The sequence below is a fragment of the Lepisma saccharinum genome, chromosome 20, assembly GCF_977018435.1.
Source record: "Lepisma saccharinum chromosome 20, izLepSacc3.1, whole genome shotgun sequence".
NCBI lineage: Eukaryota > Metazoa > Arthropoda > Insecta > Zygentoma > Lepismatidae > Lepisma > Lepisma saccharinum.
The window spans coordinates 35,054,865-35,199,043 of NC_139248.1; the positions used below are offsets into that span (position 1 = coordinate 35,054,865).

At 38.6% G+C, this 144,179-nt stretch overlaps 1 protein-coding gene across 1 annotated transcript; it reads left to right on the top strand.

Moving 5' to 3' along the window:
• The first annotated feature begins 11,413 nt into the window (after positions 1–11,413).
• fz (frizzled class receptor) lies at positions 11,414–94,765 on the top strand. The gene is made up of 2 exons (XM_083141394.1): positions 11,414–12,929; positions 90,791–94,765. The coding sequence occupies exons 1-2, from the start codon at positions 11,687–11,689 to the stop codon at positions 91,321–91,323; spliced, it is 1,776 nt and encodes a 591-aa protein (XP_082997520.1). The 5' UTR covers positions 11,414–11,686; the 3' UTR covers positions 91,324–94,765.
• Positions 94,766–144,179: the final 49,414 nt, after the last annotated feature.

Sequence of the window (144,179 nt, forward strand, 5' to 3'; positions counted from 1 at the left end):
GAGTTGTTGGGAAAGTTTTTAAGGAGTCCAAGATATTAGCAAGACTAAGAGAAGGAGATAATTAGGGACAAATAATCTTGCATTATCCCACTCCGAACAGCTGAGAGCTAAAGAGGAGGAGAAAATACGGGAAATTTGGAAAGAACTAATTTGGTGATTTTAGAGTTTACAGGGAACCATGACAAGATTTTACCACATGATTATTTGCACGGGTTGCGAAATGATTAGAATGTTATGGAAATTCTTGTTGTTTCTCTCAGGCAATCTACAGGTGGTTGGATTCGATTTATTTACGTCCGTTTGAAGATTATTTCCAATGCTTTTTTTTTTTTCTTATTTAAGGAGAATACTATTCCTTGGATTGTAATAACGAAATACCGAGTCTGATATAGAATAGATTTCAAATGAAGAAGAGCACAGAGTTCTGTATAATCGCCGTAGAAGGAAACGTTGTTCTACGAGGGGTCTCCCCGATGGTGGTGTGTTAGCGTCGTCGCCTTGTAATCAAGGGATCCCGGGTTTGATACCCAGTGAAGGCACATAGTGATTTGAATCCCCCCTTTAAACTGTGGGTCCAGTCCCGATTAGCCTTTCTGTAAATCAGATGAAGGAATGTGTAGCTGTTATTTTAATTCTGTGAATTTAGCCTTCAAAACAAATTTCACAAAGTAGTTTTATCAAATTTCAGAGGGAAGCTGACAGCAATGTCAGGGTGGCGGGAGCCTGTTTATGGCCAGGGTGTATTCCGAGACTATTTTTCGCCGTTCTCCACTGACAGAGGTTTCGCTTTGAACAATGGACACTGTTGCTTCAGGGGGCAATCACCAAACATAGGGGCGAGGTTGACCTGCAGTAGCGGGTGACTGCCATAAATCCAGGCCTGAAGTAGGAATGAAGGTTGATGCAAGGGAGGGCAATAAAAATTCTCTAAATTGGTTTGCTTGCTGACGACGTTTTGCAGGAAAAACTGAAAAGGAAAACTGCAGACTTTGAATGAAAGAGGGACAGTGAACACAAGTTCTTTGTATTATTCGCCGACACACAAGCTTCCATTTCGAAGGTGAGGCTATCAGCAGCGAGGTTATTAGAGGGTTGGAAGCAGTAACGACGCCAGAGGGGGGCAGGGGGACGCCCCATGTCAGACACTTCGCCCCCCCCCCCCGCCCTCCAACTGAAGTTAATGAAATATCGAATAATAAGAGAAACCATTTATAAGAGTATCACGATTTTCACCTTTTCAAAGTGGTGTATGATATCACTTTCCTGCTTATAATACCAACTTGATTAACAAATATTGATTTGTTTTAGTATATACGTATATAGCTATGTGTGTGTGACTTTCTTTCAAGATTCGAGCGCCGACCTGGGCATAGGTGATTTCTCATTCATTTATGTCCTGTAATAGCCGAGATTAACCTAAGTTTTAACCAGTCTTAAGAACTGGGAAAAGTGTTGAATGTGGATGGTTTTAAAACATCACGAATATTTTCAGGACCACAAGACATCATCTGTAGTACGGGCAAATTATTCTAATCGTGGTCGTTAGTGACAACGCTAATTATTAAAAGACATTCAAAGTTGATTCAAGATTTGGTTGGTTGGTTGATTTGGTGTTTTAAGTCCACTTTATGCACAGTAAGGCTAATCGGGACTGGGCTTATAGTTTAAAGTGCCTCCACTGCGTATCGAACCCAGGACCAAAGGTGATCGGAGAAAACCCGACACTACATGTCAGTTTTTGTGGATTCATCGCTGTTTCTTACTATTCAGGGACTTGAATTTCGAGATGATGACTCTGAGGAAACCTTAACAAAGGGAATTTCTTCGATACTCTTGAAGCTAATGAGGGGATATTTTTGGAAATGTATTGAACGTGAACCTTAAAATGCAAATTACACTTAAAATTCGATTCAAAACATATCTCGGGCAGGTAAAAGAACGCATATTAGGATTTGCCACTCTTCAATCATTAGATGCAGGTTCGCTCTTTCTCGTACATATCAAAATCGAAGAACTTCTTCCCACGAACTCCATAAGTACCTGTAATTGAATAGCACAGACATACATTGGAATGGTAGAGTATGAATAAGTAATGCCAGGGTCAGAATATCTCTTGAATTATGAGATAACTGAAACCTTTGTCTGATTTTTTATCCTGTGATAACATTTCCTTGAAAGGTGAAACACAAATTTTGCTCAAAACTCTTCAGCGTTACGAAGATGATTGTCCTTAAAATCTTTGAAAAGGCTTGCTCGAAACAGGATGCTGGATGCAAACTGCCTCATTTGGCTGTTCTTGCCATTGAGAAGAAACGTCAAGTCCTGGACGTACCAAAGGTGGGCAATGTGTTCTCCAAAGCACATAGAGCAGAATTCTCCTACGGGAGAATTTCACTTCACTAAGTGCCTCACATTGTTTCTAATACTTAAGAAGATTAATTTCTTCCAACGTAACGTTTATTTTCCAAGAAAATTAAACTCTTCGAAGCATTTTTTCGTCATTTATATTATTATCTTATAACTTAAATATTTATATCAGTAGTTTCATCTCAAGAAAGACGATGAATTATAAAATTATGAATGTCTTCCAATACTGAAATAGGCCACTAGAGACAACGCAACTTACCAATAAAAAAGAATTAATGTCTTTATTAAAACGAATCATGTGGAGATAAACTCGTAATCAAGAAGTAAATTTAGGCACTAAACGTCCACTCTAAATAAAAGACAAACACAAAACACCATACATGAATATAATAATAATAATTATTATTATAAATATTATGATATATGTATATATGTGTAGTGTTTTCTGGCGTTTTAATGTGACTGCCCCCTTACAATATTTTGTTGCCAGCCTTCCGCCCCCCCGTCACATTTCCCTGGCGCCGTCACTGGTTGGAAGTAAATTGATTAGGACGAGGAAAGTAACATTAGCTGTTGACAGTGTTGCACCAAAGGACGTGATATGTGCTACTGTTTGTATAAATGATAGGAAATTTAAGCATAAATTTATAATTGGTGAGACTTGAGAGTTGTTTCCGCCATTTGATTGTAGGAAGAGGTTTTCTGAGACAGAGTGGGATTATTTTACACATACATGAGAAAGGGTGGTTGTTTAAAGATAGAGACGTATTTTGCACATTTTTTAAAAGTTCAGATAAAGCGAGAATTTAGCCTTACTGTTATGAAAAGAAGTAACGCAGTACAGGGAATGAATAACTCTCCACATTTCTCGCACCTGGTTGGATATAACACACATTCACAAGGTATTGCAGGATGTCTATGAACGAGGATGAAGAGGGATACGTGAAATTTGACTTACCTGCGGGTGAATTAGTGGATTCGAATATTCTTAAGGTTGATATTTTTTTTTAAGTCCACTTGATTCACAAATAGGCTAAATCGCGAACCGACCTACAGTTTAAAGTGCGATCCGATCCACTTTGTGACTCCATTGGGTATCGAACGCGAGGACCGTTCATTACAAGACCTCGACGTTATTACTACGCCATCGGGGAGGCACCCAATTTACACAAATATGTTGATTCCAATAACACGTTATATGCATAATCTGATAATGATGCACTTTTGGTGCATCTAAACATATTTTTTTCAACTATAGCATGTCTAAAAGAATCATTGAAGTTGGGATTTTTATAACTTCAGGAGGCACGGCTCTGTAAATATGCGATATAAACTAAATGCAGGTTTGCTTTCCATACGTGGTGGTTTTGTTACGTTTCTTCGCTTCGTAAAACATACACTTTTGCAGGAACGGCTTCTTGCATCCTCCTGGGGCCTTGCTCTAGCTAAACAAAAAAATATATTTGTTTAGCATAATCGAGGGTTACTTATTCCTGCCGAACTTACTAGAAAACAAGGATTTTATTGTGATCATACGGCTTTGCATGACAGTATCAATGAAGATTTATGTACAGAAATATTAATTAGGAACTTTTCTTTTTCGTAAACTGGATTTAACATCCTTTTTTGTTATTCAGCAAATATTCAATTCATCACCTTTTTTGACATTAATTTCCTAGCCAGGACAGCTGTTTTTATGCAAATTTTGGCGATCTTAACTACACGTATGCTAGATATTAGCTAATATTCGTGCTGTTATATTACTATCCTTGTACCATCTTTGTAACATTGCATGTAATAACAATAATATAATTAATTAATTTACATATTCAAGTGAATAGACCTATGAATTATATTAATGTAGTAATTTAAACATTTGCTTAATTGTTGTCGTTAATGTTGTTATTATCATTTTTTCTGAAACACTTGGCTCGGACACCTTCCCCGACATATGCTTCTAGATGCGTGACTGCCGAAGGATAAATTAGATCAAGCGGTGGTGGTACCGGACTTGGAGGCTAAAGGGAAAACAAAGTATGTGTGTCATAAGCTGAGCGTAAGAAACAGCACAATATCACAAAGAAACACTTTTTGAAACTTATATCATAGAAGATGTTTAACAATATTAAGAACAATAAATGCTTTCTATTTGTAATATACTAAGTATTGAAATTTTAAATAGTCTTTTGTGTTCGTACTACACATTTAAAAACTTTTTTGTTGCTCCCAGCGCCAAGCTTAGAATTTAAAGAAAAAATGTACATTTTCATAGTGCACGGAAGTTCGACATTCAGAAAGAAAGAAGGTCTAGTGGAAAGCACTCGAAGACTTCCAAAAGGTATAGCAGTAATGAAAAAGAGCACTCACTTATGTACGATGCATAGACAGTTCTATGGAAGCGAGAAAAAAACACAAGGTAGATTTCATAAGATACCTAGCAATGAGTAACCAACAAACTGCATTTTTAATATTAATGTCCTCGTAATTAACGAACCTTATTTATTCTCACCACGCAATGGGTAAACTATTTGGAGCTTTATCCCACTTTCCGGAAAAATATTGTGTTTCTGCTACTTTTGACTTTTGTTGGCATGATATCCCGGATCACTTTTACGAGACGAGAGGAGACAAAACGAGACGGGACGAGACGAGACGAGACAGAACCCTTCGAGACGGGATACGAGACGGGACAAACGAATATTTTCGAGACGAGACACGAGACGAGACAGCATTTTCACGAGACGGGACGGGACAGACCAAAGTCTCGTCTCGTCTCGTCTCGTGAGCAACACTAATATAGATATATATAAGTAATACCCTTATGCGGTAGTACCTATCCCCCGTTATTCACACTTCTCAACTTTTACACAATGGGCCTCCCCGATGGCGCAGTGGTAGCGTTGTTGCCTTGTAATCAAGGGGTCCCGGGTTCGATACCCGGTGGAGGCACAAGTGGTTCGGATCCCACTTTAAACTGTAGGTCCAGTCCCGATTAGCATTACTGTGCATAAAGTGGACTTAAAACAACAAATCAATCAATCAAATCAATCAACTTTTACACATCAATAGTTACTATATTTTCGGTTTTCTCATTTCGAACAAACACAAATATCCATGTCCTAGCCGGGATTCGAACACGGGACCCCCTGCTGTCGTAGCGCGCTGTGCTAACAATTCCGCCACGGATTTCGACACTACTAAGCCATCTGGGAGTCTTCAGCTTATTAACACAAAATTATTCTGCGATAAAATGTTTGGTTTGCGTATATTTGGCTTTTCTTCTCGCTATTTTATCGGGCAATCTTTACGGTACGCAGAAAACAGATAAAAAAGTAGTAGAGAGAGTAGAGAGAACATTGAAGGTTTCAAGAGTACTTTATACACAGAAAGGTTAATCGAGACTGGACCTACAATTTAAAGTGATTTCCGAACCACTGTGCTATGTGCCTCCATCAGATATCGAACCCGGGACCCCTTGATCACAAGGCGACGACGTCTACCACTACACCATCCGGGAGGCGTGTTTCACATGTGTACACCGAAATAGAGATTCGTGGCGTGGTTTGTGCATGAATGCTCTCTATTGGCTAGACTGCTTCAATAGGATAGGAAAAACATATTGAGTTGGGCGAACACTTTTGTAAACCACAGACTTCTATGTTTCTTTTGAAGAAAATTCTTATACAATTACTATACAATTACAATCGTCAGATGCAAGCAAGAAACATGTTGAATTCTTACTTTAAAAATATGTCAAACCCTTGAGTAGTGCCAAAACCTTAATTTTGACTCTGTAAGCGCGCGCCTATTTGTTTTAAAATGAGTTGTTACAAACCAGATATAACACAAAATGAAAAGAAAGGAGTTTCGAAGAAGAAAAGCAGATGGCAGCACAAGATGAAAGAATGTACGTATCCTCGTCAGCCCAGGCGGGGACTGGGGAAGAGGGGGGTAGGGATAAAGGGGGGGAGGAGATCGCAAAACAGCTATATTACAATTCCTCCTCCTGGTAATATATGATCTCTAGTATATAGGTACAATATAAATATAGATACATTTATTAAACTCTGAACACATATTTCATATTTTCATAATTTCTGACTTTTAAATATTTAAATTGAATAAATTTAAATGCCTTAGCCGCCTTGAAAAATTCACCCAGCACATTTACACGGCACGCGGATAATAGTATAGGAACGTGGGCAGTATTGCAGATGTAAAAAGTCGAATATGGATAGGCGGGCAAGTGACAGAACGCCATATAATATATATCGCCAGTCGCCACCACTTTTTAGATTTCGCACCCTGATGGGAATTTGTCTTCTCGGACCAGGACGCGAAATCCTTGGGGGGATGATGGGGATTTCCCCCCATCAACAATCTTGGCCTCAAAAATCCCCCACCAAATATTTCCGGGGGAAGAGGTTTTGTTCCAACAAACAAAAGATAAGCAATTACTTTTAATTTCAAGTATACTTTAATAAGAATAATATCGAAAACACACACAAAGTAGTGTAGTTGTGTGTTCAATGCCATTCAAAATCTAAATAACAACTTAACATAATGAAACCACTTCAACGATTTCATATTAACATCTTTAATCAGTTAGTAAGGGAATTAGTTTGGTACGTTATAATATCTGATAGTAAAAGTAACAAATTATTTTCTTTGTGTAATTAATGTTAATAATACTAATATATTTTTAATTTCGGACTGTTCTCTGATAAGTGCAGTCCGATAATAAATCGGCATTACGATTTACGTGAGGATTTTTTTTTTCAAATCTCCCCCTTGCTTTTAACATGTTTAATCTAATAAACTCAAATAACCTTTACTTTGGAATTTAGAATAAGCTTTCTCTCTTCTGGAAATGTAATAACTTTGCAAATTAAAGCGAAAGAACCAGTAGCGTGTTCAGGATTTTCGTAAGGAAGGGTTACGTTTTTTAGTAGCCAGCCCATATTTCGCCATCTTTTCCTGCCTTTGATTTTTATTATTAGGAATACTGAAGCAAAGGTAGGTTATGACCCCCACCAACCCCGCTTGGGCACGCCACTGGAAGGAATACCCACCCGAAGCCATAAACAAGCTTCGAGCTCTGTTCGTTCTCCCTCGCATCGCAAGTCAAAAGAAGCAGAGTCCCACTCACATTCATACACCGGGAGATGCATCGTTGCCAACCTACGGTAGTAAAAGTTTCAGTTTACCACGAACAATTTTGGTGACTTTCGGTACTCGAAAGATATGAAATGAGGCATCGGAGGAAAGATCAAATCAGTGGCGTACCCAGGATTTTCGAAAGGGGAAGGAGGGTTACGTATACTTTTCTTATGCGGTCAGAACTCATTTTGCCATCTTCTCCTACCTTTGATGATCTTTTTAAAGGAATACTGGGCCAAAAGGGGGTTGGGTGTTATGACCCCCCCCAGCACCCCTTTGATTCAAAATATATTTTGTGTTTGCCTTACTTTTTGCTTTTCTTGGCTAAATGCGCCAATGATGATGATGATGATGAACTAATGAAGCGACACTCACAAATCAATACCCACAGCCTCAAGCCGTGCCGTGACTCGACCCGGGTACCTTCGGATCGAAGATATTTAGTCAGCTACTCATCGCGCTTGGTTATCGAGGAGGCGAATTTCCAAATGTAGCGTTCAGGTGAAGATAATAGATTCAACAAATATTGTGAAAAATGCCCGTGAGGAGGGGAAATTGAGGTTTCATCATGTTCCAGGTCTCAACTCCCTTTCTGTCTCTGTGGATGTTTGTTACAAAGTTTGGCCAACCTCAGTGGCGGAGTGGTTAGCACAACACACTACGACGCCATGGATTCCGGGTTCTAATCCTGGCATGGGTGTTCTTTGTGAGCGTCCTTTAATCAATTTCATCATATAATCACTCATTCTCATCGTCGGGATTAGCCTAAATGATAGAAAGTCGACGCTAAATAACAAAATTTAAAGATGAAAAGTTTGTTTTGAGTTTTCTAGTGCGACCTTTGGTTTAAAGTGGGACCCGAACCCTTGTTTTTCAAGTTCTCTAGGAACATTTTACTTAATAACAAAAACAAAGCAAATGAAATACACATTCATAAATTATATTTTTAATAAAAATCTATCTACCTTAATAATATTTTCATTTTTTTAAAACCTAACACTCTCTAAGCCAATAGAATCTTAATGATGTTTCCTCTGATAAAAGAAACTCAACATTGGGATCTTGTCAAATTTATAGTATAGACTCGAAATTGATTTTCGAAAACATATCTACCAGCTAAAACAAAAAACAATGCGTGTGCTATGGGATAATAATACAGCAGTCTGTATTGATTTGCTTTATTTATATTATATTATCTTGTGCCACTTTTGGCTAATTTGCGAAGATGGGAATGAGTTATGATATGATGAAATTGATGAATGGACACTCACAACCATCCATGCCCAGGCTAGGATTCGAACCCGGGACCCCTGGCGTCGTAGCGCGATGTGCAAATCACTCCGCCACGGGAGCCGGCTACAGCAGTCTGTATATATATTGTTACACCTATTAATTGAGTTCTGTTCTCCTGTCTTGAAGATGGCACTCCGTTCTCAGGCACGTATCCAGAGAAAAAATTCCGGGGGGGGGGGGGGTTCGAACCAAATGTCTCAATAATAATAATAATAATAATAATAATAATAATAATAATAATAATGATAATGTTTAAATTATAATTCTATTACTTAATTAAAATATTCAAATTAATTAATATTATATTTCTATCACATGAATAGGTAAAAAGACGGTATAGGGATAGCATATAACAGCACGTATTCATTATGTAGCTTACGTGTAGTTAAGGTCGGCAAAATGTCTAGAAAAATCAACTGTTGTGTCAAGGAAATTAATGTCAGATAAATTCAAATTGAATATTTATTACATATCAAAAAAGAATGTTAAGTCCAGTTGACGAGAAGTAAAGTTCCTGGTAATATTTTATGCATGTTATTTTATAAGTAGTAATAAATCTTGCATAAATATCCTTTCGTACTGTCATTCAAAGTCGTATGATCTCAATATAATCCTTGCCTAATGCCTTCCAATAAGTTTGACAGAAATAAATAACCCTCGATTAAACAAGTAAGCTATAGGCTATTTTCATTATTTAATTTTAGTTATTTTACTTTTTTATTATTTTCATTATTTAATTTTTGTACTTTGTAAGTTTTTGGGGGGGGTCCGGACGCCCTGGACCCCCCTCTAAATACGTCCTTGTCCGTTCTCATTCTTCCAGGATCGAAAGAATTCTCAACTTTTTTCTCTTCATTTGGTTGACTTCTGCGTAACCAAACGGTTAGCATTCTCACCTTCGATGCAAGCGGTTGCGGGTTCGACTTCCGTTGAAGCTCCCAAATTTTTGGTGTTGACTCAGCATCGTGAGGGCCATTAGCGAGGCACTTGAGGAGACGAATGAGCGAGCTCCGGTCTTGAAAGCCAGGAAAGAGCTGCGATGGAACTCGATGAGCTGACAACGCGTCACCCAGTGAAGAAGCTGCTTGGGAGGCAGGCGCGGATCCACGAGGAGGGCGATAGGGGCTATCGCCCCTCCCAACTGCCAGGAAATTGGATATATTATTATGCATAATATTTTTGAAGACTCAAATGTTCCTTCTTTTATGACCAAGTTTAACAAACTCAACAATATTTTTTTGAAGTTTGATTCAAATCCACTTTCTGCTCATTATAAGCTAATCGGAGCTGGACCTACAGTGTTCATTTGCATCCGAACAACTCTGCAATATGCCTCAAAGCGGATCGACTCTGACACCCCTAGAGAGAATAGGGTTTTGTTTTCTTTGTTTCACTTTATTCCTCGTATCTGTTCATTCAGTTTACTGTGGCGATGGGAGGAAATATGATAACGACAAACAATAATTACAATTTATTCCAGCCAGAGGTCCAGGGTTCGAATCCAGGACTGGGATTTGTTCTTTGTGAGTATCCTCTCATCAGTTTCATATATCATCACCCATCTATAGCGTTGCGATTAGCCAAAAGAGGCAGAAAAAATACGCTAAATAACACAAATCAAATGAAATCAAACAATCTATTCCAGCCCTGGAACTTTATTTTTGGAAAATTAAAACCAGTGCTGTTGAGGTCAGGTACCACAATGAAATTCACCCCTTCCAACTATAACTGCTGGATCCGCCACTGTTGGCAGGCCCCGGGCTGTTGGGCCATGGAGTTTACTCGATACTTTACTATTGGGCCCTAAAACGCCTACCCAAGAAAAAGTTCTCTGCTTGAATTTCTCATTTTTATGCACATATAGTCTAATTGGATTGGATTGATTTGTTGTTTTAAGTCCACTTTATGCACAGTAAGGCTAATCGGGACTGAACCTACAGTTTAAAGTGGGATCCGAACCACTATGTGCCCCCACCGGGTATTGAACCCGGGACCCCTTGATTACAAGGCAACGACGCTACCACTGCGCCGTCGGGGAGGCCCTATAGTCTAATTGGGACTGAACCTACAGTTTAAAGTGGGATCCGAACCATTATGTGCGTCCACTGAGTATCGAACCCGGAACCCCTTGATTACATGGCGGCGACGTTCCCGCTATGCCATAGGGGATGCAAGAAGAAGGAACTTCTGGATACTTTACACATTCATATGGCTTCATAGCGCGATGTGCTAACCACTCCGTTTCTAATTTGAAATTCCTCCTGTTGTACTAGAGAAATCGTAAATGAATAAATAAAGTTAACTGCAACGTGAGTGAAATTCATAACCTGCAAATCGACAACATCCTTTTTCCCAATACTCACTCGTGCGCATTTTGCCGTTCTTCCACCTTATGCGGAATTCTTGTCCAACTTCAGTAAAAGAATCAAAGTTGGCAACACCACGAGGCTCCACATGCGTCAAAGAGACGCGACCTGATTGGCTACTTTGCAGCCAATGGGAAGGACGCTTATAAAGCCCTCCAGAAAGCATTCAACCTCGCACGAGCTGCGGGGTGCGGTGCGCAGCAACCTTCACAACAAGTCGAGAGCGCCATATTGTCGGATTGTGTGGATATAGTGAGAAGGTGTCGCGCTGTTTGTGTACAAAGAAAACCGAACAAGCCAAGTGTGTGTGTAGTGAGTGACGGGAGTTTCTGCTCTACGTGTTTTTAGAGGATGTGTTGTGAGTACGCTGCAAATGTGAGAGTGTATTAGAGAGTGGAAAAGCTACTTTTATCGGCAGAATTCCTGCCTTTCGCTTGCTGCAGGAGTTGTCCATGTAGCCATAGCTCTTGTTACGCGGCCGGCCATCATCTCTGCCGACAATGGCGCGGTCCGCCGGACTGCTGTTTGTGTGTTGGTGGACCCTCGTGTCCTCTCCCGCTTTGTCCCAATCCGGGAGCACGTCCAGGATTTCGGACAGGGACACGTTGCCCCACCACAATCGCTGTGAACCCATAACCATCCCCTTTTGCATGGACATCCAGTACAATGAGACGATAATGCCGAATCTGCTCCATCACCAAAAGCAAGAGGATGCCGGTTTGGAAGTGCATCAGTTTTTTCCCCTCGTAAAAGTCAAGTGTAGCGCTTATTTGCAGTTTTTCTTGTGCAGCGTGTACGTGCCGGTGTGCACCATCTTAGACAGGCCTTTGCCGCCTTGCAGAAGGTTGTGCTTGTCCGCCAAGAACGGCTGCGAGGGTCTCATGAACAAGTTCGGATTCCAGTGGCCCGAGGGGTTGGACTGTGCCAAGTTTCCAGAAGGTGGCAACCCGGACGAGTTATGTGTGGGCGAGAACACCACCAGCAGGGACTCTATGGAGTCGGACTGGTCCAAGAATGACGGTAATATGCTGTACGGCGGGGACCATTACCCGTACGGTAGGCCCAACCAGTACCCGACAACGTATGGTGGATATGCGCCTCCCTTCTCCAACGTTCAAGGCGAACCAAGGGACTATGGGTTCGTGTGCCCGATGCAGTTCCAGGTCCCAAAAAGCTTGGGGTACGAGCTCCGAGTCGGGGAGCAAATCGTCAAAGATTGCGGGGCACCGTGTACGAGGATGTTCTTCACGGACGACGAGAAAAAATTTGCTCGTGTGTGGATCGGTGTGTGGTCCATCCTCTGCATGGCCTCAACGCTTTTCACGGTCCTCACTTTCCTCATAGACATGAACCGGTTTCGGTATCCGGAGCGACCCATCATCTTCCTGTCCATATGCTACTTCATGGTGTCCCTCACGTACGTTATTGGGTTCAGTGTCGGCGACTCCATCTCGTGTCACGAGCCCTTTCCCCCGCCCACCAACAACCCCCGGTTGCCCATGATCAGCACCATCACCCAGGGGACGAAGAACGAGGGTTGCACCATCCTCTTCATGATGCTGTACTTCTTCAGCATGGCTTCCTCCATCTGGTGGGTGGTGCTCACCCTCACATGGTTCCTCGCAGCGGGGCTCAAGTGGGGCCACGAGGCCATCGAAGCCAACTCGCAGTACTTCCACCTGGCTGCATGGGCAGTGCCTGCAATACAGACGATCACGATACTTGCCTTAGGAAAAGTTGAAGGTACGTACCCGTTTTTATATCTTTCACTTCAGTCGCCACCTCCCATGGCGTAGGAGTTAGTATATGCCGCTCCGAACCCTGAGGGTGTGCGATTTAAATTATATTCTGCATAGATTTCATTATTTCTGATATGATGTTCGTGTCCATTATAGACCACACATAACCCGTCATATTCCATATTGTTTACAGGACTTACCTCAACAGTAACTTACTATTTTTCTTATTTTGCGTCACTTTCCAGCAACTTTTGGGGTAAATGCGACGACCGGGATGAATGATAGATGTAATTTAATTCATGAGGATAACGTTGAGAAGGACCTAAAGTAATTTGGTAAGGATGGAAAAAAGGATATGACAGCTTGTATTGCTGCAGCAATAAACCTTCGGGTTTGAGAATGCTAGAGAGTTAGTTAATTTTTAATGTAATTGATGAAGAGCCTGAGCCGACTTTCGTGGCGGAGTGGTTAGCCCAGTGCGCTACGACACCAGAGGTCCTGGGTTCAAATCCAGAACTGGTCCTAGTTGTTCATTGTGAGTGTCCCTTCATCATCCCCCGCGTGTCCATTTATTAGAGGCTGGGCATATCACAGAGCCGCTTTATGCAAGGGGACTGCTGTAAAAATTCCCACCGGAAATCTAACCCCGGTCGTCTGCGTGGCACTCAGACGCTCCACCGGCTTGATCTTATGCGATATATTATTCTGATGTAATGAACTGAACCCTGTTTTCGAATGTGAGAGACCTTCCCGACAGCGTAGTGGTAACGTTATCACCTTAGTCCCGGGTTCGATACCCGGTGGAGGCACATGGCACAGTGCTTCGGATCCCACTTTAAACTGTAGGTCCTGTCCTGATTAGCCTTTCTGTGCATAAAGTGAACTTAAAACAACAAATCAATCAATTAATGAATCGAATGTGTTTTATTTCCGTGCTTGCAAAGATAGCCAACGGTTACTAAGAGGAGGGAAATCATAATTTGTGGTCTTAAGAAAACATTTAGCGTCTACAGACCCGGATTCGACTCCCAGTCAGGCCATGAGTGTTCTTTCTCTGTATCCCTTCATCAACTTCATCTAATCACTCATCGTCACAATCGCTATTAGCCAAAAGTAACATAAAGCGGCGCCAAATAACAGAAGTCAAATCAAACTTAGCGTCTACAACGAGAAACATCAGATACTTGCCATGCCATTGTACTCTGTCCTGTAAATCACACAATTTTTGTCCCCCCCTCCCCCTTCTGCTCTTTTCACAATACTCACCAGTATTCTTCAGTAAATCATCACCTCAGTGCTAGAGAAATTAAGCTGTAATAGCCAAATGTTGGGAGGCAAGGTTTGCAATAATAAATGAACGTTATTGTATGTTTATTCTGTTGGGTAAAACTAAGGAACAATGTAACATTTGGCACAGCGTGAGAAAAACATTCAGTTTTCACATTCCTGCTCGTTGTGTCTGCTCATTATTCACTTTCCTGCTTGAGACATTTACATTGCGCAGATTAAGTTAAATAAAAAATCTCAGAAATCCTCATAAAAATGCTCAATTCATATAAATTATTTTAATAAATTAACACTATAATTTATCGCATAAAATCATTGAATTGACTTAATTATGTGGCACCTCGCACTTGGAATATTACCCACCCGTTTCACCTAAAATGGTTGTCTGGTCATAACTGATATTATTTTGTGCTTATGTAACAAACCGTTGGTGAACTGAAACGACGTGTAAAAATCGATTTGAAAACAAGACTTCGAGACTTGGTGTAGGAGACCCTCGATCTCGTTAGAGATTTTGGTATCTTATGTGAAATATTTACCTATTATGCGACTTCCTCAGTGTTACCAAGCCCATAACTACCTGATTTTTTCTATATAGATAACTTATATACACGGCCATATCCTATAAGATAAATATTTAACGGGTCCAAACCGTTCCCATTGGTTTAGTTAGCAGTTTGCACTAATTATGTAATAAAGTAAGAAACATCTCACTATTGGTCAAAACACTACATCAGTTGAAAAGATTTTGAGTTTTTTAAGAAAAAGAAACTTGCTGTTATTATTAATATAATTTATGTGTGTCAATCTAGTATTTATTATCCAAGTTGTTTGGAGAGAAAGTTTCATTGGCTATAATGTAAAATTGCTTATTTATAATACATAAGTACTAACAATCAAACTATAACTATTGAAGAAGTCCTTTGGGCTACAATAAGTTGAATTCCAGTCATTATTTCTGTATATATATACTGTTAGACTCACATATTTTGTCTATAGTAAACAGAACACAACAGAAAAACGTTTCGAAGAAATGTTTGCCTTCATGACCTCTGTACGGTGTGGATGTTTGTGCGATATGTTGCTTGTGCTATATATTTTGAGTCTAGACATGAGGCCGAGAACTAGACAAGCATTTACAAGTCTAAGCAGTGGCGTGTCCAGGATTTTTGAGGGGGTATTCTTTTTTTTAGTACTCGGCCTACCATATTTTCCTACCTTTGCCGTTTTTTTTAAAGAATACTAGGCCAAAGGGGAGTTATGACCCCCACTAACACCCCTTGGGCACGCCACTGCCTCCAAGTGTTGTCCCTATACCAACCCTAATCGTCCTTGTAAGGTCAATGGTAGGTGTTGCCATCCATATACAGGCATATATATAATAAGGGAAGGACAGGATCTAGGAGGTCCCGGACCCATCCCTCCCCCCGAAAGACTTCCAAGGAATAAAATTAAATAATCAAAATATACTTGTTTAGCATTTGTTACATAATCGATGGTCATTTATTTCCGCAGAACTTATTGGAAGGCAAGGAACCGGTATCATACAGCTTTGAAGGACAGTTGCAAAGATTTATGCACGCTACTACTGATGATATTATGCATAAAATGTTAATCAGAAAATTTACTTTTCGTCAATTGCATCTAACTTCTTTTTTTGTTATTCAATAAATATTCATTCCTTTGATATTAATTTCCTTACCAGGGCATTTGTTTTTTTATAGAAATTGCGATCTTAACTACACGTAAGCTAAATAATGAATACATGCTGGTATATCTTTATTCTTTTATCATTTTTAACCTGTTGATGTAATAACAGCAATACAATATTAATTAATTTACATATTTAATTAATATGTTAAGTTAAATATAATTATTCTATTATTATTATTATTGTTGTTATTGAGACACTTGGTCGGACCCCCTTCCCCGATGAGTGTTAGCAGTTTCTAAGTCTAATGTGCTTGTCTTCCTACCACATCCAAATTGCAATGTTTCTGTTGTTATTTTCAAACGTACGTTAACTTTTACTTTGAACTATATGTAATGTATAAAAAATTGTCCTTCATTAATTCAGCTGTGACCGCGATTGTCCTTGCGAAACGGGTAGCAAGCACGTGTCCTTCCTTTCAAGTGGGCCACAGACAGAGAAAAAAGTGCGTGAAGCAAACTAGTTGCCATGTAGGGAGGTTCATATGTCATTGTCTCTTGCTTTCAGCACATGTTTTGGAAGAACAACAACGTCGGTCTTGTAGCCGTCTTGTTCCCTTAAAATCTTCTCTGTTTTGCCATTGAAATGGAAAAATACAAATTTCCTGCAATGTGCACTACTGTTCACATAAAGTGGCACATATCTTTTAACTATTCAATCCTGTAAAATGTTACACTTTATGTGAACAAGAGCATAAGAATGCCCTGCATAATCAACTGTATAACATCAACGTTGTCATCATCAACAATGTACAGATAAGTTAATTATTTAACTCAGCTTCACTGTGCATAATTATTGACAAACACGTTTAGTTACTAAACTTTAGTACATCTTTTTACTCACCACTTTACTTGGAGAACTGAAACAAGGTTACTTATTATACAAGCTACACTTACTCGAGGATACTACTTTCTTTATTTGGGGAAATAGAGATGGCGCCCCCAAAATTAATATGAATTTGCTGTAGTGTTGAAGTAAATTATTTATTACTGATACATCATGTTGATTCAACAAGAGCTCCGAATTTACATGGTAAAAAAATGAATACCATCTTTTTAAGAATATATTACTAATTGTTTGAGAGAGAAAGTAATTTCCAGGGAACAGATATATAGGTATTAAAAAGTGCTTGATATGTAACTAGTTAGTTTCACCAAAATATGGAATTTATTACAGAATTACTATTGTCTAGCAAGCGGTTTATTTAGCTAAATAAGATGCATTAGGCTTAGACGACATTAATATTAATGCAAAATTCAAATTTTCTTGTAAGTGCTGAAACGTGATTGACTGAAACTGCGTTCAATTTCACATGAATTAATTGGAGTATATTTAAAATATACAATGGATTTCACCGCGAAAGTTTTAGCTTACATTCTCTATTGTTGACAAGAATGTTTGAATACAAGATTTAAAATAAACGGAGAGCACAATATTAACAGAATACAGATGAACGGAAAACTTTTGGTATTTAACACAAGAAGGATAAATGTAGTATGAGCAATAGCATGAATATGGGGATATATATATAGTATGTCGGAAAATGCTTGAAAATATGAAAATTATATGTAAGAAATTCATGTAAAATATTGAAAATAAAATTAACATTTTCGAGTTTACAAAGATAATACAAAAAAAAACAACATTGATTGTAGCATCATATGAAGTTGAAGATATATATTTACATATAAATCCATTCCGTGGTAATTACAGAAGATTTTTGTCAATAATGTAAAATTGTAATACAAGGCAATTACAAAGACATGAATGATACCCCTCCCCCCTGTTGCAGTTGTAGGAGGAGACACCCACGTAAAGAATTCTGGATAAAGTTCTGACATTTACCTAACAGTCTCACAAGAAAAGGCAAGTCCCAGCGTGTTAGAAATTGAGTTGACTTCGTAAATGAAATATTAGCTAAATCGTAATAATAAAAAGGGCAAAACAAAATATAGATTGAATAGTTGAAACTTGGATTTTCTTAAATTAATAGTTTCGCCTAATTTTTAATGGTCTCAACGTTCCCTATAATGCAGAGAGAGAGTTACAGTTGGGAGGGGAGGGTGGTTTATTTATTGAAACCGAGTGCCTGCAAGAAACGCAGCAAGAAGGAAGCGTGTCATGTGGCTGAGTTCTAAATTTGGTTCGGAAACACAAACGTCTGCCAGAAGTCGGTCGCCTGCGTAGAGCCTTTTCGACTGCGAGCAGGGTTCGCTGCACTGATGGGACTAATTATTTCGGAGTCTTATGAGGCGGAAATGTCTCCGAGAGAGAGATGCATCGTCTGGCACAAGCGAAAAGGCAGGGAGGCGCCGATTGCGACCACAATAGATGCGAATTGGTACAAGTATTGCCATGGGTTTACCGACCTCCGTGGCTGAAGAACTACGCACACAACTCCTCGAAATGCATCAGATCAAAGCCGATGCATTTTTCGGTAGTAACGGAAGCTGATAAAAGTATCCTTTGATGCATTTTGCTTACTAACGAGGCTCTGGAGCCTGGACATGTAGCCAAAACAATCCTTATAATCGTCCCTATATGTCCATGATGATCTTTCATATCATCACCATTCATCCTCATCTTCGCGACTCCGTGGCGTACTGGTTGGTACAGCGCGCTACGACCATAATTAATTATTCAGTCCATTGCCAAAGATTTCAGTTAAAAATAATATTGTGCTTTTCCCTTGGCCATGTTTTCGATGAATGGCCTACTTGCTAAAAAGAACCGAGTTAGGAACTGTGACTGTGTAACTTGCTAGAAAATGCATTTAAAAATCATGAAACAACAGTTGAGAAGCAAAACGAAACCTCAAAAATACAACAAAAGGAGCAAAACATACTGAAAAATGACCTAAAAGCCAAAAAAGTATTGAAATGCAAAAAAAAAAAAAAAAAAAAGAACATGTTCTCTGGTTTTGTCTAAGGGGAAACGGACTGTTAGGCTTGCTAACTTTAATTAAAAAGAATAAAATTACTGGAGATTTCTTTCCAGCCTTCAAACCCCTTTAGATTAAAATGTTCGGGAACACTTATTGCTAGAGCCCGGAAGTTCAGGCATTTATTTTCGTTAAAATAGGCAGGCAAAAAGGCATTTATAATGTGGAAAATAGGCACTAAAATGAAAAAAAGGCAAAATAAACCGAAAAAGGCACATTTGGAAAGCGCTTACTTTTATCTATAATTGCTGGCAAAATGTTAAAATCTACATTGGGAAGAGCATTTCAATTTTCTCCGTCTTCATTGCACATAACTACAAGGTGTTTTTTTAAGTTCTCAACTTTCATTGATAGTCGTCTGTCAGAGAGAATGTTTTTCATAATAGAAAATGATATTTCAACTTCGACAGAAGTTATTGGAGCATACATAAAACAAGCTAATGTAGCTGGACTCATTTTGGGTAACAGCATTTTCACCTTTTAGAATATCACAAATTGTTTTCAATTGTTTCAAGTCCTCATTTACACTCACTACCCGTTTGCACTTTTCCGCAACAGCTGACCACTTCCATCATCTGCTGCATAGATTCCTCGTAGATTTTCATGGATGCTATAATTGTAATTGTCTCTGGAAATGCACCATAATGTGCAAAAATAAACTTGAATAGCACAAGAGTTTTTTCACTTCACGAATTGAAGCCGCTTCATTTTCTGGAAGAGCATCTATCACCTCACTGATTTTTTTTCAAGGTTGTTAGCATAATATATAGCTGCTGATAAAACTAAGCTCAGATGCAACTTCCTTAAATTTTCGGGTTCGAGAGGGAGATTTCAGAAATATCGTCTTTATGTTCGAAATCAACCTGTCCACTTCAGCAGTCAATCATGCACAAGGATATGTTAACCGAAAGGCAATATCCTATCTGAGCATGAAATACATTTTTCTCACACTTTTCTCCTTGTTGTTGAAACATGCATGAGTTCAATATTACTTAAATAAGGCGAAAATTATTCACATAATAAACGGAAGAAAAATAAATGCCAACAACCTTTTTTTGGAGAAAAATAATTTATAAACACATTATTTTTAAAAAATGGCCAAATTTCACTGAAAAAGGCAAAAATAGGCATTATAATTAAAAATAGGCAGTGGGGTCCCAAATAGGCAAAATGAAAAGGCTTCTAAAACATTCGAAACAACATAAGAAACGTATATCCGGAAAAATTTTATCAATATATGCAGTAGATAAAAAGAGGCATTTTGCCAAACTTCCGGGCTCTACTTATTGCTATTGTGAAAACGAAACAAAATCAATATTCTGATACAGACTCTTCTAAAGCCGTAATACTATAACAAAATTCTTTAAAAAGTATGTATGTATACCAAAAACTAAATTTAAAAATTATCATTTGAAAGGCACGTAATGCCACCGTAACATACTACAAACTAAATGTATATAACAAAGCAAAATTGGGTGCAGGGAAGTAATGTAGTCTCGAGACTTCGACGCAACAATGTGTTAAACTTTCTATTTCTACCCCCCCCCCTATTTACTTAAACAATGACTCATGTAACACGATCTTCATAATGTTGTGAAGTTTACTTGTTTGGTTTGCAATAACAAATTTCTTCGCTCAAAAAATCCATGTCAAAAGATATTAATAAAACACATATTAATATTAACTCTTGTCATTCCGGGAGACCAGGAAAGTGAATATTTTTCCGGGGGATTGGAGACCATTCCGGAAACATTGGCAAGCCAAACTATTATCAGGTTTAGCCGCCTTCAAGGCTAGGAAAAAAATATGGTTTTCATCATCTTCCTAGGCCTAAACGCACAACCATGAAAATAGGCGGCTGGGCAGAATTGCGATGCTGCCACATATGGGAAAAGCAAAGCGAGAGGGGGACAAGAGTCGCTTCTTCCCGCGCACTATGTGGCAACGTCGACCGGGCTGCGTTACCTAGTTCGAGCGCCAGGCCGACCTCTCTCCGGATCACTTTCGAGTCCCATTCGATACAGAGCTGTCGATCGTGTGAATTGAGAGTTCGTTACACGACCCAGAAATGGAGTCCCATATCTACACGTCTACAACGAGATATTTCATTCACTTAATCCTCAGAACACACAGGGTTGTGCTCCGACGTGGCAACAGCGCGAACTTCTGCCACCCGCCTAATTTCCGCCGTGCGTTTAGTTATAGTTATCAATAACCATATGTTAATACACAACATGTGCAGTTTACTCCCATAAAGATTGTTGTATCGAACGATAAGAAATACTCGCGGGAGGTATTGATGCGCTCCATATTCAAGCGGAAGATGGTTCGCTGTGTATTTCAGGCGGCGAGATGTAAAGGAAGCGATAGCAGAAAACAAACGAACTTATCAGTAGGGAACGGAACTTTATGTGCTAAAAAACTCAGAAATATTTATTTTTTATGTGTCATAAATGTTGAAAATATGTTATAAAAACAGGAAAATATGTGACAAAAATAAAAACATTTGGTAACAAAAACAAACTATAACATGCATTTTAAACACCTGAAATTAGTTTCTAAATGATTACCTCTTAGCGAGCTATTTTTTGGAAGAGTTGCAGTGGATCACCATAGTTGTTTCCAAATTCTCCATTGTAAATCTGTGACGATTATCTCTAAAAAGCATCTTATATTGTGAGAAAGATGGCTCCACGTCACAAGAAACAATTCTTGCATATTTGAAGCACGAAATGTCACTAACGCTGAAGTTTTCCAAAGCTTCCTCTTCCTCTACTTCACCTCCTTCCAAAACACATGCAATTTGGCACAATGTTTGAAAACCTTGGTTTTTCCCCAAAAATTCTGTACATTTAGACATTTAGATCCAGTGAGTTCTTTCAGTTTCGTTTCTACTATACGGACTTCACCAATGGAAGCTGCCAAAGTGTTCGCGGACGATTCAAGCTTTCATATGGAATTAGAGAGAATGGACAGGTTTGTTGAGATGTATGCCAATTCGACTTTTAAGGAGGGCTCCATCAACAGTTCTTGCAGAATTCTTCTTTGTCGAGATCATTTACAACAGATACAATTTTTTTCAAAGTTCTGGGCATAACATCTGCATCGCGTAACTACAGGTGTAGGGGGAAGGGGAACCTCAGGACATTTTTGTTTAAAAATGTCTATTCTTCTAGGTGACTTGATAAAAACTTTCTTCCCATTTGAAACCAGTTTATCGACATTGGGATAAAGAGCTCTTATCTTTTCACATATTCTATGCAACGCATGCGCCACACATGTAACGTGCACCATTTTGGGGTAGCTAACGGCAAGACCACTGCATGTAAGCTGCAGCATCTGTCAAGAGAAGAACATTGTCAAATTTTATGTCTTCTGGCCACAATAGCTGCATTGCTTCATTAAAAAGCCTTGCTATCGTTACGTGTAGCCAGCCCCAGCTACTTACAGCTATTTTCTCTCGATAGGATCGTAGGCGAGGTGCCAGAAGTCTGCCAGCGAGCGTTTTCAAAGACAAAACAAACCTAGCACTCTCGATATGAAAGAGGTGCGGAGAATAAACATTTTTCCTTGGAGGATTTCGAAGTAGATGAAGTCAACGAGCAATTTTATGTATTTAAAATGAAAATTCGCAAAATATGTATTTACATATGGAAAACTGGAAAATATGTGTTTTTATGTAAAATAAAATTTGCTGTGTTGACATATAAGGCTATGATAAGAATTTTGGCAAAAATGAGGGTCTCTATCTTATCGCAGAAAAAACATTTATTTACCTAAAGTTCCTTTCCCTACTTATCAGTCACTTGACAAGCCTCTTCTCTGAGGTTTTACACCCGCAGCCACTATCAGCCGCGGCTCCTTTCACCAGAGGTTGTACTTGAAAATAGCTCATTGTCGGTGGTTTTTTCATGTCTATTTATATTTCAAAGCGAAGGCCTGCATAACGAACGAGCTGCGGCAAGAATTAACATTGCTAAGTGTCGAAGTGTATCATGGGCTGAGCAATGGGCTAGAACTGGGACCGTGTTATGGGCAAATGGGAAAAAGGTTGCAGAACAGTGTCGGTTATTGGATTCCAAAACTGAGGGGACAAGGTGGCAAAACTGGGGAAAGGACAGTTTCCTTCCCTTTGTAGATAAGGTTTAACATAGTACGGGGGCAAAAGTGGCAAGAAGTGATGGGCAACTGCCCCCACGCCCCCCCCCCATGCTCGCCGCCACTGTTGCAGAATATATGTTCTTTATATCAATTGCGAATTTCTCTATTACCTCTCGGCTCGGTTTGTAAATGGCGATCTCTTTTCGTGTTTGCATTTTGGTAATTTTGGAAGTTTTACCCTGGTCGTAAAACATTAGCCCCGTACAGCCATCACCCCCACTTTCAGCAGATTTGTATCTCATTATTTGCTAAGCTTGTTCTACAGCATTCTACTCAACATCACGTATTAATACTTTCCCGCTGTAGAAGGAATATCGTAAACGGGGCTACGAACGAACAGCCCTGTTGGAAGAGTCTGTCGGCGTGACGTCATGTGGCAGCAAGATGGCTTTGTTCCTCCATGGGGTGAGATCTAGCTCCCTCCACTTTTTTATTCTCTTTGCACTCACGTGTCTAATGCAACACCGAGTAGTTTCCTTCGTCGATTTTGTGTATATTTGGTGTCTGCACCGTTTGCACTACGTTCTGGAGCGATATACCGTGTGGTGTATGGTCACGTGGTACGCGTTAACCAATCAAGTGAAAGCAGCAAGTACTCAATTCAACGACGTTAAACAATACGCCTTTACTGCGTAGGGATTTCCCCTAAATGATGATGTAAGCACTTGGCATTAGGTGACGAGGATGTGTTGAAGAACGTTCCACATTTCGGCAACGCAGGGGCAGGATTGCATAGCAAGCAGCTGATTGCATCACCCACACTCCTCACTCGCTTATGGTTAAAAATTAGTTTTTTCCCCCCTAATTCGTGGAGAGGTAACTAATGACCTACATATACCAATGACTCTTATACATAATGTTTATTCTTGGGGTGATTAAGATCAGAATTCCCCACAAAAATCAGTATGCTTAGAGAATAAATCTCCAAGAACTTTGTTTGATTGAAGTATATTTGGGAACTTCAACTTTTAGGTGCCATTCGGCTAAACGCACGGCCGTAAAATTAGGCGGGTGGCAGAAGTTCGCGCTGTTGCCATGTCAGAGCACAAGCAAGTGTGTTCGGAGATTTAAGAGAATGAAAGATCTCGTTGTAGAGTTGGTCTTTGTAATACATGTGATACAAACTGACAGTATTTGCTTGAAAGGTCAGGGATGACAACCCCGGAGAGAGGTCGGTCTGACGCTTGAACTAGACATCGCAGCCCTGTTGACGTTGCCACTCACTGCCCAGCCGCCTATTTTCATGGCCGTGCGTTTAGTCTAAAAACTTTCTCTCCAAAATAGGAGTCAGCAGTAAAAAGCCAGATACTGAAATTTCAGCAAGAATGCGATTGGTGGAATAATACTGGAAATCAAGGAAAAGTTGTGTGTTGGGGCCTGTTTCCGTACTCCTCAGTGGTACAACGCGAGAAGGCCGAAGACAGCAAACGAAAAGCAAGCAGTCTCTCATAACCGTGTTCAAGTTCGTTGCTCCGTTCCAGGGTGCATGAGAGAGACCAAGCCATGCGCAAAACCTTATGTGAATGAAATGGAGTGAGAGAGGCAGAAATCCCCCAGCAGTCTGAGAATTCTTTCTCTCTTCTCACGGCGACTATTAGCCGTTTCCCGGGTCTCACGAACGTTGCCGTAGAGACAAGACCTTTATGGCTGGTGGTATTACTGGCAGCCAGTTCGTAACATGTTTCTGGTTGCTTCATGTGAGGGCTTTCTGTGCTGAATGGTTATTGAATGACAAGACTAAAACCAAGCACCGTGTCTCTGAAGCGTGTCTGGTTCTGTTTCGACGTCTAGGTGCGTTTTAGGGCATGCTCAGCAAGGCATCATCTTCGAAATAGAGAAGAAAATAGAAATGGAACAAAGCCGGACCCTGTGGCTGAGTGGTGTCGACCTCCGTGGCGGAGTGGTTAGCAGAGCGCGCTACAACGCCAGGGGTTTCGGGTTCGAGTCCCGGGTAAGGCATGGGTCTTTGTGTTTGTCCAGATGATAAGAAACTGAGAAACTGGAACAATTGAAAAGTGTAAAAGTGTAAAAAGGTGTGAATGGTGGGGGATACCTCCGTGTAGGAGGTATTTCCTTTCTAAAAAATGAAAAAAGTGGTTAGCACATCGCTCTCCGACGCCACGGGTCTCGGCTTCGAATCCCGCTCGGACATGGTTGTTTGTGAATGTCCATTCATCAATTTCATCACTCATCCCTTCTTCGCAAATGAGCCGAGAGGCACAAAACGTGAAGTAAAATAAAATAAATCAAATCAAAAGAAATGGAACGAAAATACTCTCTCTTTCTTCCTCTTTATCTTTTTCCTTTCTTAATTTGTTCTCTTTTCTGACCCTATCTCTTCTCTCTCTCTCTATCTAATCTCTTCCTCTCTCCCCCGTTACTCCCCTCTCCCTTTATCTTATGTCCCTTCCCCCCTCTCTCTCTCCTATCCATTCTCTCTCTCAGGGCCTCCCCGATGGCGCAGTGGTAGCGTCGTCGCCTTGTAGTCAAGGGGTCCCGGGTTCGATACCCGGTTAAGGCACATGGCACAGTGGTTCGGATCCCACTTTAAACCGTAGGTCCAGTCCCGATTAGCCTTACTGTGCATAAAGTGGACTTAAAACACCAACTCAAACCAAACCATTCTCTCTCTCCCTGTTTGTTTCCTCCTGTGTCTCCTATCTGTTCCCCTCTCTCTGTCTCCTATCTCTTCCTTTCTCTTTCTGTCTCTTATATCTTTCTCTCTCTCTCTCTCTCTCTCTCACTCTCTCTCTCCTGTTTCTTCCCCTCTCACCTTTTGCTCTCTTTCTCTCTTCCAAGAGAGGAAAGAAAGGGAACGGAAATAAAGAGAAAAGAAAGAAGAAGAGAGTAAAAAAATTGAAGATAGGAAGTTTGAAGAGAGGAAGAAAGTGTGAGAAAAGAAGATAGAGAGAGCAAGAGAAGAAGAAGCAACAATCTTATTTCTCTCTTCTTTTCTTTATTTTCTCTTCTCTTCCTTTATTTGTCTCTCGTCCTTGTTCTTTTCCTCCACACACAGAGGTTCTGTTATCTTTGATGTGAATTACCCCGGAACTTATTTCCCGGAACGTAAGTTCAGTTTTGACTACAAGAAGATTTCAGAGCATCGATCTCCAGAAATTTGGTAGCGTATCTATTGCATTTTAATTCCGATTTGCGCTTCAAAGAATACTTTTCAAAGCTTTTAGAGATTTCTATTATTCTCTCTATTGGAAGTAATTTGAGGCAAATTGTAGTTGGTTTCATTAAGGTCACTGCTCTGTCACTTTTGACTAATTGCAACGATGAGGATGAAATGTCATTAGAAGGGACAATCACAAACATGGACACGACGCAAGGTCGTATCTCTACCGTTCCAAGATGGGTTAAGCTGGTTCAACAGTCTAGGAAATAAACAAGTTTAGACACCCTTCTTTGTGACGGGCATCAACGTGCGGGATATGCACTAATGGCGTTCCTCACGTAACTGTGCACAGGGTAATGGTGAAACTCATTCGTTTGCTGCCAAGGTAAAAGTGGATATTAGGCGTGCGAGAATCTTTTAGAAGGTCTATGGAGAAGGGCAGGTTCACGGAAGGATTAGTTACGGCGAAAGTGGTTTAACGGGAGTTAACTCCTTCCGCCCGCCATTTGCTAAGTAACGATCGCTTCTACGAGTATATCGATCTTACTGTAAAAAAAAAAAAAGTTCCCAAAGTGAACAGCGTTACGGACAGTTCAAAAGGAGGAATACTGATGAAGCGACGCGAAGGTAGGGCTTGGGTGCGAACAGCACTCAACGCCAAGACTGCGCAATCATCCAACCTTGGGTTTTTCTTTTTACCTTTCGGCGGATGTTGTCGGTCCGTTACATTGCACGGGGCAAAACCCTGAATGCATTTTAAGTTGCGAGGAGGGTAAAAATATTTTTTGGAGTGATTTTTTCTTTCTTTTTTGTAGAGCGCGTGCTTTGTTTATGGAAGAAACTCGCGTGGGGAGAGCAATGAATTTAATGCGGCTAAGAGAGTTACAACTACAGCGCCTTGAATAACGTAGTGTGGAAAACGGCACAGTTCTGCGCGCTCTGGCTGGTTCCACTCGAAAATGATCCGCTAGAGGCGCTGGTGTTGAACCCGCTGCTTGGTATTCGTCTGCTTATAATGGAAGTAAATGGAGTTTTCGCTGCAACGTCTGATTCTTTTACATGAAGCATTTCTATGAATGTGATAATTGCTATGATATTTGGTACAGAGGTCTCGAAGATATTAACGAACATTCTAGACAGTCGACCACGTCCTGTTATCGTCATACTTTCGTTAATAATACGAGAGAAAAAATACGCGTGGAATGCTCTTGGCAACTAAATTTTTGTGTATGAATTAGGTTCATTATTATTATCATCAACATCATTTCTTTTAAAGATATACACACTAAAGCATTTGTATTTTTTATATTTACTGTCTCTTTTCTTCCGCTTTAAACTAATCGCGGCGATGATGATAATGATGATTCCATGGAACGACAAGGGGAACCCCACAAAACTGTCTTAGTGCCATCGACATGAGTGTAAGGAAACTTTCAAACCAATGGGACAAGCGACACGGGATGTTCACACTGTCACACTAGTGACACACACTTCCAGACTGTAAAAAAGCATTCATTGCACATGAGGGTCCAAACAGCAAACGACACGTTCATATGGCGTATTCGCGTGCTACTTGTTACTTCGGTCGGAAAGCTCCTTAAAGGAAGGGTGCTGAGACTGAAGCGACGCCCTACAGGGGGAGTTCCCAACTAAGTGACAAGCGACATGGTGCCTTCAGTCTATTGGCAAGCGTTCGCAGCTAATTGTTCGAACAACAGATAGGCGACACGAAAAACCGCACATTACAACAACAGATCTAGGCGACACGATAAGTCACACTTGTCGCTTTGTCGCTTGTGCGTCGCTCAAACTGGGCCATTTCCTCAATAGCTTGCAACATGTTGCCGTGGTTTGTTGTTCGCGCATGCGCGATGCAATGAGTGTCTTGCTTTAGGGAGATTGCGCACCAAAGCTACAAGCGGCACGCGACACTTATCGCTTGAGGATTTCACCAACCGAACGCTGGCCTGTGCTTCCCGTCATGCCGCTACGATGTGAAATGTTGCTCTTGATTGGCTCGTTTCCAAGCAACATGTGTCGCTTCGGTGTGAAAGTTGCCTTGGACGGAAGGACCCGTGTCGCTTTGGTGTGAAATCCTCGTATCGTTTGTCGCGTGTCGCTTTGGTGTAAAATCTCCTTGAGGAAACGGTGCAGTCAGAGTTTGTGTCCCTACGGTGCGAAAGGCTGCATTGATTACGGACTGCTCGCTTCCAAGCGACACTTGAGGTTTGTCGCCTCGGTATGAAATATCTCTCAGGATACTATTTATATTCCAATAACATAGAAAAATAAAACTCTAGTACACAATCGAACACCTGACGTCCGGAATCACTTTGCGATGTTTCTTCTTGTGTTACGCATGCTATTTATTTATTAATTTTATTTTACTTTTCTTTCCGAATTAATGTCATTTCGTGACTGCAAATCACTCCACAAATATAACTGTTTCCATCAATTCACGTACTGCCTTTCAAGACAAACAAATCTACATAATATATTCCAAAAACTAACAAAGCCGCATTACTTTCGTAAGAAAATTAGCACCGACATTGATCGCACTGCCATCTGTGTTTCTCATCCGTCTGGGGAACCAGTTTCTTGGGTCGTTTTCCACACTACGTTATTCAAGGAGCTATAGTTACAACCAATGGTGTTCAGTCTAGTGTGTGAGTAACGTTCCTTTCAGAGTCCAGGCTAATACGTCACGGTAGCCTGCCCAATCTCCTTGCGCGGTACGGCTATGAGCTCACCTTCATGTAACAGCTACACTGAACTTTCTCAGGACGTGAAAGCAAAAAATGAAAACGTACTTCTTAACTTCAACACATAGGTTTATTTACGCCTTATCAATACTAACGTTCAGTAACATTAAATCACTATTAACAGTCACTGCACACACTCTTTTAGCACAATTCGTATTAGTGCATATCGCATTCCGTCATGTTCTCTGTCTAACCCCTTGTCGTCCTTGTCGTCTACAATTTATTTTTCGTTGCTATTTGGCGAGAGTGGGACACATTTGAACACACCACCAATTTTATTGTTTATTTTATAGTCAAAATTGTTTTATTACTTTTGAATTTAAAAATAAACAAAAACAGTCTTCCAGTACATGTAAACATATTGTCACACAAAAATCAATGTTATTTTGAAAGTTAAATGCGTTAAACAAAACATCTGTAATATGTCAACTTCGGATCGTATGAAGAAGAGAAGAGATTGAATGAATTGAATTTCATTCATTTGAAAGGATGAACAAAATCGTTGACAAATAGGTGACCCGAAAGCATTTTTCGGGACAGAGAATTCATTTATTAAAAACCAGGACGTCTGTAAATCCTACACCTCAGTATAGATATAAGTTGATTTCGTTCTTCTGATGACGGACACAAACCGATTAAAACAATGCATATAAAATGCCGTTGAAGCCACACCTCTGGTTCACATGCTTTGACATTCACGGTACAGATGCTTTTGTTGCGGAATGTTGTTATAGTCTGGTTACATTGTTGTTTCAGTGTTCGATCTTGTCCTTCGTTCGTTACAAGTTGCACCCAGTGTGCGTATGTAAGTGTTGCCCACATGTTCCTTATGTATCCTTTATGTGAATTCCACATGCTGTGCAATGTGCAGTACGTCACATATGTGTTATAAAAATGTCACTGCAGGGCAGTCGTGACAGATGTACGATGTCCAGGGAAACGAGATTTTGAATTAAAGAAATTTCCTCTCTTTTCGAAAAGTCGCTGACATATTCCAAATTCCGAACATTAAATCTGCCTAAACGGATCGCGGGCGCAACTGGCGGCTGGCCTACTTTTTGCTACATAGCTCTGCCTACCAATCGTTTTCGTGGGTGTGGGGCTGCATAAGTGTCAACAGCCTCAGTTGCGAATTAAAAGCTGGTGAGGTAACATCGCTCTCCCATTACAACGTTACCAAGCGTACGACTGCTTTTGTCAGCTGTTTTTGTTAGCGTGTGTGTACAGTGTTTGGGTGTTTTTGTGTGCTAATTTTCGTGATTTGTGCACTATTGTTCAACTTTTTATCCAGTAACAGCGCTGATCAACCCTCTCTCTCTCTCTCTCCCGTTTTGCAGTACGTTTGGCAACATGCTGAATTTCCGACGCTCATTTCTTTTGTCCCGCCAGCAACGTTCGGTTACCTTCCGACACGAAAATGCCCGATGTCAGTCGAAGAGAATTCAACTGATCGCTGATTCGTTGTTTTCCAGCTGGAGTGCGACCAGTGTAGAATCTTCCTAGTCACGTGAATCTTCGTGTGGTTTGCTTTCGCTCTAGATATTCTCAATGGCTACGTAAGTCAATAAACTATTACGAATTCTTAGACAAGACGAGGATTCACGTGAATGGTCTAGAAGCAACTCTAAGCAGATGTTACAGAATTTGGAATATCGTAGCGGCTTTACGAAAGGATCGAAAACTGCTTCGCTGGTGTCTGCCAAAGGACCGGCCGAACAGTTTGTGTCCGAAACGGGGGAGCAGGCTTGAAGTGCGGTCCTGTTGGAAGTGACGTCACCCAGTGCAGTTTCAATAGCGCCAATTAAAGGAGGAATTGAGACCGCAGCATGCAGTGAGCGACATTGCACACTCGTGTACTACACTCCTTCACTTCACTTGTCGTGGAAGTCGAAAGTCATCCAGGTGTGGAAATGTAAGTTTAATTATTTTTTTTTTAAATGCTATGTGATTTCTGGTGAAAAATATGTGTTTATAACTCCGGAAAGACAATTGGTCCGAGAATCTTGTGGCAATTGTGAAGTTCTTCTACGCAGTTAAAAACTTCCCGCGTATCGATCGCCGTTGCTAAATCGCTTCTATGTCTCAGACGTGCACGTCACGCAACCATCCTGTTGAACCACCTGGCGTCAGAGGCGTAATCAATTCATTCAGCCCGTGCACCGCTATTTCCTGAGATCTTCCCGGCAAGTTCTGAGCGTGCGTGAAATAATTTAGGAGAATTCCTCCTCTGTGTGAGGGGACATAATTTGAATTGCTGTTTCGAAGTTCACATTTTCGTGTGCACGTATTTAAAAATTATTTTCGAGCTAAAGCAATAACGGAATTCATTTTAAGACAATGCTAGTGAAAACCTTTTTATTTCGACCACAGTTTATGCCGATGTCTTTACGATTTGACATTTTTTTATTACTTATCGTCGCTATACTACCACTTTTGGCTAATCGCAACGATGAGGATGAGTGATAATATGAAGAAATTAATTAACTCTCACTAAAAACGCTCATGTCCAGGCTGCTCATGTCCTGGACCCCTGGCGTCGTACGATAACCACTCCGCTGCTGACTTTATGTAGAATAAGTCGGCCCACTTACGTTCGTACTTGAGTGAGAGACAGCTGAAGGTCAAAGTTCAGTATGCCAGCAAGTTTAGTAAACTAGATCCGAAATGAGAAGTTCAGGGGCTACGGTTGAACACGTGACAAAACAACGCCTCTGTTACCAATGTGGTTGTTGATTGCTAAGCTTGATACCAGTGGTGAACTGAATCAGATGTAGCTTATTGATTCATTTTTAGACCAGCAGAAATATTCAACTGCCTCTTGTTCTTTTTCTCCATGTTTATTATTACCGACCTCCGTGCCGGAGTGACTAGCACAGCACGTTGCGACGTCAAGGGCTGCGGTGTTCTTTGTGAGAGTATCAGTTTCATCATCATCATCCATCCTCGTCTTCGCGATTAGCCAAAAGTGAAGAAAAGCAAAGTGAAGTAAACCCAAATCTATCTATATTTATTATTAGCGCGATGTGAATTTTAGACTTGTTCCTTACCGTGTCTTTTAAACAATTAATGAAAAACAAAGTTATCCATTGCGTACGAAACGCATGCGCGTGACCTGTGTTTTGTGAATAAATATTGACTTTATCGTCAGGAAGTGGATTCGTGCTTGACGAACGAGTTGGGTTGAAAAATACACGAAACTTCGTTTCCGAGAACAGGAACAATTTTATATATATATATATATATATATATATATATATATATTGTTTTCAGTCGTTTGGCTTCCGTATGAGCCTTGCTTTTTGTACAAAAGGGGACTTGTTGTCACAGGTGACAGAAAAAACCTTGTAAGTCACCCAGCGTCCCTTGAGTGTTAAAAGTATAGTAAACCGTAAATTCCAGGAGAGTTTGTGGAGCAAGTAATTAATCAAGAACATGATTTAATGCTTTGTAATTGGTTATACGTATATAAAGAAAACTTTTATAAGTATCAGCAAGTACTAGTTTAGAATTGGTGAGTTGAATGGTCAGCTTTCTTGCCTTTGGTATGAGCGGTCCTGTGATCGATGCCGTGTGCAAACTCCAAAATTTCTCTTTTCACTAAAGATATGGGTGATATAACGATATGCACATACTGTAAAACCTCGTTAATCCGGACTAATGGAGGGGATAAGTTGACCGGTTGAACGAGAGTACGGATTGACTGAAATAACCTAAAAGAACAGTAGAAAGTGCATTAAAACTCCGTTTATAGCAACAAAACACGTTTACGGTATTATGGTGTATTTAAAGGGTATAGGCCTTTTCTTTGGGAAGTTGGATGTACGTATTCTTAGCAGTTACGGAGCAATATGACGAATGCGATTGTTGACTTCTAGCACATTTAAAACATTGCATTCTGCTTTTCTTTCGTTTTTGGGGGTGCTTTTTTCTGTCCTGATTAAGCGAAATCCGGCTTATTGGGGGTCCGGATTAACGAGGTGTTACTGTATGTACGTATATATATATATATATATATATATATATATATATATATATATATATATATAATTCTTTACCATTGAATTTGAAAATTCATTCGTCATAGCGACCGGGCACCCTGTATTTTTCTACCCCTGACTAAAACTGTAACCATTAGATATCAATCATGTGTATGTTTGTTTCCTTATGTAACCTGACTTGTGCCTCACCCTGTACATGGAGGTATAATAACATTGTCTGCGAATACGTCCGTTGAAATGGCTTGCGGGGATTAGATTCGCAGATATGAAAATGGCGCACGTGTACGAAAAACGCTGGCTGAGAATATGATAAGCGGGTATCGAGAGAGTCGAGAAGTTTCCCAGCCCTAATCTTCACATAGGGACAAACCAGCCCTGAACAGCGAGGAAACGAGTGGGAGTATCTGAACATGAAAGTCAAATATTTCTCGGGCCGAAACGTGCGGCGTAAACACGATAGGCAATGCCGGGCATTATCTCAGGTCGGACAACGCATTTCTTGGACCAAGAGCAGGTGCTTGTCTGGCCCCTCACTAAAATTACCATATAAATACAAGACAGAACTGACCGCGGCGGGGCCGTATACCATGCATCAGGGAACAATTATGAATTGCGTCGCCGAGGAGGGGAAGGGGGGAGAGGAAGAAAGGAGCCGCCAGACCGCTTTCCTGCCCTTGCGGGGGAATTGTCCCAGCCCGGCGGACGCTCATTCATCTCTGCAAAAGTGGTTATCTCGAGTCTGTCGCCGGGACAATGAAAGGTTGCAGAAAAGATCACTTGCCATGTTTAGTTTTCCTCCGCGCTTCCCCTCCCACCTACTGGAGGTTATTGTTAACGCAGTCGAGGTAAAGATTTCTTGCGCTTTGTATGTTGCAAACCGGTGCAGCGAGTTGTGTGTGGTGGGTGTTTATGGCGGTAACGTTCTTTTCTGACATATGCTATAAGATGTGTCTAATAGCCAGTGGCGTAGCAGAGCTCATAACATTTCCTTTTTTCTTCCTTCTCACTTTCTCTCTTTCTGGTTTCCTCTTCTCCACATCATGCTCTTTTTGCTTTTCTCTTTGTCTTCCATTTTTTACTTTCTTTTTCTCCTCTGTTTTCCTTTTTCTTGCATTATCTTTTTTTATTTTCTCTTCTATTCTTTTCCTCTTTCCATTCTCTTTTTTGCTGTTTTTCTTTTATCTTTTACTATTCTTACTTTCTTTTTCCTGTATTCCTTTTCTCTTTTCTTTCCCTCACTTCCAATCTCATTTTACTTTCTCTTGTCTTGTAATCCTGTCTTCTTTTTCCTCTTTTCTTTCTCTTAATTTTCCTTCTTTTTATTTTCTTTCCTACTTTTTTTCTTGTATTATTTTTCTATTTCTCTCTTCCATCCTCTTTTTACTTTAGTTTTTCCTGAATTTTTCTGTTTTCTTTCTTCCATTATATCTTTACTTTCTCTTCTATACCTTTTCTTTCTTTCATTCTCTTTTCTTCTTTTCCCGTATTCCTTTCTCATTCCTTTTTCATTTCTATCTCTAAATTCAATTTCTCTCTGTCACAACTTCAATTGAGTTGAGTGGTATAGCTGTATTACATGCATTATATTCCCACGTTCGTGGTGGACTTGCTAGCACAGCACGCTGTGACGACAGAAGGTCCGGGTTCGAATCCCGTCCTGGGTATGGGTTTTCTTTGTGTCCCTTCATCAATTTCATCCCATCATCTTATTTCGCCCTCATCTTCGCGATTAGCCAAAAGTGGCAGAAAAGCAAAGTAAGAGGAACCAAATCAATCAATCAATCTCTCTCTCTCTCTCCCTCTCTGTGTGTGACCAGCTATATTGTTAGGTGTCGCTTGTATTTTCGTGTCTTTCTCAAGTCTTCCAAGATATTGCCGCTTAGAAGTTGAGAGTCCCATATTTGGTAAGAACATGTTTACGTACATTCACAATTACGTCCTGTTCGTCATCACCTTGTACTCCAGAGAAATCTGGAGGTCCAAGTTTTCAGAACACCAGAAGAAATCTATTTTTCTGATCCCGCAGTGTTGGAGATCTAAGGAATATAACCAAGGGAGATCTTGTAGGACCTTTAAGTTACATGGATTGCCCTAATTATCTGTCTAATGTCAAGGCTTGTCCCCAAATGTCACCCTTTGACATTTAATCTTTAAAACTTGTCTTCTGAAGACATGAAGTGTCATTTCAAAGTCATTTAGTGTCGATGTTTTGAAAGTTCACAGGCAAGCAATGCTCTCTTCGGCTGTGGAGCAAATGGACTAATGACTTTGCTCTTCTTACCTATGTAGCACTGCTCCCTGCTGTGATATTATTTATACTGTCTTGGGATATGTGGTCGTACAAATGTAGTGTCATTTCAGTTTACGTAATCGTAGTTAACATAAGAAAAATATTATTCCGATGATCATAATATAATAATAAAACAACCGTAAGTATTTCTTTAATCTTCCTTCCAGTAAACCGAAATCGACGTCTTTCTTCTGAAGTCTATGGCTTGGCGATTGGTACACATATCCTTTCCTTTTCTTCTTTCTCATTTTTCCTCTTTCTCCATCTCATACTTTTTTGTTTTCTATTTTCTTTCTCTCTCTCTCTCTTCCAACCTCTTTTTGCTTTTCTGTTCCTCCCTTGTTTCTTTTCTCTTTGTTTCTCACTCTTTCATTCCATTTTTGCTTTTGTTTTCTCCTGCATTTCCCCTGTTTTCGTTTTTTCTTTCATTCTCTTTTTACTGTATTTTCTCTTGTACACTTTAACTTTTCTTTTTCTCTCTTTTCCATTCTCTTATTTACATTTTTCAGCATTTTTTCTTTTTCTCTTTCTTCCATTCTCTTCACTTTTTCTCCTGCATTCCTTACTCATCCTTTTCCTTACTTTTTATTTGGTAGTGATTGCTGCTACAACTTTGCTGGTAGTTTTTTGGGGTAGTAAATAATCTGTGGTGGTTAGGTTAGGCAAGTTGGGTTTGGTTCTCTTAGAAGAAGAAGAAGACGAAAATGGTTGTAGCAGCAATACCGACCTTTTTATTTTCTGCATAGATCTATGGTTGCATGTCTAAGATGTGCCACCAACTGAAGCGTACTTTGAGGCTCATTTGTTGATCATTAATTCAAGGGGAAGAAGCCTTCTTCCCGAGACTATTCCGTACCCATTGCACAGTGTTGCATCGACAACTCCTGACTGACTAATGATACAGACTCAAGAACGTGACACTTATTTTTTATCTGTAGGAGACTGCAACGACTTGTAACCGGTGAGAAGAAAAGGAGTTAATACCGGTATGGTTAGTTTTACTCAAAGGCTACAATGTCCTTTTTTTGAATTGGGTAATGACGTTAACTTGTTACGATGTCTTTGTGACTGTGACGAATGTAGTTTTATTCAGGCGCTTATGATGAAGTCACAGTGTATCGACTGATGTAAAGGAAATCAAATAGGACGAAGAGTTGAATTGTAATCGATCGCGGTAGAAGAGAGATCTACGCATGTAGAGCCCTCTCGTCTCTTTGGCGTGCGAAACTCAAACATGGCGTGTGGTAAGTCTTTAATGCGACATTCATGTTCGCACATCTGCCTGGATATCAGTCGACAATCACACTCTTCCAGAACGATTGATTCTCTGTCATGTCTGATGGTGGCTAATACCACACCAGTTGTCGAAATTCTATATTTGGTTGCTGATCATTGTTGATATGTGATTTGTTGGTGAAGAGATTATAGATAATGAACGTACAACTGTGTAAACAATATGGATAACAAACCATAGGAAGATTGTACTAAAAATAGTTTGCATCCCAATAAAACACATACAAACCTAAATAAATAAAATCAATTAGAGGCCTTTCATTCATGTGGTTGTTTATTTTCTAGTTTAACAAAAACATACATAAATTTCCACTTATTATACATCTTTAACCACTTACCATTGTCTAACTATATAAGGTAGATGTAGCCATATTGTGGATAAAATATGTTTATTGACACGAGTTTTCAAAATCAGATTTTAACATATTTCGAGTTTTAGCTCATTATTTGGTAATAAACTTATATATAATAAACTTACAACGCTAGCTATGACAAACTTTATAACGGTATATACTTGTTCCAAAATACATTTACTTAATATTCCACATTCTTTAGTTGGTTTGGGTTGGTTAGTGGTTATTAAAAGCTGCATTGAAAGTTTAAATCTCTCAAATGTCATTTCTGTACTCGTTTAATTGTTCATTCCTTGCAAGTACTGTCACGATGTGTACTAAATTGGAAAACTTGCAGCTTGATTAGTGCAAACGCGTAATCGTATATTGAGTCGGTGCTATATACTAACTTTAATCTAGCTTTCAAACCGACGCTACAAGCGGGTATCAACCGAAGTAACAACTTTTCCCAATTGCGATAAGGAAATCTAATGTGGCTGTCACTGTACGAACTGAGCGCTTCGATGTTTCTCGGAATTTTCAGGAAGTGGCCTTTCCACCCCTCGCAGGTCATCAACAGCAGGGTTGAGTGTCACCACTGCTTCCAAACAATGTGTCCAGCTCGAGTAGTTTGTGACCAGATGGAAGAATTTTAACTAGGGATGTTCACAATTGCCAAATCTTGTGTGTTGTCTCTTGCCGTCAACAACATACTAGCTCTCCACACACATAAGCCAAAATGAACTTATTAAAGTCGAAAACTGCATCAACCTTGAATTAACGCATTTTGAGTTCTGTCTGCATACAATCCAACACCTGATCTTTATATACACACCCAACCAGAGGTCAGCAATTCGAAGCAAGTGACCTGTAGTGACGTGTCTCCAACGAAGGTCACCGGTACACTGCTCTGAATGCATTGCCAAGTGACCCATTAAGTGGAATGCCACAGGCCCAGCGAATCACTCAGAGATCCGTTTTAAAAGGGATAAAATGGAACGGTCCGCAGCTCAAAGCATCCCGCCTTTATATCCAGCAGACTGACCTCCTATCTTTGCATTTTAATGCACAGTCTTTGTCCCCATTAACTTATCATTTACGGGAATAGCGGCATCTTTGAACTTGATATTATGAAAGTAAATGACAGCACTACTTGACTGATTGATATGGTGCAACTCTTATAATTCACTTGAAGTGTACTCCAGATTTGAATTTTATCACGATATCAGTGGTGCCAAATAATAAGCCATTATTATTTCAGTAGGTTTCAGTTTTTTACCCTGAGGTAATCACTAATGAGCCGATTTGTACGTACTAAGAATCTCTAAAGTAGGGAGGCATATATGCACCAAAAATGATGGGAAAAGTAAGTAAATTTGGCATTTATGAAAATTTTCTCGTCAGTTGCACATTTTTATCTGATTTTTTTCTATTCTCGTGTATTTGCTTTACGCTGCATTGCCTTCTACTCCCCATGACTCATGGGTGTAACTTGGGACCTAACTTGAGGGGGCACAATCAAACTTGTGCCTAATTTTGAAGGAGCAGAACTAATCTGGGGTCAGAATCAAACTTGGGCCTAATTTTGAAGGGGTCAGAATCAAACTTGGGCCTAATTTTGAAGGGGCAGAACTAACCTGGGCCTAATTTTGAGGGGTCAGAATCAAACTTGGGCCTAATTTTGAAGGGGCAGAACTAAACTGGGCCTAATTTTGAGGGGTCAGAATCAAACTTCGGCCTAATTTTGAAGGGGCAGAACTAAGCTGTGCCTAATGTTGAGGAGGCAGAATCAAATTTGGGCCTAATTTTGAAGGGGCAGAACTAAACTGGGCCTAATTTTGAAGAGGCAGAATTAAATTGGGCTTAGTTTTGAGGAGACAGAATCAAATTTGGGCATAATTTTGAGGGGGCAGAATTAAACTAAACTGGGCCTAATTTTGAAGGGGCAGAATCAATCCTGGGGCTTAAGTTTCGAGGAAGAAACTCGAAAAGTTTTCCATCTCATAAAAACAAGTGTCCAGGATTGTTTGCTAAATAACTGTGACGTTTGCGAAATTACAAATATTACTCTTTGTTACTTTGCTCCTCGGGCCCCATAATTTGTAAATTTTAATAAACCCGAAAATTTTGGGGGGCCGAGTGCCGCCCTTGCCCCCGCCAAGTTACACCTATGCCATGACTAATCGCGGCTATGGGAAATGGTTGGCGTCGACTATGGTTCTCCAAGATCTGACATCCTTTCTGATTGGATACCAGTTTTGGGTTCAGCATAAACAATTAAAATTTATTGCATATAGAGCGAAAATTGTGAAACGAAGTGAGAGAACCACAAATGACAGATAGATAATATTTTTAGGCAAGATTATGAAAAGTTGGCATTTAGAAGCACTTTCACGATATGTTTATTGGGATCGAAACACCATGAAACGAATTTAATCCATTAAAAGTCTATGGTTTACTCCAACGGAATAGTAAAAAAAAAAAAAAACAAATAGCAAAAAATCCACACCCTAGTACTTAGATATCTTGAAGGAAACTATCTAAACAATACGTCTAAATACGTCTAGATTGATTATCTCTCACCGCTCTATGTAATTCTCAATAAATCTTATAGTTATGCAATTTAGATAATATAGGTAAAATTAGTAGGGGTGTGAGTGCGTTTCACCCCTAACTTCAAATTTGGCTGCCAGATAGTCTGTGTTGTTTTTATTTGTAGCATAAGAAATAGTGAAGGCCATGTGCACTATGATAATTAAGCACAGGTAGAACGTATTCGTGATTTTGTTTGGCCTGTATACAATTAGGGTAGGCTTGTATAAAATACTGGCCAAACTTAATTTCTATTACTAGACGAAATGAACTATTCTAGGAAATTCCGTGAAATGCACTGTAAATGCTGCCAGGCATAATTTTCGTTCGTATGCCAAGAAAATACCCCGGCCTTGGAGTTTCTTAGAACAATTTTTCATCCACAGTCTGTAATGAGCATTTGACATGCAACATGTCTCACGATAACGGACAGAAAACCGGCGTCGGTTAATCAAGAATGTACTAAGGACACACGAGGAGTTGATACAAAGCTTCCATGAATTACAGAGGTTGGAAAATAAGACGTGGTGCTTAGGGGACACCTGCAGTGTTTACAGTCGCTGGGTTTTGGTTGTCCCAGAACACAATTGAGATAAGATAAGCACGAATTCACAGTCACAGAATCCTGCTGGAAACACATAACTATTAGCACACTAACCAGCCACCGAACGAATGCTGCTGAAATGAACAAATGATGTTAATTATATTGTGTTCCTTCTGTTGCGAAAGACGATTCATGTGTTTTATATAATCTGTTGAAAGACAAGAGAAATAACGAGACGTTGTTGATTGTTGTTAAGTCAACGTTGTACTCGGATCGGCTGATAAGCACTGGATCTACAGTTAAACTTACAGTTTGACAAAGGTACACATTTATTTCCATTGGGTGAAAATGCTGGCGAGTATCAGAAAGAAAAGAACAGCGAATTTCACGTTGTAGATTTTTTGATGTTGCACTTTTAAGCTAATCCCAAGTCGATTATTAAGCTAGATAAAGCTTTTTAAAGTATCAATAAATACTACTTCCACGCATGAGGAATGTAAACACTCGTTCTTCAACTTTTCACTAATTAGAACAACAATGCTTTGGCATTTTTTATAACAGTTACTTCTTATTTTCTTTCCGTCCACGCGCTTTGTTTTGATAGGTGGAGTGGCATGTTTCTAGAGCAATTGAAAAAAAAATAATCCGTAAGCCTTCATGTAAATATCAATCTGCCAGACAACGTAGATCTTCCTTTCGCTAGGCTTCTCTGCTGCCTCCACTGGTGATCGAACCCGACACCCCTTGATTACAAGGTGACGACACCTGTGTTGGAATTGTAATGCCCCGAACATTACATTGCAGTTGTATGTTACTTAAAATTAACTTTGGAATTTTGCGTTCGTTCATTTTGTATTCTGTCAACTGTTTAGTGTGTCACAGAAGACAACTAGTATCAGGTCACGTGAATAGAAACCCGTAGATGTCAACCTGGCAACGAGATTTGCAAATAATCAGCTAATCAACAGTCTGGTAAGGTCCATGGCAACGAGTTAAGAGAATAGGAAAGAATTCGAGAAAAATACCGGCGCGGACTTTTAAGCCATGTTGATTGTGAAAACATTTGAAGTGAACACACAAGGAATAAATCTAGGTTAAATCAAATTTTGTTTACCACCACTGGAGTTTATGAGTCTTTTGTTCGCGACATGAGGAGCGAAGGGTTAATTCTTAGCAGAGATGTGGAAGTACGTAACAGAATGTTGCACGATGCGGTCTCAGAGGGTCTAGGTTCGAATCCTGGAGAATTCATGGATGTGTGTTTGTGGCCTTAGCGATTAGCTGAGCTAGAAACCGAAACTGCTCACCCCCTTCCCCAACGACCTTTCCTTGCGGCGACCTGGAGAAAGAGATGTCTGTGAGCTGGGTGGTTGTAAGAGGGGGAGAAAACTTAGCATTACGCTTATGGAAATATTATTATACTTGTTCAATATTTGCCTTGCGTTTGGAAAAGTCAAAATGTCGCATTTGATTAGATGTAATTTAAAGTTAACGTTGCCTCTCCATAACTGATTGATTGATTGAATTTTGTATTGTTGGGTGCTTCAGCACTTAGGTTATTTTGCACCCGTCACATTATACGGGGTCCAGCCCTTTAACATAACTAAAGTATAACTAACATAACTTAGCTGTAATGTCGGACTAAAAGATTTTGACTTCAGTTAAAAGCTGAGGCTGTAAAGGGACACTCAGCACACAGAAGGACAAACACAGGACAACACACACACAGTCCTACAGAGGATTATACTGGCCATACGTCCAGACGCCAGAGCCTCGTTTGTTTGTGTTAGGTGTGAAATGTCGTTAGGCTTTTCTTTATGGTTTGTTGAAATATGGAGGTGTTCATTATGGAAGTTGTAAGTTGAGATGTTAGATAGTAAATCTATTTTTATATGTTAATCAGTGGTCTGTTATGTTCCTTATTGTAAGAACTACTTGGCCTATAATGATAAATGTGGTTGACACTAGCCTGTAATATTCTTTCATTTCAAACCTGGGTTGGCTGGTTTAAACCACGTCGATAAACAGTTTTTTAATTTTTTTTAAAAAATAAACCATCTTTGGTTTTTTTGATGAAAGGTATTCCCAATAACAGATAGAAAGCTCACCTTTTCAAGAGTTACTTTTCAGAATGAAGGCACATCACAGGTTACACCCAGTGATGTGCGTCTACGCGTAAACAACGATAGTCTACATTCTACACGTAGATTACGTAATCTATGTAAACAACATGGCGAAAGGTGATATCTTAGCAAAGGGAGCCATGGAATTAAAATAAAATTATACTTCGTATCAGTGTTGATGTGTGAGGAGAATTTTTCATACTCTTTTACTTCCAAATTCGAACAATTTCTCACCTAGGAGAACCTAATATAGGAAATATTCTAGTGTTTTATGGGGAAAAGACCACTTTTACCTCATGACTGACATCTGTTGTTGTTTTTTGCATACTATTTATCTTCTTCCATAGTTGATAATAGAAGAGGAGAAAATTTTTGTTGTAAATAGGATTCTTTTCATTTCGTTAGGAACCAATATAGTTGAAAATGTAACTTTTTTTCATGAAATCCTTGAAAAATAATTTTAATGCACTTTAGATTGTCTACGTAGTCTATGTAAACTACAACGCATGTAGACGTAAATTTATAGTCTACGGCACATCACTGGTTACATCCTACGAATGGTGGAAAAGTCAAAAGAATGACATTGATAAATTTAATGACAAAGTTTTTCCCATTATTGAACAGTTGTTTACTGCACAAGCTTCTTCAGCAAGTGTTGAAAGAATCTTTTCATTCCAAATTGCGCAATCGATTAGGCACGCAGAAAGCATCTAAACTTGTGTTTCTGTTTAAAGTATTTAATAGTGATGTGAAAATGTAAACTCTATTAGTAAGCAGACAGGAAAAACAAAAATATTTTCAAGAAGACAAATGGTGTTTATTATAGTTCTTTAATTTTTATGTTCAAATCAATAATGAACCTGTAGGTACAAAATGTTAGTGCATTTTGAACTCAACATAAGAGTTTTAGTTAACTAGTTTGAGTATTGTACAGTAATATATGTCACTAACTTTTTTGTTTATTTTATTCAAGAGGCATTTCTATATGTAATCTCTACATTATAGTTCTCAAAATAATATATTTTGTGTATCATTTAGTCAGTAAATTAGAATTTTGAGCATGATACATATTTTTTAATCAAGAAAAACTTAGTATTTACCTCACAAGTAGTCTAAATTAACTGTAACTAAATATTTTAAACTATACTTGGTTTAAACCAAAGAAACCTGGTTTTATGTTGTTTTTTAAAAGAAACTGTTTTTTCCAAGCCTGTGTCAAACTAATTTTTCCATCTGTTTAGCAATTTCAAATGCCTTTTGAAATTTCGTAATGATTTTGGAAATTATGTGCTTTCTAATTGCGTCTGATCTAATACCACTAATTAAAGAATCAAATAAAGCAGTTGGCAAAAAATTTTCATAACCGCGCTGCTCACCTATTTTCCTTAGCCGTCTTACGAAATCTTCAATCTGTTCGTCATCTTCTTGTTTACTGTTTCGTAGTTTCAGCCTTTGCACAATGAAATTACTGGCTGGACTATAATAAGAAATTAATCTTTGTGAAATTTCTTCATATGTTTTGACTTATGGCAGGGCTGGAGCAAACAATATTCTCGAAGAACCTCATATGGTTGCGATCCAATTACAGCAATTAATGTTTCAAGTAATGGTATGTGTAAATCGCGTGCATATTAGTCTGTGTGTGCATACACGCCAGTTTGCAAAATGCAATGACGTTGACAATTGGGTGTACTACCTGGAAGGGTCACCCCTTTCCATAAGAAATATATGGGATCCTTTAAATACTTATTCATGATATTTTTCACAGATCGTATCAGGCTTAATAATTATCTTGAAAAACAGTTCCACTTCCAACATGGGGAGAAATTCATGCTCACGTTTGCCTCTGTCATCTTTTTTCAATTGGAGTTCACATTTTGAAGTTATTGAAATAAATGCTCACCTGATGTTAAACTGTCCTAGTAGCCTTTAATAACCAGCTTAAACACACACACACATAGACACATGTATTTGGCTAATTGTTATTCCAGTGGCGTAGGAACAGGAAGTACATCACATGCCTACCCAACGTCTCCATTGCATCTGGTCCATTGCATTGTCGTAGGAAGTCGAAAAACGTTGAAACGGACGTCCTCTGTCATGACAAAGACATTGTCATGTAAATTACTATACCAAGGTCCACATATCTTGAGGTGTTGTTCATGTAAACGTCATCCCGGATGAATAATAGCTTTTTGTGAGCTATGGACAATAACTATGTGGGCAATTTTTTTTTTAAACAATGCTGAATGAGAATTATTTAGTTTATGACGGTGTGGGCGCCGAGAGTTATCATATTGAAGATTCATGAGGATATTAATAGGTACTTCACGACTTCGCTTCTTTCGATATCATAGTCTCATAGTCGTAGTGATAATTCGACATCATTTCACATGTGATACTTGTATCTCAGTGGCGTATTTGCGATTTCATTTCAGGGATAGAATTGTATGATTCTCTAGCTTCCCTTCCCCCACCTCACAATTTTATTGGAGATGCACTTGTATTTGTTGGTAGCAGGTTATACAAAATACGGAATGGTTAAGCCAACAAGTGATGATTGCCCGTTTATTTATTTCTAATTGTCTGCCCCCTTTCCCTCTCCCTCCCCAGTGTCATATTTGAGATGTGTAAACATGCGTCATAAAACTTGGAGAAACTTAATTCCACTGAAAATATGAAGTGTGTCCATCACTACAATCCACGGACGATATTGGAGCAGACGGGACTCTCCCCTCCCCCCGTCCTGGTGTACCAACATGCTTTCTTTAGTGTCCCGTGTTCGAATCGCGGTCTGCGCATGGGTGTTGTGAGTCATAATGTCACAATATCATCACTCATTCTTATATTCACGATTAGTCAAAAATGGCAGAAAAGCGAAGTAAAATAAACTAAATCAATCAATCAATTAATTGCTGTAGTGTCACCCAAGTTTTGCCGTAAATGTGGCTTTTACGGGTAGATTACATGTGACTACAACCCACAAAATAACTTTGATCCATCTCCTTCCTGTTTTTTTTCGTGGTGATGTCACTGCGAACTGGCAGTGCCCTTTTATAACAAGGCCTGTGCCGAATCTTCTGTGCTTACATGCAACGTCATCAGTAGTAGGTTATTTTGGGATTACAACACGTATCAGCATGGTAGTCACATGTTATCACCATATCACAATTATAAGACTATACTACGTTCGAATGATGAACATTTTCCACTGGGAAAGCTGATATCGTGTTGCGATCCAGACCTACCAACAGTGACGTTGCATGTTGACTTAAAAAGTCTGCGTCGGCCTCGTTATAAGATGGCTTTGGACCTGGACAGGAATAAGCGGACAATGCCTGGAGAAATATTCTACTATATACGAATCAATCGCTCTCCACATATTCTTCCATGTTTTGCAAGTTTCAATATTGAAGTCGTTTGTGAAGCTGATGTTATGGAAACTACAAGTATTGACGTGAGGAAACAGGGCAGCCATTACTGTTAAGTGCACATTTCTCCGAAGAGGGCGGTATAGCGTGTTTTGGTCTCATCTTGAACCATGTTTTATGACAAGAGAAAAAAAGGCAACGCAAGAAGTGATCAGAGAGAGCCGTAATGACAAAGCGAAAGTAATGCCCTCATCTTGCCTCCTTGCTGCAAATTGGCCAGGAGAAGAAACACGCCAAAGAAGCATAGAGAAGACATACTAAAAGCCGACGGCCATTTTCCCAGAGACTGTTACTGCTTCTTGATAGTCTCTGACGTCGGTCGCCATTTTTCATCTTGCTTAAAAGACCAAATCCAAGATTGTTCGTGATGGATGTTCTTCACGTTATAATGGCAATAACCTTAAACTCTAGCAAACTATGCTTCTCGTCTACATATTTGAGATTGCATGCCTTATTTAAAGACTTTGCACCTCGCACTTACAGTTTCGCCTAAAGATGACACTTGCACTATTTCATTGGGGTGGTTCAGCAGTTAGAACGACGCACCGCAATGCAATGGGTCCTAGATTGAAAACCTGGACAAATCATGGCTGTTTCTTTGTAAATACTTGTTCTGTAACTTCAAGTCAACTCGATGTAAGGACAGACTTTCCGGTTCCAGATGAGGGGGGGGGGGGGCAAGTGTCGGTACGGGTCTGATGCGGGGCACATACAGCTGCTAACAACCTCTAAAACTAAATGCTAAGAACTCTAAACTTGGCCCTCGTGGACTATTAGAACTAAATAGTTGGGAATTGTTAGGTTAGGAGGGCCGGGTTTAAAGCTCTTAGGAATTAGTTTTAGTGGCTGTTAGCAGCTGCATGTGCCCCGCACCAGACCGTGTCGGTACAGGGTTGTCACTTTGCTGCGTTACCCTCAGTCAAACCACCCTTCGGCCAGTCAACGTCTGGAAACAAGGAAGTCGAAAGGCCACCATAATGTTATGTTGCTAAACGGTTGTTCGGCTCACGGATTCGAATCCCAACCTGGCCAGGGATGGTCTTTGTCTTCATCAATTGCATCATCTTCGCCATTAGCCAAAAGTGACAGAAAAACGAAGTAAAATAAACCAAATCAATCATTCTTAAATTCGTCAATGCAATACAAAACAATAACAAATCATCACCGTGGTAAAGAACCAACTACCATATTTGCCGACACATAAGAATCATCTGCGTATATAACTGAATATTAGGGTAAAAGAAGGGATGTTCGCCATGCTGGAAATTTCTCCGTATTTGTGGTTTTTGTAATCGTAGATAGAAACTTTAGGTTGGAAACACTCACTGATGCCTGTAAAAAATCAAGTAACATGTGCCTTGTCTCCACTAAAAACTACAGTGTGGTGAGCTAACTAGCAAGCAAGCAGTAGCCTACAGTTTGGAATGCGCGGTTGCATCTACACAGAAGACAAAGAAAGGTGCCGAATTTCAATACTACGTTGGATATTGTCATTTCGTGGCAGATAAGAATTATTTTTCTTTCTTTTAATTATTGATATCGTAACCTCAAACTTTTAAGAATATCTTGAAAAGATTTGCTTTGGAAAGCGTGCATGTACAAGTAAACATAAGTTGTTTTCTTTCGAGTATGCAATTGCTGGTAAATTTGCCAGAGTAACAGAAAATGTGTGGAATTTACCTTCTTTCACACACAACTTGTTCGCAATGCATATGAACATTTAGGCCTATATGTTTCTTAAACATGTTTGTATTGCATCTTTTTAAACAGTTTTGTATTGCCATTTGTAGGTCTTTTACACTTTGTTGTCTGACTTATTGGCAACAACTTGGTATTTAAACTTACGATAAAATGATAAATAAGTTATATGGCGAATTTCCCAGCATGTGGCTGTAATTTCGCCACTTTTTCTCATGTTAGTATTTTTAATATTACGTCAAAAGTATAAGTAACACAGTATTTATGTTATATTCCTCATAATCCACAATGACTACTTTTTGTATCATATAAATTTTGTCCTCCCCCAATTCGTTTAGAAGGAAATAAAATGAAAATCATTTTGGTGGCGAACTTCCCCTTCTTTACCCTATAATTAATTTACAGTATTTTAAATATAAAGGGATGTGTAGGTTTACTTTCAACAAATAACTTACATAATCTAACTAGGAAAGAATACATTTTATCCTTTTTCGTCAAAACACAGACATTCATCTTCCAGAGCTAAATGAAGAGTCACTTGAAACCTCTTCTAAATCAGAACCCGAGTCCTCATTCAACAAATTGTACTCGGTACCAACCAGTGCATTACTAAATGCAGTACTTCTTAAATGATTTAATTATTCTTAGTTTTCACAGCTTCCCATGAAGCTTTGACCCATTCACAAACTTCACCTCTCTCGTCTTCCTGATGGTGCCTGAGTATCGTAAGATAGCACCCTGTTTTTCAGAACTATTTTTAAAGGGAAAAAGTGCTCCTTATACGCCGACCAGTACGGTAGTTTATCTGAGCATAAAGTGCACTTGATCAACAAACTTTGAATGCTTTTGGGAGGTCGCATCCAGAGACTGAGCTTCCGAAGAGCACAGCAATGCTGGAAGAGTGGAAAGCTCAACCGCTCTACAGTGTTGTTTTGAGCATGCGTGCACTTCATAACTGTTAAGTACAATGAATGCTATGTCCTTGGGCTTGGTTACACACATTTGCGCGCAAAATTGAAGATTTGGTAACAGAATGCTGTCTTTCTTAATGTGTTTGTTGTACATGGTCAACCACGCATCATTTCTCTTAGTCAGTGAGCATCATCCCCTCTAGAAGCTGTTCATCTTAAAATGGAAAGTCTTGCGGTTTTCTAAAAACAGTTGCTGATGTGTGCGCGTTTCCAAAAATAGCACCTCCAAATCAAGACAGAATTCCTTTCCATTCTGCGCATCTCTCCTTGTATGCGAGTCTTCAGCATCACGTGGTTTCGATCTCTCTTGAGGAGAACACCTTAAATTGCTAAGGATCTCTAGGCATAGTACTAATGGACATCAGGTTTGTAGCTCAAAGAAACTGGTGTCACACACGAAAAGGATGTCTGAATTTGGTTATTGTATGTTGAAAAGGACACCGTATATCTGGCAGGAAGAAGTAATTTCTTCTTTATGTGAAACCGTGAAGTTTCATTTGTAGATCATTATTATTTTTCCCAATCCTTCATAGCTTGCAGGACACCCGATTCCCAAGCATTACCAGAACAATCCGAAGTGCAACAGGCCGTGAGGACCAAGGCCCACCAACCGACTTCCGGTCTCACTCTGCCTCGGCAGAGGTGGGCGATCATCCAACCAGTTAGCGGGGTGACGTGTGGTCAGCACGACGTACCCCAAGCCGTTCTAGTTGGTAGAGTCAACGGCAAAGATAATGGTAGGCAAATTGTCCATCGTTATTTATGTTACTTTTTATTCTACATCCTGTGTTGTTTTAAGGAATTAAACTATGTTGGTGCGAAACAGGCATTGCCCTCTGCTTATTGACGTCTTTATTTCAATTCATTATCATCATATTGTGCAATACAGACCGAATGAAAATGTTGATGGACAATACGCCTACTGTTTCTTTTGCCGTTGGGTGTTCAAATTTTATCAGTAAATAGGTAATGAAGAATATCACAGAAGAAAACATCAGAAAGCGCAGAAAATTATGTTTTATTTTCAAGTTTTCACATAATGTGTATTCTCTAAAAAGATACGCAACTGAGTGGTGGTAACAGGACACTCCAGTTGGTGTTAATATAGAATGGGCATTGTTTATCACCATCGTTGGTGTCTTGTTACACTATTTCCTGTCAAACCACACCAAGAATGGAGGCTTTTAACAATCGATTATGTGTAGGGTGTTACGCCATTTTTTTTTAAGTTAGAGTATAACAACAATTAAGGCTTTAATGTTACTTCCACTTAACTACGTATATATGCAAGTTCTTCGTCACAGTTTAGCAATTGACTGCATTCTTCAATTTACTTATCTCTGTATAGATTAATAACATAAGCTTTTGTTTAATAATGATAAGAGTGCGTTCAAAAAGTCTCTCTGCAAGGGTATTGTTGCTTATATTGGAAGAAAACAATGTAGGCTACTCGTTATGTAAAAGAGTTAAGTTATGTACTGCACATGAAGGACGACACTTTCAACTGTATTACGAGGTAGGTTCAAGTAATACAGTTGTTTTGGCCTTTGAACGCACTGTACATGACGTCATTATCTCTATCTTGCGTTTTCTTTAGACATGATGATGAGGGTCCGTATCACGTTCGCACATACCGGTGCACTTTGGGCTTTTATTTCACCTAAGTGTTTCCACTAAAATTGATGTAAAAATTGATTGCTTCGGAAGCAAAAACTGGTGGATTTTTAGCAATGTTTCCTGGAAAAATCAGGGAAATCAATCTATGAATGAAAATCATCCATGAATGGAAAAGTCAGAGAAATTGATCTTTGAGCGAAATGTCGTGGGAATCAGTCTGAGTGAAAAGGTCGGGGAAATCAATCTATTGTTGGAAAGTCATGGAAATCAGTCCGAGAGCAAAAACGTCAGAAAACTCATTTTATGAGTTGAAAGCCAGGAAAATGAGTGGAGAAAATAAGGGAATTCTGAAAATGCATTGGAAAACCTGCAAAAGTCAAGATAAAGAATGTGTGTGTTTTTGTACATAGCGTGTGTTTATGGTTTATTTTTGTTTTATCTTAACAGCGATTATTGTAGTTTAACCGCTCAAAACTTTGGTATTAGCATCTGAAAGCACTACAGAATGACCTGGACTAGAAATCTATTTTAAAAATACCTTGAAAATAAGCGGAATTTGTTTTGTCGAAATGAAGGCGAAACCTGTAAAAAATCATTCCCGTGAGCAAAACAGTAAATCGGCTACAGTCACAATCACGGGAGAGAAAAACCCTTGATGTTCATAATAACAAGTGAAGAAGGAATAACCCGAAATTAAAAACATTAATACAGTTTTTATTCTCTCGGGCAGATCCAGTTCTCAGAGCAAATTCTCCCCTGGCAGCCAAAGACACGCACTGATATGAATTTTTAGATTGCAGTGGGCCGGGACGATAACATTAGATGGCAACGCCTCGCGCAGGAATTGCTTTCGGGATCAAAATGCAAATGGAGGCTCCGGAACCTGATCCAATCGGAGAGATGAACTCTCCCAGGCATCTTTGGACGTCTGAATCCCCAACAACAAGATTTCTCGAGTGGATTGCAAACACCCATTTGGCTATGAAATGGCATTCGCCGCGATGTAATTAGGATCGGGTTGCAGATCACGTTATGGCTTTTAATCTTTGCGGTAGCCACTGCGGTTGGGGGAGCGGGGGGATGCTTTTAGGAGCCACCCTTTTCCTCTACCGCAGTCTGCTTTTATGCCTACGGATTTTACCGTGCACCGTGCTCTCTGTGCGAGAATTATAATGAACTTTTTCCCTTGTTCTTGTTCTCAGCAAGGCTCTACCGGTAGACACATGAAAGTAAGGGAATTTATGTAATCGGAAAAATCTTGGAAATGCTAGGTTTCCTTGATACAATTTTTACCATGGTCTCGGCAAACTGACAATTTAGAATTAGAATTGTATTGAATTTCATGCCTTTCTGCTATCCTTAATTTCAACTGGTTCAGATCCCACTTTAAACTGTAGATCCAGTCCCGATTAGCCTTACTGTGCATAAAGTGGACTTAAACAAAACAAAAAAATAAATCAAAATTTTCCTATCTAGCCAAATGTAACTAGAATTGATGTATTATTTGAAGTAGGGCTACACCTAAGCTTACAGTTTATTTTACATTGATTCTGTAACTATAAAGACAGTTTTTTACCCTACATGAATTAATGTACAGTTATGTTATCTATCTTCTATATATATAGAAATGGATGTGTGTATGTTTGTTCCGGCATGACTCTCGAACGCCTGGAGCAATTTCAACCAAACTTGGTACACGTATCACTTACAATATGGAAAGAAATACTATGGGGTTAAGACACCTCTGGCACCCCTAGGGGTGGTGGTGGGAAGGGGGTGACATGTAAAACGACCGATATTAGTGTGGAATCCATAGTTTTTCGGGGTCGCTAAGATGAATAGTGACACTCCCAATGCCGTTCAACTCCAAGTTCATTTTACACTATAGTTAGAATTCATTAGGTATTTTCCTGTCTAATAGAAGATTGAGATAAAATACCCGGGCAACGCCGGGTAATCAGCTAGTTGTTTATAAGTATGCAGAATATGAAAAGCATAAGAAATACAAGGAATCTAGCGTATGTGAATGAGGCAATGAGGTAAATAAGGCATGGTGTCAGTATTCATAGATTAATGTCCTATTTTTCTGTTATATATTATCGCTACTCTTCATGTATTTACATGCATATAATATACATGTATTTTTATAATCATAATTTGTAATATATTCAGTGATGAATTCGAGATTCTGGTACACCCGATTCTGCATTAATAAATAATTACCGTACTGTAATGTACAATTCCATTATTACTCTACAGCTGTCAGCTGTCTAATGCAAACTTGCATGTAGAAGTTGAAAACCATAACGGCATTTTCTGAACGCGCCACCAGTGGACGTTAACTGGTAGTTTCCAAACCGTATCTGCTTCCAATTTTTAGTTCGAAGCGTCATGTTGTTGCTACATTATTAATTACCTAATTGGCAGTCCCCCTGTGTCTGTAATCGCACCATCATGCCGACACAGTTCATACGGTGAAGTGATGAGGTCGCAATTGACATTTGTTTGCAAACTCACACCGAAACATATAATTAACTCCCGGGGCGATTGGTCTGGAGCCTGCCGTCAGAGGGGGCAGCCGTTCACACGCAACGCCATTTCCCTAGCCCTTATGGTTATTTCGTAGTCGTTGGAAAATGAACGTGCGCTGGATGCAAGTTCCGATGGTATCGTTGACAGGAAGCTTGCCAAATGCTCCCACCCCTCAAGCAGGGAGCCACGTGACGTAAACAATGGAAGGCAGTTGCCGTATGCCCTGACGTGGGAAGTTCCATAGCCATATCTGATAAACCATCTAGCCTCCTGTGTTGACCTGCTCTCTTACCCTCACTTTTTTTTATTCGTTTCGTTACTCCGCTTTATACTCGAAGAGGAAGAACGAACTCCGTGATGGAGTGGTTAGCACAGAGCGCCACGACACCAGGGGTCCCGGGTTCGAATCTCTGCACGGCTTTTCTTTGTGAGTGTTCTTTTATCAGTTTCATCTTCGCGATAAGCCAAAAGTGGGAGAAAAGCGAAGTAAAATAAACAAAATAAATTAATGGATGAGGAAGATTTAACCAACGAAAAAGAGTTGATTGTCAGAAAGGCTAAAGTCAGTCGTCTTTTATTGAGGCAAATTGAACGCAAAGTCGTGCCTTATTATTTCTGCTGACAGACATTTCGTTCAATGAGTTAGGGTTTTGGTTTAAGTCCACTTTATGCACAGTAAGGCTAATCGGTACTGGACCTACAGTTTGAAGTGGGGTCCGAACCATTATGTTTCTCCACCTGGTATGGAAGCCAGGACCTCTTGATTACAGGCGACGACGTTACCACTACGCCATCGGGGATGCCCATTGCGTCCAATAAGAGAGCCAACTTACAATTTCCAGCTACATAAACCACTGGCGTTGATGGGACTACAGCCTCTCCTGAAATTTTGAGAAAATCAACATTTTAAAATGGGAGCAGGAAAGAACTCGGTAAAAACCAAAGTGATAAATATAACCCCGTTACCTTAAAATGACACTGAATACCATTTTTGACTTGAACAACTTTTAAAATAACTGGTTCCTAGACGGTCGTTAATATAGTACGTAACTACGTTGTTTTTGCTTTCAACGGGAAACCTCTCCCGCCACTCTACTTCATTTGGATCACCTTCGCGATTAGCCAAAAGTGGCACAAAAGGGAAGTAAAATTTGATCAACTTCGTTGAGTTCAACACTAGTTGACACTTCCAACTGCCGAGTCAATGATGTGGCCAGTTGTAAAATCGAAAGACATGCCTCGTGTAACATTGGGAAAAGTGGATCAAAAACGCAAATCTGCGCTCCAGCGGAATATAATTTTGTTTCCCTTGAAGCTTAATATGATCAAAACTGCATCGAGTACAGAATTGAATATATGTATGCAACTGAAATAAAAGCTGCTTGTTGCAACATCATAAAATGTACGCTCACCGGCAATAAAATGGGACACTTAGATCCTGAAACACTCGCTTCCCTGCAAGGCGTTATGTGTGTTGCCTACCTCTACGGCGTTTGGCAGAAGTTGCCATTGAAAATTTGCTATTAAAATCCACGTATCGCCGTAGGATTAGGCAACACACATAACGCCAGGAGCGTTCATTCGAGGCTACCTAGGCTATGCGAAGCCTGAAGCCTAGAAAGTATAATACTGAAGAAAGATCAGTTCGAAACTGTGAATTAACCTAATAAAAAAAGATAAAGTTGACAATCTGAATTATTTGGAGTTGGCAACCTGAATTCCTTGGAGTTGGCAAACTGAATTCTTTGAAGTTGGCAACCTCAATCCTTTGGAGTTGGCAACCTCAATTCTTTGGAGTTGGCAACCTCAATTCTTTGGAGTTGGCAACCTCAATTCTTAGAAGTTGGCAACCTCAAATCTTTGAAGTTGGCAACCTGACTACCGTTGTGATGGCATCGTGACTTGTTTGAAGATGTCAAGGAGTTTTCTCCCTTCATCCATAACCTAGGACTAAGTCTAGTGAGTTAGTCCAGTCTTTGACTCAGCATACGCCATTGACATAACCCATTGCAGGGAAGCGATTAATTCAGGATTTAGGTGTCCCATTTTTATTGCTGGTGAGTGTACATCGTGACAGACCTGCTAGTTGCTCGATTTGATCGTTTCTGAGCATTTCTTCGAACAGTGCCTGCGACACCATTTTCAGAGGAACCTTTCAACCCCAGCCACAGAATATTTCCCGCGCTATCACGTGACTATTTGCGTAAGCTTTCTACATATCTTGAAGAAATTCTTATTCACGTTTATGGTATTCTGTACAATTTATTTTCGGGCGGAAGAAAGTTGCGTGCGCTTGAAGAGATCGAAGAAAGGGAGGTGCACAAATCAAAATGGAAGACATCCATGTAGATTGGGGGATTAATGGATTTCCTGTAATCAAGAGTCGCAGTCTCTTTGCAACGAGCGTTCATCAGCCTTAAAAATGTTTCGAAAGTATATTATATACGTACATTATATACAAGACAAAGAGACAATCAAGATGTTGAGGAATTTGATTTGAGTTGTCGTATAAGTCCACTTTATGGACAGACAAGTTAATCGGGACTGGCTACAGCTTAAAGTTGGATCCGAACCACTGTGTGCTTCCACCATGTATCTATCCCGCAACCCCTTTAGTAAAAGGCGATGACATTACCACTACATCAGGGAGGCTTTGAGGAATTTGATAAGCAGCGTGGAAGGTCTGAGGGTGGATTCCGAAAGATTCTCCTTTTTAACGCGTTAAAGGAAATTATGGCAACTGGTTAATTCTTACGTCCTCGCGTGAAACTTGTGAAGTTTGTCATGGCCTTCCTAAAGTCGATTTTCGTGTGAAGCTTGAAGTTTGTTCTTGCAGGACCCACGGAGTAGAAGGCAGATTTGCTCCGTGAAAATCGTCTGCTACGTACAATCACGGACACTTCTGGGTTGTAACAGCCCCATATACTGTCAATGGGATTGCTACAACCCAGAAGTGTCCGTGACTGTACAAACAGTAGCGTTTGAAACTGCACTTGTTCGGAAATTACAGTATGATTTGAACATAGAGTATGTGGGTAGCTGTTCTTAAATGTGACTAAAATGAGAAAGAACATCTGCAATAGAGTTTATTTCTGCTAGATGTACTGGTCTCCTGCAGAACGTCATGTGGAATTTTTCCAAAAACAAAACACTGCAACTTTCTTCTTTTGTTATTGGACATAAGGTTTATCCTGGTATAGTGGAACCACCAGCAAAACAGTCTGCGCAGAAGCGCGCGACTCATATGTATCGTACCCCGCGTGGAGGGGAGGGGCAGAGTGAAGCATGCTTCCTATGGCCCCAGTTGAACAGATGGAGGGGAAGGTGCGCGAAGGATTTTCGCCGAAGGTTATTTTGTTTGTATTCGCTCTACACAGCTCCTACTAAGAAACGGTCTGTCGTCTGCGGGCCGTTGTTGCCAAATCAATGTTTCGTGTAAACATGTTACTGAAGTTGTCCTTTGAAAGGGCAAACAAATATATGTAATAGCAATGGGATAATTCAAGCCCTTAGAGGGCAAATTGTTTCCCCCTCGCCATCTGAAATACCTTTTCCCTGTGTGTCTGGTGGCTTCCCCCTTTCCTTCGCTATGAATGTGGAAGCCATGTGTTCAAATTCCGCTCGCTAAGGGAACGGCTAGTTCTGGCTGGCAGAGAGCAAAGCACGTGATGTCTCCAGCGCTTCTTTTAGCAGATGGAAGCACTAGTGTGATGGCTACCAAGGTCTTCCAGCAGGCACAGGCCACCGAGTGGCGGGAGCGGTACCAGGTTAAACCTTCTGAAGTATAGAATCGAGGAAATAAACCAGGTTCACGAGGCCAATTATTTTTCTTTCCGTTCCTGCGTTTTGTTACGACCCATAACGTCATAAGGTTCATACTCTCTGTTGCGAGTTAAACCTGCTCCACTTGCCAAAGGGTGTCAAGCGTTGAAATGGCCTCCGTGGTTCAAATGCCCATGACCAGCAATCTTCAGGAGGTCATCAAAATCCATCCGCCATGAACGTCCTCCCTTGACGTGCTGTAAATCAATACAAGAATGTTGCTATGGTGACACTGGACGACGCATTGGCTGCTGTGGCTTGGATAGCAACAGTGTTAACATCGTTTGTGAGGCTGACAGTTTGACAAGCCATTTATATCCAGCACATCATTCCCCCCTCCATGCATATAGTGGATCTCGGTGTTGAACATTTGTGACTTTCCGAATATGTGGACTGTTTAAAAGGGAGAATTAAAACATGATTGCTGGCCGACAAATTCAATGCCAAAAAAAAAACACTTTGGTTAAGTTTGCAGCGTATAACCCAGTTATACCACTCATTTAAAAACTGTAGCTGTAATTGAGTGAAGCAAGAAAGTGAAAATATGAAAAGCTATAAAAACAAAAAAAGCTGAGTGGAAAATACAGAATGTTTTTCATATTGTACCATTTAATCCAAACAATAAGAAGTACCACAGCTTTTCAAATTCCAAAAATTAAGAGTTTTAATTGAAAGGTTACACAACATAAACTCCTGACTGAAAGTTTCCTCTAAGCTGTAAAGCTTTTTTCTAGAACGAGGTGTGCAAACGTTAATAACATAATAGAATAGCTAATCATTTCGGTATTGCTAAGATTGATTGATTGATTTGGATTATTTTACTTCGCTTTCCTGCCACTTTTGGCTAATAACAAAGATGAGGATGAGTGATGAAATTTGTGAAGGGACACTCATCACAAAGAACACACATGGCGGGATTCGAACCTGGGACAACTGGCGTCGTTGCGCACTGTGCTAACCACTCCACCGCAGAGGTCGGCGTAAAATTTAGGTTGATATTCACTTCTCAGAGAATGGATGACCCTCACTTAACCCTCAAGTAATCTGTAATTAAGTATCCTTGTTTATTTCATATGAAGAAGGAAGAGCAATTTGTCGCTGCAGATATCCAAGATCCTTTCCAATACAAAATAGGACATACATATACAGAAATGCTAGCTTCATTGCAATACGTTTCGTTATACGTGTTGCCTAACTCTATGACAATGTCCGAGCCTGAATTTCGTTCAGCGCCGTAAAGTTAGGCAACACACATAACGCTAATGCATTTCAGTGGAGCGAATATTGCAGGATATAAGTGCCCTATTGTTATTAACTTCGATGACCTAAAAATATCTGAAAAATGGTCTTTAAAATGACCTAATAATGACTAAAATTTTGTCTTTATTTCAGACTATGATAGTACGTACGGCACAGTTCTTACTTCTGTAACGTTAGAACTGAAATTATGTGAATTTTAGGTATAACAATTTGTAAAAATCTTCTTATTCATAATTATTGAAGTAGGTAATATCGAACGGCATATTGATTTGTTCCTACAATCGCGCTGCGATAGAAGTTTTTTCATTGTTACCGATATCATAGTGATAAATGTCAATTCCTGGCTAAAAATGAGTGAGCGAAACATGGTGCAATTACATTACTTTTTTCTTTTTGCAATGACGCAAAAAAAAAAGACCAGAAAAAGACGTACAACGCGAAAAATGACAAAAAATAACGTGATATGCTAAACAATTACCTAAAACTTAAAAAATAGAACATATGACAAAAATGCACAATAAAAATAACATTTTTACAACCAAATGTTCGTATTCAGGATTTTAATACTTAAGAGCAATGCATACTACATAAGGAAAAATGCTAGTTCCTTAGTTTAAACCACTTTCTCCGCTGCAATATCCTCCTTGCTGTAGCCAAATCAACACACGATTAATATGCAACCACACAAGGGTTTGCACTTTAATGTATTGGTGTATTTTTCACTCCTATTCCATCTTTAGAGCACAATGCAAGGAGACTGCAGGAGGGCTCTTTGCTGCTCGCTGTGGTAATTTCGTTTGGAACGCCTCCTCCAACACGCTTTTCCTTTCCGGCCACTTTTCCCGTGTCACGTATTTTCCAATTACTTATCCCCAGCGAGTCGCGTTTCGCCAAAATCTCCACGGAGCTGTTTCGGAAGTGTAAGTTGAAGGAGTTGAATTGGAAAGTTGGGACACTCTTGGAAAGTTGAGAAGGTCTTCCCTATGATTTCTTCCCCCTTAGTAGCACCGTTGAAGTTATCTCCTTCAAAAATAATCACGTTTTGAAAGTTTTACTTCGCCCGCTTTGCAGACAAAATTCCTTTGCCAATTATTTTAGCCGACCTTAGTGCTGGATCGGTTAGCGCAACGCGATACGACGCTGGAGGGCCCCGGGTTCGAATCCCGTCCTGGTCATTTCGTCATTCATGCTCATCGTCGCGATTAGGCAAAAGTGGCAGAAAAAGCGGCGCTAACTAAGAAAAATTAAATCAAGTCAAACCCCTGTTCGAGAACGTCAAGTGCTCGACTTTCGTTCCCACAGGAAGTTCCTGGGTTCGAATCCCGGACTCTGCATGGGTTGATTGCAGTAGCAGAGATTGGATTCCAAAGCGAAAGAGGGGGAGGGGAGAAGGACAGTTTAATTTCCCTTGGTAGATAAGGTTTAGCATAGTGCGGGGGGGGAGTGGCAAAAGGGGGGACTCCCCAGCCTCCTAATCGCCGCCATGATTGATTGATTTGGTTTATTTTACTTCACATTTCTGCCACTTTTAGCTAATCGCGAAGATGAGGAGGAGTGATGATATGATGAAATTGAAAGGACACTCATAAACATCCATGCCCAGACCGGGATTCCAACCCTGGACCCCTGCCGTCGTAACGCGGTGTGCTAACCACTCCGCCATCAAGGTCGGCGCCTGGGCATTGCTGTTCTGTGTAAGTGTCCCATCATATATCTAATAATCACTCACCTACATCGTCGCGATTAGCCAGCTGTAGCAGAAAAGAAACGCTAAATAAGAAAAATGCTAATACAGATTTGTTATTATGCATACTTAGAGCGAGGGTCGAATCAAATGGGGGATTTGGTTCCGCGATCACCATTGCGATTTGTTTTGTCCTTTGGAACGCCTTGATCTTGCGTGCAACATATCGGAAGTACAGCATGATAGTGTATTTTACGTCATTGCCAGTTTTCTGGCACCTGAAGCAAAATGTAATGCAGATTACATCAAGTATTTTCGACATGAGTCGTCGTGATTGTTTTACATACCAAAGGCATCGTCGCCGGCCCGCCTATAGAAAGGGAACCAGCTTGTAATTTCGCTCTACAAAGAAACCCCCTTCCTTTAATTTGGAACGTTCAGGAACCGCCATCTTTATCTGTCGACTGCTCTGTCAATTACAGTTTTCAAACAGCTGCTGCCACTTGCCGGCTTATTTAGCCAGCGTGAGTTGCGTTCCTGTTTTCGGGCAATTTCAGGGTTGCCAACCCATCCATTAAGTTATTGAATTTAGTTCATTGTCTATCTTCGATACGGTTGAGATGTCGGACGTTACTGTTACATAAAACCCCAGGAATAATATTGAATTGCAATCTTATTGTTGGAGACATTTGGCAAGGTAGCGTAGGTACCTTCAATTGGTACAAAATTACAATGATAATGGTAATTAGAATGGGATGATATCTGGATAAATAGTATGTGTATCATTTCAGTGCTTGATTACATCACTTTAATATCTTCATCGCTTATTTTCACTAATTTTCCTAACTTTCTCAGTTATTTTGCATCACTTCTTAATTTTCTCAATTATTTACATCACTTTCATATCTGTTTCGGTGATTTTGCTCGACTTTTATAACTTCATCGGTTATTTTGCTTCACTTTCCCAACTTCATCGGTTACTTTGCTGCTTCACTTTCCCAACTTCATCGGTTATTTTGCTTCACTTTCCCAACTTCATCGGTTACTTTGCTTCACTTTCCCAACTTCATCGGTTACTTTGCTTCACTTTCCCAACTTCATTGGTTACTTTTCTTCACTTTCCCAACTTCATCGGTTATTTTTCTTCACTTTCCCAACTTCATGGGTTACTTTGCTTCACTTTCCCAACTGCATCGGTTATTTTGCTTCACTTTCCCAACTTGATCGGTTACTTTGCTTCACTTTCCCAACTTCATCGGTTACTTTTCTTCACTTTCCGAACTTTCACGGTTATTTTACTTCACTTTCCCAGCTTCATCGGTTACTTTGCTTCACTTTCCCAACTTCATCGGTTCTTTTTCTTCACTTTCCCAACTTGATCGGTTATTTTACTTCACTTTCCCAATTTCATCGGTTACTTTGCTTCACTTTCCCAACTTCATGGGTTACTTTACTTCACTTTCCCAACTTCATCGGTTACATTGCTTCACTTTCCCAACTTGATCGGTTACTTTTCTTCACTTTCCCAACTTGATCGGTTATTTTGCTTCACGTTCCTAACATCGTCGGTTATTTTACTTAACTTTCCCAACCGTACCAATTTCTTAGTAATTTTGCTTATTTTGTACCATTTTTCGAACTTTCTCGTGTATTTTTCATAACTTTCATTTCTTCCTCGGTTAATCGCAAGGATAAGGACGAATTCTGAATTGATGCAATTTGTAGGGAAGAAAATCATGTTTTTTTTCGTATCTTCTGTACTTTCATTGCCTACGTTGAGTCAAGATTCGCAATACTACCGTCTTGCACTGTTCTCTGCCACCCCGGTGGCTCATACGTTTCTTCGTTGGAATCCTACAATTGTATGTGTGTTACATTGTGTTTGTTGGCCGTTCCCGAAAGTGTAGTGACTAACGATGTCATCAAAGGGTCCAGACTGTGATTCTCACATTTCATATGGTTAGGATTCCACATTTAAACCTTGTGTCTAGTTCCGACTTGCCTATATGAGCATGAAGTACACTTAAAAGAAAGTTTACATTCTGTTTGTTTCTTTCATTCATTTCATGTAATCATCCTCGCAGTCGCGACTATCCTAAGGAGGTAGAATAGAGACGTTTAAAACGGAATGCAAAAAAGAAAAAAAATACAAAACGATTTTTTATTTAGTCGTGGCAGCCTACTTTTTACTGCTAGTTCGCGTGATATGATACCAAAGGAGTGAAAAATAAGTGAGAAGTCCGTAGTTTCGTCAAATGTAGCAGAGTTCTGCATTCCTTGCAGCTTTGGGAAATTCAAGAAAATAATAAAAACAGTCAATAAAGCTAGGCTGCTGCGTCCCAGAACGAGTTAAGATGCATTTCCTGGAAGTTGAAAATGTATGGAGTTTAGTTATTTTTCTGTCCGTGAGTTGGATACACTGAGGATGTCGTGAAACCGAAAGAACAGCTGGAATAATGCCACGAATGCCTGAGGTGATCAAAAAGACGTCGCCGGAAGGAATGAGTGTGCGTTGCGCACCGCTGTTCCGTGCTCTACGCAACACAAAAGCGCATTTTTCCCCCACAAAGCAATACACACACGTGGTCGCGTACTCAGATGAAATCCACCAAAATTATCATAAATTTCCTTGAATAAAATAGGGTTTTCAATTTTACGTTACTATAACAATATATATATATATATAACAATGTAGTTTTTACAATCACCGTTCACTTTGAGAACATCCCCTTTCCACTTATCTTGAAGTCGCGATAAGATAAGATAAGGTTAAACCGTCGGCAGTTTAAAAGTCTGTGTAAACATACACACGCTTATTCTCTTGAATGCACAAGCCTAATCCTATCAATAAATCAATCACAGCCAAATAACATTTCAATATAACCAATTGTTAGTCTTATCTGCACGTCAAGGAACCTGTAAATCACAGAGATAAATCCACTTCAGCTAGAGTGCTTTCCTAGATAACACATATATAGGTTTGTCTTGCTCTGGGCCACAAAATCCGGATAACGGATTTCAAATTATCCGATATCCGTTTCTGATACAGCGGATAGTTCAGATTTGATGAAGGATTTGTAGAAAATCCAAGGAATGAAAAACGAACATGACAAATAACGGATATGTGTAAAGACAGTAAAACGGATAATCCGGATACCAGAATATCCGATATTCAGATGGAATATTATCCGATACCCCGCTCTGTGCGGCTCGAGCTTTACTCGTGCAGGCTGCACCTCAAGAAAGAAGTTAGTGTGTGTGTGTGTGGGGGGGGGGTAGGTTACTCATGACGAGAGCTTTCCCACTGCATAGTTGTGGATGGCGGCTTCCTTCTGGCTCCTCCCAGCACCGCTGCACTCTCTCCTGTCTACACGTGCATACGAAACCCTTCTTGCACTGTTACAGCGAGTTGCCCAGAGCGTGTTATAGATGCCACCAGAGTCCCACAGAAGGTACTGCTTGTTTTCCGCTGGATCTTTCTAAGCCTAGCTTTATCATATACCTCCCCTCCCCCTCCCCCCTCTCTCTCACACACACACACATTTTGCTAGATTAAGATGTGTTTTGTGTGATATTATTTTCAACCAGACTTTTCAAATCGTGAAAAGCGAAACCGAAGCCACAGTTAGTGCACAGACTAGGATATGCAATTTATAAGTTAGTTTTTTAGTACACTTTATGGACAAAAAAGCTAATCGAGACTGGACCTACAGTTTAAAGTGGGATCCGAACCACTTAGTGCCTCCACCGGGTATCGAACCCGGAACCTCTTGATTACAAGGCAACGACGCTACCACTGCGCCATCGGGAAGGTCTCAATTCATAAGTGTTGTAGAAATAGTTCTAATAATTCACGTAAAGTTTCAACTGGCTCTTCGGTGGCCGATTTGGTTCAAGTCCCGACCTCTTCGCGATTAGTCAAAAGTGTCAGAAAAGCGATGCCAATCAATCAAAAGCGACTATGAGGATGAGTGAGAATAAGATGAAACCAGACAGATTCGAGCCCAGACGTCGTAGCGGGGTGTGATAACCACTCCGCCACGTAGATTGGATCCTTCATCGTCGCGATTAACGAAAAGGGCGAGAAAAACGACGCAAAATAAAAAGAAAACTAATACAAAGATAAGTAGAGTTTGAACATCGTTCCCAGGATCGAGCACACACTCCCTCCCTTCGTATGGCAGTTATCGATTGTAGCTCCACTTCTCGATTGCGAGTCAGGGTCGTTTCTTCGCAATCGCTTCTGGTATTTGCCAGCCCGGCGGTCTGTTTGGACTCGCAGACGCCGCATGTCGGGTTCAGTTTGCTTGTGACATGCAAGCGCTTCTCGGCAGCACGCCACGAGCTTCTTGGAATTAGTAGGCGCCGCGAAGCGATGGGATGCGATGCGTCACGGCCTTAGATCAAGGACCTACCGCTCTCATTATGTGATAGCTGTGACAACTATGATCATTTGTAGTGTTGGAATTGAAATTCAACCAGACTTGAATCAAGGGGTCATGGGTTCGATACCCCATGGAGGTACTGTACATAGTGGTTCGGCGGATCCCACTTGAAACTGTAGATCCAGTCCTGATTAGCCCTACTGTGCATAAAGTGAACTTAAAACAAAAAAAATACTAAAAGAACTCAAACTCTGTTATTGCAAACAAAGTAAATATTTTTGTTCTAAATTTCCGGAAATGCTGAATAATCATAACTCATCAATGAGCGAATTCTAACCGGAAATATGCTTCCATTTGCAAATTAATTGAGATATTGCCTGGCGCCTACTAATCGCACACCGAAAGGAAACAAATTTAATACAAATACTATTGTTTACAATAACTAATGTAACAAAAGATGGTCTTTGTACAGTGTATCGAATAAGTAAAATGGATGCCCAGTGTCGCAGCAGGAACTGGATCCAGGAGTAAAGAAAGTAATTCAATATATTTGCAATGGAGTTAAATCATTATTATCATGATTATTAAAATAAATACTATACTAATGAATTCATTTCTTCACAGAAGCATTTCTCCCGAACGTTCTATGTAGCTATTTTCATTTTTGGCGTTGTTATTGCAATTTGCATCGCATATGTTGGTCATTTTCGTGGGGCTGGCACCTCCTCTCCAGTAAATTCGCAGCGTCATCATTTGATCCTACTGCTGCAACAAATATGGCTGCCAATGTTCGATAACTGCCACAAGCGACTGATCTATATTCCTTTTAATAGCGTGCCCAGGATTTTCGAAAGATGGAAGCGGTCATGTCTTTATTTTATTAGTAGTGTTTTTCTAACGCTTCCTGTGTTTACCGTTCTTTGCATTATCATCATCATCATCATCATCAGTGATATGAGTCTGAAATGAAAAATTTAACAATTACACAAAATTCGACACAAACCAATTAACGTTTTGTAAATACACAAATTTGCACTAGAGATACAGAGATATGTATTAGAAATAGACATCAATTCATGAATTTGAATTTGTTTGTCACAGAAATATATAGTGGACTTTTAAGGCACCCTGTATTAAACAACTCACTGAAAACAGCGAAGTGCTGATGTATTCGATGTTTATTTTCGTCATTAATAAAAAGTGTACGCAAAACTACGTACCGATACATTGTTAGAACGATTTCATCCAAACTGAATTAAAAAATAATCACTTTTGATTAAATTGAATAGTCAAAAGGAACTACAGTAATCATCGAGTTCTTTCACCAGCATTGCCTGTATCCTTCCGCTGTCGTTAGAGCTCTCGCCACGAAAACAGTCTAGTCAAGGTTGTCACCCACCTACAGTGTTGCCAATGAGCAACAATTTCAACCGACGAAATCAACCGCATACGAACAGCGCGTGAAGTGTTGACCGTGTAGCTTAGAAGAAGTGTGGCAACCCTGGAGGGGCAGGGGTGTGGAGGAGGCAAGGGGAAGCTCCGACCTTGACTGGACTGTTTTCGTGGCGAGAGCTTTACCACACTGTTGCTCCGTTAGAAAAGAGTCCCCACTTATTTCAACGCCGGTTGCATGAAAAATTGGTAGTTCTAAAGCTAAGAACAATTTACGTGCGTTCCCTGTACATATTGTTTCACGAGTAAAGGTGCCATACTATAATCAGAAGAAAAGTATTAAAATCCATTTATTAAATTGCGAGTTGGTTTTGCAAATACAGTAAAACCTCGTTAATCCGATCTAATGGGGAGATAAGTTGACCGGTTGAACGAAAGTCCGGATTAACTGAAATAACCTAAAAGAACAGAATAAAGTTCATTAAAACTCCGTTTATAGCAACAAAACATGTTTATTATGGTGTATTTAAAGGACATAGGCCAAAATGCACTGTACAGAACAGTACAAAGTCTGCAGGAAACAGAATTTCATCAGTGGTTGACTGCCTTTTCTTTGGGAAGTTCTCTTGTTGACTTCTAGCCACATTTTAAACTTTTTATTTTTTTGGCCTGTCCGGATTAACAGAAGTCCGGCTTGTCGGGGTCCGGATTAACGAGGTATTACTGTATATTCATTTAACTACTTTGGACTGCCATTTTTCTCACAATATACCAGGGTTGTTATAGGTCCAGGAACCCATAAATTCCAAGGGCCGGCCCCCATGGCGGAGTGGTTAGCACATCGCGCTACAATGTCAGGGGTCCCGGGTTCGAATCCCGGCCTGTGCATGGATGTTTGTGAGTGTCCATTCATCAATTTCATCATGTTATCACTCATCCCCATCTTCGCGAATCAGGCAAAAGTGGCACAAGAAGCGAAGTAAAATAAAGCAAATCAATCAATCTAATGGGTTATATTGGGTTGCGCAACAGAACCGGAACCTTTTTGCAGATTTTGAATTCGGTCCAAGGTGCGTATTGTTTAATTGAAAAGGAAAGGTTCCAGGACCGTATTTATATTAATCCGGAAAAAAAGGTTGCTGGACCGAATCGAAATACTTTACAGATAGATAGAAAGGTTCTTTACGGTCCAGAACCAAGTTTCGCTTGCTGATTTTTTCTCCTGGACCGGAATTGAATTTATTTTAATTCCTGGGCCTTTAACAACCCTGCAGTATACATCGAGCAGCTTGGTATACGTCACCCCTAAAGTATGTCAGTAGATCCAAATCTTAAACAAGGTCAAAATCATTTAAGACAGAACACTGTACTCATCATTTGTACCAGGTGGTTATAATTAAAGTGACTGTGTTCAGAGTGGTACAGCACGGGCTGTAATGAGAGTAGCAGTCTGAAACTTCGTAGATATGCTAATGAAGCAATGCGCTCGCGAATTATGAAAAAAAAAAAAAAAAAGTTCCAATTCTCGCCACCAGGGTAAAAAACGGCGCTGTAAGCAGTCAAAACGTGGAATTTTCCATAACTCTGACGTCAAAGTCGGTGAAATTGCCTAACCATTGTGTGAGCTCCCTGGTTGTTGTTGGTGACGCTTGTTGCTTTTTCCTTTAGTAATGTTCATGTAATTCGAATAGTGAAATTGTAGCGATATTTTATTACAAAGAGTATTGTTTTCTGCGATTTATAGTGTTTTTCCTGTAACTATACCAAGTTTTGACTGCTTACAGCGCAATTTTTTACCCTGGTGGCGAGAATTGGAACTATTTTTTTTTTTTTGCATAATTCGCGAGCGCATTGCTTCATTAGCATATCTACGAAGTTTCAGACTGCTACTCTCATTACAGCCCGTGCTGTACCACTCTGAACACCGTCACTTTAATTATAACCACCTTGTATATCACCGTCCTGTTTTGTTCAAGATCATTTTTTGTAGATATTCAGTTTCTTCTCACTGACCTTACAAGCAACGACTTTCAGTTCCCTGAATCAATCCTGTACTTTTTTCTTCTTTTTTTTTCGGAGGTCACCGTAGAACACGGTAATGAGGAAGGGAGGAGAGGTTCACAAGAGGCGGATGATAAAAGAAAGCATCTCTTATCCGAGATAATGACACATTGTGTTCCATCTAGGGCATGTTTGATACTCCTTTTCCTTGTTTAGCAAGCACTGTTGCCAGAAGCGTAGAAATCTTCCGAGATTGACATAATTAACTTAGAGCACGGCAATTTTAATATTTTTTTGCATATATCCTTTCCTATCACTGTGACGCTTTTGCTAATATAGTGGCCAGATATGATCATCAGAGCTCATGTCCTTCTTTCCGATCTCGTTTGCAACCTTAAAACGAAACAATTCGATGGGTAGACAATAATACTCGAGACTGACACAAGTAGAGAGTTGTTTGTCGCTTTTCTTTATTATTAACAGGGAACGGATTTATATGTAAATACATACATATCTTCATGTCATGGTAAATTCAATAATATTTTGTATTATCTTTGCAAGTCTTGGCATGTAAGCTCGATTTTTTTTATTTTCCATATTTTTTACATAATATTAGTCGCGGTAGCTCAGTTGTTAAGGCATCTGACTACCATGAGAGAGACCCGGGTTCGATCCCGGCGGGGGAGAACCGGGATTTTTCCACCTGTTCAAGCGGCTCCGGCGTCAGTCCAGCGTCGTATAAAGTGGGTACCTGGAGGAAACTGGGAGGTAAAGGCGACCAGGAGCGTGGTGCTGATCACATCACCCCTACCTTTGTCCGTGATAACACTCCCTATACGCCTTCATGGCGTGGTGCAAAGCACAGGGGAGCACTTTACTTTTTTACTTTTACATTAGCTTTTAGTGCATATTTCTATATATTTCAGTTAGTTTTACATATAATTTTCATGTTTTCCAACATATGTTCCACCTTCATGATTTTTCCTTCTTGTGTAAATAACCAAGTATTTGCCGTTCCTTTTGTACTCTGTTTATTTTAAATCTTGACAATACACAATGCGTCTGTTATTCTAACGTTTTTGTCAACAATAGAGAAAGCAAGCTCAACTTCCGCGGTGAACTCCATTTCATATTTTAAACCATAATCCCATTACTTCGTAAAGTACTGAACGCAGTTTTAGTCAATATAGGGACAGTGTCTAGGGACAAGAGGAGGAGATTCACGTTTCAGGACTTTATTTTTAAGTTTAAAGTTTTGTAATCTTTTGTTTTGGCAACAGAAAATAAAGCTCATTTTGTATTTGAAATTTGTTTCACAATTAATGTAATGTAAGCCTAATACATATGAGCCGCTTGCTTAATGAAAATTGTCATTTTTCACAATTGTATTCCATATTAAAAAAATATATATATATATTGTTTGAGGAAACTACAAATGCTTCCACACCGTCATTGAGCTTATACTTGTGTTAGAAGTTGAAAGAAAACCAGTGACGGTAGTAATACTACAAATAAAAAGTGTTCAAATTATAATAATTATCATGCACAGTATGAAGTCAAGAACTTGGTTTGCTTTCCTGTGTTAGGTTGAGCTTCACCATTCCCTAATCTGTTTCATAACTCAAAATATCCAATCCAATTAATCTGACCAATGTCGTTCAAAATTCCTGTTTGCATCAACTTCTGTGTAAAATATGTTTTCCGTTGCCATTTTTATATTTTTATTCCCTGGCATGTTTTTCCATGAGTGAAAAAACTTACAACTGGCAACACTGTTCACAAGTTCGGTGCAATCACAGCATTCTATTGTCCAACCCATCCAGCAGACAGCAAGGGGAAGAAAAAAATAAGTACGTCTTATTAGGCGGTGAATTGACGTAGATAAAGGCGGCTTTGGAGAAAGAAGACTCCTCAATAAGATTTTACGATCTGGAAATCTTTTGTCGTGGTTCCAATTAAAAGAATCCCTCCGTTCGACTTGGCAACGTGCAGGCAGCCGGACCAGCTCCGAAGCAATGCATTTATATTACTTCATTTCGGAGTGGCCAGCCAGAGGCGCTCTACAAACGCCGCTGTGTTTTGGTTTCCACTTCATCTCGATTCAATCGCGGTCGGCTTCCAAGGTGGAGGGGGTTCCTGGAAAAGTTTTCCACCACAAGCTCAAGGTCACATGAAGAAATCGGGTTATCAAATCCAGGGTTAGCAAAATTTGTGTTAAAAAAAAAAATGAAACAGTTTATTTAGTTTGAAACAGTAGTTTAATCAACAACAAAAACATGTTCTAACCAAATAAAGGGTCTGAAACATAATGCCGAGAAGACTTTTCTAAGAAAAGTGGTTGATAAGGAACCTGTTAATCATCCAAGGAAGGACTGGGTTTGTAGTTATGAAGTAAACACTTGATTAACTTCTTAAATTAGCTATTTACGTTACTCTTAAATCTCGCATGTTGGCTGTTTGAAAGTTCAACTTATCCACGTGGTAGATACTGTTTTACCAAATTTTAAATTTTATCCCGAATGCACCAAAAAGCATTGACACTAACGTAACAACAATGTGCAACCGTGAGCCACAAGTACTTATTGCGATATGTTTCTTTGTTAACTTTCTACCACAGAACAGGCTTCTGTGCACATTAAACCAAATGACACAGATTGAATTGAATGAAAAGATAAAGTTACCAAACATAGAAATAACCACAGACTAACAAATATCAAGTATCAAAATGTGTTTTAAACATTTGAAACAACCTGTTTTAAACACGCCAACCCTGATCAAATCCCATGTAACAGGCTGTGACAATGTCTCGGAGAAATTAAGCCTTTTTGCACTAGCTTCATCTCATTTTGTAGGGCGGGCTGATGACAAAAGAAATGACGGGATCCTTTCGCGGCACAGAAAAGTCGAGAAACTCGTTCTCGACTGGATAAGGAGTACGCAAATGTAGAGCACAAAAAACTAAATTGAGAAAGGAAGGGATTATAAGTAGTTCGCCCAGAGACAATTGCGTGGAACAATCGTGCCTCGTTATATTCAACATGCCATTGAAAATTGCGCCCAATTCAACCGTTTTTCCTTATACGGCCACTGGTTCCATTCAACTTTTCTCTTAATGCGTAGAGGGCACCACCAGTTGTGTCGATTGAATGGGGCTGTCCTAAGCTCTGTTTGTTTGCAAACGTTTAGACTGGCGTACTACTACAACAAAATTCATACTTTTGCCCTAGCATCAAGTGACATTACGGTGTTTTCAATGGTAACATTTAAAATTCCATAATTATTGAGACTGAAAACTGATCGTGGATTTCCTTCTTTTATTGACATTAAAATAAGAAACAAATAGAATTATGTATTTTTGAACAATGCATGATACAATTATTTGGGAGAACTGCAATCATATATTGATGGCATTAATTATTATTATATGAAACATTGTAACTTTATGGAAATGTTTTTATTGCAACCACACTCTTGAAAGTATGCCTTTTAACATAATGGAAGAAGCCAAGAAACAAAAGTGGCAATGAATTTTCAAGTAACAATGAAAGAATAGATCAAACAATGAAAGTGATTTTTCTATGCATTATGTTTCTTCCTCGAAATTCTTTACTACGAGTATGTTCAAGTCATACATATTGTAGAACTTTTGTAAAGTATCAATCCATGCCTCCTCTAATTGCCTGTGGCGGCCCCCGTGGAGGAGCAGTTAGCACATCGCGCTATAGCGCAAAGGGTACCGGGTTCGAATCCCGGACTGTGCATGGATGTTTGTGAGAGTCCATTCATCAATTTCATATCATCACTCATCCCCATCTTCGCAGGAGTTCCCCGATGGCGAAGTGGTAGCTTCGTCGCCCTGTAATCAAGGGGTCCCGGGTTCGATACCCGGTGGAGGCACATAGCGGTTTGGATCCCACTTTAAACTGTAGTTCCAGTCCAAGTTAGCCTTACTTTGCATAAAGTGGACTAAAACACTAAATCAATTAATCATATCTATCTTCGCAAATTAGCCAAAAAGTGGCAACCCAATTGCCTGTGCGATTCCGGTCAAGAAGCGGTGTTCAGGAAATATATATTTATTTTCTCCAAACGTAGGAATACGAATACCAGAGTTTGAGAGTGATACCCTGGTCTGACTTAACCTGTGAAGAGAAGACTATTGGAAACGATATCAGGATTAGAAACTGAACATTTACTTTTAGGTGACCTTTAGCAACTACTTGGCGTCCACACCTTGGGGGGGGGGGGGGGCTAAGATCTGTGTGAGAAGCTTGAAATCAGGCAGATGTTGACGTGGACATCTCAGATTTTCACTACTTTTAGCGAACTGTTGTGGATGGTATTTTTTTTAAAAAAAAATTCAGGGATTCACGACACGCCCTCAGATTTAATGGTTATTTTCACCCCAAATTTATTTTTCCAACTTTCTGGAAACATAGAATGGAAATCCTTAAAAAAGAAATGCACATTCCGAACCAGGATTGAATTCTCATATGGGGTCGTAGATAGATATATAACACGGGTTCATTGAGTTTCCATTTTGGGGATGTGAGAAAGTGCTTACATACAACATGTTTTGAGACCCGCACCCCCAAATTTCTTTTCAGTAGTAAAAGCAAATAAATTAATGAAACTTATACAGTACGTATTTTGATGGAGTGATGTTACTCTTCAATTTCTAGGGAATTTACATGTCTAAAGTGTAGGTTCAGTCGCGATTAGCTCCGTGTGTTAACCACTGACTGTTTTTTCACTACCCTGTTACAATTGGCTTCTTAGTAGGATTGTTACACGTCCTATATTCTACGATTTAGAATATTACTTTCACATGTAAAATATATTATATAATGTACATTATTTATTCAATTTTTCATATTATTTTTGTTATTTTACGCTGCTTTTCTGCCACTTCAGAAAACCGCGACGTTGAGGATGAAATCATGTTCTTAATCGTCCAGTTTCACATCCTACATTTAGATTATTTTAATTTAATTATTTATTATTGTATGATAGTTATGTCTTGCAATGCGAAAATCTGCTATGTATGATGCAAAAATAAATAGCTATGTACTTTAATGAATTTACAGTTCAAAAACATCTATATGCGGTATCATGTAATGAAAATAATAATTTGTTTAATTTTTGTCATTTAGCGTCGCTTTTCTGCCACTTTTGACTAATCGTGGCAAGAAGGGTGAGTGATGATGATATGATGAAATCAATGAAAGGACACTCCCAAAGAATTCCCATGCCCAGGCCATAATAATGAGACTAAAATCTGATTCCTCATTGGACGCTCCATGCCTAATCCACATAGATCCTAGATCATGGTACCACCTGCATAGATTAGCCTTTCAGTTCGTAATAATAAACATGAAACGAAGTTTCCTAACTTTGTAGGTCTTGTCTGGAAATCATTGCAAGTCAAGGTACCCCACAACCTCACCTGCTTCTTGAACACGTGCACTGCAGGCACTTCTTTATTTTCCGCACGCAATGTTAATAAGAAAAGAAGTTTGGAACTGGTGCTGTTAATGATGAAGGCAATTCTTTCATGCAAACTAAACACAGGCCTGCAAGTCTCTGTGCTCTGCCGTCACGTAGGCTCCGCAAACGACCTTTGTTCACGCACCTTGTTACATTCTATAAAAAGAGGTTCATAAAATAACACGCCACGAAACATCCATCCTTCTTTATTTCTCTCGTTGTTATAACTACTTTTCAACATTAATGTTATGCTCATTTCCCTTTCAAATGAAAACAACCTTTGTTTTCTGTTACACTTAAGTTTTACGGACCACTTGCAACATATTTCTTTGTGGCTTGTTCAACGCTTTCCTTTTCAACCTGGACAGGCTCGCCACAGGTTGTAGTCAAGGCCACCTGACTCAGTGTTGCCAACTGCGACAAGCTGGATTTACTTTTTTGTAAGAGTTTTTTCGCTTTTCTACCACTTTTGGCTAATCGTGAAGATGAGGATGAATGGTGGTAAGATGAATGGGTGAATGGGACAGTCACAAACACAGCATTCAACACAGACACCCCAGAGAGCATTATATTAGCTGCAGATCTAGGCACCAGAGCCTCGTTAGTCTGCAAAATGCAGTCAGTTAACTTCCATGGAGGTGATGACTGCACTAGGATTTTTGATACTGTAATATTAATATTTTTGTGATTTAGGCCAGAGTAAAATTTTCCTCCCTTACCAGACTTTCCAGTGAAGGTGCTAAGTCGCAAGTAAGAGAAACGATTGACTGATTATTTTACTTCATTTTTCAGCCGCTCGTGGCGAAGATGGAAGTGAGTGATGATATGATGAAATAATGAAGGGAAACACAAGGAATACTCATGCCAAGGCCCGAATTTGAATCTGGAATTAAGACAAACTAATTTTCTCCTATGTATATTACTAGTACAGTATTGAAATGCGTTTCCATGCATTAATGAACGTTGCATCATTTTCTGTAAAATGTTAGAATTCACATGCAACGTAATGTGTCACAATAAATCTGAAGACTTTAGTTTGCTTCATTTGCTGATTCAATAATGTGTTACGAAGCTTTTTTATATGTTTAATTCTATAAACTCACACGTAATTCCACTCACATTAGTTAAGAGTTGCAAACGCCTCTTAAAACACATCTATTGGCTCTCTATGTGTTCTGATTTAACTGTAACAACAACAACAACAAAGAAAACCCTCATTGGTTTTCATATGTTGATCCTATGTTAGTCTTTATTCTTTCAATTATTTCTGTAGTCCAGTATTTGTGGCATAGGAGAGAGGGTTACAATCCTCTGCTGGATTCAGATATAAACACTAAATTCATATGCTACACTCATTGTGCAAGGATGACCCAAAAATAATGAAGAGAACAAGACACCTCGATTATCTAATTGCCAATATACTGAAGCGTATCACATGAACAGTGCTGTCACCTCTGGCCAAGCTCGAAAATACTTCCAAGCAGTACACGGGTGGCTGCTTCCAATTGGTTCTAACGTTTAAAATGTGATTGGCTCAGCGGCGGCGATTATGGGGGCGGGGGGGACAAGCCCCCACTTTTTGCCACTTTTGCCCCCGCTCTATGCTAAACCTCACCCCCCCCCCCATGTTTTGGACGCTAATCGCTGATACATTTTTCTTCAAAATGGGAGAGTCGGAGTCACGAACGCTGCTACAGCGAAAGGACAGATACGATTACGTCATAAATTAAGTTACGGCAGGTTGACAATTTACGTTTTACATTTTTTGTGCTTAGAATATGCTTAAAAACAGTTCGAAATAAATGTTTCACAATAAGAGAACTTCCGGACGGGTACGAGTTCATTCTACCATTCTTCCCAAACACTATTAGCTATGTATTTGAACGATGAAAGAACTACTGGATAATGATAATGGATAATATGACTGTTGGAATAGCCTCAGGTTCTTGGAACGGGTTGTCTGGCATTTCATATCGCAGTCCTAGTAAATTTCTTACGACATTGGCAACACTGCACCAGCCGCAGCCGCAAGATTTCATCGCAGTTAGCGGGAAAATCTTCTTCCAAGTCCGCCACCAGGGGTCGTCAAGCGAGGGAAGTGAAAAAGGGAGAAGTTTTATGCGCAGTGTTGCCACATTTGTTAAGGAGGCTCGTTTGTTCGAGTTCTGGAAAGCAACCGTGGCGTTGGCTGGCAGATGTAATGCAGGCTGCCCACTCCAACGCAGAATGGAACTTTGCCGCGAGATATTAGTCTTCGTGATTTCGCTTGTTCGAAAAAGAAACACTGAAAATTTATAAACTATACATTTCCTTTATCTTGAGATTTCTTGCACGTTGTGAGGCGAGTATTGAGAATGTATAAAAGGCATGATCACGCAGTAAATTATTCCAGGTTGAAGGAGGACAAGAATTACAATAATATTGCATTTGGTTTTGGCGTGTCGTATTCGTGGTGACTGCTCCCCCCCCTTTTGTCGTTGGACGAAGTACGTAAATTGTTTGTCCCACTATCATTTTTTTCCCCTGGAACATCTTAAACAACTTTCTTCCAACAATAGATAGTAGTTGACCGACTACAGCAATAACATTGGTTTTAATAAAAGCATGTAGTCGGTCAACAGGCACGTATCTAGAAATACATTTCGGGGGGTGGGGTCCGACCAAGTGCTCAATAATAATAATAATATAAAGTTATAATAATTGAATTAAAATAATTTTAATTAAATGTGTAAATTAATTAATACTGTATTGTTATTATTACATGAATATGTAAAACTATGGTAAAAGAACAGACGTATAAAAGTAGGTATTCATTATCCAGCTTACGTATAGTTAAGATCGCCAAAATTTGTATAAAAACAACTGCCCTGGCAATTAAATTAATGTCAAATAGATAAAGAATTGAGTACTTATTGAATAACAAAGAAAGGAGTTAGATTCAATTGAAGAAAATTAAAGTTCCTGATTAATATTTTATGCATATTAAGATAAGTAATAGTGTGCATAAATATTTGAAACTGTTCTTTAAAGCCGTATGATCCCAATTTCTCGCCTTCCACGTTCGTCTGTAATGAATAACCATCGATTATGTAATATGCTAAATTAGTATATTTTCATTATTTAAATAGGATACTTGGTAAGCCTGTCAGCGGGGGGGGGGGTCCGGACCCCCCTAAATACGTCCTTCTCAGTCAACTGATTAATTCGTTGATCCTTAATTAACCACTTCTTCGACCAATCTTCTTAGTCGAATAATTTATAATAGTCAGTGTTTTATGGTTTCAATAGTTAAATAATATCTCTATTCATGCCATTTTTAGAATGGTTGCATTTTTTACAGAAGGTCCGTTACAATGGAGATAGCCCAGTCCTCTCAGAGACGACCCACAGAACATTTACATGCAACACATTACCCGTTCTGTGGTCCTGAATGTATATTTGTTCATTAAAATTTATAATTGATTGAGTATGTGTTTTAAGTCCACTTTATGCACAGTAAGGCTAATTGGGACTGGACCTACAGTTTAAAGTGGGATCCGAATCACTGTGCCTCCACCTCGTATCGAACCCAGGACCCCTTGGTTACAAGGCGACGACGTTACCACTGCGCCATCGGGAAGGCCGAAATTCATAATTGGTGTGTCACGGGGTGTAAAGGGGTGACCTTTTCAGAATGAACTCAAGTGTCTAACTCCCTTACATCCTGGAGTACATTCTTGCAGGCCAGGATGTGTGCTGAGTGCTTCTTTATCTTTATATCCTCGAAATTTTAGTCCTGAGATACTTTTCGTTTTGTTAAGACGTTTGTCTCCACATGATAAGTTGTAATTAAGGTTTCTTGTACCTATTTCAGACCTGTCTTTGATATTGAAAAAAGTGCTTGTCCCCGCATATTGCGACAGGTGCAAATAGCTGTTACCTTCCCCTATCCAACAGCCAATTACTGTTGAAATTCCCTTCTTGGTATTAGCTATACCTTTACATATGAAAGTAATATTCTAAAACTTGATTCAGTAGGATTCTAAGTGCGACTGTTTAGCTGAAATACATGTTCATGTACACTAATTTTCATAATGATTTGGTCTCGAAAACTTTGGTTCTCGGTCTGCAAAACCTTAAAAAATCTGGAAATTTTGTTTTTACGGAATTGTAGACTCACTGACCAGTGATTAAAAGATCAATTATTTTTGATGATGGAGATGGTGTCCTTATCAGGACTAAATTAAAACACAGCTAAGAACTAAAAGCTGAAACCTGTATAAAGTAGAACATAACTAAACACTAGTATCACTACGCCATCGATAAGATCTAAATGTCACTAAGCACAAAGACAACACACAACCCTACTGAGGATTACACTGGCTGTGGGTCTCGCAAGAGTCTCGTAGTTTCCCAGGTAAACTACGTGGTACAATCGAAGGAGGCCACTGCTTACAAATCTGGATAAAGACGAAAAACAAAATAAAACAAGAACTCAAAGCAAATGTTAGTTGAGCAACGAACGACGACGATATGAATTGTGAGATGAGAATGAAGCTTCGACTGTTCCAGTTCTGTTCTCCGTTATGAACTGTATTTGCAGTTGTATAAGCCCAGAACATTTTGTTTAAACAATTTTTGTATATATAGTTGACTCGATTAATATTTACTTCACTTGGAAACGAATTGAAGCAGTTTGACACAACCGCTAGTATTTAGTGCAAGTGGATTGCTATAACCTGTTTTTGGAGGTTGGTAAATGACTACTCTTGAGGCTTGATAAAGTCACCATTGTATCTTCGGTAGCGGAGGAATGCGGAAATCCTCCAGCTGTTCTTGATAAGACAGAGGACCATGTGCCTCGAGAGAGCGGCGTTCTTTTTTGGATATTGATGTGCCTGTGCTTCAGCTCCATTATACCCATAAATCCTGACGCGCTTGTCTTTCTTTTACATAGAATGATAAGCAGAAACTTTGCGGAAGCAACCTTTTTTAAACACAGATGATTGTGTCGGTTTATGTGGACTTCAATATTTTCTTATAATGTGCATGTGCTTTTAACTATGTACGCTACTTATTCATAATATAAAATAGGTTTTACATTAATGTATAATAGGCTATTAGTTTCTTCCAGTGGTGGCGATTGGATGCAAAAACTGGGGCCAAGGACAGTTGACTTTGTCTTGGTAGACAAGGCTGCGGGGCAAAAAGGAAGGGGGGCAACGGCCCCCTTCCTAATCGCCGCGACTTTTTTCTACACAGAAAAACGTTTGTTTGGAATAAGTTTCTACTAAGCAAATATTTGTTTGAAAAGGCGAAAACCAACTAATTGTTTTAATGTTTTTGACACCAGAAATAAATTATTTTCGGAATCTGGCGCGTTTGCTTACAGCCGACTTCCGTGACAGAGTGGTTAGCACAGCGCGAACATGGGTATTCCTTTGTGAGTGTCCTTTCATCAATTTCACCATATCATCATCACTCATTTCAGCTTCGCGATTAAGAGAAAAGCGAAGTAAAGTAAACCAAGTCAGTCATTGAATCAACAACATGCACCTTTCTTTAACTTGTCGATAGAGACTCCCCGATGTCTTAGTGATAACAGTACCGCCTTGTAATCAAAAGATCCCTGATTTGATCCCCAGCACATTGCACAGTAGTTTGGATCCCAGTTTAAATTCTAGGTCCAGTCGCGATTAGCTTATCTGAGCATGCAGTGGACTTACAAAACAAACTTTCGCAATATTCTCGAGGTGTTAAGACAAGCAACTTTGACATGTGTGAATAACGAACTCATTTCGTGTCTTACGCGTAGCTATTTCTTGCATTATATCCCGTTATTTTTTTTTTTTTGTATATCTGATACGTGTCTTTTAAGCACCACCGTATATTTTTGTCTCTTGCCTACAAGGGAAAAAATGAGTTTCCCCATTTTGCCAACACGTTTCAGTTTCACAATTTCGTTTTTTTTTCAAGCGTGCAACGATAGGAACGGGCGGCTAGAAAAAGTAGTGGAATAAGGTAAGAAGCGTGTCTAGTTTTTGCAGGCAGTGAATGTTGGATTCCATGCTCTCGTAAACATCTGCTGAAGTATGCACAGGTTTTTCTTACTTAGAGCGGCACAAATTATAAAAAAGCACGAGAAAAGGTGAAAATGAATAAGTGTGAAAAAGCATATACTGTACAACGAAAAATTGTTGCTGCATTTTTCATTAGTTTGTACAGGGTTATAACTCTTTAATATAGATAGTAATAAATAGTTTTAATGAAACACAAATCCGAATTTCTCAACAAATTTCATCTACATGTACCCACGCGGCCAACCCGCAACATAAAGCTCTTTCACAATCCCACTAAGCCCCGCGACAGGTTAACTTTGCAGCAGGTTTTATGTATCAATCCACTCTAGAGCGGCACTCAGCATCCCTGCTCCAGTCTCACCTTAACCGCTGAGCTGTTCATATCACAGACAGTGAGAAAATCCGCAGTATTGCAGCGGAACTATATTCTGCGCGCACGTTTGGGTATATATATGCGAAAAGTTGCTGCAAGGTTAACCTGTCGCGGGGCTTACAAGACTCTTCCTTCTATAGCGGTCTTCTTTCTACAGGTTTCCTCGCTCATGTAATAAATAACCTGCCTCCAAATGTTGACATATTCTTGTCAGAGCACTGTTTCAGAAAATAATTAACAATGTATGTGTAATTTTAAATTTTCCTCTGTTGTTTTGTTGTTTTCCTGCTGTTACTGTTTCAGTGTAAAATGGACATTCAGTACTGTATCTGAAACTTTAGGTACAATAAATAAAAATCAGTAAAAAAAACATAAAAAACCTTATTAACCACACAGAAAGAAGAAGAAGAAGAAGATGATTCTTCAACGTGGACATACGTCCCTTATAGCACGCAAAATATCCAAGCGAAATTCAATCTCATTCGTACTGGTCCCCAAAGTGTGGTAAACCAGGAGGATTTCCATCCAAAACTATTATTATGGCAAGGAAATATTCTGTGCATTCCCATCTACCCACTTCTCTTACGTAACAAAGTCTCTTTCTTTAAAAGCCTCATTTCCCCGCGGTTAGAATTTATTTCCGTAACCCATGAAGTAGAGAAACGGACGCTTCTTCAGTTTCCAGTCGTGCTAGCCAAACGATGTTGATTGTCCTCAATTCTAGAATTGAAGAAGAAAGGAGCCGACACACGAGGCTTGGGTATGTGTTGGTAAAATTTTCCACACGCGCATATTCAATTTTCCAGCCTATGCTCGCCGGCTGCATTTGTGCATGACACACACTCGCCCATTCATCACGCGAGGAGAGTAGAAAGTCCCTTTTACTTTATTACGAAACGTCTCCACGTTATTATGCACAAGCTACTTGGTAAAGTGTTCATCTTCGATCGATTATTTCTACTGCATACTTTAGGGAAACCTTAGAGTTGTGGGTGTTCAAGTTTTCAGTGAAAGGGGAAGGAATATCGCAATTCTAGTAAATTTGTATCTCGTACGCTCTACAAAAAATGTTGTCACCACGAGTAGTGAAAGTGTAATCCAACACCTAATCGAGTATTAAAGGCCACCAACTACACTTGGTGTGGTTTGACAGCATGACGAGACACCAAACAAGACACATGGTGCTAAACAACGGTAATTCTTCTTTAGCACCAATAGGAGTGTCCTGTTGCCACCACTTCTGGTAGCAACTCGGCTCCATATTTTTTTTTAGAGATGTTCTTTCAGCCCTCCTACTGTATGCAAATATTTCCCCAGTGTTCACTGTCCTAATCAGGCTTCGTTGCAGAAGGAATAAATATTTTGAGCACACAACACTTAGTACTTTTTTTTGTCTGGATTATTTGGGGAGTTCTCGCCGTTACGACAGCTGTAAATAACCCAAATGACACCAGGTTTAGTGTTCTGTGTGCATAAATAGACACTATTTCACCTCTCCAAGTACCCTGCCGTTGCGCTTCAACATATTAATTCGTAAGCTTCACTGGAATAAAATTTTTGTCAACTTATAACTTACTTCATTATCAAAAAGGGTTATGAAACACAATTTTTATTATTGATTTAGACTAGAAACTCTTCACTTCGGGGAAAGTAATGTTTGATTGGCCACTGCCTAGCTCTTCAATGTAAAGTTTAGGGCAACTAAATGACGAACGACATTCTCGGACACAACTATGCTGGCGCCTCCATCGGAAAAGTTTGATACTGAACAGCCCCATTAGACGAGCGGTTAGGGACAGCATTAGCACTTTGGGAAATACATGCTAACAGAACCAAACCAGACCTGCCTTACTTATCCACGTAGGCATATAATTGCATAAATAAGTATGTAAATAGATTTGGCAAGTTATATTTTGTTTATTTAAGCTATTATATACATACGTGGATAGGTTAGACAGGTCAGGTTTGGTGCTGTTAGTATTTCTCAAGGTGTTAATGCTGTCCATAACCGGTCGTCCCCATTAGAAAAGCGGTTAGGGACATCTTTAGCATGCTAACAGCACGAAACCTAACCTGCCTAACCTATCAATGTAGGCATATAATAGCAGAAATAACCATGTAAATAGTTTAGGTACTTTAAATTTTGTTTATTTAAGCTATTATATACATACGTCGATAGGTTAGGCAGGTCAAGTTTCGTGCTTTTATAGCATGTGTTTCCAAGTTGCCAAGCCTGTTCTTCACAGCTCGTTCCCGGTCACTTGGAACTTTTCACAGGAACGTTAGTTTATTAACAATAGTATAGTCACGTCGTGAAAGTGAAAGTCGTTGAAGTTGTCACAACCCAGAAGTGTCCGTGACTGTACAAGTTTAGGAAGACTTGTAATGGCGTTTCCGTTTCCCTCGTAGCACGAATGAATAAGGTGCGAATCGTTGCTCGTTAGCGCGGGCGAAGAAAGAGTCCTCCCGCTGAGATCCATCAAAAGATCAAACGAGGCTCTTTGTCCAGCCCCCGTGAAGACCGAAGCCACGCCCAGCGACCTTGAGGCGCTTTCCCTCGCGGTGACCGCACATTCCCAGGTAATCAGGGGGAGGGAGCGTCGGGAAGAGGGTTGAATGGCTCGCCGTCAGGTTCCAACTATTGTTTCTGGAATTTCGCGTGCTGTGCCGTGAAACGGTGGTTCCACGTTCTGTCGCTAGTTGGTGGGAAATCGCAGGTAGTAGATTGTACTGGAAATATTCGGATAACGAGTCTCATTTTGAGCCTTGGCGGAATTATTACCATTCTTTTAATGTATCATAGCTGAGTCATTCAACCTCTGACATTTGTATGTGCGCTATTTATAAAGGGTTAGAGGTTATACTTTGTTTCGGCTATCTCTGGAGCAAAGTCGCGCATAGCGGCAGAGTAGGAGGAGGGGGATCGAGTGGGCAGAGATAACCCGTACACTCTGCTGTGAAGGCTGGAAACAGCAGTCGCTTTCTCCCTCCACGCAATCCCATTCCCTCGCACGTATTCATTGGTGCAGCCGTCTCGCGTCACTACTTGCGGAGAGACTTGTTTTCGTTCGCTTGCTCCAGAGGAAGCTGGGACTCAGGCTCTGTTCGAAAGGTAAGAAATAGTACTTGAAGCATGGTTTTGACATCATCTAGTACAGTTCGAAAGCGCCAAGAACAGGAGTACACAAGTGCATATCTCGCAGTACAGATGGAAGCTGACTCGGTCACGTGATTTCCACACTCGTTGTTCGTTTGTTTAAAATCGCGGAGATAGAAAGCCAGCAACACAAGTTAAATATACGTTATGGGTCAGCAAGTTGTTGGTTAAAGTGCTTCTAATGTGTGGAAATGCATGTGTACGAACATTTGAAAATGCAACGTGATTTCTATGGTGAAAAACAAGTGTTTAAAACGTGGGGAAAACAACGAGTACTCAGTTTTATCTACTGACATGTTTGGCGCTGCAGTCGAAGTGCAATTCGAAAGACTTTCACTTCCAGTCCACGACTTCAAGACCGCAACAAGACCATACTCTGAGGATGCTCGCTTCAAGTACGGTCTTGCACCTTTGGGACACGGTCAGAGTATAGATTGTTGTTTTTTTCCCTCCACGATGCAGTGTTGCCACAACACGAGAACAGAATTTCATTTTTCCAGGTGCAAAAATGTCCCTTCATCATCCAATTTTTCCATGTGAAAAATTGGAACTTGCGGCCACAAAATTTCAACATTAGTTTTTGTTGGCAAATTTAAGTTATTAATTGGTTATCATTCTTATTGGTAAGAATAATTGACACGACTTCGAACATATTAATGTAATGTGTGAGCCGAATATATTCTTTAGAATTTCATCTGAATTTACCTTTACAGAGATAAATCTGCCGTTATGTGGCAACAGTGCTACGATGGATAATCATAGCATTCTGTCGTCGTCTAATGGCCGCTTTCCCTACCTTTTGAGAGCCAGTACGTATGTCCCTTTGTGTTTGTAAATTTATCTCAAGCCATGTTATTTGTTCGCACCCGTTTGTAATTTGTTAAAGAGCGTGAAATCCATTTTGGTGGCAAATTGTACGTGCTTCAATAATGACAAATAAACCAGGATGTTCTTTTTTATTACTGGCAGGACCAGGGAATATTTTACATGTGAGGTGGCAACCCTGGAGTAGACGTCTGGAATTCTTTAGTCGCCCATGTGCTTGTGTTCGCCCATTATAGAATCCAGAACTCCGGTGACAGAGTCTTCCGGTAGCCTGCAGATTTCCATTGAAAGGAAAACATCCCCCATGGCAGGGGGTAGGGGAAGGGGGGTGGAGTAGACTGCAAAAGCTGTTTCTGACTTTGTGTTTCTTATCATTTACAGTAGTTCCAGGTACAGCTATAAATAGAGTCGATACATCCTAACGTTATTTCTGTTTTAGAGCTGTTTTTCAGCAAGTAACTGTGGCCAGCTTCAGTGACAGTGTGTTAACATAATACGCTACGAAGGAGAACTTATGCTCTAAATCCTAGCTAAGATATAAACGTCTTATAAGGCAAATATATATTTTGTCTGCATGTAAATATGAGCTCGCAACCGATTTGCAAATTCTGGTCGTGCTAACTGGAGCCTAAATACAGATTTTTATTTAACCTAAAATACATTTTCCAGTTTTTATAAATATGTGAATGCATTTCGTAATATTTGCTTACAAGTGCATAAAATATAGATTTGATCTAGAAAATTCCCAAGTAGATTTTACAATTTTGTAAGACTTTTTTTTTTCAAGCTTTACCAAAAAGGAATCGATTTATTACAATTTTTATGTCTGGCAACAGTGATGCAGGATTTTGGAACATTTTAGCTAGAGGTTGTTCATGAAATCATCAAATCATGAAAGTACACCAGATTGGCCAATTTTAAGCACAAGAAAACAGTAAAACAGGTGCTCAACTAGATGCCCAGTTTAGAACAATATAAAACCTTGTCACTACTGCAATTTGACATGAAACTTGAGCCTGTGCAGGACCTGAGAGACATTGCACACTCTCAACTGTAGGTTCAGTCCCGATTGGCCTATCTGAGTACAAACTGAACTTAAACAATCTTGGAATATGTTTTATTGCTTCTATTTATTAACTAGAATAAAAGTAGCATTTTCCCTAAAATCATTATGTGTTTAATTGGGTAGCGAAGGAATGCAAGTAATTACTAGAGCCCGGAATGCATGTAATTACATATTTTTACCTTTGTATGTAGCCCACCAAATACAAATGTTGCCGAATTAAGATATTAGGAACCATGTATGTGAATTTGATGTTGCATATTTTTACATAAAAATACGCTATTTGAGCTATCTTTCTATAGTAAGGAGCTATAATTGTGGGACAAACATTAAAACTTTGAATTATCCAAAAATAAAGAGAAATCTCTAAAAATGTATTTACTTGTTTACTCTGCATCACATTAACATGTTTAGTATTGAAATAGAGACGCTTTTTATTTCTTTAAAAAATAATGTGTTGCTGTATTAAATGTACATTTTATTTTTTGCCTGACAAACCATTTTGTCCATTCAATGAGAATTGTAGAAATTTGAATGTATCTCGCGATGAAAAATATCTGACCACATTGTATTCGAAACTGTTGTCATTCACGATATCACTTTATCGAATTACGACAATGTAATTCATCACATTACAATTTCATTATTTCCTGAAAACTTGTTAAAATATAAAAATATTGAGAAGTTAATTTAGTGTAATTACATGTTTTACTGCCAGGAACCTAAAAAACAGCACAGAAGTGAGAAAGAATGTTCATTCTAGATGTTTTACGTTTTTACGTATGTACTTACATACGTATTTCCATACATTTACATATTTTTTACATATTTCAGCCATTTTTATACATATTTATGTACATATTTCGCACGTTTTGTCTACATAAAAATCTGTTCCTTAGTAATTACTATAGCTAGGATTTTAATGACATAAATAGCACCGAAATATGCAAAATACAAAATTCTCTTACGACCTAAAAGTTTAAGAAAATATACACTATAATTTGAAAAATATGTCCTTAGAACTGTACTGTTTCAAACATCAATATTTAACATATGCTAAGATATTTTCACATACTATTTTTATAGATCGACCACAAGGAAAAAAAAAACCTTGGACGAAAAGTCCTCGCGCAGCTTTTCCTTCTTCCCTTCAGCTCCGGCCATAAGGAAGCATGGTCCACTGTCCCCCTCCCCTCCTCGCGGGAGTACGGTGCACAAGAGTCGCGGGTCTGCGCAGGTTGCTTTGCTTGTGGTTCCACTATAGTTCACTTTATGAGCCCTGAGTTGCAACGTACAATGAATACGTTCTGTAAATTTTCAATAAAAATAATTGCCTATTGTCAGCCAGCAATGCCTTGTACTGAGAAAAGCTTCTTTCTACCGTACTTCGACTGACACAAAAGAAGCATATGTAATGTAAACAATGTTATTCGACTAAAGTTCTGTAGAATCGAGAGAAAATTTGTATTGCATTGCAATAGGAGAGGAAGGTAGTTCTCATAATTTTGCAGAAAATAAACAGGTTCGAAGAAATTCAATAATAAGCAAATATTTTCTCAGGGTTATTTTGGACAAAGGCCCATTTTATCATTCCATTAGAAAAGGAGACTGGTTTTCACAATTTTTGAGGAAATAAACAGACTTAGGCTATAATTGTAAAAAAATCAACAACTTGAATGAACGTGGCAGTATGACCGAAAATCTATCAAAATATGACCTTTAAAAGCACCTTAATTTAAGTAGTTTCTTCATAATATGAATTTCTATATATTTAAGGAGCACACATCACCCTTACCAAAAAAAAAAACTTCTTCATAATATGAATTTATCGATATTTAGGAAAAGAGCCCCCCCCCCGCCCCCAAAGAAAATGATAAGTCATGAAAATCCTAGCAATACTTGTTTTGTACGTTAAAGGTGGGTTGTCCCACGATACACAAGGTTGATGGTTTGATGGAATCAGTGGGTAGCAGTGAGTGGTAGCTGTTAAGATTGAAGGGAAACGCTGGTCTGTTGTATTGAGGCGGCAACAAAACTTCATGAAGACATTTCAGAAGCAAATTCCTAACAAGTACGCAGGCGTTCGCTAATCACGACAGTTCAGGGACCTCAGAAACAACTGTTAAACATTTTAACATAAACGCCGAACGTGCTTCCAAACATTAGTATGATCGAACGCTTGTCCCTCTGGGGTATTTCTAACAGTAGCCGACGGAGGGAAGAATTCTGATTGAAACTGATATCAGGCTGCTCGCAATCTGAAGATGACATGATAGAGCGAGTGCCTCGACGTGATTGGAAGCAAGTTTTCTCCTCTGCATCTGATGTTATCGTGTCGATCGATGTTATGTTGATTATCATGGAAATCGAGCAAGAAGAGAAATAACTGGAATCTCCTATCGTACCTGTAGTTAATGTTAAAATCACGATTAGATGTATTGAGTGAGATGTCAGCCAGCATACGATTCAGGTGAAGATAGTAAAGATGAACGGAGTTGAGTGCGGAATATTGGCAACATGAAGGCGATGAAGCTTACACACTCTAGTGAAGCGTGTACCATCATGTATACTATGGGGTGTATGTAGACTTCTCAATGCAACCCAGGGTGGCCTATTGGGATATTGGGAAGGAATCCAAAAGTCAATCTCATTTCCACAATGTTCCAGACACTGCGAATTAAGCCTTTTGGTTTTGGGGGTTAGAGAGAAGATTTTTATTATTATTATTATTATTAGGAACATATAATTGAAGTTTGTAAAAAAAGCTAAAAAGGTTTGAGGTTTTATATTTTTTAATTGGACTTCTTTTAATAAAATGGAAACTTTTAGATTTCTATTTATAGTTTTGGTTCGTCGATTATTGCAATATGGAAGTGAATTATGGAACATAGCAGCAAATAGTCACACCGAGAAAATTGAATCAATTCAGAAATTATTTATTAGGTTAATTTGTATGAAAATTAAGAAAAGTTACATGTCACTAAAATATATGGAGTGGTTGGAAATTTTTAATTTAACAACCTTGAGCTTAAGAAGGAAAGATAAAATCAAAGTATTTATACAAAACATCTTATCAAATAGGACTGATAGTGAATACTTTAGAAATGCAATACTTTATAACGTTCCAAAATATGAAACAAGAAAAATGCATTATATTCAGTAAAATTGAAAAATGGTGGTGAATTTATAAAAATATTAATCTATGATTTCGATTATGACTTCCCTTAAAATATTATTTTTAGGTATAGCATGTGATTTTATGTAAAAACCATTATGAGTTAATCCTTTTATATTACACTTTGTGACAGTGCTGTATGTGCTGTATGAGGTTTTTGTAACTGTTCTCAGTACTTTAAATAAATAAACTATTATTATTACCAATCAGTAAACTAAAATATTGCCTTGCGGTTCTAAGTACCTTAGACCATTGATTTTAACCTTGGTCAACAAATCATATGATACACATTTACACCTAATCTAGAAACACTCTATTTACACACAAACTCGTACACAAAAAGAGCCATGAAACTAATAACACGGAGAACTTGACCCAATTTCCATTGGCAAGTTCAAACTTAACGCCCATCTAATCTTACCTACACTTTTCTTGTGTGAAACACTTCAATATATACTATAAAATATCAGCACTATGCCATGGAAACTTAAGTGGGAAGCAGCCTGCTGCTCATCAGCGGTGAGACTGATCCGTTGCAGAATGGTGTTCTTAATTCACAAGGCTGCATAAAATAATTAATATGAATAATACTACTTACTACCATAAGTTTTTATAGTTTAAGAAAAAGACAGTGGTCTTGTAAATCACGTGAGCATCTTATATAGCCTTCCCACGATAAATAATATAAGATTTTGATTATTACTTTTCGACAGGGAAGTCTTTTGATGAATGGACACGAATTATTTTTCAATTGGTTTGTAAGAAAGTTAGGAAATGATATACTTCATGCTTTGAATTCCATTTTCTTTGAGGAGGATAAAAGCATCCTTGGCAGGGATAAAAATAATTTTATTGTGGAGGGGGGGAGAATCCCGGCATCCTCCTGTTAATTTAATTCGCACACTGATTGCAGACCAAAAAATCTCCCGCGCCTAGACTCACAACCAGAATAATTCTCTGTGGGACTTGTGTTGTGACGTCCCTATATGTTTGATTGATTTAGTTTATATTACTTCGTTTTCTGCCACTTTTGGTTAATCGCGAAGATGAGGATGAGTGATGATATGATGAAATTACCAACCTTCGGAGCAGCGTGTACTGCTTCGCTCTACCCACTCGATTTCCCCCCTTCTCTGCCGCTATTCGCGGCCTTGCTCCGTATATTCCGGGGGATAGAGTATAGTTGGCCAGTATTCCACTGCAATTATAAACATCAATTTTGCTTTTAAATGTTCAAAAATTTACATCAAAACACCTGCTAAATAATAAAGAAATACAGTTTTTTCACATGATATACAAAACCAATGGAAAATTGAAATTTTGAATAACTTCCAGAATGCTCTGCGAAAGCGTCATTTTTTGCGGATCGATATCGACTCATCTCTAATTTGAAAGCAATCGTTTCCTTCTTGAAACATTTGTGAGGATACGTACCGCTATTTCTTTGACGTCAACGCCTTTGGAGTTTTGCTTGCATTGACTTCTTGCCTGCTGACCCCGTAGAATTGCCGTAAAAATATTAAGAAAGTGTCCACGGTAAGCAGGGCTGAATTTTCTTCCAAAGCTCCCATTCCATAACTTCCTCGACGTAACTTGTTAAATGTTGTTTGGAGTCTCTTCCCAGAGAAGCCGAGACGTGAATAACAGCGACAGGCAATGCACGCTCTTCCCCGAAGAATTACGGCGAACGAGGCTTGTTTCCAGGTGTGAAAGTTCCGCTCCTTCCGAGCGCTTTATGGCCCATTGTTTCAGACTTTGTTTGCTGACTTCTCTATTGCACCTGCAAGGAGACTCTAAAATCTTCTCACGGTCAGATTAGTTGTACTTTGTATTCTCGTGAAATGAAACCATACGCCTTGATTAAATAGCGTGGAGCTGGTGTCGTCGTCCACTTGTATTACATGCTTCGTCGCGATAACGCTCTTGTCACATCCGTCTGCTACGGTGCCCGGTTCCCATAAAGATTTTTACTGGGCGTATAAAAAATATGGCCGATTCCTTATTACACAACGCACCTTCATTCAGGAACGCCATTTCTAATATGGCGTCCTCAACGGCGTAAAGGTTTTAACTAGTGCTGAGCATCGGTCGATACCACAGTGGTAGAGTCAGATTATTTTCATAACAACTCCAGCTGACCGCGCGAGTCCAGTTAGTGAGCCTACCAACAGTCCAGAGCGCGAGCAACAGGGATAGCGATAGGTGCTGGGAAGAGATGACGCCAGCGGCTTGTTTGTTGATTGACTGCTCCGGGACTTATGGCTCACTCCAAAACTACCAATGCAAAACAGCCAGAGATGTTACGAAAGTAATCTCACTCTACCACGGTTGGATTTACCGATACCGTTTATTGATCATTGATTTGGTTCATTTTACTTCGTATTTGTGCCACTTTTGGTTGATCGAGAAGCTGATAATGACCGGCGTGTGTGAAATTGATGAAGAGGCACTTGTAAAGAACACCCATGCCAGACCGGGATTCGAACCCTAGACCCCTGATGTAGTAATACCGGTCGATACTTTTACAGCGTTCACAGAGTCCGCAAAAATGCCGCGGGATACTTTCACGGATTCTAATTATCCTGAAAGTTATGCAAAATTATGATTTTGTACCAATATTATGTGAAATTTTATGTGTATTTTGACCACATAACAGGTATTTTAATATTCTGATGTATTTTTTTAATATTTAAATTAAAACTGGTAAATTCATACTTATGATTGGAGTGGAATACTCACTCGCTAATATTAATCAATACTTTGAACAACTTTTACAGAAGTAGCTAATTGTTACAATCTTCACGGATCGGTATCGGTGGCAATTGGTAAAAGCATCGGTATCTGTATTGGGTATCGGTTCAAAGTGATATCGGCTAGCCCTAGATTTAAAATATTTTTTTTCTTGGTAGAAATAAGGAGTGATTCACCTTTACACTCAAAATTTAACCCAATAGCATTAATGTACATAAGCAAGAAGATCTACTATGTTTTACTAATTATTTATCCGTTGTAACTCCCCGATAATGGTAACGTCGTCCCCTTGTAATCAAGGGATCGCGGGTTCGATACCCGATGGATGGAGGCATATAGTAGTTCGAGGGTCACTTTAAACTGTAGGCCCAGTTCCAGTATAGCCTATATGTGCCTAAATTGGACTTAAACTTATATTTTACATGTTCTTGTGCTGCAAATATGATGCTGTAAGAGCAATGATTTTGGCCTCCAGGCATATAATTAAAATGGAAACGGTCCCAATGACAGCTTCATATTTTTGACGTTGATTAGATGGGTTACTTAGTGAGCGGAAGGGTAAAACTAGAGCTTGATGTTTTCCCTTGAATATATTGTTCTCTCAAAGTGCTCTCAAATGTGTAAAATTGCACATTAAAAAAGGAAAAAAACTTGAAATTAATGGCACATGCAAAACTTCGTCGCACCAGCAAAAGTGCCGCCTTCACAATATCCTTTGGCATACTATTGTTACCAGCGCATGTCTTTGTTTTTCTAGCATTTTTAAACGTGGAAAATCAATCTTGTCCTGTGGTGCATTTTGCAAGTAACGTTTTGCATTAGTGAATTTTGACCTCCAGTTATTAACTTGACACGTTCTTGAAGAATGACAGTATCCTAGTCATGGCATGTCATTTTTTGTGGTGTTATTGTAAGCATGCCATTGAAAATGATTGAAATTTGATACATGTTTATTATTTTTTATGCCAACCTATTTGTTTCTTACTTCATGGTGATTGATGGTCGTCTTCTCTTTGTATCTTTGCAGGAGATGTGCTGAGTGGCGTGTGCTACGTGGGACTATGGAACGTGGAAGCGCTTCGTGGCTTCGTACTTGCACCGTTATTCGTGTTCCTTGTTCTTGGCACAATATTCCTAATGACCGGATTCGTCTCCCTGTTCCGCATCAGGACAGTTATGAAGCACGACGGCACGAAGACTGACAAACTGGAGAAACTCATGATACGGATCGGCGTCTTCTCTGTGCTGTACACCGTGCCTGCGGTCATCGTACTTGCCTGCCTTTTTTACGAGCAGTCCTACTTCGACAACTGGATGGTCAGTTGGCATTCTGACATCTGCAACCCGGACCACAGTCCCCCATACTCCATACCCTGCCCCACCGAGAGTCGCATCAAGGGTAGTCGGAAACCTGACTTCGAGGTTTTCATGATTAAGTACTTGATGGCTCTCATTGTTGGAATCACTTCTAGTTTCTGGATCTGGTCTGGCAAGACTTTCACAAGTTGGAAGAACTTCTTTAACAAAATACAAGGCCGACGCATGGAAGCTTATGTCTAACTGCAGGTGCTTTAGTTGTTTGAAATGTCACTTGTGAGGACAGTGCAGAGGGACAAGATTATGACTGTTTCATTGATGTTTGTAGTTTGTGCTGCAACGTTCTGAAAGAACCAACTGTGTCAAGTGGTATAGTTTAAGATGCTCAGTTGACTGAACTTCGAAACCGGCATGTACTCAAATTTCTTGAATTTACTTTGACCCATGAACATTCATTGCTCTTCTCTTAGCTCTGTAATAGTATCTATCTTCTTTCGCCCAAACATGTCCAAATTTTAGTATTCCTTCCAAAATGATTATCACTTGTATGCACTAATTTTTACAAACTGGATATTTCTGCATATGGCAACAGCGAAGAGATTATCCAATATAACAACAAGTGTTAGAATCAAAGTTGCACAATTGACTGAATGTAAACAGGATTCCAGGAAACATTTGAAGTAATCAGGGAAAACGTTGACACAATTACTTGCCTTCCTGTGAGGGATAAAAATTTGGGTCGAGTCGTTACTAATGTAGTGCCTAAATGTCCAATTACATGTTTATAAGCAAGATGCCACCTTTAACACACAGTGACTTATAATATTTGGTGTGTATAGACAAGTTAACAGCCTGAATTTTTCTGTTTTACTTGACCCAGTCGATGAAAGATTTAACTGCCAGACGAGAGACCAGGGATAGATTACTTCAGGCATGATTTTTTCCTTCATTGTCTGATTAATTTGGTACATTGAGGAGATTATGTAAGGTAATAATCGAACGAAAATATGTGTAACCCTGCTGTGGGTTTTCAATGACATGCTGCTATGCACAGAACAGCTGCACTTTTCTATGTTCATTTTGTAATAATTTATTTATAGTCTGAAATTGACACAATATCAACAATAAAAAGAGTTATTGGAAATAAATTTTATTTACGTCATAGTGAACTAATGTTCTGGAAGTTATTCATACAGATACATATTCAAAAAATAATTCAATACAAAAAATACTCTGAAAACGTTTTGCATTTCTTCACAAAAATGTTATTTTTTGTACCATATCAAAGAATATGTTGCAATTCAGTAAATTAACCCTCCCTCGTACATAAATTATCATACATAAAATATGTCTGGTGTATTCTACCTAGTAGAAGGTGTGAATGGCATGTTCATCAGTGTACAGACGTTTGTGTGCCACACTTGAAATCTTGACACTTAATCACTGTTTGTTTCGTTATATTATAGCAGAGATATCACCACTGCCAATAGGTTCCTTGTACATGTTAGATATTAACGTTGTAAAATCACAATAGACCATAATGAAGAAAATACTATTGCCTTCACCTGCAGTCCTTTTATGCATGTTGAATACGAACTATAGCCGAGAAATTATTCTTTTTATGCCGGTAGAATGTTCATATGGCATGAAATTATATGCAGGTGGTGCTGTGATGCTTTTGAACACCAGTACATAGTTTTCTAATGTGTATATTTGTATATATATCTATGTATTTTTTTTTTCATGTGTATACCTCAGATCAAGCGATGGACAAGTTCTCTGAAGGAGATAGTAAATCGCAATGTTTAGTCTGTAGCCTTGTGAAACAGTACTGAAAAACTTGCCTTGTAAAAGAAAAAGCATAAGTTACATTTTTTAGCATTCTATCCGAGAATTTGCTAGTTGTTTTTTGGTGTGGTGGGTCCATTTGATTCTTTCCGTCCATCACCAGAAGTTTTTGGAAAGTTGCAATCGACTTAGCTCTTCAAGTTTCATCAGTAGAGACTAACTTGCAAACTGTGCCATGTGAGTGTGTGTTCCAGTGCGGGTGTGTGTACGATTGTTTGAGCTAACTGTAAATTTCATACGTATTTTTTTTAAACATGTAAATTATAGTATCCTGTACAGAAGCCATTGGATTTAAACTTAAATGTTTCAGAAAGAGAGGAAGTTCATAACAGACGTTTGTACATAATATTTATGCACGTATGAGTATATTGCAGTTGTGTAAATCTATGCTTCCATTGTATGGTAGACCAGGGTATTACAGAGTAACTTTGCTTCATTAAATATCTGATAATGTTAATGATACAATAGTACATGAAAGTAATAAATGGACATTCTAATGCATGTTAACAGCTTCTCATCAAATTTTGACGGGAGTCGCAAGTTAATAATACATTTTTAATGAAAAATTATGTATTGTATTTCAGTTGGTCTGTTTTGCAAGAAAACAATGAGTAAAATGAATTGTTAACAGGACAATAAGGATCAGAGTATTTGTAACTATTACACATTAGATAACTATAAAATATGGTAATAAAGCAAGTGCTGCATTAAATTGGTGGAATGAGACATGCACCACTCATACATTTGAACACTGGAGCAAATTCACTCTTGTTAAATCACATCCATTAGCAAGAGCGTTATCAAATTCTTAGCTTAACACTTGCTTTACACCAAGACAACCAATGTTATCTGATCCAATTGACAGTTTTCTTTACACACCCCAACTACAGACCAGGAATGTATAGTTGACATCATCTGATAAATGCGAACCATGGAGAAGTGGAAGGGGTTTATTTGTAAAAGGATTTCTTTTCGTTAATACTTTCTTAAAGATAGTAAAACAGGAGACCCAACTGCTTTAATTGTAAAGTATGTGTAGTCACTGATCAACAAGTTATCATGCAGTACTAGACCATCACAATATAACTATGCACTTTGTCTTTTAACTGGAAAATCATGTGACGCCCACACCGATAAATCTTAAAATTGAACTTTAGTACATGACAATGCATACTTGCGATGCCTACTTTCTTCTTATAGTCTTCCTCAGCATGTTTACCAACAAACAATAAGGCAAACGTGCAGGAACTGCTACAGTGTAGCTCACGATTAGTGGACAGATGACAGTGACAGTATGATCAGGTAATGATTTTATTTTATTTTTATTTTTGCTAATTCTGATCTGCAACATATTTCGAGTTATGTAATGAAATCCTTCAACCTTAATAAATCTGTAATACACTGGTCTACTCTAATGCAATTTTAGTGGGATGTTTATTCCTCATGTTAGTTTTCAGTTGGGTGTTGTGTAAGGGTTGTATAGCAAAATCAGTTCTGTGAAATCGGAAGTGTAATTTAATTTTTAAACTATTTTTAACTTTGGCTTTATGTCAATATTTATGCTTTTTTATTAATTAGGATCTAATTACCCATGCTGTTGCATTCATTACGAAAATCTCAGCTCATTGCAAGAACATAATGAGAGTAACCTTTGTGTAAGAATAGCCAGTTTCTTTGTAAGCTGTTTGGCTAAGTTAATGTGATTTTAATTGTAAAATGTAAAATGAATTGGTTGAATTATAATTCACTTAGTGGTATGAAATGATGATGGGATACTGTTGTGTGTTTGTATTGCATACCTTGTGTATGTGATGTTGTGTACATTTTTGTAGATAAAGATTTATAAATGAGAAAACTGTTGTAATTATTATAGTATCCTATTTTTATAATATTGCATTTGTATTTGCACCAATCGTGTCACGATAAAATGAATCTCCAAGTTTTTATTGTATTTTAAATATAGCTGTTCCATACATTACACAAATTTTGGATAAAGTGCTCTAAATGTGTAAGCTCCTTCGTTAATCAATTTTTATGAATAATTCATAAAACATACTTTTATAAAAATATATTTAAAAAGTATCTGCTTATGACATTTTGTATAAGGTAACTCAAATTTGAGATCAGATAAAATGTGCTCGTTTCGAGTGCATACATGTCAGATATTGCCTACTTTATCTGTAGTTTATGTTCCTATATATACCGTAGCGTTCCTCTGAACGCGGGGATCTTAAATAGGGATGTACTATTAGAACTAGTTGATGGTAGAGACAGCCCTGAACGGGCAGGTACAAATATCTAACTATACATTAAAATAGACTCATGATTCGTTTCTAGACTGAAGTGAGCAATGCAAATGGCAGAATGGGTGTAGACTAGCTTACCCTGTTCGGTTTAGAAATAAGACCAGTAGCTCCTGCTTCTCCGATGATTCCAGATTAAAAGACCTCGTGTCGCTCTCATGCGCACGTATTTAAACACTCGCTTGGCCTCTCGTCACCTCTTACCAAAGGCCAGTGTTCTTACCATTTCCTGTAGAATGCTTATTCTACACATTTCTGAGCAGGAGCTGACAAGGTCTGCCAGGGTCAATATTTCTTAACCGAACAGGGCATGGTACGACACTCCCTCTTGCGAAACAATTTCCAAAATTGAAATTGTAATAATTAAAGTTTAAATTGAACCTTCTGCCATTCACCAAAATTTAAAAGGTTTTTGTTTATTACATGAAAAAAAAAGGTTACATAAAATAAAATAATAAAAAAAATGTCGGAGATCCTTCACCGAAAATTAAATGAAACAGAATTAAGCTCAAGCTTGAATGCTGAAATAAAGTCCTATGTTTACATTAGCCACACGCTGGAAGAGTCTTTCGTAATCAACAATGCTGACGGTTGGTCAACATGCGATATAAAGTGTTGTTTGCAGGTCCGTGGAGTCAGCGGAAAGTTCAACACACTGCATCGTAACGCGATACATGCGAATGTCTTCAGAACAAGTGCTATCTAAGCACCGAACTTAATCCGTGAGAAACCTTAAGGCCGCATGCTCGCAATCTTCCGCCTCATCAGGATGACAGTTCGAGGCGAGAGCAAAAAGACCGTGGTAAACACCAAGCTCCACTGGACTGCGCACAACCACACGAAGATTAAAAAATGGATGAAGGTTATGTTTGCACTTGCCACTGACGTTCTTAGCACACTATGTGTGCACACTATGACCTGAGAAATGAGACGGCAGGGCAGTCCAAATACATTCCAACCCCGGAGTCCTGGGGTACGAAGCACTGTTCTGTGACATACACGGTCCTTGACCGATCATTTTCACTGGGGGACCGGATTCGAATCCCGGTGTGGAAAGTTTCGGAATACTGGTCAGCAAAGGTCAGATGAAAAGACGTGGGCCGTGGGGCGGGCGAACACAGGGTAGTTCATGGGAAGCCACTCCAAGTAACGTTTCCAAGCCCCAAAATATGCGTTGTCCAATGGCGAACACTGGGGGGTATTTATGATAGGCCCCCGAAAGTTCACAGCAGACGCCATTGCATATTTCCGGCACACATCGAATGGCGACACATTTCGTACGCAGGTTGCATGTGAAAACGGAAGGTGTACCGTGCTGCTATCACTCCAAGAGGGGAACAGTAAATATGGCCACTGGTAGGATTAAACTGTTCACAGGTGGCCTGGCAGGTTGCTGATCCACAGGGGTGGGTCTCAACACATTTGGGTCGTTGACTGTACCCGGAAAGTTCCAATATGTGGTGAAGGACATTGCCTGGCCTTACAGAGCAAAAGGGGACGATGTACATGAAAGATGTTCATGCTTCTCCGATGATTCCAGATTAAAAGACCTCGTGTCGCTCTCATGCGCACGTATTTAAACACTCGCTTGGCCTCTCGTCACCTCTTACCAAAGGCCAGTGTTCTTACCATTTCCTGTAGAATGCTTATTCTACACATTTCTGAGCAGGAGCTGACAAGGTCTGCCAGGGTCAATATTTCTTAACCGAACAGGGCATGGTACGATACATCATTGTATACAATGTAAGAGAGAAAGATTACATAATATACTGTATATTTAGAATCTGTGGAAGCAAAAGGAACTTAGAAGTATAAGGTGATAATATCAACACTTTCAAAGGCTGAAAGAAAATTATGGTATAGAAAACAAGTCTAGGTGTTACAATTATTAGATTCTGCAACACAAATGTATTAGGTTTATGACATTTTTTAAACAAACCTGTATTTCTGCCTGACATTAAGGGTTCCACGTAAGTAGGTGCTGTGGTTTTGAAATTTATCTAGTAAAATCACACTAAGTAATTAAATTATTTAATGTTAACCAAAAAGTGAAAAATTATGGTTTATAGTACTAAAGAAATTCTCTAAGATCATGGTTTTTGAACATACTTTAAATCGCAAATTCCTTTATAATTTCTCCAGTTTCAAGGTACATTGCTTTAAATGCATGTACACTGCAACACAATGCATTGAAATATTCCTGAGGGCAATTACCACTAATAGTAATCCTGCAATAGTATTAATAATAAAGAAAAACCTTCTGTTTTATCCAAGGGATCCCAGGTTCGATACCCGGTGGAGGCACATAGTGATTCGGATTCCACTTTAAACTATAGGTCCAGTCCCGATTAGCCTTACTGTGCATAAAGTGGACTTTATACACTAAATCAATCAATCAATCAATTCTATTTTATCAATGAAGTGATGGAGAAATGATAAAGAGATTGACTAGGGATGCATCAGATATGTCAAGAAAGTTTCAATAATTATTTGAAATTGGTGGAAGTTTTACATAAACGACAAACCAGGAACTATACACATGGCATGCAATGAATACATGTTTCGTAGTTAACCTTTGCACAGCAACGAATGTTCTGTTAACTACGTAGTAGACACAAACATATACATATCGTCGGTCCAATGACATAACGACCTATCTCATTTTTTCCAACTTTTCAGGAGAAGCAAAAAACGTTTTCGCACACACTTTCGTAGATGTTTGTGAGAAAACTATTTACCCCATAACAAATTTTGTTTTGTCATTAAATTGTATTATGTTTCTGCTGTAAAATAGTGTGGTTGAATGTTACATGTGTTGCGTTACGTGCTTGAAATTTCATAATTTCTTGACATACGTCAGTATGTCAGATCAAAATAATTACTCACACAGAAATATATTTGAGATACGCCATGCAAATTAGTATCAAGTTACAGCTTCATGATTTGAGAAATCTTCTTTTTTAGTCAAAATGTGAGCAAAACTATATAATATTTATGATTTTATTCTTCATGACGCTTTTTTTTTTTCAAAGTGAATGGTTATTTTTATTTTGAAGTTCTTTAGATTTACATGCTTTAAGTACGTGTACAAATTACAAAACTCTTCACTACAAGTACAATTAAAAAGCTATACATGCGTGTATGTAGCTATAATTTGGTTACACTACATAAACATCAATAAAACATTTTTGTGGAATATAGTGGAGAACAGATTCAGTGATTCAAATTTGCGTAAAAGTTTTTGCAGTCACTGTCTAGAACAACGGGAAAAGGACCTTCACACATTGACAGTAAATCTGCATATTTCTCTTGCGCTATTTTCACAGATTCTTTGTTCAATGGAGGTGACATTCTCGCTGCCACCAAAGATCAAACTGTGCTTGGTTTAGTACGATTTTGCTGGGGTTGGCATCGCTGATTGAGGAAACTCTTGCTGGTTCCTCAGCGAGCGGCGGCAATCTTGTAACCATCGTCTTTGGGCTGCTGCTGGAGCGAGCGAAAGCAATCAACTCGTGAAAGTAGCTAACCTAGGTAATTGTACGTACATTGCGCTCATAATTTTATAACACGCATTAAACTCCTAAAAAGTAGAGAACTGGAAATAAGTACATATGAACTGTAGGAAGTTCCTCACTTCCTACATGGGGGAATCACCCCTGTTCCTTTTATGGTACAAATCGAGTCGTGTCATGTCTGCACATGTCAACTATTACTTTATGTACAGCAGATTTGGTGAACTAGAGGGCTATCAAATAATAACGTTAGCTGGAGATATGATGATTGATCTAAGACCGTCCGTTACCATTCGACCTTGCAAACTTCTCCAACCAAGAAATTCTATCCACTCTACAAATTCATGACCTTTCTCTTCGCCGTCAACTATCAGATTTAACACTTCTTTTCAGAATCATTAATGGACAACTTTTCACAAGCGAACTCTTGGACGTGCCAACAGTAAATGCAACAACTTCTTTTACATTAAATCTTCAAGGCTATCTTTAGAACAAAGATCACTCACTTCTCTACAGGCTACAAACCACTAAGAGACGCTCTGGGCTTCCATTTATCAAAGCAGACTTACAGACTGGTGCATAAAGCAGCTGAAGAGTAAATAGTAATATTCTTTTTGCCCTAGTTGTTATTATCCTTCTTATATATGTATGTGTGTGTGTATGTGTCAATCTTATAAATTGTTTATTTCTTTTCCGGTTGATATCCTGATGTAAAATGGATTCTTCTGTATTCAGGACTTTTCAAATAAAAAATAATATTTAAAAATGCTCTTGGCTGACCACGTGTTCAGTGGCGAAGCGTGCTCTCTCTGGAAGGGTAGGCACAAGACGAAGCGGTGGGGGGGACGGGGTGAGCTGTGATTTTTTTAAAAAGTAGTATGTTAAAATATAGCCCCCCAAATATAAAAGATAGCATATTGCCTGAATCTCATCTACTGCTGTTCGAAAAAGTTGGGATAGTGATTGTAAAGGATAATGTAGTGATTAACGCTCTCGCTTTATAATCAACAAGTAGAAGATTCGATTCCCCGTGGAGGCATTGGTTCAGATTCTACTTTAATCCTGTATCGATTTGATATCTGAGAATAAAGGTGTTCCTGTCTCCAAGGCCAGAAAACAGTGACGATGGGACTCGATATTCTGACCACGCGCCACCCAATGAAAAAGCCGATCTGTCAGACCCTTGCCCTCTTACATTTGTTTTATTAAAGCTGCTTGTAAAAATTATTTGCTACTTCAATAACAGTCTCGTAAATGTTTCTCGCATTAAACAAATGGATCACTTGATCGTCACTTAGTATTTATTTCTTTTTAATGCTGACCTCCGCGGCGGATTGGTTATAACAGCGTGCTACGACAAAGGTATCAGGTTCGAATCCCCGCCTGGGCATAGGTGTTCTTTGTGAGTGTCCCTTCGTCAATGTCATATCATCGCTCATCCTCATCTTCCCAATTAGCCAGAAATGGCAGAAAGCCAAGTAAAATAAACTAAATCTATCAGTCAATTATTTCTTTTTAACTCTTACATGCATATAATTCTTCTTCAACACCCGACTTTTCTATAAAAATATTTAGAAATTGATGAAATGCTAAATTAGAACACGGACACCTTTCTGTGGAACACACCGACCAGAAACATAGATTTTCTCAATACGTTTGCACTGTACTTTGCCCCCTTTTAAAAGTAGCGTGTTTTCAGTTGTCACTTATCATGAAAGAAAATTTCGCCTCAATATCCCTTTCCTAAAAGTAATAAAATAAAATACTTTCTCTCTCTGAATAGAGAATGGTGTGGGGCACATACAACAGCTAACACTTCGCGAAAAGCGGTTCCTCAAAAAAGTTGAAAGCACCAAACTTAACACTGGTAACCAACTTACATGCATTATTTGCAGTTAGAATTCTAATAATGCCTACGTTCAACACGTTGATAAGTTAGGAGGCCAGGTTTAGAGGTGTTAGCAACATATTTTTGCGAAGTATTAGCAGTAGGGTGTACCCCGTCCCCGGCACACTGAATCTTCCATGGAAAGGCTGCTCCACCAAGCTCTGTGCCAACAAGCTCCATTCTCTTTGCTCTGTGCGTCCACTGCCTGCTTCGTCACACGCTCGGCACTCTTCGGAAGGCGAGAGGCCGGCCTCACCGCGTACGTTACAGGCGTACGCGCCCCTGAAATTATGTTTTCCCGCACGATCCACATAGGTTGTTCTGGGACCAGCTGAGGCACTCTCAGGCGGGTCTCGCTGAATGCGCAGATCAGTGGCGTAGCGCAGTTGTCAGCCCCGCTGCAAGTAAATTACTAGGGGGTCCCTTAGTGAAAAAAAATATCCAGATGATGCCAGAGTGGGACAGAAGCACACTAGTTAGATAGCACCCCCCCCCCCCAGTTGTAAAATAAAAAATAACTTTTACCACAAATACCCTGGCTTCCCATTTTTGTCATCAACTTAGAATAGTAGTTTCTCGAAACTAAATCAGGGTGGTTTGAATCTCTGATAAATAATTGGAAGAAGAAATTAGAAATATTTTCTCTTACTTCAACGCACTGCACAGACAGGATTTTTAGAAGAGGGGGAAGCTTCACACAGCCAAATATTTTCTTCGCGATTCTTTGTATTTTTTCGGAACACTTTTTAAAAATTAGGTTACATACAATACACATATATTAAAAAAATAGTGTTTGGGGAAATTGTTTAAAGGATAGTAAACACTCCTTTTTTGGACTTTGAAATGGATGCACCTTCAGCCCCAAAAGTCATCCCTTTGCTGCGCCAGGCCAAGATTCAACGAAAGAGCTGCTCAGATTATGCTTCTAATACGAATAGTGAGTTATATACTCAAGCAAACTTATCATTTCAGTTATGGGGGTTGAACCGGACCTCTAGATTGTCGATGGTGACCTAACATCATAAGGCCAATTGTAATCTGCTAAGGAGAAATGTCAGCGGACTCCAGTCTTGAGAGATAATAAAGAGGCGATGGAATTATATTAACTGAAAATGCGCCACCTAAATGAAATGCCGATTGGATGTACTGGACCGCCCCCCCCCCCCAAGAAGGGTTGTTGCCACACGTGCTCAGTGTTTAATTTTCGTGTTAGTGGACCTCAGTATTATTCTTCATAATTTTAATGATGCCATTTATTTTCGATAGACCAGCGATATTTCTTAAAAACTTTTCACGAAACAAGAACCATTATGCTAATAGATCATCACTGCACGAAGAGTGTGTGTGAAGGGAGGGAGGGGTGTGAGGGACGCATGGGGATGCTATCCCTCCAGCTAAGAAAAAATCAAAGCATTCTTCCAGTTACGTAGGATAATTTGCATAAGCATCCTCCTCTACCTACTGCATTGTCTTCAGGTTGATCCTTCCTTCCTTCCATCCTTAAACTCGAACAAGGAAATTCGCAGCTAGGAATTTTCACTTCGAGCACTGTATACGCTGTATACCCTGCGTGGCGGAATAGGAGCTACTGGACCTAAGGGCAAAGAGAGAATTGCCCCTGGGCTCAACATCCTGAGTTTTTGGGCCCCTTTGAAGTAAAACGTAACAGGTGTGGACAATGTAGGAAATTTATCTCGGATCTTATTCCAATTTCATAGTGAAGCTTGTGGCCCCCTTGAAAATATTTGGTGGGCAGTTACATTTTAAATATCACGTGTAAAACTAATATTACTGGTAAATAAAAAGGGTCATGAATTATCAAGTTTGTTTGTTTATGTATTATGTAACAGTAAGGAATCGATCGATTGGTTGACCAACTGAATGAAGCTTTCTACCGGATTCACAACTGTACTACACTACAGTACGTTTACGACAAACTGCGTAGCTATAAAGGTATGAGATAAGAAAATTTTTCTATCGATTCTATGAGCAAGTAAGATAATTCTGCACTTTGGAGGAGATCCATATGTTAAGTTGATCGGGCCCCTCCGGCTGAGACAATACGCTATTGTCGCAGACGTCGTCCAATGATATGTTACTGGGAAACAGATTTCTGTTTTCTGAATAATTTTTTTTAAAATTAAGGGACACTATATGTTGAATTTCTGGGATTATATAAAATTTCAGGAGAACATAGTGGGGTCCCCCCGCATTGCGGCGGTTGCGGGAGCGGCCGCTACGCCATTGGCGCAGATAGAATTCGAGGCAGGGTTGGAAATTTGCTGTAATTATCGTAAGACCTTGAATTTCAATTTTATTTTATTAAGCATCGTTTAATGAAATTATAAGTAATAATATAATTTGTAATAGATAAATATATTAGGGTAGGCCCGGCCTCCGGGCCTCTTAGGACGCTTCGCCACTGCAACACGTCGCGTATTTGCCGGGATAGTCCCCGGTTCCCCCTTTTTTTAGTCTCTGTCCCGATTTTTTAAACATAAAACGGGACGCCAATGTGTCCTCTGTTTGTGATAATGACTTAAGGGCATAGAATTACTGCAAAAATACACCTTTTCTAATATTACTATGAACTATTGCATTGTTGGGTAGAAGTTGTTTCACATTTCAATGTCAACAATGTGCCATATTTAAACTTTCTTAAAATATTGGAGTTTCCTCTCTGTTTACCTGGAACTAATGCCCCAACTGAACGAGTGTTTTCGTACATGAATGGTTTGTGGACAAGTGCCAAGAATGGTCTTTCAGTACAAACTTTGAAAACTATGTGTTGAATTATAAGGTGAACTTTAATCACATGTGTATAAACTTTTACAAAATGTTATTTGAAAAGAAGGATGTACTGAAGATGATCCATTCATGGGGAAAAATCAATGAATGACATCGAATTCTAAAGGACTGTTGGTTGAAGTGCAGTGCATATCAACATATGTAAGTTCTTTACGCAGTATTTACAAGTTTTGTTTATTTAATTAGTTTTCAAACTTACGTATTTATGACGAAACAGCCTTTATATTAAAATGTGCACATTTTGCCGTAAGGCTTTTCCTTCAGGAATATATGAAAAATGTCCTGCTTGTTGTTTTAAAAATCTGCTCACCTTAATCAAGAAACCATCGATATCTCTGAAAGAATTAAGACACAAAATGATAATACGGTCACCAAAGTACCTATGAAATTTCAACTTCTGGTAACATGAAATTCGAGATTGATCGTTCGCTCCAACTGTCGATACTTACCGATCAATAAACTACGTTGATTGGTTTAGTTTATTTCACCTTGCTTTTCTGCCACTTTTGACTAATCGCGACGATGATAATAAGTGATGATATGATGAAACTATTGAAACTCACAAACAATTCCCAGGCCGCGATTCGAACCCGGAACCTCCGGCGTCGTAGCATGCTGTGCTAACCACTCCGCCACGAATCTACGTCAGATACAAATACAAAGTAGACTTATCCAATTCTGGTAATATAAATTATACTATTTCCATATTTGTTGTTTTGTTAAGCTGTCAATATCTAACAATAATATTTTCTGCTGGTAATATCCACAGTTTACAGTAGATGTCTCTCCTATTTGTTTACAAAGAGAAAACTGATTTGTTTGAATTAACAACAGTGATGTGCCGTAGACTATAAGTTTACGTCTACATGTGTTGTCTACGCGTAGATTACATTAGTTGTAGTTTACATAGACTACGTAGACTATCTAAAGTGCATTAGAATTAATTTTCAAGGGTTTCATGAAAGGAAAGTGACATTTTCAACTGTATTGGTTCCTAACGAAATGAAAAGAATCCTATTTACAACAAAATGTATCTTCTCTTCTATTATCAACTATGGAGGAAGATAAATAGTATCCAAAAAACAACAACAGATGGCAGTCGTGAGGCAAGAGTGGTCTTTTTCCCATAAAACACTAGAATATTTCCTATATTAGGTTTCTTCCTAGGTGAGAAATTGTTCGAATTTGGAAGAAAGAGTATGAACATTTCTCTTTACACACCAGCAACTGATACGCTGTATAATTTTATTTTAATTCCACAGCGCCCTTTTTTAAGTTATCACCTTTAGTCATGTTGTTTACATAAATTACGTAATCTACGTGTATAAAATAGTCTACGTGTAGAATGTAGACTATTGTTGTTTACGCGTAGACGCACATCACTGATTAACAACACACGTTTGGTTAAGCTTTTTGGTAAAGGCAAATAAAATATTTGTTACCTTTACAAATATTTGTTAATTTGGACTACATTTTTATTTTATTTTTGTTACTTAGCGTAGCTTTTTACCACTTTTGGCTAAATGATGAGGGTGAGTGATGATATGATGAAATTGATGAAGGAACACACAGAAAGATATCCCATACCCAAGTCGAGATTCGATCCCTGGACCTCGGCGACGGAGGATGGCAGATTATGTTTTTGGTCAATGAATAAATTTGCCCTATTACTAAAAGGATTTGGTTCCGGTTCTTCTTAAAGTAATATTTGGTTACGAGTAATTATTTTCATTATTTGCGAAATGACTTATTTCTCTGATTCATAGCACGTTTCAAATGAGCGAAGTGTCCCTTTCTTCACATAAACGTATACCGAGGCGATGCTAACCTAAAGGCTACTTGCTCCGGTGGCGATTGATGACTTGATCCCACTCGGCTACATTGCGAGTGGAGTTTCCACGGGACATCTCGTAATACGAGAGTCCTGCTAGGAGAATGATTAGGGGGCAGTCGCCATGATTTCCCCGCAGAGCTTCAAGTGAAGAATGACAGTCTTGAGATTTCTTCCCTCGCGCCATTCCGAGATAATATTTGTCATCAAAGGAATCGAAATGGTGTCGTAAATATGCCCAAGGCAATGTCTTAGGCCCGTTTTAGACGGAAGCATTTCCTTTAACATTTTCCTAGCATAAATGCTGTGTAAATGCTTCCAAAAGCGATGCAGAGCACGTCGAGTTACACCATTTATAATGAGTGCACGATATTTACAATTGAAACAACTAAAATATTCTTTAGCCACGCGGTCTGGGACTCGTCTCGCAGACATGTGACGTACCCCAGCCTGGCCTACACATCCCGTAAGTTTCATCGCTCTGTCACTTTACTTCGCTTTTTCACGGCATTAATCCGGTTATTTATTGACCGTACCAAATAGTAACATTCACTACAGCGCGGTTTTAGGTAGGATTGTACCTTTGCACTTATGTGAGAGCCTAAGAACCAATTGATGAGTCGACTCATTTACAGTATTTATATATTTATTTTTCAAACGAGTGTTTATAGCGAAACAGATTTTACATTATTTATTATTTTATGATTTATTTTTGATATTACTGTTATTATTATTGTATTTAAATTTTGCTGTCCAGTTTTTCCTTCATGAAAATATGAAAAATGTCCCGTTCTGTTGTTTCAAAAATCTGGTCAGCTTATGTACAAGGGAGAGTTAAATGAAACCTTAACTTGTTTTTGTTTCTCACCTAGTAGATTTCTGTACGTAGGGTTCCACAAATTTGCTGCATTTTAGCACAGATCTATTGCTGATCTACATATATTTTCAACTTTAAGTTAATGCCTGTATACCTTAACAAGAATAAGTCCTTGAGGTCCACATGTAGTCACTTATGATCCACTGTGAAGGCCTTTTCACCCATCTGCCTGAGAACTGAGTCCATTGTCGAACTTTCTCCTCCATTAGTAAACTTGCTGGTGTGGTAAGCATGCACAGAGATATTGAATTTATTTTGCCAAGAAATTTCTGTAAGTTTTAGTCTGACAGAGGGCAAGAAACCACTCCTCTTCACTGGTGCAAGTGTGTAGAGGAGGCGACATCTTTAAAATAACAAATATGGCATTTTGAAGCTCACTTGATTAGTGTTTCAGCCTTGAGGTCATTTTGTAAATAACAGTTGATACCACGTACATTTGAGCTGTCTGCCATACAATTTTTATTGGACTTTTAAGGTATTTATTTGACTCTTGTAATATTACGAAACTTCTCGACTCTGTCCTCAAACAACCGAGAAGGAGAAGTTAAACTGAAGAAGACTGGCGTTGCAGTAATTAATGGCCGAAACGTACGGAACTGGATTTCCAGTAGGAATGCCCTGAACTTGGCTACCTGAGTGGATAACATGACCGCCCGGCTGGCTGCTTGACTGGTTTTGAGGAATAGGCCATGTTCTAATTGCAACTGACTTTCTTCGATTGGATTTTGTGGAACAGCTAATCAGTTTAGCCATGTGAAGATAATCTGTAAGTTTGCCGAAGGAAAGTTTTTTGTCTGTGGTTTCCGAGTTGTTTGGTTGTTTTCGGTGGCTTCTCGATAAGAGAAAAAAGTAACAGAGATGATGTGCATTCGTTCAGTTCATTAATATTTAGGTATTTATGCAAAGCAATGCAATTTGTACATGACAAATATGATTAGCCGAAATGAAAATCCTTATTATTACAAGTGTATTAATTGTTTGATGCAGCGGCGGCTCTAAGGGGAGAACCGCCGTGCCATGGCTCTACCCTTAGAAAAAGAAAAAGCACCTGCTTTGCCAAAATACAGTTAAATTAATACATTTACGAACGAGGAGATTCAAATCTCGTAAGCGTTTAAGCTTACGGCCACCTCAATTCCTGCGCCGCATCCCCAGCTGTTCTCTCACTTGCTCTGGGCCAGCATAGTCTGGCCTGTGCGCAGAGGCATGCGCGGAGCCATGAAAAAGTCTCTGCAGTTAACGAGCGAGGATGGGGTCAAGACTACTAGAGTAGAAGGCTGGGGCCATACCTGATCACGTGGTCCTTGACGTCAGGCGTGACGTCACGCGCGGACAGATCGCTCTACGCTCCGGTTTCGCAGCCGAATCAAAGCAGTAATTATGAACAAAAAAGAGCCGTAATTATGCCCAGAAGCTAATTGGGAGTGAATACACAGACTTACTTAGGATCCGACATAACGTATGTCCTTACAGTTGGATTACACAGCCATTTACGCACACATTTTATCGGTAGTTTATAAGTCGTCACATTCCTCTGTGAAACATTAGTTTCATGTAAAATTGCGGTTAATACACCTAGTAATGCATTTTGTTAGGACAGAAAGAAAAATATGTATGTTGAATGCGTAAAATAATTTTGTTAAATAAAGAAAGGCAGAAAGCCAAAATTATGGATAAGTTGAATATGTAAAAGAAAACAATCTCGTCTATTGCTCTCTTTTAGGAGTGAGAGAGGAGCTGTTTTCACTTAACTTCTTCAAATTTGGTAACTTTGCTTCGACTATTGGTATTTATTTCTTAATTAAATTTCCTTATTCAGATTACAATTCTGAGTCTTATGAATCTTTGAACTACACAGGGAGGAATGTGAGGAAGTTCCTTGTGTATTATGTAACACACACTTTAAAAAACTTTTCACTGAACGAAAACTTGAGACATAGAACTGAAGAAAGTCGAGGGTCACTTTATATACTTATACGTATATATAATCAGTGGAATGTCGAAGAGGGGTGCCTACAGGCGGGTATGTGAAAGCTGGTTGAGTCCACTTAACTTTTGGTGGGGGGGTTGTGATGAAAATTTGACTGAATAAATAATAGAACAGTGTGGGGCGTTACCCCTACACCCCCTATACGCCTTCATGGCGTGGTGCTATGCACAGGGGAACACTTTACCTTTTTTTTTACCTTTACAATGGAGGACGGAAGTTGAACTACGTTGTCATTTAAGCATCACTCGTATATAAATAGCAAGTTGTGTATTTTGAAGTGTATGGTAGCCTGATGTTGTGTAATGAGACTACTGGTATTGCAATCCACTAACAAGTCTCGTTAGATGCGATGTGTTCAGTTATATATTGTCGCCCGCTGTTTTTATTTTTTTCATCGGAGATCACGACACGTCGCAACACCTCACTGAAGGCATTGTGAACTGCAACACCTCACAAGCCACCAGGGTGCGAAATCATTGAAAACTGGTGAGGGGGAGAAAGTTCGTAACCTACAACCCCCCTCCCCACAAACATATGTGTGAATTATACGATGTGCATATTTGTAATGTTATTAAAAGTAAAAATAAATTACTCAATTAAAATAATTATTGTGATTATTAATTAGAAATTAATTTGTTACTTTCATACATATTGATGTAGATTTGTTAATGATCTCTTGAGACAGAAAGCATTCAACACTCACAACTACACTAATTTGTGTGTGTTTTCAATATTATTCTTAGTAAAGTATATTTGAAATTTAAAGTAATTGCTTATCTTTTCATTGTTACAACAAAAACTCTTTCCCCCGGGAAATTTTTGGTGGTTTTTTTTTGTGGCCAAGATTGTTGGTGGGGGGAAATCCCCCTCGTCCCCTCCAGGATTTCGCACCCTGAACCCAACAATCGAGAAATACAAGAAAAATGGAGCGAAAAGAACAAAACAGATCAGCCTTTCCACGTTTCTTTCCGTATGGGGTAAAGACTCAGCTGGGTTTTGTCCGCCCATGACGTCACACCCGCGGCAGTCGCGAAAAGAGGCGTGTCTGACCCCAGCCTTTCCTTCTAGTAGTCTTGGGATGGGGTAACCCAGTAGTAACCATAAGACAACCAGCCGTGCCCCTTTTCGGCCTGCACGACGCGAGAGCTTTCGCATTGTGTTGACATAGTTGCAAACTTCACAGAGAAGTAACTAATCCTGACCGATTTGTAATACTCGTTGGAGAAGTAATTCGCGAGAAAGATACTTTCCTGCATACTTGGCAAGAACGAACGTAATATCTTCCCCAAATTTATATAACCATTTAGACAGATGCGTCTAAAGAGCCATCCAGACTTTTTTGTTATAGATTTCTTCCTTAAGAAAAGATATATCCCTTGCTCTCAAGCACACAGACACTCACGTGTTGCAACTGACGTTGACAATATTGAAGACATTTTCTGTACAAAAGAATTGCCTAAATATCAAAGGGAATTCGCATCACCAGGGGATTTTTTACTTTAATATTTGTAAAAAATCACACGGAAAATCTATCAGTATAAGAATTTCACTTTCAATTTCTTGCATTGAATTCTAAAAATTGTAGATCTACAGTTCATTTAGCAGATAATCATATTTTAGTTTTTAGTAACACCGATTGTTGATGGATGTACCGTCTGCCGTGCTCGGGTTGCAAATTATAAACAAAGCAAGGCGAGAATACCGTGATCGACTCGGTGTCTCTAATTGTTCAGTGTTTTTCTCTTTAGTGAAGTGAAAGGTATGGGAAAGGAAGGGTAGTTAGTAAAGATGAGTCAGATTAGAGCATTATTACCTACACCGTTTTCCAAGGTACTATGCGATATTAAATTAAAAGTTAAACAACTTGGCTGTCCCACGCCAGATTTAAACATCAATTCTATTTAAAAATATCAAAAAATGGTAAAGGTGACAGGCGTCGAAATTTTAATAGCCGCATTTATTTCCTAGAAACTCTGGCCGACCTCCGCACAGCATGCTACGACGCCAGGGATTGCGGGTTCGAATCTCGGCCTGGGCATCGGTGTTCTTTGTGAGTGTTCACTCATCCTTATCTTCGCGATTAGCCAAAAGTAGTACAAATGCGAAGTAAAATAAACCAATCTTAGGAACTCTGAATTTTTGTCTGCAATTTTAGTAAACAAAGCTCCATTAAAATTACCTCTTTCATTAGATTTCTATGACATATGCTAGCGAAAATTTTTCGATTTCTTGATCACGTTGGCACTACCCATCATACTAGCTGCCAGCCGCCACTGGTTTGATGTACTCGTATTTAGTCGAACAAAATATTTTTTTATGAATGATTCCTGCGAATATTATGAATATGCATACCAGAGTTTATTAAAAAGCTTGTTCAGTACGCATTCATTACCATATTTTCCTTCGAGTCAATTTCTAGCCCGCACTTTTCTTTTTTAATTTTTAATGACAGCAGTAATTCTTCCACAACGTTCTTCAAATTGCTCGTCCATCCTTTCTCTTAGATTGTATGTTCTGCGCAATGTCTTACGGGAACAAAAGTATGCCGACAAGTACGGAAACAAGTATGGTGTGAGGCGAAAGCTAGCAGATGGATAGATAGTCCAGCGCCAACTAGAGCATTCCTACTGGAAATCCAGTTCCGTGTGATTAGCCATTTAGAAGCAAATTGCAACTCGAGAACCTCTGGCTAGGATTCGACAAGACTTTTTGTCCAGGCCTTGAGATTCAGTGGTTCATAAGAACGGATGGACAAGAACGATATCCTTCATGATTGATAAACTAGAGCTAGAATTAAAAACTACCCCTGTGAAGTTGGCCCGACCCATTCACGTTGCCCACTTCAAAACTAGTCAGGACGTTAGTTCTTCGTTAGTTCTCGATAGTTCTCATAAAATTTTCGTTAGTTCCGAAAATACATAGAAACTATTAAGGAAATAAATGGGTCGGGCCAACTTCACACTTTTTCGACCCATATTCAAATTCGAACCGAAAACCATCCAGATCGATTGAATTTCGTTAGTTCCCGTTAGTTCTCATAAAATTTTCGTTAGTTCTCAAAATTTATCCAATTTATTCGCCGAACAAAAAATCGAGGTAATTTACAGTTTTCCAGTTTTCACACGGAAATTTTATCAAAAAATGGTCAGTCTTGGTAGAATGTAGAGAGTATGAGTCAATTTTCTTGAAACTTTAGTCATTTCATCAAATTTATCCAATTTATTCACTGAATAAATGCTTAGACGAAATGTGTTGTCCTGAACGGCCAAATTTCGTTGCCCACCTCAAACCTAGTCAGGACGTTAGTTCCTCGTTAGTTCTCGATAGTTCTCGTAAAATTTTCGTTAGTTCTCAAAATTTATCCAATTTATTCGCCGATTAGAAAATGGAAGCAATTTGAAATTTCCCAATTCTGACACGGAATTTTTCTCAAAAAATGGTTCGTATTGATAGAATGTAGAGAGTATGGCTCAATTTTGTTAAAACTTTAGTCATTTTATCAAACTTATCCAATTTATTCACTGAATAAATGCTTAGACGAAATGTGTTGTCCTGAACGGCCAAATTTCGTTGCCCACCTCAAAACTAGTCAGGACGTGAGTTCTTCGTTAGTTCTCGATAGTTCTCGTAAAATTTTCGTTAGTTCTCAAAATTTATCAAATTTATTCGCCGATTAGAAAATGGAAGCAATTTGAAATTTCCCAATTTTGACACGGAATTTTTCTCAAAAAATGGTCCGTATTGGTAGAATGTAGAGAGTATGGGTCAATTTTGTTAAAACTTTAGTCATTTTATCAAATTTATCCAATTTATTCACTGAATAAATGCTTAGACGAAATGTGTTGTCCTGAACGGCCAAATTTCGTTGCCCACCTCAAAACTAGTCAGGACGTTAGTTCTTCGTTAGTTCTCGATAGTTCTCGTAAAATTTTCGTTAGTTCTCAAAATTTATCCAATTTATTCGCCGATTACAAAATGGAAGCAATTTGAAATTTCACAATTTTGACACGGAATTTTTCTCAAGAAATGGTCCGTATTGGTAGAATGTAGAGAGTATGGGTCAATTTTGTTAAAACTTTAGTCATTTTATCAAATTTATCCAATTTTTTCACTGAATAAATGCTTAGACGAAATGTGTTGTCCTGAAAGGCCAAATTTCGTTGCCCACCTCAAACCTAGTCAGGACGTTAGTTCTTCGTTAGTTCTCGATAGTTCTCGTAAAATTTTCGTTAGTTCTCAAAATTTATCCAATTTATTCGCCGATTAGAAAATTGAAGCAATTTGAAATTTCCCAATTCTGACAAGGAATTTTTCTCAAAAAATGGTTCGTATTGATAGAATGTAGAGAGTATGGGTCAATTTTGTTGAAACTTTAGTCATTTCATCAAATTTATCCAATTTATTCACTGAATAAATGCTTAGACGAAATGTGTTGTCCTGAACGGCCAAATTTCGTTGCCCACCTCAAACCTAGTCAGGACGTTAGTTCTTCGTTAGTTCTCGATAGTTCTCGTAAAATTTTCGTTAGTTCTCAAAATTTATCCAATTTATTCGCCGATTAGAAAGTAGAAGCAATTTCAAATTTTCCAATTTTGATACGGAATTTTTCTCAAAAAATGGTCCGTATTGATATAATGTAGGAGTATGGGTCAATTTTGTTCAAACTTTAGTCATTTTATCAAATGTATCCAATTTATTCACTGAATAAATGCTTAGACAAAATGTGTTGTCCTGAACGGCCAAATTTCGTTGCCCACCTCAAACTTAGTCAGGACGTTAGTTCTTCGTTAGTTCTCGATAGTTCTCGTAAAATTTTCGTTAGTTCTCAAAATTTATCCAATTTATTCGCCGATTAGAAAATGGAAGCAATTTGAAATTTCCCAATTTTGACACGGAATTTTTCTCAAAAAATGGTTCGTATTGGTAGAATGTAGAGAGTATGAGTCAATTTTGTTGAAACTTTAATCATTTTATCAAATTTATCCAATTTATTCACTGAATAAATGCTTAGACGAAATGTGTTGTCCTGAACGGCCAAATTTCGTTGCCCACCTCCAACCTAGTCAGGACGTTAATTCTTCGTTAGTTCTCGATAGTTCTCGTAAAATTTTCGTTAGTTCTCAAAATTTATCCAATTTATTCGCAGATTACAAAATGGAAGCAATTTGAAATTTCCCAATTTTGACACGGAATTTTTCTCAAAAAATGGTCCCTATTGGTAGAATGTAGAGAGTATGGGTCAATTTTGTTGAAACTTTAGTCATTTTATTAAATTTATCCAATTTATTCACTGAATAAATACTTAGACATAATGTGTTGTCCTGAACGGCCAAATTTCGTTGCCCACCTCCAACCTAGACAGGACGTTAGTTCTTCGTTAGTTCTCGTAAAATTTTCGTTAGTTCTCAAAATTTATCAAATTTATTCGCCGATTAGAAAATGGAAGCAATTTGAAATTTGCCAATTTTGACACGGAATTTTTCTCAAAAAATGGTCCGTATGGGTAGAATGTAGAGAGTATGTGTCAATTTTGTTGAAACTTTAGTCATTTTATCAAATTTATCCAATTTATTCACTGAATAAATGCTTAGACGAAATGTGTTGGCCTGAACGGCCAAATTTCGTTGCCCACCTCAATCCTAGTCAGGACGTTAGTTCTTCGTTAGTTTTCGATAGTTCTCGTAAAATTTTCGTTAGTTCCGAAAATTTATCCAATTTATTCACCGATTAGAAAATGGAGGCAATTTGAAATTTCCCAATTTTGACATGGAATTTTTATTATAAAATTGTCCGTATTTGTAGAATGTAATTAGTATGAATTAATTTCGTTGAAAGTTTAGTCAATTTATCAAATGTAACCCATTTATTACCTGAATAAAAGATTAGGCGAAATGTGTTGGCCTGAGCGGCCAAATTTCGTTGCCCACCTCAAAGCTATTCAGGACGTTAGTTCTTCGTTAGTTCTCGATAGTTCTCGTAAAATTTTCGTTAGTTCTCAAAGTTTATCCTATTTATTTGCCGAACAAATAATGAAAGCAATTTGCAGTCTACTCAATCAATGTAACACTTTCTGAGGACAGTAGAGTCTGTGCTGTAGTTGAGGCAACATTCTTATGAGTTCGCTTATTAAATGTATTTTTTAATAAAAATAAATAGGAGGCGGTCCAACACCATAAAGTTTGTTGAACTCTACCATGAACATAAATGTCTGTGGAATTTATGTAGTGTATACACAGGAACAAACAGAAACATGGGACGTATGAGGCCATAGTGCAGGAGATGGATTTGTATGGATATGACGTTGGGATGAAAACTTAAAAATAAAAAAGTATACTCTCTACGTACAACCAACAACTAAAGAATATAGAAAAATCAAAGAAGTCAGGTTTCTTCCTTTACATGTCCTTGTTCATTATTGTACTCATTTCTCATTAAAAAAGAACCTGTGTAACCCGTTGCAGGACCTTTTTATTCGCCAACGACGGTATCCATGGATTACGAATGGATTCAGTCTGTCAGACAGCACAAAATAGCTGAAGCCACTATCGAACTTTTCTAGACTCGGGTAGAAAGTGTGTAAGCAGCGGCTCCATTACTTTGTAACCCCATATTTTTGTACCATCAAAACCTCATTTGTCAAATTTTGTACTATTTTTGTACTAGTCAAAAATGTTAAAAATAATTTTTGTATAATTCAACTTACCGTCGAAAAACAAAAATCAATTTTGGGGTTACAGGGTAACGTCTCAACCTCATCATCGGTTTCGGTGAGTCATCCACATCAAAATATTGTACTATTTATGTACCATTTTGTACCACTATTTAAGATTTTTGTACCCGTCAGGAACAGCCAGAAAAGAAGGCGGGAAAATTTGTACCTTGCAACCATATACTTTTGTACCGTCTCGAGTTGCTTCGTAAAATATTATGCTATTTTTGTACTAATTTTTAAAATGAAACCTTCTACATACCTACTTTGCAATAATTGGATATCCGATTAAATACCTTTCTTAAAAATCCCCCCCCCCAAATTTTCAAATTTGTATTTATTACTTAGAGGCAGCAATTCACGGAAAATATTGGACAAAATTTTGTCGAAAGTGTGAGGCTTTTATCTGCTTAATGTTGAAATAAAATCTTCAGAATAAGTACTTTCTAATAAGCCCCTCTTTGATAACTGTACCGTTACTGAAAACCGAAAATAATTTTCAAATTTTGTTTTTTTTCACATTGATGTACTAATTATTATGAATACATGAACAATATATTATGATATTTGTGAGGTTTAGAGGTCCTCAAATCATCAATACAATTTAAAGAAATGTACTTTGTATCAAGTCCCTTTCCGGTTTTTGTACCGTCATGGAAAACCCGGGAAATATTTTAAAATTTCTCCTTCCTCGCAAAGACACACTCTTTAGAAGAAAATATGGACGAAATATTATCGAATGTGAGAGGTATATATCTGCTTAACGTTCAAATAAAATGTTTTAAATAAGTACTTTCTATTAAGCCCCTTTTTCATTTTTGCATAGTTACGGAAAACCCCTAAATAATTCTCAAATTTGTTTCTTCACTTCGATGTACTACTTCGTATGAATACATGGACAAAATGTTATTATATTTATGAGATTTAGAGCTCATTAATCCTTCAATAATATTTCATTGACTATAACTTTGTAACAAGTCCTTTTTTATTTCTGTACCGTCACGGAAAGGCCTGGAAATATTTTATAATTCTTACTTCTTTGCAAAGACACGCAGTTCACAAGAAACTATGGACGAAATATTATCGAATGTGTGAGATCAGTATCTAAGTATTCTCTAAAAGAAATATTCTATATCTGACTTTCTACTAAGCCTCTTTTTGATTTTTGTACCGTCACGGAAAAACCGAAAAATATTATATAATTCTTCCTTCTTCGCTAACACACGAAGTTCACAAGAAACTATGGACGAAATATTATCGAATGTGTAAGGTGAGTATCTAGGTATTGTTTAATTAAAATCTTCTATATTTGTACTTTCTACTAAGCCTGTTTTTGATTTTTGTACCGTCACGGAAAAACCGAAAAATATTTTATAATTCTTCCTTCTTCGCTAAGACACGAAGTTCACAAGAAACTATGGACGAAATATTATCGAATGTGTGAGGTTAGTCTCTAAGTATTCCTTAAATAAAATGTTCTATATTTGTACTTTCTATTAAGTCCCTATTTTATTTTTGTACCGTCACGGAAAACCCCAAAATAATTTTGAAATTTTGTTTTTCTCACTTCGATGTACTAATTCTTATGAATACATGGATAAAATATTATTATATTGGTGAGGTGTAGAACTCTTTAATCCTTCAATTGTAATAGTCCATAAAATCATCGCATATGTTAAGTACAAAGAATTCCACATCCCAGCCATCACCCCTCCAGACAGGAAATAGCTAGAAACATCTGAGGAATGTCATGTCAGACATTGCCAGGCTTCCTTGATCGCAAGCATTGTAAACAGGTGTAGAACAATCGCAGTCAAGGAAGATATTACTGCATTTGTTTAGTAAAATAAATCAATCTGATTAAATATCTATAGTAATAGAGGTGTCAGTCGTTAGTTTTGAAGCTAGTAGTCAGTTACGAACATTGTGGAAAGAGAAAGAGAAGAACGACACCGGGCAAGACCGTATTGAGGCGAGTAGCAAGTCAGACTCTTTGTACCGTCGCGACCATAACCATTCTCCGCAAACTTCAGCTGTTGTACAGATACAGGTATACCTTTTCCTTTAGCCATGCTGATTAAATCTGTAGGGATTTTAAATTCAAGTTTTGTGTTTTGCCATTAAGTGTGTAATTAGTACCTCTCGCAACTCACCTTAAAGCTAACCGTGAACAGCAAATATTCAGTATGAATGATGAAAGAGCTACATCACCCAAGTTAGATCCCACATACCGAAGGGTATGTTACGTGGTGGAGTGCTGGGATTTTCATCTATTTCACCCCGAAATATGATGAAAATAATAGAGCTTTGTAGCTTTTACTGAATGTTACCTGGTGACAGATGTGGCGCGTTATCTTCTCTTGTAACGCCTTTGCGAGAATGATACGTGGATGGGTTATGAAAGGAGTTGTTACGTAAGAAGTTAGACATCGTGCGTTAGACGCATCGAAATTTTCATGCATTTGACATGAAATCTGTAGAGTTGTGCGCGAATTTATATTTTCTTAAGTATAATTGGAGAAAAATATTGCAGGAACAATGATAGATGCCGAGATTCACTTCCGAGGATGGATTAGATTAAATTTTCGACCAATTACGTAAATCGGAAGAAAAAAATAATTACAAATGCTAAGAGTAACTACGTAAATGTGTTTTATACTAAAATCGCCTTTTCTCATATGGTAAATGTATACATTTGGTATAATTATCCCCTCCACATTAACCAAATATAAACCTCACAAATTCGATAATATTTGGTTCGTATATTCTTGGGAACTGCGTGCCTTAGCAAGGAATGAAGAATTTTTAAAAATATTTCCTGGGTTTTCCGTGACGTTACAAAATTCAAAACGGGTCTTCATACAAATACTAGACAATAAAATATTATTGAAGGATTAAAGAGCTCTAAGCCTCAAAAATAATATAACATTTTGTCCCTTTATACATACGAAGTGGTACATCGAAGTTAAAGAACTAAAATTTGAGGTTTTTTTTCGGATTTTCCGTGACGGTACTAAAATAAAAAAAGAAGCTTAACAGAAAGTACAAACATAGAAGATTTTATTTAAGGAATACTTAGATACCAACATCATACATTCGATAACATTTCGTCCACAGTTTCTTGTGAACTGCGTGTTTTAGCGAAGAAAATAAGAATTATAAATTATTTCTCGGAATTTCCGTGACGGTACAAAAATCAAAAAGGGGAATAGTAGAAAGTACAAATATAGAAGATTTTATTTAAAGAATACTTAGATACTCACCTCACTTATTCGATAACATCTTGTCCATAGTTTCTTGTGAACTTCGTGTCTTAGCAAAGAAGGAAGAATTATATAATATTTCCCAGGTTTTCCGCGACGGTACAAAAATAAAAAATGGGAATAGTAGAAAGTACAAATATAGAAGATTTTATTTAAAGAATACTCAGATACTCACCTCACTCAATCGATAACATCTCGTCCATAGTTTCTTGTGAACTTCGTGTCTTAGCAAAGAAGGAAGAATTATATAATATTTCCCGGTTTTCCGTGATGGTACAAAAATCAAAAAGGGGAATAGTAGAAAGTACAAATATAGAAGATTTTATTTAAAGAATACTTAGATACTCACCTCACTCATTCGATAACATCTCGTCCATAGTTTCTTGTGAACTTCGTGTCTTAGCAAAGAAGCAAGAATTATATAATATTTCCCAAGTTTTCCGTGACGGTACAAAAATCAAAAAAGGTCCTAAGTACGTAGAAAGTACAGATTTAGAAGATTCTATAAGAGAATACTTAAATACTAGTCTCACACATTCGATAATGTTTCGTCCATAGTTTCTTGTGAACTTCGTGTCTTAGCGAAGAAGGAAGAATTATATATTTCCCGGTTTTCCGTGACGGTACAAAAATCAAAAAGAGGCTTAGTAGAAAGTACAGATATAGAAGATTCTATTTAGAGAATACTTAGATACTGGCCTCACACATTCAATAATATTTCGTCCATAGTTTTTTGAGAACTTCGTGTCCTAGCAAAAAAGGAAGAATTGTAAAATATTTCCTGGGTTTTCCGTGACGGTACAAAATTCAAAAATGGGCTTAATTTATAGTACTGATTCATAATCTTATATTTAGATAATACTTAGATACCAACCTCACACATTCGATAATATTTCGTCCATAGTTTCTTGTGAACTGCGTGTCTTAGCGAAGAAGTAAGAATATAAAACAATATTTCCCGGGTTTTAAGTGAAGGTACAAAAATCAGAAACAGTCTTAATATATAGTACTGATTCAGAAGATTTTATTTAAACTTTAAGCAAATATAAACCTTTACAAATTCGATAAAATTTTGTCCAATTTTCTTCCGTGAATTGCTGCCTCTAAGTAATAAATACAAATTTGAAAATTTGGGGGGGATTTTTAAGAAGGATATCTACTTATTGCAAAGTAGGTGTGTAGAAGGTTTCATTTTAAAAATTAGTACAAAAATAGCATAATATTCTACGAAGCAACTCGAGACGGTACAAAAGTATATGTTTGCAAGGTACAAATTTTCCCGCCTTCTTTTCTGGCTGTTCCTGACGGGTACAAAAATCTTAAATAGTGGTACAAAATGGTACATAAATAGTACAATATTATGATGTGGATAACTCACCGAAACCGATGATGAGGTTGAGACGTTACCCTGTAACCCCAAAATTGATTTTTGTTTTTCGACGGTAAGTTGAATTATACAAAAATTATTTTTAACATTTTTGACTAGTACAAAAATAGTACAAAATTTGACAAATGAGGTTTTGATGGTACAAAAATATGGGGTTACAAAGTAATGGAGCCGCTGCTTACACACTTTCTACCCGAGTCTAGAAAAGTTCGATAGTGGCTTCAGCTATTTTGTGCTGTCTGACAGACTGAATCCATTCGTAATCCATGGATACCGTCGTTGGCGAATAAAAAGGTCCTGCAACGGGTTACACAGGTTCTTTTTTAATGAGAAATGAGTACAATAATGAACAAGGACATGTAAAGGAAGAAACCTGACTTCTTTGATTTTTCTATATTCTTTAGTTGTTGGTTGTACGTAGAGAGTATACTTTTTTATTTTTAAGTTTTCATCCCAACGTCATATCCATACAAATCCATCTCCTGCACTATGGCCTCATACGTCCCATGTTTCTGTTTGTTCCTGTGTATACACTACATAAATTCCACAGACATTTATGTTCATGGTAGAGTTCAACAAACTTTATGGTGTTGGACCGCCTCCTATTTATGGTTATTAAAAAATACATTTAATAAGCGAACTCATAAGAATGTTGCCTCAACTACAGCACAGACTCTACTGTCCTCAGAAAGTGTTACATTGATTGAGTAGACTGCAAATTGCTTTCATTTTTTGATCGGCGAATAAATTGGATAAATTTTGAGAACTAACGAAAATTTTACAAGCACTATTGAGTACTAACGAAGAACTAAGGTCCTGACTAGGTTTCAGGTGGGCAACGAAATTTGGCCGCTCAGGCCAACACATTTCTTTTAATCATTTATTCAGTGAATAAATGGGATACATTTTTTAACTTTCAACAAAATTGATTCATACTCTTTACATTCTACAAATACAAACAATTTCTTGAGAAAGATTCCGTGTCAAAATTGGGTAACTTCAAATTGCTTCCATTTTTTGATCGGCGAATAAATTGGATACAGTATGAGAACTAAAGAAAATTTTGCGAGAACTATGGAGAACTGACGACGAACTAAAGTCCTGTCAAGGTTTGAGGTGGGCAACGAAATTTGGCCGCTCAGGCCAACACATTTCGCCTAATCATTTATTCAGTTAATAAATGGGATACATTTGATAAATTGACTAAAGTTTCCACAAAATTGAATCACATTCTTTACATTCTACAAATACGGACAATTTTATAATAAAAATTCCATGTCAAAATTGGGAAACTTCAAATTTGCTTCCATTTCTTGATCGGCGAATAAATTGTATAAATTTTTAGAACTAACGAAAATTTTACGAGAACTATCGAAAACTAACGAAGAACTAACGTCCTGACTAGGTTTGAGGTGGGCAAGGAAATTTGGCCGTTCAGGACAACACATTTCGTCTAAGCATTTATTCAGTGAATAAATTGAATGAATTTGATAAAATTACTTAAGTTTCAACAAAATTGACCCATACTCTCTACATTCTACCAATACGGACCATTTTTGAGAAAAATTCCCTGTCAAAAGTGGGAAATTTCAAATTGCTTCCATTTTCTAATCGGCGAATAAATTGGATAAATTTTGGGAACTAACGAAAATTTTAAGAGAACTATCGAAAACTAACGAAGAACCAACGTCCTGACTAGGTTTGAGGTGGGCAACGAAATTTGGCCGTTCAGGACAACACATTTCGTCTAAGCATTTATTCAGTGAATAAATTTGATAAATTTGATAAAATGACTAAAGTTTCAACAAAATTGACTCATACTCTCTACATTCTACCAATACGGACCATTTTTTAATAAAATTTCCGTGTGAAAACTGGAAAACTGCAAATTACCTCGATTTTTTGCACGGCGAATAAAATGGATAAATTTTGAGAACTAACGAAAATTTTACGAGAACTATCGAGAACTAACGAAGAACTAACGTCCTGACTAGGTTTGAGGTGGGCAACGAATTTTGGCCGTTCAGGACAACACATTTCGTCTAAGCAGTTATTCAGTGAATAAATTGGATAAATTTGATAAAATGAATAAAGTTTCAACAAAATTGACCTATACTCTCTATATTCTACCAATACGGACCATTTTTTGAGAAAAATTCCGTGTCAAAATTGGGAAATTTCAAATTGCTTCAATTTTTTAATCGGCGAATAAATTGGATAAATTTTGAGAACTAACGAAAATTTTACGAGAACTATCGAGAACTAACGAAGAACTAACGTCCTGACTAGGTTTGAGGTGGGCAATCATATTTGGCCGTTCAGGACAACACATTTCGTCTAAGCATTTATTCAGTGAATAAATTGGATAAATTTGATAAAATGAATAAAGTTTTAACAAGATTGACCCATACTCTCTACATTCTACCAATACGGACCATTTTTTGAGAAAAATTCCGTGTCAAAATTGGGAAATTTCAAATTGCTTCAATTTTCTAATCGGCGAATAAATTGGATAAATTTTGAGAACTAACGAAAATTTTACGAGAACTATCGAGAACTAACGAAGAACTAACGTCCTGACTAGGTTTGAGGTGGGCAACGAAATTTGGCCTTTCAGGACAACACATTTCGTCTAAGCATTTATTCAGTGAATAAATTGGATAAATTTGATAAAATGAATAAAGTTTTAACAAAATTGACCCATACTCTCTACATTCTACCAATACGGACCATTTTTTGAGAAAAATTCCGTGTCAAAATTGGGAAATTTTAAATTGCTTCCATTTTCTTATCGGCGAATAAATTTGATAAATTTTGAGAACTAACGAAAATTTTACGAGAACTATCGAGAACTAACGAAGAACTCACGTCCTGACTAGCTTTGAGGTGGGCAACGAAATTTGGCCGTTCAGGACAACTCATTTCGTCTAAGCATTTATTCAGTGAATAAATTGGATAAGTTTGATAAAATGACTAAAGTTTTAACAAAATTGACCCATACTCTCTACATTCCATCAATACGGACCAATTTTTTGAGAAAAATTCCGTGTCAAAATTGGGAAATTTCAAATTGCTTCCATTTTCTATTCGGCGAATAAATTGGATAAATTTTGAGAACTAACGAAAATTTTACGAGAACTATCGAGAACTAACGAAGAACTAACGTCCTGACTAGTTTTGAGGTGGGCAACGAAATTTGGCCGTTCAGGACAACACATTTCGTCTAAGCATTTATTCAGTGAATAAATTGGATAAATTTGATAAAATGACTAAGGTTTCAACAAAATTGACCCATACTCTCCACATTCTACCAATGCGGACCATTTTTTGAGAAAAATTCCGTGTCAAAATTGGGAAATTTCAAATTGTTTCCATTTTCTAATCGATGAATAAATTGGATAAATTTTGAGAACTAACGAAGAACTAACGTCCTGAGTAGGTTTGAGGTGGACAACGAAATTTGGCCGTTCAGGCCAACACATTTTGTCTAAGCATTTATTCAGTGAATAAATTGGATAAGTTTGATAAAATGACTAAAGTTTTAACAAAATTGACCCATACTCTCTACATTTAATCAATACGGACCATTTGTTGAGAAAAATTCCGTATCAAAATTGGAAAATTTCAAATAGCTTCCACTTTCTAATCGGCGAATAAATTGGATAAATTTTGAGAACTAACGAAAGTTTTACGAGAACTATCGAGAACTAACGAAGAACTAGCGTCCTGACTATGTTTGAGGTGGGCAACGAAATTTGGCCGTTCAGGACAACACATTTCGTCTAAGTATTTATTCAGTGAATAAATTGGAGAAATTTGATATAATGACTAAAGTTTCAGAAAATTGACTCATACTCTCTACATTCTACCAAGACGGACCATTTTTTGATAAAATTTCCGTGTGAAAACTGGATAACTGCAAATTACCTCGATTTTTTTCGGCGAATAAATTGGATAAATTTTGAGAACTAACGAAAATTTTACGAGAACTATCGAGAACTAACGAAGAACTAACGTCCTGACTAGGTTTGAGGTGTGCAACGAATTTTGGCCGTTCAGGACAACACATTTCGTCTAAGCAGTTATTCAGTGAATAAATTGGATAAATTTGATAAAATGACTAAAGTTTTAACAAAATTGACCCATACTCTCTACATTCTACCAATACGGACCATTTTTTGAGAAAAATTCCGTGTCAAAATTGGGAAATTTCAAATTGCTTCAATTTTTTAATCGGCGAATAAATTGGATAAATTTTGAGAACTAACGAAAATTTTACGAGAACTTTCGAGAACTAACGAAGAACTAACGTCCTGACTAGGTTTGAGGTGGGCAATGAAATTTGGCCGTTCAGGACAACACATTTCGTCTAAGCATTTATTCAGTGAATAAATTGGATAAATTTTATAAAATGAATAAAGTTTTAACAAGATTGACCCATACTCTCTACATTCTACCAATACGGACCATTTTTTGAGAAAAATTCCGTGTCAAAATTGGGAAATTACAAATTGCTTCCATTTTCTAATCGGCGAATAAATTGGATAAATTTTGAGAACTAACGAAAATTTTACGAGAACTATCGAGAACTAACGAAGAACTAACGTCCTGACAAGGTTTGAGGTGGGCAACGAAATTTGGCCGTTCAGGACAACACATTTCGTCTAAGCATTTATTCAGTGAATAAATTGGATAAATTTGATAAAATGACTAAAGTTTTAACAAAATTGACCCATACTCTCTACATTCTACCAATACGGACCATTTTTTGAGAAAAATTCCGTGTCAAAATTGGGAAATTTTAAATTGCTTCCATTTTCTTATCGGCGAATAAATTTGATAAATTTTGAGAACTAACGAAAATTTTACGAGAACTATCGAGAACTAACGAAGAACTCACGTCCTGACTAGCTTTGAGGTGGGCAACGAAATTTGGCCGTTCAGGACAACTCATTTCGTCTAAGCATTTATTCAGTGAATAAATTGGATAAGTTTGATAAAATGACTAAAGTTTTAACAAAATTGACCCATACTCTCTACATTCCATCAATACGGACCAATTTTTTGAGAAAAATTCCGTGTCAAAATTGGGAAATTTCAAATTGCTTCCATTTTCTATTCGGCGAATAAATTGGATAAATTTTGAGAACTAACGAAAATTTTACGAGAACTATCGAGAACTAACGAAGAACTAACGTCCTGACTAGGTTTGAGGTGGGCAACGAATTTTGGCCGTTCAGGACAACACATTTCGTCTAAGCAGTTATTCAGTGAATAAATTGGATAAATTTGATAAAATGACTAAAGTTTTAACAAAATTGACCCATACTCTCTACATTCTACCAATACGGACCATTTTTTGAGAAATATTCCGTGTCAAAATTGGGAAATTTCAAATTGCTTCAATTTTTTAATCGGCGAATAAATTGGATAAATTTTGAGAACTAACGAAAATTTTACGAGAACTATCGAGAACTAACGAAGAACTAACGTCCTGACTAGGTTTGAGGTGGTCAATGAAATTTGGCCGTTTAGGACAACACATTTCTTCTAAGCATTTATTCAGTGAATAAATTGGATAAATTTGATAAAATGAATAAAGTTTTAACAAGATTGACCCATACTCTCTACATTCTACCAATACGGACCATTTTTTGAGAAAAATTCCGTGTCAAAATTGGGAAATTTCAAATTGCTTCCATTTTCTAATCGGCGAATAAATTGGATAAATTTTGAGAACTAACGAAAATTTTACGAGAACTATCGAGAACTAACGAAGAACTAACGTCCTGACTAGGTTTGAGGTGGGCAACGAAATTTGGCCTTTCAGGACAACACATTTCGTCTAAGCATTTATTCAGTGAATAAATTGGATAAATTTGATAAAATGACTAAAGTTTTAACAAAATTGACCCATACTCTCTACATTCTACCAATACGGACCATTTTTTGAGAAAAATTCCGTGTCAAAATTGGGAAATTTTAAATTGCTTCCATTTCCTAATCGGCGAATAAATTTGATAAATTTTGAGAACTAACGAAAATTTTACGAGAACTATCGAGAACTAACGAAGAACTAACGTCCTGACTAGGTTTGAGGTGGGCAACGAAATTTGGCCGTTCAGGACAACACATTTTGTCTAAGCATTTATTCAGTGAAAAAATTGGATAAATTTGATAAAATGACTAAAGTTTCAACAAAATTGACCCATACTCTCTACATTCTATCAATACGAACCATTTTTTGAGAAAAATTCCGTGTCAGAATTGGGAAATTTCAAATTGCTTCCATTTTCTAATCGGCGAATAAATTGGATAAATTTTGAGAACTAACGAAAATTTTACGAGAACTATCGAGAACTAACGAAGAACTAACGTCCTGACTAGGTTTGAGGTGGGCAACGAAATTTGGCCGTTCTGGACAACACATTTCGTCTAAGCATTTATTCAGTGAATAAATTGGATAAATTTGATAAAATGAATAAAGTTTTAACAAAATTGACCCATACTCTCTACATTCTACCAATACGGACCATTTTTTGAGAAACATTCCGTGTCAAAATTGGGAAATTTCAAATTGCTTCCATTTTCTAATCGGCGAATAAATTTGATAAATTTTGAGAACTAACGAAAATTTTACGAGAACTATCGAGAACTAACGAAGAACTAACGTCCTGACTAGGTTTGAGGTGGGCAACGAAATTTGGCCGTTCAGGACAACACAATTCGTCTAAGCATTTATTCAGTGAATAAATTGGATAAATTTGATAAAATGACTAAAGTTTTAACAAAATTGACCCATACTCTCTACATTCTACCAATACGGACCATTTTTTGAGAAAAATTCCGTGTCAAAATTGGGAAATTTCAAATTGCTTCCATTTTCTAATCGGCGAATAAATTGGATAAATTTTGAGAACTAACGAAAATTTTACGAGAACTATCGAGAACTAACGAAGAACTAACGTCCTGACTAGGTTTGAGGTGGGCAACGAAATTTGGCCGTTCAGGACAACACATTTCGTCTAAGCATTTATTCAGTGAATAAATTGGATAAATTTGATGAAATGACTAAAGTTTCAAGAAAATGGACTCATACTCTCTACATTCTACCAAGACTGACCATTTTTTGATAAAATTTCCGTGTGAAAACTGGAAAACTGTAAATTACCTCGATTTTTTGTTCGGCGAATAAATTGGATAAATTATGAGAACTAACGAAAATTTTATGAGAACTAACGGGAACTAACGAAATTCAATCGATCTGGATGGTTTTCGGTTCGAATTTGAATATGGGTCGAAAAAGTGTGAAGTTGGCCCGACCCATTTATTTCCTTAATAGTTTCTATTTATTTTCGGAACTAACGAAAATTTTATGAGAACTATCGAGAACTAACGAAGAACTAACGTCCTGACTAGTTTTGAAGTGGGCAACGTGAATGGGTCGGGCCAACTTCACAGGGGTTTAAAAACTGACAAGAAAAAAAAAACTGCTGACAGGGCGGAAAGCTTGCTTGCAACAGACAATTGGCTGGTCCTGCAGCTGTCTCGATCGAAACAATGTCCAGACATGTAAGCTGAAGATCGATAGCATCGGAGGAACAAGCTTCTGGTTAGGAGCTGTTGAAAAAACTTGCAGTTATTAAGTACACGAACCGTTTACCATGAAATAACCTTCGTAAATGGTTCTGCAGCTTCTGTGGACAGGCGAGTGTTTCTTGCCGAGGGGGAATCAAGCGGTCAAAGTACGTACAACGGTAGACAGATTGCTTATTTCGTAGCCTTCCAAGTGTGAACTAAATTTCCTGCTTTTCAACACATTTGGACTGTCTATCACGCCAAGGGATTTCATGAAGTTATTTTCTTTGCATGCCAATAATGGGATCACCATCGCTAGTGACAGATATTAGTCATTTATGGAAAAATCGCCAAGATAAAATAACACTGGCTAAAATTCTCCTGTGCAATGTCCATGCACGCAGAAAATGTTTGCTTGGAATAATCCCAGAGAAAAATATAGATTCATGTAAACAAATATTTGTTTAAACAGGCGACAAACAAGTGTTCGTCCACCAGAATCAAATTTTCTTACCAAGAAATTAGTCAAAATTTCCAAATTTAGTAAATGCTACCAACTTTTCTGGTAAGGGATACACTACAGCATGTTATTGTGTATTAATTTCTTCTTTATATTGCCATGGTTAATTATCAGTTTGTTTACTCTTCACAACTTTAATAATACAGCTAATAACATCAGATTTTTTTAAAAAAACTTGGGAAACAGCACTACTTACATTAAGCAATAAAGCTTTTGGAGCTGTTTCTACGTCATCACACTTGTCACGAACGTTTTGTACAAGCTCCATAATTAGCATAATTTGCAGCCAGCCATATCATCTAATGTTTCTGAGGCTTAAACTGATCAAATGATGTTTCTTATCGACAATATGTTCTCGATCACGTGAAGTCATAAGTATTTGACTGTAATAAGCTCACTGGAATAATGGCCAAATTACATATTAACGAAACGAAAGTAGACGAAGGTATACGAAGATTTACCCTAGCTTACCCGTGTCGTACGCGAAACTTACTTACCTGAGGAGCCTCAAAGGCCCCTACATTTTTTAATCACTAAAATTCAAGAAACCATTTTGTTATTGAATTGCTTCTTGCTTTCTTGTTTGTGGAAGTAGTTATTTAGTAATTATAATGATTACAAAAATTACCATCATTATTAAAAAATAATAAGCAATTATTGCATGAGTGTCACAACCATTCGCTAAAACTCACAAGAAACATATTTTTTTATTAATGCTTCTTTGTTTATAGAGGGCAGTGGTTTATTAATTGTAATAACATAACCCACAGCTCTACAGCACCTTGGAGGGCCTTGGCTTACCTATCGACTGCTGGTCTCCCTCCCACACTGTTCCTCCGTCACCTGTTATAGCGTGGAGGTCTCAGACCAGTGTTGGGGTGACGGGTGATCAGCCCGACGAACCCCCAGCCGTTATTGTAGGTCTTCTTGACCAGGTTACGCTCACTCACTCGGAGCTTCCCAATTTCCTCACGATGGTGGGTTGCCACCGGCCCTATACGTAGGCCGAATAAATTCCGACCAGAGCCGGATTCGAACATACGCCGTCCCGCAGCGAACGATCTCAAGACGAGTGAACGCCTTAACCCGCTCGACTACGGAGGAGGACTATTAATTGTAATAATTACACAAAATATCATTACCAGCCAATTGTACACTCTCACTAGCATGAGTGTCTCGAAAAACGCGCTTTTAAGTGCATTATCTACATTACATTTTTTTTTATGAACGAAACTAATACAGATAATTCAGAACACCCTAGGAAACAATGTAATTTATTATTTTTTTTTTATTTTTTTTATGAACATTTTCACAGTTGAAAAATTGAAAATAGAGGTGGTGGGCTTACAGCCCCTGCCCACCCTTCCCCTCGGGTATGTTAGGGTTAACCAAAGCGTATACACAGCATTTACCGCCGTATACCCTCGACTAGGGGTGTGTGGAATCCAGAAAAGTCGGGACCGGGATCGGGAAAAAAAATTCCCGTCCCGATACCGACTTCGGGAAATGACTCGGGATCCCGAGCAGTCGGGAAATACCGAATGGTCATTTTAAAAAGTCGTCAATTCTCGACGTTTTCTGCATTGTAAGTTTCTGGAACTTATCGGAGATTGTTAGTTCTTATTCGAGAAATGCAAAAACAGGTAACTTAAATTGAAAATGCCGTGTAGAATTCGAGATTTTCAGAGCATCGGGAAATTTCGAACATTTCGTGTCCCGAAAATTTCACGACTTTGTCGGAAAATTGCGAATTTTCCCCGTCCTGATCCCGTCCCGACCCCAAAAAATTCTGTCCCGCACACCCCTACCCTCGACTGCAGCCTGCCAAGACCTGGAAGAGGAGGAAGAAGAAGAAGATTGTGAAGGAAATCTTTTTTCTTAATATGAAACGAACCACGTTTGTTGTGGAATTTCAAGAACAGCATCCGCCTCCCTTGGAAACTTTTCTCCTGGTCGTTGTCCTCCAACTAGGAAGTCAATTTGTCTTGTGTCCATTCGTAGCCATGGCAACTGGCAGAGGAAAGGATGGCAAACCGTAACACGATTACTTAGGGTGAGAGTGGAGCGGGCATTAAAGAGTTTTCTTTGATGTTCCCGCAGACAGGAACCGGGACTCTCTGCCGAAAGCAGCTTCCGCAAGTTTACCAATTGGAATTTTTCATCGTCTCTGTTTATCTAAATCGTTCTTTTTCTCTCGTCTCTTCCGTTTTCTTTGTGGGGGATGAAAGACTTGGAGGTCAAAGCTGTATTATTTTTCTTCCCGACGACTGACGTCAAACTAGACGCCACACGTATTGCTGCTTTCAGGATGGTATTCAACGAAGATAAATTTTCATCCTCGATAGAAATGGTTTTACCCATTATTCCTGGACCGTCATTTTTTAGCGTACTTGAAGAGCTAACCTGCAGGATTTTATGAATATACACTGTGTCCAAGGGCGTATTCACGTGGGGTCCAGGGGTTCCGGATCCCCTAAAGAAAAAATAATAATTGTTTAAACACTTGTTATGTAATCGATCGTTATTTATTTCTACCAAACTTATTGGAAGGAAAGGAATTGGGGTCATACGACTTTGAGGAACAGTTTCACAAGATTTATGCACAATACTACTTATGATAATATGCATGAAATATTAATCAGGAACTTTACTTTTCGTCAATTGGATCTAACTCTCTTTTTTGTTATTGAATAAATATTCAATTTTTTTCATCTATTTTACATTCATTTCCTTGCCAGGGCAGTTGTTTTTATACAAATTTTTGCCATCTTAACTACATGACTATACGTAAGCTAGATAATGAATACCTGCTGTTGTATCTGTATCAGTGCCGGATCTACAACCCGCAAAACCCCGCAGTGCGGGGAGCCCGGAGACATGTGAGCCTTTAGGGGGCCCTCAGTCATTGACATAGCAGAGGATTCGTATATGTAAAAAAATAAACGCAGTTACTCAGGGGTACAGAAACGAATACAATAGACACAGGTAAAGTTAAAGTTAAAGTATCCTGTGCATGGCATCTTGCGATGGAGGCGCATTTAGGGTAGGACCCCCACATATTTTCTATGTCGACTATCTTGGAGGTGATGTGATCAGCACCACGCTGCGGCCTTCTTTATTCCCCCTCCGGAGGTTGGGTGGGCCCTACAGGCGCTTTATGCGAGAACAAAGCCGGAAAAATTCCGACATTTGTTCACTCACACCGGGTTTCCAGCGTGGCAGTCAGACTAGAATCAAGTCAGGCTAGAATTTCAAGAGAAATGCAGGAAAAAGTCTGCATGATTGTAACAAATGTATAATTTTCCAGGTGTGAGAAAACTGTGTCATTCATACATACATACACACACACACACACACACACACACACACACACACACACACACACACACACACACACACACACATATATATATATATATATATATATATATATATATATATATATATATCACATCATACATTTCCTTTTTTAAGAAATGAGTTGAATTCATTATGGCGGCCACCAATATGGCGGATTCCGCATGGACTAAGCCTAGCCTGTTTCTATCATGACCAATTGTACCCAGCCTAACTCCTTTAGTTTTTATAGGGGATGTTAAGGGACTTTTGAATCATCCTCTAGGACCTTTATATGACTTTGTCAACATGAGGTCAATAATTACACGCCCATACACATACATTATGGTAGGGGGGGGGCCTTTGGAAAAAATTTGCGGGGGGCCAAGATTTGTAGATCCGGCACTGATCTGTATTCTTATATAGTCTTTTTACCGATTCATGTAATAATAATACAATATTAATTCATTTATATATTTAATAAACATTATTATAATTAAATTATTATTATTATTATTATTATTATTATTATTTGACCTCCCTCCAAATATATTTCTAGCAGTTGCGTATGCTGAGTTTGTGATGTGAGCTATCTAACCATACTGCAGCGTAGTGTCTACCACTTTCCAGTTAAGGATTTGAGATTAAAAATTATTATTATTGTCATTGACCCATGCTCGTAAAGAGGAAAACCTAATCCAACTAATGAAGATAATACGTATATATTTAACTGAAAAATAGGACTATTGATATGAAATTTTCCATCTACCGAAAACGATTGGGAATACGAAAATTTTCTTGGCAATATTTAAAACCATGTTTCAAGTAGCTGTATTGTCACAATAATTGTAATAGTTCTGTTTTCTCAAGCCACATTTTTCATTTTGATTATCGTTTATTTTACTTATTTGTGCGTTGAATGAAAGAAGAATATTCGAAAGAAATTGAACTTAAATGCGAGTTCAGCAAATTTCTTGCTTTCCCCTTGGTCTTCGCAGATAGCCCAGAGAACCTAGAATATACGCTCTTGATTTCTACATATGTGCCTGAATGTGTTTTCATAAACCTCTTCGGGATTTTGAAGTATGGCCGCCCAATAGCATGCCCACACACAAGAGACGAAAGTCTGCCAACCGGTAAAGGAAAGGTACAAGTTTGTATCGTCCCAGATGTCGACGAGCGGCTAGCGACATCTATACTAACTTGCATATATATGCTAACAGCACCAACCTAACCTGCCTATCGTACTCACGTATGCGTCTAATAGCGCAAATGAACAAAACTTAACCTCCATAACTAATTCACATGTTAATTTGTGCTACAGGGTGTCCCACTCAAAACAGGTACGCCTGAAATGAATTATACATACGATGCGTACTGGTTTTATGTGGGACACCCTGTATTAGATATCAGTGAGTACAGTAGGTTAGGCAGACCAGGTTGGTGCATATATCTGCAAGCTGCTATTGCTGTAGCGAGCTTCTCGTCAAAAGTCGTGGCTTAGTTACCAGTTTATCCGCTAGGAGGCAGTAGTGTGTAAACCTGGCGTTTCCAGATGGACAGAAAGTAATTCCATGCGATTTTCTTTCTATGGGGCTATGTTAGAGATTGTATTTACGTGTCCCGTATTTACCAGAGCTTCGACAAAGAATCGTGGATGCAGTTGCTACCATGGACGTAGATAAGTTGCGAGGTGTGTCGCAGGAGCTAGAATACAGGCTTGATGTCTGCCTAGTCACCAAGAGAGGACATACCGAACATTAGTAAAGTAGGTTAAAACTACGATTACTCTTTTCACTGACATGCTCTCATCACCGTGGGTGAGTTGGCCCCTGAGCAACTAATTTCCGAAATTCCACAAGAACTTTTGACACTCCCTGTATATTGTTTTGGAATACTAAGGACAAGTAATTCAAACTGAAGTGCATGCAAAGGTACAATATAGAATTTATTAGCTCGTTGAGAAATTTTCATGCCTGATCTGATACCCTTCTTCAAAGTGACTACTACGGATGAATTTATTTTTCAAAGTACATGGCAGCTAAGCCCCCCTTTTTGGGTCGCTTTTCTGCTCAATGAGGATGAATCATGATTAGGGCCTTCCCGATGGCAAAATGGTGACGTCATCGTCTTGTAATCAAGGAGTCCCGGATTTCGATACCCGGCGAAGGCACATAGTGGTTCGGATCCGAATTTAATTTACATTAAAGGAAGCTTAATACAACATTTTCAATTTTTTATGTTAAGTAAAATTTTTGTGTACACTGTGCATAAAATAGACTTAAAACTCCACCCAACCCAATGAATTATGATTATCCGAAAGTAATAAAGGGACACCAACAAGGGAATACACATGTTAGGAATCGAAACCGGTACCTCCGGTAGCGAGAATTTAAACCTCATTACAGATCAACCAAGAAGGTAAAATCCCTTTGGCACTCTTGTCAAATTTTCAACTCTAAGCAAGCGAGGTTGGTTGCATCACCCATGGGTGATGCAGTCAGCTACTTGCCATGCAATTCTGCCCCTGCATTGCTAAAATGTGCAGTATATTGACACATTTATTCAGTGCCAAGTGTTTGTATTATCACTAGAGCCCGGATGTTCAGGCACTGAAAAGTATTAAAAATGGCAAGCAAAAAGGCAACGAAAAATTAAAAAAAAAGGCAGTCAAGTTTCAGAAAGAGGCAGTGAAAATTGAAGAAGAGGCATTAAAAATTCAAGAGAAGGACTTAAATTCTTCTTGAATCTTTAAAAATGTATTTACAAATAATAATTTGAATAACAAGGGTTATTGAAAAACGAAATCAAATAGATGAAGTGAAATATAATTTAAAAAAATGCCTTGTCGGAGTGACAAAAGAGGCAAAAAAGGCAGCGTAAGGTGAAATAGGCAAAAAAAAGGCAACATAAAGTATTGTTCAGAATGTTAAGAACCTTCGGATCGGTGTACTATTGTGTTCAATTTTTGTCTATCAGCGTCGGAAACGAATAGGCATTTTGTTTAAAATTCAGGCTCTAATTATCACGAAGGGGAAAACCGTAAACAGCAATTTAAAAAAATCATATTTAACGCTGTTGAATTTGTTGACAAGGAAACAAGTGATAGAAGTTGTATATACGGCGCGACAAAAAAATACTCGGGCAGAAGGGAAAGGGAAGCGAGAGAAGAAAGCGAATGATTATCCAATTTAATTCTCGAGTTTGCCGAGTTCTCATCTTCGTCGAATCATACAGTGTCCCCTTGGTTCCCTTGAAATTTAGTACATAAAGGGGTAATTTTATAACTGAATTTATTTTATAGTGTAGTTCTCATCCTTGCTCCTCCGTAGCAAGATGGCCAGGCCTTTGGTGTGAGCGGTACCGGGTTCGATTCCCGGTAGAAGCCCTCAAAATTTAGCCGTCCACCTAACGTTGTCAATCAATGAAAAAACCGCTATGGAAGAATTAATTATAAATTAATTAAAATCCTTGGGTTCGTCGACGCATAGCTATGGATATTTTGCACATTTCAATGCATACGAGGAAATATCCTCCTTATCTAAAATCCTTACCTGGGAGATAAAAATGGGGCGTAAGAATCCCCTTGAGAAAAGTTGAAAGTTCAAGGTTGCAAATGGATCTGAACATGACACATGGGCGTAACTTGGGGCAAAACTTTGGATGGGCAGAGTCGAAATGTTTATCATCCCTTACAGATACTGTTCAGGATTATTTGCGAAATCATAAATATTATTATTACCTTAGTTCCTCAGGTCTTGGGATTTTAACAAAAGTATCCTTAACTTGTAAATTTTAACAAACCTAAAAATTGTGAGAGGGCAAGTGCCCCCTTGCCCCCGCCAAGTGACACCTATGACAGGACATATAAAACATATGAAAAAGGCAAGGATACACTAAAGAAAAATTCTAAGAGACAGTGGGGAAAACCAGTTCTCAAACAGCTAAAAGCATTTGTTAAAAATCTGTCGTCATCTGCCAACAGGGATGATAAACATTTCGGACGATTAAAAAAGCCTGTCTGAGGGAAGTAAAATAAGCACAACAATAAGAGTACAGGCGGTGGCTCTTAGGGAGCTGTTACGCCATGGAGTGTTGTTTTTAGTATTTCTCATCCAGAGAGAGTTTTCCATAGAGGACATTTTAGAGAATGCCGCTGTCGTACGCATCATGCTTTAACCAATACTGGACTCTTTCCCTTTTGTTAACTTCTCATCTCTCTGACATGGGCAAAATATAGTTCCAAATCAAGCTTATTCGTCGGTTTATCTATGTCTCTTCCTCCCTTAGATCATAAAGTCTCTGGGCCTGGATGAAAATTAAAAGATGGGAGAAGGGAAACGAGATTTCCCTTGGCTCATATAAAGGCACTCCGTCTCATAAACCTTTTTCATCAATTCTCCCGCAGGAAAACCGTTCCTTTTGAGTTTGCCTTCAGATATGACGTGTTTTTTTTTATTATTAGTTTCATCATCACGATCTTTTTTTGCATGGATCTTGATCGATCAATAGTGAAAACAAGAATGACTCAGTAACAGGGCCGTAACAGGCCTCAAAATTCTCTACACTCTGTACGCTAATGGATACCCCATAAAAACAAGACAACACCACTCAACTACATTGCACTTAGCTGGAAGAAGTTGTGGTTTTAATCAGATCTGAAGTAGATAAGAGATCCATTCTCCATCCACTGTAAGAATGAAGTTAGTGTACATAAAATCACGTGACATCTGAGATTGGGGGCGTGTTCGAAAGGTGCAACACCGTACTTGAAGCGAACATCCTCCGCAGTTCAGTCTTGAAGCCGTAGACTGGAAGTGAAGGTCTTCCGATGTGCACTTCGACTGCAGCGCCAAATGCGATCAATAGATAGAACCAATGATATGTATATATCATCGGATAGAACTTAGAACCAGAATTGTTAAAGCTCCAGGAACCATAAATTCCAATGGGTTCTATTGGGTTCCGGTGCAGGACCAGAACCTTTTTTGTAGCACAATTTAAATTCGGTCCAAGTTGCGTATTGTTACATTGAAAAAGGTTCCTGGACCGAATTCAAATTCTTCCGTAAAAAAAGGTTCCTGGACCGAATTGAAATTCATTCTGGAAAAAAGGTTCCTGGACAGTATTGAAATTGATCCGGAAAACATGTTCCTGGACCGAATTGAAATGATTTAAATATGAAAAGGTTATACACTGTCTAGAACTCATTTACGTTTGCTAATTTTCTCTCCCATTCCGGAATTGAATTTATTTAAAAGTTGCCTTCTAAAATTGTTCGCGAGTACGTTTTACATTGGAATGTCACACTGTGGTTGTAGAAAACGTAGCGCAGGGAATAAATCAAAACTCTGTTGTTCTCTCGTGGGCCAGATTCAAAAACTCCCTTGTCGAGGAGTTGCTGTACATATATCAATGGACTATATTAGTGTGGCGTCACATTGACTTCAAACAAATCCGTCACGTGTTGCTCCGGCATCCGATCCAGGAACCGCAGCAAATAGAAGCCGTCGATGAGGTAACGTGAGGCTGCTGTGTTCCCAGTAGATATTACAACAGGGAAGGGCAGTGATGCTACAACCAAGTGAAGGAACGTGCGCGAGAGAATGGGGCTATATGGAGAGTGGTAACGACACTGGAGCGTTTGCGTTTCGCCGATTTCTACCTTGATTCTCGAGACAGCCAGCACCTGGATTAGTCTGTCATGATCACAAGTGGATAATTGTTTATCGTCAGGTCCGTATTCGATCCAAGTTGCGTATTGTTTCATTTCAAAACGGAACTTTGACCCTATTTAAACTGATTCGAAAAAAAAAAAAGGTTCCTGGACCGTATTTAAATTGATCGGGAAAAAGGTTCTTGGACCGAATTGGAATACTTTACAGATAAAAAGGTTCTTTACGGTCCAGAACCCATTTACGCTTGCTGGTTTTCTCTCCTGGACCGGAATTGAATTTATTTAAAATTCCTGGACCTTTAACAACCCTGCATAGAACACACCGTTTTCCCCGCAATTTAACACTTGTTTTTCACCATAGAAATAACATAGCATTTTAAAAAGTTCTTATACTTACATTTCCACACATTAGAAGAACTACAACCAACATCTGGCTGCCTTTGGACTTCCGTGATTTCAAACAAATGAACAGCGAATGCACTAGTCAGGTATTCAAGCTTACAACGATGTGTGCTGCATGCAGCGTTCGTTTCTCGGCACTTTCGAACTGCACTAGGTGACGTCACTTCCGACAAGACCGTATCCCAAGCCTGCTTTTTGGACCGTTCTTGTCTTATTTGTTAGTTTCGCCCATAAGTATATTGGTCGAACACGGTCCAAGAGCGCCAATTTCAGCTGTTATCCAACTACCGTAAAAATGGTCATGACTTAAGGAGGCAAAATGTGGATGACGAATTAGAAAAAAAGAGAGAAAGTAAAGAGAAGAATAATTATCCTTATGGACGGGGCCTGATTAAGGTGGGTGCTATTGATGCTGCAGCATTAGGCCCATTCCTGAAATAGGACCAGATGAAAACAGAAAGCTAAACAGTTTCTTTTGCTATATTAACCTGAAAATAAATCTTAGAATGAAATTTTGAGCCCCAATTTCGGACACTTAGACACAGCGTTACTTATTATACAGTTACTATTATTATTTGCGCTGTGACGTAACTATAACGTGGTTGTGTTTATTGTTCACCGAAGATTTAAAGCATCAGGCCCAATTTCGTCTTAATCCGGCCCTGATGGACCAACAACTTTAACTTCAAGTTACGGCTAATCAAATGGAAGTTTCGACTTTTCCCAACACAAACAAAATCTTCAATCTGCCCTCTTCCTCTTCACATGTTTTTCAACACCATAGGAAGTTTGATATTCCAAAGAGAACTAGTAAAATAATACCCCCCTAAGAGTAAATGCTAAGTTTTCTCCCCCTCCTACAACCATTCAGTTCTCAAATCTCCAGTTCCGACGGGATAGGTCGGTGTGAAAGAGCAGTTTCGGGCCCTCGCGTCTGGCTGGACATGGAAACTGTTCGTCGTGCCCCTATGGTAACTTCTAACAGTATAGCTACAACCCGTAATATAAGCAGTGTTCCACTTGAAGAAAATGTAGAGAGAGAGGGGGCGGACTTCAGAGCTACTGATCACTGGCGGCGACTAGGGAGCCTGGTGGGGCAGTTGGCCCCCCTTTTGGCTCCCACATTATGGCCTGTTAATGCTAAGCCTTGTTTACAAAGAAACAAACTGTCCTTGCTCCCTCCCCTCCCACCTGGCAACCAAACGCCGCTACAGACTTCAATGTATAAATGATGTGTTGCAGGATGGTGTCCTTCCTGTAGAGCTGAAAATTATCCATAAAAAGGCTTTTTTGGGTGTGGGGGAAATTTTTTTTCACGGTTTTGGCATTACGTACCTCAAAACTCACAACTGAAACTGCAAGTGAAATATTGTAGGTTAGCCGAAGTTCACAAAAAGCCAAAATATTAGTTTTTAAAAACATTTTTTTCACATAAAAATCATAGGCACATTAATCCTTTCGCTCTCAGAATTTTTCTTTTGTTGGTAAAAAAAAAATTCTCTATTTTTCGTAAGTATATTGGTCTTCTAAATGATATTATATGTAATTTTTTATACATTATGTGTGTAAAGATTGAAAAATCGGATGGCGTCAAATGACGTCATTGCGAGCTAAGAGAGCTCAAGATTGAGAAATCGGATGTTGGCAAATGACGTCACTGTGCGTCAAGGTAGCCCATCGTTTTGTAATCCTTCTACATATGAATACCATTAATACACACTTCTGTTCCACTATTGACACATTTATAATGTTTATTTAGTACCCGTGGTACATTACATTATATAATAATATATAGGTAACAAATTATTATAAATTGTATGAAGTACATTTCTTTGTAGATATTAGCATTGCATGATAAAATATATCATCATTACAGGGATACTGTTCTCTTGGTTTGGATGAATATAACATTCTTCCCTCATTACTTCCCATGACATCTCTAAAATAATTAATTTTCTTGTTGAAACATAGTCCATCACATTGTGAACCCTGTATCCTGCATTACCATGAACAATCCCCAAATTTTGCAGTGTGCCTCTCAACCATGTGAATGTTCTGGAATATGTTGGAACGTATCGTAACACACATAATTCTTTGGAGTCACTTCAAATATATTATTCTTGGGACTCGTACTTTCTTTTAAGTTGTTGCCCTCTTGAACTAAATCCTCATCTTCTATATTTGGAGTCCTGGGCGTCCAATTTTCACAAGGGTACCCTGTTTCCTATTATCATTCCTCATAATTAGAGCTTCTGAAAAGTCTCGTCTGAAGTTCAACAGATCATTTATTTATTTTGAAGATTCTCTCCCACATCTCTCTCTCTCATATTTCAGCTAGGTTTTATTATTATTATTATTATTATTATTTAGGTTCTCTTATTCCAACTGCAAATCACTAAGTCAACGAAATGAAATATTACTTCCAAGGTCCACTTTCATGAGTTGACAAATATATTCTTTACAAAGAAAAAACAGAAGTCCATTTTGTGAACACCTCCCATTAAAACGCTCTACTCCTTTGTCATCCATGTGTGTGGATAAATCACTGACAGTCATTCAGTTCTCGTGGCAATTACCTCCCGGGTTCGATACCCGGAGGAGGCACATGGCACAGTGGTTCGGATCCCACTTTAAACCGTAGGTTCAGTCCCGATCAGCCTTACTGTGCATAAAGTGGACTTAAAACACCAAATCGTGGCACTTACTGTACATCACGTCAAAATGTGACATCCTTAGAGCCTGCAATATATGTAATTCCTTACCTTCATAAATGGTAAAATACAACAGCTAATGAAAATTAGAAACAGATATGAATAGCATTCACAAACGCCACGTCCCTCCCCCCTCTCAAACACGACAACCCCCCCCCCACACACACACCCGCCTGCGTGCGCACGCACACATACAAACACACAAACACACGCATACAGTGACTTGCCCAAGAGTTTCATAGTTCTTCTTCTTTTCTTTTTAAGAAAATGTTGAACCAAAAGGGGGTTATAACCCCTAGCACCAATCTCTGGGTACGCCACTACATACATTTGGATAAGAAATAACTTAAAATACACCAAAAGAAACCCACTGAAAACCTTAAGTTCTGTACATTTACGTGTACCAAATATCTTTTAACAATATTGACTTACGAACTCATTGCTTTATTATTTTAGCACACAACTCACAATGTTGGCAAATAACAACAGATTTTTTAAAAATCTAGCTGCCCCAAAAGACATGAATTTCACAAATTCATATGTGGACACATTAAATTGAACATTAACAAATATTAGTCACATTCTCTATCTGAAAAAGAATATTTCCTACTCATAATATCAAATAAAAGTTTACTCACGTCCGTGGAACAATGACCTGATCGTCCCACACCTCTCAGGAATTACGTCATCAAGCCTCCGCTTCAATATCGAAAAACAACATGTCAATTGCCCGATTCGTGATTGAAAGGAGTCGACTCAACGGAAGGCTTCTGAGCACGTTCTAACATTGACTTGGCAAATGAGAACGCGGTGTGCGAAAAGGTTAAAAAAGCCGGCATTTTTGCAACTCTGACTTTAGAGCCATTCACACTGCAGGGACGGCGACAGGGGTGGGCACGGGTGGGCAAGCGCCCACCCAAAAAATCCTGTGCCCACCCGATTGCCCACCCAATCAAATTCACTAAGTACATATACTTAGGGATATGTGAATGCTTCAATAAATAACTGTATTCTGGTGTTCATTACATGTATATTTTGCTCCTGAATATTATCTATACCAGAAATGTTCTTTAATCGTCATCCAGGGCCTACGCGGTGATGGAGTGGTAGCGTCAACACCTTGTAATCAAGAGGTCCCAGGTTCGATTCCCAGCGGAGGCACATAGTGGTTCGGAATGACTGTAGGTCCAGTCCCGATTAGCCTTACTGTGCATGAAGTGCACTTAAAACATCAACTCAATCAATCAATTTATTCATGATCCCATAAAAAAAGCTGACTTTGTCATTAGAAAGCAAAAGGAATTACTAGAGCTCTTGAAACAAAAAACTGTGATCAACTGAATACTTCTATGATTAGAAACAGATAGTAGGCTTAGGAGGCACAACATTATGCAGGGTATGGTAGAATTGTGGGAGGGAGATAGGCCAAGGCCCTTTGAGGGCTGTCGCGCCATGGGTTGTTATTGTTATTATTATTATGATCAATATTAGATCAGAATTTAGGGGAAGTTAGAGGACAGCAGCTCCGGGTCTTCACTGGGATAAAATTGCTTTGAAAAGTACCACATAATGAAAAAAAATAGGTACTTCGGATGTGATGAAAAAAGATAGAAATACGTATAACTAAGAACCTCGTCTAACTTGGCGTAAAATTATAACTGAAACTGTGTAGAGGGGATTGAGGTGGGGTCTTCATGTTGTAAGCTCCGGGCCTTCACATGTGTAAATCCCGGCCTGCGTATGGCTAAAGAAAATCTCTAAATAAATAAATAAAAACCTCATCTTAGCGTTGTTTCCTCCACCAACGCAATAAAATATTTCTACTTTTGAATTAGGTCTACAATAAAATCGCAGAAGTGTCTCTTTCTTTAATTCATGAAAAAAAAATTCATCTTCAAATATGTACATGGTATACAAAGTAACAACTTTGTATTTGTTCTACTAATAAATGCTAATAAGAAGCAATCAAAATAATCACTAAAATACCGAGGTGTATAAATTGTGATGTAACAGTTATGTGGGTTTGGAAAAGCTATAGAATTGTTGAATTGATAATTGATGGCAATCCTATTATACGTTTTGCCTCAGTTACGTAATCATGCGATTTTTCTTGTGATTATCTTACGTAGAATTAAAAAAAGGTGTGGGAAGGAAATCTTTCTTTCTTGGGCGTCAGAGAACCAATCAATCACAATGAGAATGGTTTAAACTTTACAAGCATCAGAGGTTCAGAAAAAAAAGGTCAACAGAATCTGTAGATGCAGATGAAGTAAAGAAAAAAAAGGTGTGTCACGAAGTATCCATAAGAAATTGCTGTTGTTTTTAAGTCCACTTTTATGCTCAGATAAGCTAACCTACAGTTTAATATGGAGTCCAAACCAGTGTGCATCGTGCTTCCATCAGGGAGGTCACTAGAACTCAGAATCTCTTCATTATGAGGCGACAGCGTTATACCGTTGGAGAAAAAAATATGTACAGAAAGAATTCACACGATTCGTGTCTTTTTATCACCACATAAGATGCGTTCATTAAAGAGGATGTTTTGTCAGAGACAATATTTGAGACTTTCGGAAGACAACTTCATTGTTCACGGAGTTGGCCGCTTTGATCCAACAACGAAACACTGTGAAATGGAAACTACCACCTCAACTTTCGAAGTGGTATGAACTAATGAAACTTCATTTTTGGAAGAGTTAGTTGGTGTTGACTCGACTGATTTGTTCTATGTTAAGTCACTTTTCTCCTAATTTTGACTAATGGTGGCGATGAGGTTCAATGGTGATGAGATGAAAGCGAGGAAGGGCGAAAGCAAATACACGCACACACTGAAAGTACAAACCCCCAAAAATAATTATTTTGACTGTGGTTCCAGGCGCCAGAGGCTCGTTTGCCTGCAAGATAGTTTACAGGGTATACTGAACAGGATAGAGGTTGACATCTTCAAATCTTAACAGATTTTTCAATGTTACTTGATGATTACTTTTGGGTGATATTTTGTCAAAATGGCGTTTCATAAGTCTGGGGATACTTCATGCAGAGTGAACAAAGAATTGGTTTTTCCGTGTGTGCGTGTTCACATTCCCAATAAGACATTAATTTTAATCCAATTATTCAGTGCCTGCAATTAGGCAGAGCGAGGGGGGAAGTTCCCCTCGCTACATTGTGCCACTTGTTGCACTTGCACTATGGCCTCTTAATGCTAAAAACCTTGTCCTTGCTCCCAAGTTTTGGCACTCGATCTCCGTTACTGCAAACATTCACACACAGTTGTCAGCTGTAATAACCTTGTTTCAGTCAAATCCCCTAAGTTTCAGTCAAAAACTCATATGATGAAAATACTATGATCAGGAACATGCATTTAAATTACGAAAAAATAATTTAATTCTTCACCATTGTCTACCATCACACTTTCTATCACTGTCTACAAATACATAAAATCGAGTGAGTGTGTGCCTTGTATTTTTTGCACTTGAAGGACAAAATGTGATGCAACCAATTCACATTTATTTCACTACATTGACATGAATGAAAGAATGTGATTAGAATTTATGGCTGCGCATACACAAACACTTCCTTGAAATAATTGTTTCCATCGGAGACAAAACAAAAGGAAGTGCAACAAGATGCGAGAATAGATTAGTAAAGAATGAGGAAAGACACCAAATACAAACACACACAGAGAGACACACACATGTAAATTGATTGTGTGTGTGTGTGAGTGTGTGCGCCAGTTAAGAGAAAGATTTGAAGAATGGGACGAATGAAAGGGAGAAAAAAGTAACAAGCTGAGAAAGAAGGATATAAGAAGGCATTAAAGAGTAAAAAACAAAAGATGAAAAGAAGTGGAGGAAAATCGGGAGTGTAATAGAGAAGGGCATGTATATACATGTATGTCGTAAATATACAGGGTGGCTCAAAAAGTATCTTGAACACCCTCGGTACAAGGCCACTGCAGCGCGCAACGTGGAAATGGTGATGACCAATCGTTGCCAGGCTAAGGAGGGAACCACATTGACGCCACCCACACGGTTGGTGGCCATCTTGATGTCCGCCATCTTGAATTCAACTTCAGAATTTTAAATGGGAAGGGGGTGATATGATACGTATATCAAATCAAGCTAGAATTTTACGAGAAATGCAATGGTGAAGGCTTTTTTATGTATCTTTAACCAGTAAAAAGTTATGACTGAATTCTTGTACCAATTTGCTCCTTTTTGAGGTGTTAGAAAAATGCCTTAAAATTTGTTTAGCCCATCGGTAACGCATCGAGATCAAAGTGACGTCCAGAGAGAGAAGTTCGCATGCCATTGCACAAGATTTTAATCGGATGTATCCATGAAGAGCTGTGCATTATGAATGGTTGTCGCGAACAATTACAGTGTGACGCTTCCATTAAATGAAAAGTCCTTCACAGTGACAAGGCTAATGTTTATGTTCATAAGGAAGTTCATCAACAGAA

What these genes read in the sequence shown, in the direction of transcription:
- fz (XM_083141394.1), top strand. Translation starts at nt 11,687, where the DNA reads ATGGCGCGGTCCGCCGGACTGCTGTTTGTGTGTTGGTGGACCCTCGTG. An exon ending in TGCCTTAGGAAAAGTTGAAG is followed by an intron (nt 12,930 to 90,790) that starts GTACGTACCCGT and finishes GTATCTTTGCAG; the next exon opens with GAGATGTGCTGAGTGGCGTG.